This window comes from Prinia subflava, chromosome 4 (genome assembly GCF_021018805.1).
Source record: "Prinia subflava isolate CZ2003 ecotype Zambia chromosome 4, Cam_Psub_1.2, whole genome shotgun sequence".
In the NCBI taxonomy this organism is placed as follows: Eukaryota; Metazoa; Chordata; class Aves; order Passeriformes; family Cisticolidae; genus Prinia; species Prinia subflava.
Genome location: NC_086250.1, coordinates 72,922,364 through 73,034,197, shown reverse-complemented (window position 1 = coordinate 73,034,197; position 111,834 = coordinate 72,922,364). Strand labels below are relative to the sequence as shown.

The following is a 111,834-nucleotide window of genomic DNA, read 5'->3' as shown; positions in this document are numbered from 1 at the left end:
TCCTTGGACGTTCTCCAAGCAAGAAAGAACCCGGAATGACCCCTGAGAGCCTGGGATGGTCCCTGAGTTCCTGGGATGGCCCCAACCAAAGAGGGACCTCAGATGGTCCCCAAGCAAGGGGTGGTGCCCATGCCAAGGGATGATCCCAAAGCTGGGACACCCTGGTGGCCTGGTGGTGCCAACCCGAGCACGGAACGGGCCCCCAGCCCCAGCCCCAGCCCCAGCCCTCTCCTGGCATTGTGGAGATTCCAGCTCCGCCGAGGTGCGGCCGAAATTTCCACAGGGGGCTCATCCCACGTAAACCGAGCGGGGCATACGGCCCTGTTTAAAAATTTACACCTCCTTCTTTTGTTCCTCCGCCGAATATTTAATGTGGATGGAGCTGGAGGAGCCTCTGGAAAGGTGGAGGGGGCTGGGGCGGCGCCGGGGCCGTGCCGGGCCGGGTTTCTCCGGCCGGGCTCGGGGGGATGGAAGGATAATGCAATATTGATGTGGAGGGATGAGGGAGCGCGGCCGAGGTGCATTAGCCACGGAGCCCTCCCGGCACGTTCTGTGGCTAAATCCTCCCTGTTCTGTGAGATCCCGGGTTAAAAACGGGGTGGGAGCTCGGGGATGGGGAGGTGGGAGCCTTGTTCAGCCTGAGCATCGTTCCAGGGTCACCCCGAGCTGGGATGTGCAGGGTTGAGTTTCCCGTTCCAGCGGGCTGGGGAATTTTTGGTCCGAAGCAGTTGGCATCACCGTGCTCCCGTGGGGAGAGGAAAACTGGGATGAAGGGAGGAGTTGGGGAAAAGGAGCTAAAAATGGGGAAGGAGCAGAGCAGGGAGGGAGAAACCCCCGCTCCAAACGGCTCAGAATCACCGGTTATGGGGAAAAGTGGGATATTTGTCACCAAACGTGCCCCTGTGTGCTCTGCAGGAGCACTCCCGGTCTCCTGGGGTGTGACAGGAGCACTGTGATCCCTCTGGGAAGATCCATTCTGGCTCCAGCCCCACCATTCCAGCCGGGAAAGCACGTGCTCCATGCAGGCCTTGGCTCGCTCCCTTGGACAGGCACATCCTGAGCCACATCGGGGTCTGCATGGAGCAAGAGCCAAACCCTGGATGGAGCCAAACCCTTCCCAGAGCCACTCCTGCCCCTCCTGCCCTTCCCAAGGGGCGCGGGGGGCTCGGACGGGGCCGTGTCCCCCGGGAATGTCATGCATTAGTAATGGCCACCGATCCGCCGGCGCTGACGGCATTTCTTCCAGGCGGGAGGAACAATCCGGGCGTAACCGGAGCCGGCGCGGGGCAGGCGGGGAGGCTCGGGTGTCCCCCGGGGACAGCGGGGTCACCACAGGGGTCTGTCTGGTTTTGGTGTCCTCTCGGGGCTCGGGGTGGGTCTGGATGGGTGAGCGGCACCCATCGGCTGGGGCGGTGTCCGAGGGATCCTCTGGATCTCCGCGGGGATGGGGAGCGGCTCCCGGGGTGGAGGGTCCTGGCTGTGGCACAGGGACAGAGCCAGCAGGGCTGGGAGTGCCCCGCTCCCGCCAGGAGCAGCCCCAGAGCCACCAGCACGTGCCAGCGCTGGATTGTCACCGCCTGTCATGGGGCTGTGGGGCCCTGGGGGTGGCACCAACCAGAGACCCCTGGGGGTGACACCAGCCAGGCTCTGACAGGGGTGGCACCAACCAGAAACCCCTGGGGGTGGCACCAACCAGGATCTGGCAGGGGTGGCACCAACCAGAGACTCTTGGGGGTGACACCAAGCAGAGACCCCTGGAGGTGACACCAACCAGGGCCTGGCAGGGGTGGCACCAACTCGAGACCCTTGGAGGTGACACCAACCAGGGCCTGACGGGTGGCACCCAGAGACCCCTGGGGGTGACACAAACCAGAGAACCCTGGGGGTGGCACCAAGCAGAGACCCCTGGGGGTGGCACCAACCAGGGCATGACAGCAGTGACACCAACCAGAGCCCGACAGTGGTGACACCAACCAGAGACCCTTGGAGGTGACACCAACCAGGACCTGATGATGATGGCACCTAGATGCTCATGGAGGTGGCACCAACCACAGCCTGACAGGGGTGGCACCCAGATCCTCATGGGGGTGGCACCCAGGTCCCCATGGGGATGGCACCAAGCAGAGCCAGATGGGAGCAGCAGCCAGAGCCCAGTGGAAATGGCACCCAAACCCCTCAGGGGTGGCACCCGAAACACCACAGGGAGAGCACCCAGATCTCCAGAGAGCCCTCGGAGTCCCATGGGAGGTCACCCAAAGCCCTGTGGAGACAGGACCCAGAGACCCACGGCGATGGCACCCGGAACCACGTGGGGTTGGCACCTAAAGTCCCTCAGGGATGGCACCCAATGGAAATGGCACCCAAAGCTCCATGGGAAGGGCACCCAGAGCCCGATGGAGTGACACCAAAAATCCTGTGGGAACGGCACCCAGAGGTACTTGGGGACAGCAGCCACAGCCCTGCGGTGGTAAAAGCCAGAGCCCCATGGGAATGTCACCAAGAGTCCCGTGGGAATGTCACCCAGAGTCCCTTGGGAATGTCACCCAGAGTCCTGTGGCAATGTCACCCAGAGCTCCATGGCAGTGTCACCCAGAGCCCCATGGCAATGTCACCCAGATTCCCATGGGAATGTCACCCAGAGCCCCATGGCAGTGTCACCCAGAGCTCCATGGCAGTGTCACCCAGAGCCCCACAGTGACGGCTCCCAGAGCCCCCTGAGGTGTCACCACCCCAGGGAGCCTCAGGCTCAGGGCTGTGCCCTTTGACACCACCACAGACCGGACAGGGTGACACCCCCGGGTGCCCCCAGGAAGGGGTGACACTCCCGGGTGTCCCCAGGACAGAGTGACACCCCCGGGTGCCCCCAGGGCAGGGTGACACCTCCGGGTGCCCCCAGGACAGGGTGACACCCCCCAGGTGCTCCAGCTCTGGGTCCCTGTCCCCCCATGTCACCTTGACCCTGACCCCCCAGCCCCCAGCCACGCCCCGAGGGAGGACAGCGGGTGACACCCAGGGGACAGCGGGGACGGAGCAGCCGCGAGGGGGACACTGCCAGGGGCAGGGGGGGCACCCAGAGCCGCGCCCCGGACTGGGCAGACTGGGAGGGCACTGGTGGGGCACGGGGGCCACCTGCCGGGCGGAGGGGACAGTGCCAGCCCGACAGAGGGGACGCGGAGAGGGCCGAGGGACTGTCCCTCGCCGCCGGCTCCCTCCGCAGGGACAGGGACAGGGACAGAGCCCGGGGCGCTGGTGGCCCCCGGCGGTGGCCCCGGAGGTGGCCCCGGAGGTGGCCCGGGGACGGTGTCGCAGCGCGGGGCTCAGGGTGCCGGGCTGGGCGCTGGCAGCAGGTGGCACTGGCACGACACAGAGCCGCCAGCGTGTCCCCAAGCTGGTGACAAACAGCGCCGAGCTGGAGCGGTCGGGGAGGAGGAGGAGGGTGCAGAGGAAGGCCAGGCTCAGCTCTGGGAGGGGACAGGCCAGTGCCAGCCGCTGTCACCTGCCCTGGCCCGTCCACGGCCCCGAGCGCCCCTCGGGGTTCGCGGTCACCACTCCCTGCACGCGTTGTCCCAATCCTTACCCAGCTCCCAAATCCGGAGCGATTATCCAGAAAAGAGCCACGCTGGCTTATTACCACCCATTAATTACCATCCATTAATTACCATCCATTAATTACCATCCATTAATTACCCCGGCAGCCTCACCTGGGGTGACTTTTCCAGCTGCGAGGAGAACCCGGGATCCGCAGGTGAAGGGACGGGAGGCGAGGGTGACTCGCGGTCCCTTCATTGCCAGCCCCAAAATCCTAAAAATCGGCTGGGGACAGGGAAGGACCCAAAGAGCTGAAGGGGAATTGTTGGGGACATCACCCAAAGAGCTGAAGGGGAATTGTTGGGGACATCACCCAAAGAGCTGAAGGGAATTGTTGGGGACATCACCCAAAGAGCCAAAAGGGAATTGTTGGGGACATCACCCAAAGAGCTGAAGGGAATTGTTGGGGACATCACCCAAAGAGCTGAAGGGAATTGTTGGGGACATCACCCAAAGAGCCAAAAGGGAATTGTTGGGGACATCACCCAAAGAGCTGAAGGGAATTGTTGGGGACATCACCCGAAGAGCTGAAGGGAATTGTTGGGGACATCACCCAAAGAGCCAAAAGGGAATTGTTGGGGACATCACCCAAAGAGCTGAAGGGGAATTGTTGGGGACATCACCCAAAGAGCTGAAGGGAATTGTTGGGGACATCACCCAAAGAGCTGAAGGGAATTGTTGGGGACATCACCCAAAGAGCCAAAAGGGAATTGTTGGGGACATCACCCAAAGAGCTGAAGGGGAATTGTTGGGGACATCACCCAAAGAGCTGAAGGGGAATTGTTGGGGACATCACCCAGAGAGCCAAAAGGGAATTGTTGGGGACATCACCCGAAGAGCTCCGAGGTCCCCAACGGTGCCAGCCCAGCCCCAGGGGTCACTGCCGGGGGAAAAGCGCCCGAGATGGTTTGGGAGGGTCCCTGGGGGGAGCAGAGCAGGCTTCAAGGTATGGAGAGGTTTAATAAAAATAAAAATAAAAATAAAAATAAAAATAAAAATAAAAATAAAAATAAAAATAAAAATAAAAATAAAAATAAAAATAAAAATAAAAATTAAAATAAATAAAAATAAAAAGTTTACAGTTCTTGAATTATACACAACTGTTGGAGAGGTTAGAGCCACAGGAGAGGCAGCTGCGCCCCTGGGCTGACAGCGAGAGGGGAAAAGAGGAGAAAAGGGGAAAATAACAAAAAGGAAAAAAGAAAAATAACAAAAAGAAAAAAAAATAACAGAAGGAGAAAACAACAAAAAGAAAAATATCAAAGAGGAAAAAAGGAAAAAATAACAGAAAGGAAAAAAATAACAAAAGGGAAAAAATAACAAAAGGAAAAATAACAAAAAGGAAAAAAGGAAAAATAACAAAAAGGAAAAAACAACAAAAAGAAAAATAAAAAGGAAAAAAGGAAAAATAACAAAAAGGAAAAAAGAAAAATAACAAGAAGAAAAAAAAAGGAAAAATTAACAAAAGGAAAAATAACAAAAAGAAAAAAAAACAAAAGGAAAAATTAACAAAAGGAAAAATAACAAAAAAGAAAAAAGAAAAAAAGGAAAAATAACAAAAAGGAAAAAATAACAAAAGGGAAAAATAACAAAAGGAAAAATAACAAAAAAGAAAAATAACAGAGGAAAAAAGGAAAAATTTAAAAAAAAGGAAAAAGGAAAAATAACAAAAAGGAAGAAACAACAAAAGAAAAAAAAAAAAAAAAAAAGGAAAAAATAACAGAGGGAGAAATAACAAAAATCTCAACCAAAAAGGGCAAAACCACCCCGAGCTCCCCTCGGGTCTCACCTGACACGAACCCAGCACAGGCCGGGGAATCGGGGCTGTTGCAAAGGATGTGGAAGAGGGGAAAAATGGGAAACAAGGAAAAAAAAAAAAGGAAAAAATGAAAATAAAATTGTCCAACATATCCCGGCCTTGCCGGTGGAGGGAGGAGGGAAGGGGAGGAGGAGGAAGGGCAGGGAAAGGCAAAGATGCTCCCAAAGCAGCTCCAGGGCAAAATAGCTGGAAATGATCAATAAAAAAAGCTGGAAATGATCAATAAAAAAAAGCTGGAAATTATCAAAAAAAGCTGGAAATGATCAATAAAAAAAGCTGGAAATGATCAATAAAAAAAGCTGGAGATGATCAATAAAAAAAGCTGGAAATAATCAATAAAAAAGCTGGAAATGATCAATAAAAAAAGCTGGAGATGACCAAAAAAAGCTGGAAATAATCAATAAAAAAAACTGGAAATGATCAATAAAAAAAGCTGGAGATGATCAAAACAAGCTGGAAATGATCAATAAAAAAACCTGGAAATGATCAATAAAATAAAGCTGGAGATGATCAAAAAAATCTCTCTTGATTCCAGCACAGCTCCGCTTTTGCATCCAGGTGAGGTTGGTGAAGTTTTACACACATTTTTTGTGATGGGGGAAGATTCTTTTGGGATAAAAAGAGATTTTGGGTGAAAATAAGGGGTGGGAAATGTGGGAGGGGAGCACAGGAGCAGACCCCACCCAGGACACCTCTCCTGTGTCCCGGGTAAATCCCGGGATTTGGGGAGGGCTGGGAATGGGAATTTCCGTGGTTCTGCTCACGCTGAGCCTCAGCTTGGACAGTGAATCCATCCCTCGTGTCTCACACAGCTCTCCCCGTTATTTTCATTATTTTCATTATTTCTGGGGGAATCCCAGTGTTTCCCATCCTAAATCCACGGGAGGGGAATGATGGAGATGAAAAAACCCTGCAAGGGCAGGGGGCGAGGGAATTAGAACACTATTTTTATACAATATTGAAAAAATACAAATTTTTATTGTGATTTTTTTTTTTGGTTGCCTTTTTTTTTTTTTTTGTCCTGTTTTTTGGTGGTTTTTCTTTTTGTTTTTTGTTTTTTTTTGAAGCTTTTTAAACTGAAATCACCACCCAGCACTTGACTCTACTCCTAAGTAGCACCTACAAGTAAAGGTTTTATAGCACAAGCAAAAACTGCCAGGGCAGCAGGAAAAGCGAGTTCAACCCCTCCCTCCCCAAATTAATGAGCAAACGACGTGCTAGATAAAGAGTTAATTACATCATTACAGGTTAAATAATTAATATTACCCTCCGACAAGCCACAAATGCTAGATAGAGAATTCAGCACAGAACTACAGCCCTACACCACTGCTGGAAAAGGAGGGAAAAACGAGAGGGGAAACCTTTGCTCGGTGCCCGGAATTAACAGAAAGGAAATTCATGGTAGGTTTTTTTTTATTAAGGAAATTCATGCCAAAGCCAAGTGGGATTTGATGGAGTTTTTTTTGTTTTCTCCCCCAAAAGCAACAGAAAATGGAAGGAACTGATTGTGCTTCGTGAATCAGGGCTGGGGTTGGGATGTCCCAGCTCGAAAGGAAAAGGAAACAAACCCCAATAATTCTGGGAAAATGACAAATGTGCCAGTCTGACATTCAAAACTCTGCTCCAGAGTCGCTCAGGGTGGGTTGAGTTTTTTTTCCTGCATCACAAATGAAAAGATCTTGTCCAAACCCCTCCAAAAAAATCCCCAAAAAGAAAACAGCAGGTAACATTCAGCTTTAAAAATCCATCTCAGTTTGAAGCTCCGGTGCACAATTATCCCAATTCGAGTATCCCGGCATCCCAAGAGACATTTACTGATCAGATTTCTAGGAACAACAGCAAAAAATAATAATAATAATAAAAGAAAAAATCTCTCAGTTTGCTGCAAGACATCAGGAGAAATCCAACATTCCAATTCCCAAACATCCTGGAAAAAAAAAAAACAAACCACAACCAAAAAAACCAAACCAACCAATAAAAAAACCCAAAGAGCAAATTAATTTGCTTCCTCAATTGGTGCTTTTTAGGCTTTTTTTTTATTATTCAGCTCAAATTTTGGGGTGTTTCTGTTGTTTTGTTTTTTCCTAGATCGTATTCTTTGTTAACTCTTAAGGACTTTTTATCCTGTTGTACACACACAAGCAGATGGGAACCAAGCTGGTGCAGAAGGGGGAGGAAAGAAAGATTTAAAAAAGAAAAAAACCCCAAAAAATAACAAAAAAAAAGAAGAAAAAAAAGAAAAAAAAAAGAAAAAAAACCAGAAAAAAAACCAGAAAAAAAAGGAGACTCAGACTGGGTGCCGATGGATTTGTGGACTTTGGCCAACAGAAGAATTCCGTGGATCTGAAGCTCTGGCAAGGCCAATCCATGTGGTCAGAGGAATTCCCAGCACACAGCCCGTGCTTGCCACGTGTCTGAACCACATTTCCAGCAAGAGAGGCAGCGGGAAAGAAAGAAAAATCATAATAATAACAATAATAATAATAATAATAATAATAACAAAGCCAACTGGAAGCCATTCAAGGGCAGCAGGTTCCAAAGTGGGACAGAGGAAGAGTTTTGGACTTCCAGGCTCCATCCCAGTTCCTCCAGCATCATCCGGGTGCTTCTTCCCTCCCAGCAAAGGAACAGCTCCTAATCCAGCCCAAGCAAGGAACAACATCCAAAGCTTTTTTTGTGTTTTTTTCCAAAGTCCCCCAAGGGAATCCACCAGTGGTTGTCAGTCCCTACAGTTCGGGAGGGCAGGGAGGAGTCCACAGCACTGAAATTCCGAGGTCTTCTCCGGCTCCGGCGCTCTCAGGAGCTCCACGTGTTGGGATTGGTTTGTTTTTGTTTTTTTTTCAGGTAAATCCCTCTTTTTTCTCTTTTCAAACACGCCCTGGAGGAGCCCCTTCCATCTCTACCACCCCCCAAGGTTTTTAGACTCGGAGGAAACTCCAACATCCCGCGTGGAAACCTCGATCCGACAGCAAATCCCTTTTTTTTTTTGTTTGGATTTATTTCTTTTCGTGGTGGTTTTTTTTGTTTTTTCACTAATTCCCTCCCTCCCAGGGCAGCAGTTTGGTAGCACACACCAGAGTTGACCTTGGCCAAATGGAAAAATCTCAACGCATGCATCCAGGGCTGCATATTGCTACCAGAATGGAATGTTGGGAATCACTAACGCACCTCGGGAATCGGGAAATGACCCAGAAAAATCAAGACCTAAAGGGTGAGAGATATATATATAGATCTATATATATATCGATGCTATAATTCATAAAAACCTTGTTTAGTAATAAAAAAAATTGCTTTGTTTAAATATGAATATTATAGTCTGCTTCTCGTGGTTAGGAAATTCGAGTCTCTCTGAAAAGCAGTGGCCTCCTCTACTACAATTCCATATCCTGAGCCTCATCTTCCGAGAAATCGGACATGGAGCTCTCGGATGAGCTGTCCCCGGTGCCCTCTTCCTGCTCTTTTAGTGCTTCTTCTGTTGCATATTTCTGGATGTATTCTGGATGGGGGAGAGAGAAAAGAGGAAATAAAAAAAAAAGGGGTTTAGGGATGGGGAATCAACAGGAGGAGGATGGGTCACAGCAGAGAAATGATTTATCTAAAATTGATAATATAAAATGTAATCATGCATAAAAATAATAGAAGTAATTGATAATGTTGTAAAATGTAATTATGTATAAATAGAAGTACCATAAAATATTATAAATTACCAGAAAAATTATTACTGATGAATCAGATAAATATATAAATTATAGATTATCCTGTGAAGCTGTGGCTGTCTCATCCTTGGGAATGTTCCAGAACAGCTTGGAGCACCCTGGGACAGTGGGAGATTCCCTGGAATTGGAGGGACTTTAGTGTCCCTGCCAACCCAAACATCCCAAAATTCCGTGACACATCCCTGAGGTGGCTGCTCCCTCCCCAGAGCTTCCCAAGAACCAAGCTCCCTCTGGAAAAACGGGAAAAACCCCAGGAAGTTGTTGCTCCTGCACATTCCAGTGAAGGCAACCTGAGTGCTGCTGCAAGACTTTGGGTGGCAAAACCCCTTTGTGGGTTTCTATTTTATTTTATTTCATTTCATTTCATTTCATTTCATTTCATTTCATTTCATTTCATTTCATTTCATTTCATTTCATTTTTTATTTTTTTATTTTTTTTATTTGATTTTTTTTTATTTTTTTATTATTTTATTTTATTTTTTTTTATTTTTTTATTTTATTTTTTATTATTTTTTATTTTATTTTATTTATTTTTTATTATTTTTTATTTTATTTTATTTATTTTATTTTTATTTTTTATTTTTTATTTTTTATTTTATTTTATCTTATTTTATTTTTTTTTATTTTATTTTATCATTTTATTTTATTTTATTTTATTATTTTATTTTTATTTTTTATTTTATTTTATTTTATTTTATTTTTTATTTTATTTATTTTTTTATTTTATTTTATTTTATTTTTATTTTTTATTCTATTTTATTTATTTTTTTATTTTTTTATTATTTTTATTTTATTTTATTTTATTTTATTTTATTTTATTTTATTTTATTTTATTTTATTTATTTTATTTTATTTTATTTTTTATTCTATTTTATTTATTCTATTTTATATAGAAATTCCTCCTGGGATTATTCCAAATCCACCTAAACTCTGCCTTGCAGCAGCTTTGGGAGCTTCCAGCCCCCAGGCAGGACAGGGGCCACCAGCACCTCCTCCCTGGCTGCTTCCAGGGGACATTCCCACCTGGAAGCTGCTGCTGGAAAAAGCCTCCTCAAGCCTCAGCTAAAACCTGAAACCCTTCAAGCTTCAAATGCCACTTTTTATCCAGGAAAGCTCCTTGCTCCTGGGCTGGGTTGGTTTTTTGTTGTTTTTGGAAGGTTTAACCCAAGAAAAGTGAAATTTCCAGGGAGTTTCCATGGTGAATGTCGCATTGATTGGGATTTGCATTGGGATTTGCATTGGGATTTTCAGTCCCAATGAAAAATAAATCAACAAAATCTCTAAAAACGGGCAAAGCATCTCCCACAGAAGGGTGTTCAGCAAGGGGAACCCTCGTGGCACCAATTCCTGCCAGGAAAACACCCCTGGATCCATCTGTTCCCAGAGCCTGGAGCAACAGGAGCCAGCTGTGGTCACCCTTGGGTGCTCCAAGCTGGAATTTCACCCACTGGGAATGGGAGAAGCGATCCCAGAGAGCCCTGAGCCCCCAGCACAAACAGCCCGGAGCTGCTCCTGCTGTTCCTGCCCTTCCCAAGGGAACATCCCACAGGAAATCTCTCCCAGAGGAGGCAGAGAAGAACAGGAATTACAAATCCTGGCCCAATCACAAACTGGGAATTACAAATCCTGGCCCGATTACAAACTGGGAATTACGAATCCTGGCCCGATTACAAACTGGGAATTACAAATCCTGGCCCAATCACAAACTGGGAATTACGAATCCTGGCCCAATCACAAACTGGGAATTACAAATCCTGGCCCAATCACAAACTGGGAATTACAAATCCTGGCCCAATCACAAACTGGGAATTACAAATCCTGGCCCGATTACAAACTGGGAATTACGAATCCTGGCCCGATTACAAACTGGGAATTACAAATCCTGGCCCAATTACAAACTGGGAATTACAAATCCTGGCCCAATCACAAACTGGGAATTACAAATCCTGGCCCAATCACAAACTGGGAATTACAAATCCTGGCCCGATCACAAACTGGGAATTACAAATCCTGGCCCAATCACAAACTGGGAATTACAAATCCTGGCCCAATCACAAACTGGGAATTACGAATCCTGGCCCAATTACAAACTGGGAATTACAAATCCTGGCCCGATTACAAACTGGGAATTACGAATCCTCCGTGGCTGTGCCTCCTCCCCAAACCCACCGTGTTGCTCTGAGCGACAAAACCAGCAGAAATAAAAAGAAATAAATCCTAAATCATGGCTCTGGCCTCCCCAGAGCTGCCAGATCCTCTGCAGCAGTTTGAACGTGTCCAGGGATATTCCTGAAATCAGGGATGACAGGGTTGAGCTCCATCCCTGTCACACAATCCCGGGAGGAGCTGCTGGAGTTGGGATTTATGGAGCACATTCCCAACACTCCAAACCCCTTCCAGATCAGGAGCAGGCTGTCCCTTTATCCCAGGGGATGTTCTCACAGCTTCCTTTGGCTTTTTTCCAAGGATATTTTTGGGTTTTCGGCTGTTTTTGTCAAAGCCCAGACGACTCTCAGTGCTGGCACTGGAGATTTTATTAAATCATTTTTTTGCCTGGAAGCTCCCTGGTCTGAAAAAGCAGGGAATGAACTTTGGGATACTGAGCAGGGAAATTCCCACAATCCTGCCACAGGAATAGGCCAAGGGAGGCTGAAAAATTCACGATTTAAATCAAATTTTGACAGTTCTGCCCTCAAAAATTGGGCATTTCACACCACAAGAGTGACTCCAGGTTTAAGCACTTCTGGGCCATGTGGCAGAGCTGATCCCACATTTTGGGATCCCTGAGATTTCCCAATTCCTGCTGCTCGTGGAGGTTTCCATTCCACACCCGCAGAAATTTCCTGGAAAAACGGGAAAAACCCCAGGAAGTTGTTGCTCCTGCACATTCCAGTGAAGGCAACCCGAGTGTTGCTGAAAGACTTTGGGTGGCAAAACCCCTTTGTGGGTTTCTATTTTATTTTATTTTATTTTATTTTATTTTATTTTATTTTATTTTATTTTTAATTATTTTATTTTATTTTTATTTTTATTTTATTTTTTATTTTATTTTATTTTATTTTATTTTTTATTTATTTTTTTTATTTATTTTTTTTATTTTATTTTATTTTATTTATTTTATTTTTATTTTTATTTATTTTATTTTATTTTATTTTATTTTTATTATTTTTTATTTTATTTTATTTTATTTTATTTTATTTTATTTTTTATTTTATTTTATTTTATTTTATTATTTTTTTATTTTATTCTTTATTCTATTTTATTCTATTTTATTCTATTTTATTTATTCTATTTTATATAGAAATTCCTCCTGGGATTATTCCAAATCCACCTAAACTCTGGCTATCCAGTAGCAAAACTGGATATCCAGTAACAAAACTCAGGCCCTAAAAACTCAGTTCAAATTGAAATTTCCCACCAGGAGATGAAATTCTGGTTGTGTTTGCTGGATCAGAGCAGAAATAAATTCCAGGGCTTTGCCACAGCAGGAAAAGGGAGCCCTGCTGATTTTAGGGAAAAAAAAAATCTAAAGCACAACTCCTCATTTTTATCTCATTTCTTGTGTTTGCAAGACTTTGGTCCTTTTGTTTAAATTCCTCCACTCTTTCTTTCATCTGCCAGTCTTTATTAATTTCTCTGCATCTTTCTAAGGAGGGATTATTTGGAATTTTGCACCAATTCCTGCTCTGGCACAGTGCAAAACCACCTCATCTTCAACTCCTTGATTGCTGCTCTTAGAACTTTCCAACAAACCATTTTTTATCTATCAATTGGGTGTTTAGATTGGTATTTTTGCTGCCTTTTTTATTTTTTTGGTCACACCTTTAGCCTCAAAATCCTAAAAAAAAATTCACTAAAGGAATAAATTCCATTGATTCTCTTTATGGACCTTTAGCTTTAAAATCCTAAAAAATTCACCAAAGGAATAAATTCCATTTTTCCTCTTTGTGGACCTTTAGTCTCAAAATCCTAAAAAAATTCACCAAAGGAATAAATTCCATTGATTCTCTTTGTGGTCCTTTAGCCTCAAAATCCTAAAAAAAATCACCAAAGGAATAAATTCCATTGATTCTCTTTGTGGACCTTTAGCTTTAAAATCCTAAAAAAATTCACCAAAGGAATAAATTCCATTGATTCTCTTTGTAGACCTTTAGCTTTAAAATCCTAAAAAAATTCACCAAAGGAATAAATTCCATTGATTCTCTTTGTGGACCTTTAGCCACAAAATCCTAAAAAAATTCACCAAAGGAATAAATTCCATTGGTTCCCTTTGTGGACCTTTAGCTTTAAAATCCTAAAAAAAATTCACCAAAGGAATAAATTCCATTGATTCTCTTTGTGGACCTTTAGTCTCAAAATCCTAAAAAAAAATTCACCAAAGGAATAAATTCCATTGATTCTCTTAGTGGACCTTTAGCCTCAAAATCCTAAAAAAATTCACCAAAGGAATAAATTCCATTGATTCTCTTTGTGGACCTTTAACTTTAAAATCCTAAAAAATTCACCAAAGGAATAAATTCCATTGGTCCTCTTTGTAGTCCTTTAGCTTTAAAATCCTAAAAAAATTCACCAAAGGAATAAATTCCATTTGTCCTCTTTGTGGACCTTTAGTCTCAAAATCCTAAAAAAATTCACCAAAGGAATAAATTCCATTGATTCTCTTTGTGGACCTTTAGCCTCAAAATCCTAAAAAAATTCACCAAAGGAATAAATTCCATTGATTCTCTTTGAGGACCTTTAGCTTTAAAATCCTAAAAAAATTCACCAAAGGAATAAATTCCATTTGTCCTCTTTGTGGTCCTTTAGCTTTAAAATCCTAAAAAAAAATTCACCAAAGGAATAAATTCCATTGATTCTCTTTGTGGACCTTTAGCCTCAAAATCCTAAAAAAAAATTCACCAAAGGAATAAATTCCATTGATTCTCTTTGTGGACCTTTAGCCACAAAATCCTAAAAAAATTCACCAAAGGAATAATTTCCATTGATTCTCTTTGTGGACCTTTAGCCTCAAAATCCTAAAAAAAATCACCAAAGGAATAAATTCCATTGATTCTCTTTGAGGACCTTTAGCCTCAAAATCCTAAAAAAATTCACCAAAGGAATAAATTCCATTGATTCTCTTTGTGGTCCTTTAGCTTTAAAATCCTAAAAAAAAATTCACCAAAGGAATAAATTCCATTGGTTCTCTTTGTGGTCCTTTAGCTTTAAAATCCTAAAAAAATTCACCAAAGGAATAATTTCCATTTGTCCTCTTTGTGGACCTTTAGCCTCAAAATCCTAAAAAAAATTCACCAAAGGAATAAATTCCATTGATTCTCTTTGTGGAAAAGTGGCAAATGATGCCCCACAACAAATCCACGCTGTGCTCCTGTTCTCCATGAGGAATTCAGGCATTCCAATGATTTTTCTTCCAAATCTTTTCTCCCATCTCCCCAAATCCCACTGAATCCTAACCCACTTTCCTTCCCACCTTGCCCAGTTTGAGCTCTGCTGCTGATTTCCTCCCCCCTCCTTCCCTCACATCCACCTGAAACTATAAAAGAGGGAAAATCCAGGCAGTGTTGGGTTTTTTTTTTTCCCAAAAAGCCCCCATTCCCTGGGGATGGAATGGCAGCAGTTGTGTTAATTAGGGCTCACCTTTAATTTTCTGTTTGTACTCTTCTGGTCGGTGCAGGTACATGGCTGCAGCGTCACCATTTAGAGGATCTATGGGATTGGGATAAGCCAGCAGCTGGGGCAGGAACGACTCGAATATATTGGTGAGATCTGCAAGGTAATAAACACAGCGTTGGTGGCCAGAGCTATCCCAAAAAACCAGCCTGGAACAGCCCAGACGCCACAAATTCCAAGGGGAAATGAACTGAGAGTCTGGGAATGAGGTGGAGAATCAAAAATAAAAATAAAGTTGGTGGAGGGGAAATGAACTGAGAGTCTGGGAATGAGGAGGAGAATCAAAAATAAAAATAAAGTTGGTGGGAGAGCTGCTGCAGCCCCTCACAGACTCCTCAGATATCCATGGGTTAAGCAAGGAATTTTCCTGATTTTTAATCCTGGCTTGAAAAACGAGGAAAAACTCCAAACAAACAGAGCAGTGCTCTGCCTTTCCCGGAATTCTGCACCTCTTCCAACCTTGATTTCCATGGAAGGCTCCCTGCCCATGGAGCTCAGGCTCTGAGCTCCCTCCAGCCCCAACCATTCCATGGAAAGCACAAAACTTCCAGAGTTTCTGCTTAACAGAAACCACCACTCTGTCAGGGTTAAAATTCCCTGAGATTCTCCTCGGGGTTGCTGTTCTCTAAGGTAATCAGGTTTTCAGGCTTCTCTTTAATTTAGGTGTCTCACACCAAAGCCAGAGACAAGCTGAGTGCAGCAGTTCGTGTTATCGAGGCTGTTTATTCTGAATTATCTGAATTATTCTGAATTATCTCTCAGTTTTTGTCCAGCTTTGCAGAGCAGGACACGTGGCAGGACTGGGTGGGTCAGAGGGTCCCACACCTTATGTACGGTACTTTTGACTCAACTACTGTTTAAAACCAACTTTTTATTTACAAAATTTTACTAATGCTTACTACTTACGCTAACATGTCGTTTCTACTCTAAACCAATCTCTAAAATCTAACTCAGCAAAAGATGGGGGATGAGAACAAGAACAAGGAGCACAGGGGCCACCCCCCAATTCTTCTATCTTGTCTCTGCAGCCCCATATACTAAAAATCCTAATTTCTCTATTTATATTCTATAATAAACCAGCTACTGCTTATTTTAAATTCTTGGGGTTTGTGATTCTTCCTGCGTGTGAGTGTTCACTGCCATGGCAGGGGTCAGAGGCAGTGTCCTCCTGGGATCTGTGTGGGTCTGACTGGACAGACCCCAGACCCCCCTGGACAGACCCCAGACCCCCCTGGACAGACCCCAGACCCTCCTGGACAGACCCCAGACCCCCCTGGACAGACCCCAGACCCCCCTGGACAGACCCCAGACCCCCCTGGACAGACCCCAGACCCCCCTGGACAGACCCCAGACCCTCTGTCCAAACTCTCCAGGGCGGTGTCCTGGGCTGACAGGACATTTTCATGCTTTGTATCCCAAATCGTGGGGGGTTTTTTTGTTTGTTTTTTTCCTGTTCTCATGTTCCCAGTTTGTTTTGTCTCTAGCTGAGCCCCTCCCCTGGCTGCCAGCTTTAGGCTGCTTTGCTGGCTTTGCTTTCTGCCATTTTTCTGCTTTTGTTTTTCCCCTTCTTTCCTTCCTCCCTTCCCTGAAGACATCGGACCTGCTTCGGGCCCTGATTCGGGAATGCCAAGGGAAAACCCCCCGGAGTCTGCACCTGAGAGAAGCTTTGGCTCCTCCCCAGCAGAGACTGCTCAGCCTCTCTTGGACTGCTGAAAACATTTCTTGTCATCTCGGACTGTTTTCCTTGTGTTGGGGAGTGGTGTTTTCGTTGTTTCTCAATAAACAAGATTTTTCCACTTTTCCTCTGAGGAAATTCCTCCCGAACCCGGTGGTGGGGGAGGGAGTTGTGGGAATTTTCCCCTAAATTTGTCCTAAACTAGGACAGGCGGCCACAGGGATGTCCTGGATTCCAACTCCAGACGAGCCAGGGGATGAGCAGAGCTCCCAGTGACACCAGTGACATCTGTCACCCAGGCAGGACACTCCTCCCAGTGCCACCAGTGCCTGTGGGTGCACAAATCCCCTGGGAGAACAAACTCCCCGTTCCAGAGGTCAGAAAAAATTCCCATTCCTTGGGAACGCTCCTTGTGTGGGGAATTCCCGTGGGAATGTTCTAGAAACTCTCTCTTTCATCGTGGCAGGGAAATCCTGGGATCAGGGAATGCCATCCCTGCCTGCACCCCTGGGAGAACAAACCCCCCGTTCCAGAGGTCAGGAAAAATTCCCATTCCTTGGGAACGCTCCTTGTGTGGGGAATTCCCGTGGGAATGTTCTAGAAACTCTCTCTTTCGTGGTGGCAGGGAAATCCTGGGATCAGGGAATGCCATCCCTGCCCAGGATCCCCCACAGGAGCAGTGTGGCCACCCCAGCCTGTCCCTGTCCCTGGAGAAAACCTCAATCCCATTCCTGAGTCAGCTTCAAACCCTCAACTTCCCAAAAAGTTCACCCAAAAAAAGGGAAGGAGATGTCCAGGAGCTCTCCCTGTGCAAAGAGCTCCTCCAGCTCTGGGATGCAGCACAGAATTCCAGGCTCCAGCATCGAGGTGCTCCTGGGATGGAGCACAACAGCAGCTGGAAAAAGGATTTTAATCCCAAAAAATGATCCCAGGAATGCTCTGGATGGGTATTCCCTGCCATGGCACTGGTTTGCTTTTGGAAGTTGGAATTCCTGGGGATGGGATTTGGGCAGTGGCAGCAAAAAGTTGATTTTAATTTGTAAAAATTTGGGCCAGGTCTCTCCTGCTTGGCTCCAGAGGCTTTTTGTGGCCTCCTGAGGATGAGGGAGCAGAGGGCTGGAATTCCCCTGGAATCCCTTTTTTTTAATTTTTATTTTTATTTTTATTTTTATTTTTATTTTTTTAATTTTAATTTTTATTTTTATTTTTAATTTTTTTTTTATTTTTATTTTTATTTTTATTTTTATTTTTATTTTTATTTTTATTGAAAAAATCTTCTCTCAACCCCCAAACCTCTGCTGGTCCAGCAGGAAAAGGTGGAATCCATGCAGGAATTCCAAGCCCAGCACTGAGGAGCTGCTGCTTCCCTGGGGAATGAGCAGGGATGGATCCACGGGGATTTTTTTGTGGATATTCCAGATTTTTTCCACCTTGCTGGAATTATCTGACTCAGATCTGCTTGAAAGGGGCAACACTCCAAAAAAAAACAGAGGAATTATTCCCTGTTTTTCCTTGGAAAGGAAAGAGGGAAAAGCAAAGCCCTGGAAGTGGTGCTGGAATTTTGGATTGGTGAGCTCAGAGGGAATTGAGCCACTGCAGCTCCAGGAGAAAAAAAACCTGGAATTATGGAATTATTTCCTTTTATCTTTTATGGAAAAGAGGAAAAAAGCTCATCTCCCCCAACAAATCCATGCTGTGATCCTCATCCCTCTGGGAATTCCAGCATTCCAATGAGGAATTACAGCTAAAATCAATTTTCCAGGGAAGAACCTGAAGGATTTGATTCCACATTGCCCTGAATTTCTTCCACAAAGCAGAACTGGAATATCTGAAATTCTGATTTTTAAATAGAGACTCTATTTGAAAAATTTTAATCTCTAAAAAGTAGATTTTTAACCAGAAATTCTTATTTTTAAACAGAGACTCTATTAAAAAAAATTATCTCTAAAAAGTAGATTTTTAACCAGAAATTCTTATTTTTAAACAGAGACTCTATTTGAAAAATTTTGATCTCTAAAAAGTAGATTTTTAACCAGAAATTCTTATTTTTAAACAGAGACTCTATTTGAAAAATTTTTATCTCTAAAAAGTAGATTTTTAACTAGAAATTCTTATTTTTAAACAGAGACTCTATTTGAAAAATTTTTATCTCTAAAAAGTAGATTTTTAACCAGAAATTCTTATTTTTAAACAGAGACTCTATTTGAAAAATTTTAATCTCTAAAAAGTAGATTTTTAACCAGAAATGGAAACCACTCTGCAGCATCAGGGGCAATTCCACCGCCTAACCTGCAAAAAATCTGAATTTTCTTGAGATTTTGGCTCAGGGAGGAGTTTCAAATTCAGTAAATTTAAAGAAAAATTAAAGAAATTAAAGAAATATTAATTTAACCAAAATTAATTTAACCAAATTTGACCAATATTAATTTAACCAATTAATATTTAGCCAATATTAATTTAACCAAAATTAAATTAAAAAAAGAAGTGGCCTGAAATCATCTGTGTCCCCAGGGGAGAGGAAATGCCCAACTCACCGTAGAGAGCTGTCCAAGTCTGATTGATGACATCTAGACAGACAGTTCCTGACCTAAAACACAGGAAAAATGGGATTAAAACATGGAAAAATGGGATTAAAACATGGAAAAATGGAATTAACACGTGGAAAAATGGAATTAACACGTGGAAAAATGGAATTAACACGTGGAAAAATGGAATTAACACGTGGAAAAATGGAATTAACACGTGGAAAAATGGGATTAACACGTGGAAAAATGGAATTAACACACGGAAAATGGAATTAACACACGAAAAATGGAATTAACACGTGGAAAATGGAATTAACACACGGAAAAATGGAATTAACACAGGAAAAATGGGATTAAAACACGGAAAAATGGGATTAACACACGGAAAAATGGAATTAACACATGAAAAATGGAATTAACACGAGGAAAAATGGAATTAACACGAGGAAAAATGGAATTAACACACGGAAAAATGGAATTAACACACGGAAAAATGGAATTAACACGTGGAAAAATGGAATTAACACGTGGAAAAATGGAATTAACACGTGGAAAAATGGAATTAACACATGGAAAAATGGAATTAACACATGGGAAAATGGAATTACATGGAAAAAATGGAATTAACACAGGAAAAATGGAATTAACACGTGGAAAAATGGAATTAACACGTGGAAAAATGGAATTAACACGTGGAAAAATGGAATTAACACGTGGAAAAATGGAATTAACACGTGGAAAAATGGAATTAACACGTGGAAAAATGGAATTAACACACGGAAAATGGAATTAACACACGGAAAAATGGAATTAACACACGAAAAATGGAATTAACACAGGGAAAAATGGAATTAACACACGGAAAAATGGAATTAACACGTAGAAAAATGGAATTAACACGTGGAAAAATGGTATTAACACGTGGAAAAATGGAATTAACACGTGGAAAAATGGAATTAACACGTGGAAAAATGGAATTAACACACGGAAAATGGAATTAACACACGGAAAAATGGAATTAACACGTAGAAAAATGGAATTAACACGTGGAAAAATGGTATTAACACGTGGAAAAATGGGATTAACACACGGAAAAATGGAATTAACACGTGGAAAAATGGGATTAAAACACGGAAAAATGGAATTAACACGTGGAAAAATGGAATTAACACGTGGAAAAATGGAATTAACACGTGGAAAAATGGAATTAACACGTGGAAAAATGGGATTAACACACGGAAAAATGGAATTAACACGTGGAAAAATGGAATTAACACGTGGAAAAATGGAATTAACACACGGAAAAATGGAATTAACACACGGAAAAATGGAATTAACACAGGAAAAATGGAATTAACACGTGGAAAAATGGAATTAACACGTGGAAAAATGGAATTAAAACATGGAAAAATGGGATTAAAATATGGAAAAATGGAATTAACACGTGGAAAAATGGAATTAACACACGGGAAAATGGAATTAACATCTGAGATTTTGGAGGATTCAGCACAAATTCAGAAAATAAATTGATTTTACTCACGCTTCGTCAATGTTGGGATGGAAGATTTTATTCATGAATCCTGCAAGGAGACACAGAGGGAAATTAGCAGAAATAAAACCAAATAAATTTATTTTTTTTAACATGAACAATCTGGAATTTCTGGAGCAAGGAGTCCAAGGCAGAAATAGCTGGGAGCTCCCTCACCTGATCAAGTGAATTTAGAATAAACAAGAATAAACACTGAACTCAAATTTAAGCTCAAAATTTGATATATTTTTAATATATAAAATATATTTAATATATTAAATATATATTTAATATATATATTAAATATAAATATATAAATTATATAAATATATATTTAATATAAATAAAATAAAATAAAATAAAATAAAATAAAATAAAATAAAATAAAATAAAATAAAATAAAATAAAATAAAATAAAATAAAATAAAATAAAATAAAATAAAATAAAATAAAATAAAATAAAATAAAAAACCCCTCCCTGCACATCCTGGGAGCATTCCCAGAACCTTCCTTGGAGCTTCCCAGCTTTTCCAGAGCTCTGCTTTGCTGAGCCACGAAGGATTTGATCCAGCTCAGCTCTTGTTTCCAGCAAAAAGTGGATTTTTTGGGGGAAAATGGGGGGTTTCAGCAAGAGCTTGAGGAGAAAAAAGAGGATTTTCAGCAACAGGAGATTTTGGGAAGGAAAAAAAGGAATTTTTCAGCAAGAGGAGATTTTGGGAAGGAAAAAATGAGATTTCAGGAAGATTTTCGGAAGGAAAAAAGGGATTTTTCAGCAAGAGGAGATTTTGGGAAGGAAAGAAGGGATTTTTCAGCAAGAGGTGGCTTTTTTGAATTAAAAAAAGAGATTTCAGCAAGATCTTGGGAAGGAAAAAAGGGATTTTTCAGCAAGAGGAAGATTTTGGGAAGGAAAAAAGGGATTTTCCAGCAAGAGGTGGCTTTTTTGGAAGAAAAAAAAAAGGAGATTTCAGCAAGATCTTGGGAAGGAAAAAAGGGATTTTTCAGCAAGAGGAGATTTTGGGAAGGAAAAAAGGGATTTTCCAGCAAGAGGCAGCTTCTTGGGAAGGAAAAAATGAGATTTCAGCAAAATCTTGAGGAGAAAAAAAGGAATTTTTCAGCAAGAGGAGATTATGGGAAGGAAAAAAAATGAGATTTCAGCAAGATATTGGGAAGGAAAAAAGGGAATTTTCCAGCAAGAACAAGTTTTTGGGAAGGAAATATAGGGGTTTTCATCAAGAGGAAGATTTTGGGAAGGAAATAAAGGGATTTTCCAGCAAGAGGCAGCTTTTTGGGAAGGAAAAAATGAGATTTCAGCAAGATCTTGAGGAGAAAAAAAGGAATTTTTCAGCAAGAGGAGATTTTGGGAAGGAAAAAAGGGATTTTCCAGCGAGAGGAAGATTTTGGGAAGGAAAAAAAGAAATTTTTCAGCAAGAGGAGATTCTGGGAAGGAAAAAATGAGATTTCAGGAAGATTTTCGGAAGGAAAAAAGGGATTTTTCAGCAAGAGGAGATTTTGGGAAGGAAAAAATGAGATTTCAGCAAAATCTTGAGGAGAAAAAAAGGAATTTTTCAGCAAGAGGAGATTTTGGAAAGGAAAAAAAGCAAATTTCCAGCAAGAGGCAGCTTTTTTGGAAGAAAAAAAGGAGATTTCAGCAAGATCTTGAGGAGAAAAAAAGAGATTTTTCAGCAAGAGGAGATTTTGGGAAGGAAAAAAATGAGATTTCAGCAAGATCTTGGGAAGGAAAAAAGGGATTTTCCAGCAAGAGGAAGATTTTGGGAAGGAAAAAAAGGGATTTTCAGCAAGAGGAGATTTTGGGAAGGAAATAAAGGGATTTTTCAGCAAGAGGTGGCTTTTTTGGAAGAAAAAAAAGAGATTTCAGCAAGATCTTGGGAAGGAAAAAAAGGGATTTTTCAGCAAGAGGAGATTTTGGGAAGGAAAAAAATGAGATTTTTTAGCAAGATCTTGGGAAGGAAAAAAGGGATTTTTCAGCAAGAACAAGTTTTTGGGAAGGAAAAAAGGGGTTTTCCAGCAAGAGGCAGCTTTTTTGGGAAGAAAAAAAAAAAGGAGATTTCGGCAAGATCTTGAGGAGAAAAAAAGAGATTTTTCAGCAAGAGGAGATTTTGGGAAGGAAAAAAATGAGATTTTTCAGCAAGATCTTGGGAAGGAAAAAAGGGATTTTTCAGCAAGAACAAGTTTTTGGGAAGGAAAAAAAGGGATTTTCCAGCAAGAGGACGATTTTGGGAAGGAAATAAAGGGATTTTCCAGCAAGAGGCAGCTTTTTTTGGGAAGGAAAAAATGGATTTTGAGCCACTTGAACAGAGCCTGGTAGGGTGAGGGAAGCTCCTCTGGGATAAACCAGTGGAAACAAAACGGATTGAAACAAGTGAGGGCTGGAAAACTGAGGGAAAAGCAGCAAAATCAACATTAAAGGGTGAAAAAACTCCGAGATTTGAGCAGAAAAAAGCTCCCTGCACATCCCTGGGAGCGTCCAGGGCCAGCCTGGGCTGGGTTGGAGCACCCTGGGACCGTGGAAGGTTCTGGAACTGGGGGAGGTTTAAGATCCTTCCCAAGCCTGGTTGAAAACCAGTTTTGCACTGGTTTGTGGCACTTGGGAAGAGGGGAAGGACTGGAATTCCCACTTGGAATGTGCCTCTCTCTAAGAGAGAGACTCAGGAGGAAGAAAAGGCTCCTCAGAGCTGGAATTTCTGTGTTTTTACTCAGCTGTTTGCACATTTCTGGGGTTCACAGAAGGTTTCAAACCAAAAAAAAATCAAAATAAAGGTGAAGGATGGTGTATGAACAGCACCAGCCTCTCCCAAAAGGCACAATTCCCACCTGGAACAGGATTTCTCATCCCACAGAGCTCCAAAATCAAATCTGAGCCTCAGGGGGGTTTGGAGGCAGCCAGGACTTTCTGTCAGCTCCAAGGGAGGATGCTGATGCTGGAAAGGGCTTCAAGTTGGGATCCTGAACACATCCGAGGTGGTTTCCTGCTCCCCAAGGATGGATCCAAGCTAAAAACCATTTCCTGCTCCAATTTCCTATTGCTCTCCAAGGTGAAACAGGCCTGAGCAGCCAAGCCAGCACATTTTTGGGGATAAATCTCTGCTTTTCAGTTCTTCCACACACCTATTCCCTGCTCCAAGAGGCTCCATGGAACAACTTCCATCCACTTTTGGACAGAAAACCCCAAAAGTTGGGTTCTCCCCAAGACCCTGAACTGTGGGGTTTGCTCCACCACACCACAATAAGTGGATTTATTATTAAAATTGAAATCTCATTGAATAAAGATTTAATTGACCAACACACAAACACGCAGCCAAATCCCACTCCCAGCTCCTCCTCCTTCCAAAGCCCAAAATTCCTCTCTGCTTGGGATCTTAAATCCAATAAAAACATTTTGCAGACTTAAAGTCCTTCCACTGCACAGGTCCCACTCCACCTGCAAACCTGAGGCACAAACCACACGATTTGGATGGAAAATGAGTTTTTGTTACCTATGGATGGGGATTTGAAGGGGTATTTGTCAGGAAGGTCGACTCTAACTTTCCACACTCCGCCTTCATATGGTGCTGCAAGGGAGGAAAAGCAGGAATGAGACACTCCACAGCCGAGGAGAGGATAAACAGAACCAGAGCACTGAGGAAAAAACATCCCTGGAATAACACCCAGCTCCACTGGGGGTGAGGGAAAAGCCTTTTCCTGCTCTGATCCTGGAAAAGATCTCGGCACCAAGACACCGGATTCAAACCGGGCACTTTGGGATCATCTCCTTACCTTTGGAGGTGGTGCTGAATTAAGGTGGAAAAGCCATTTTAATGGAAATTCCAGGGAAATTCCCATGCCTGATGCAAGTTTTGGCAGGTCTAGGAAAGCTCAGGGATGCTGAAGGAGTTTTCCAGAGGCAGCACCCAGCTCCAGGGATGGGGTCTGTCCATGTCCATGCTCACAGCTGCTCTCCAGGATGAGCCTTCCCTGGATTTCTCTCCATCCCCCTTGGATTTGCCCCTCTCTTCCCCTCTGGAATGTCATTTCCTCACTCCCCACAAGCCACTGGCCTGTTTTCTGGAAGGGCAGGGTCCTTACTTACTTCCTTGTGGTCCGTAAAACTTCACGACAAATTCGTTGAGTCCTCCTAAGATTGTGACTTCGTGTTTGCTCTCGATCCTGATGCAGCCAGTCAAGGAAAAACATTCATTTTTGGGAAGCAAAACCCATCTGCTCAGCTTCAAGGAATTCACCCAAAGCCCCGTGACCCCAATATTCCAAATATCCCCAGCCCCACGTGGAATTTCAGTGTCCTGACACATCTAAGTGACCACAATGACGTTGGGAAAAGCCAATTCCCCACCCTCCCCTGCCCTGAGGAATCTTGGGATGAATCCTCAGTTTTCCATCCCCTCCTGCAGGGCCAAAAATCAGATTTGGGATGTGTTTGTAATAAATACATAAATACACCGAGCCTGCCCCGAGCCCCTGCTCCCATAAATTCCATTTTCCCCTCACAGCTCCCATGCAAATCGTGGCAATCTCACGTTAATTTGACTTTCAAGACCAAAAAAACTCCCCAGTCTGGCTGAAAAGAACAACTGAAGGAATCACAGCACCTCGGGAAGAAGGGAAAACAAAGGGAAAGGCAGGAAATCTTTATTCCACCCCGTTAAGACAATTAGTGGTGGTGTTTCAGGGCTGAAGCCTAATGAGGAATTCGGCTGTAAATCAGGGTTAATGGATTGGGAATAACATCCCACAGCAATTCCCTTTCATCAGTGGTCTGGATAAGAATTCCAAGGAACAGGAGAAAATCCAAGGTTTGTTCCCACCTGAACTTGGGCTCTGCAGCACCGAGGCCGCTCCCATTTGAGCACGGAATATTTCACACGAGATCCTTCCCATCACAGCACGAGCTTGGAATGTTCCAGCTCCAGGGAACCAAAGGCAGATTCCCCTTTTTTTCCCCCCTCGGATGGAAAAGGTTTCCTGCTCTCATGGCTCCAAGTTTCCCTGGGATTGCAGGAATTCCTCCCTGGACCTCGATGATACCTGGGCACACACTGAAATATTCCCAACCCACTGGGAATTCCCAACCACCAGGAACAAAGAATTCCCACCTCAGAGCCTGATCTCAAATGATAACCTATAAAATCTGCTGGATTTCAGAGCTGTGTGAGGCTCCTGCATCCCAAAGCGCCGCTGGAAATTTTGTGAGGAGTCCCAAATCCCATCTGAGGGGTCCATTGGGATTTACTACAATTCCTCAGGCACAATAAATCCCAGATTGGACAGATTCTTCCCACAGTGTCAGCTCCAAAAGGGTTTGGACACCACAACCTCCTCCCCTCGCTCTCACGGGGAGAGGGAAAAGTTTACAGCTGTTTGTTTTGGATGCAGGATTTTCTTCAGAAAAGAAAATTTTCTTCAGAAAATGTCCTAAAATTCCACGGCCAGGAGCTCGGTGCACCCGGCATCGCCCAGGAGCAGCTCCCAAAGGGCAGAGGGAAACAGAAACGCCCTCAGTGCAAGTGATTTTCCTGCTAAAATCCAACGGGAATCTCTGGGAAGAGCAGAATTGCTCCAGATTTTGGGGAGGAACCTCCCAGGGAAGCGTCGTGGCTGCTTTCAGTCCTGGTGCTGAGGGACATTTGTCACCAGTGTCACTCAGTACCACAGCAGGAAGTTTTGAAGTTTAATTCCTTAGATTAAACTTCAATTAAATTCCTTAATTCCTGGATAACCATTCCAGGTTCCCAAACTCCTGCACGGTCCCGCTGTGTGCAATGATGGCCCAGGGAATGTTTAATACTGGAGGATTTTCACACCCACAGCAGCTTCACGGACCAGCTTAAACACAAATGGTTTTACTTTGGACTAAATCAAGCCCTGCTTAATAAAAACCAGCTCACCCAGCCTGGGGTGCTCCTCAGCTCCCTGAGTTAATGCCAAGTGTAAATTAAAGCCGAGTTTTCCATACTCAGGCTCAATCCTGGTGTTGCCAAATTCAAAAAATATTCATGAGCCACACAGGGCCGTATCTGAATGAACCCTGTTGTGGCAAATCTAAAATTCCTACCAAAAAAAAAAAAAAAATCAGTGAGTGAACTAGGCTCAAGAAAGGGAGAAATATTGGGATGAAAGGTTTGGGAACACCCATGCTGTTTATGGACACGATGCCAGAAATTCTTCCCTGTGTGACCCTGGCACAAATTCCCAGAGCAGCCGGGGCTGTCCCTGGATCCCTGGAGTGTCCCAGGCCAGGCTGGATCTGGACAATCTTTAAGGTCCCTTCCCACCCAAAGCATTCCCTGACTCCAGAACTGAGCACAGACTGAAAATAAAGTGAATTTTAGCAACAAAGGCCTTTTCCCCAAAAGCTGGGAAAGCCCCTTTTCCTTGGAATGAGGTGAATTCCAGGTGAGCTGAGGTACCAACACAGCCAGGGTGAACCATCTGCCCTCTCCCTTCTCCACCAAGGAAAAGATGCCCAGGAATGTGAAATCCTGGAGATGAGACCACTCAGGGAGAGCTGCATGGAGCTGTTACAGAGAGAACATTTCCACCCTACCAGCTTCTCCCATCTCCAGGAATTCCTCAGGAAAGGAGACTGTCACTTCAGAAGTTGGGGCTCTGGGGAATCCAGGAATCTGAGGCAAGCCGAATTTTCCAGGCTTCTCCATCCCACAGACCGTCCCAGGGAAGCCACCAGCAGCACAAGGACACGTTTGGAGCAGCATCCAGGCCACATTCCCAGGGAAAGCTCCACCACAATTCCCGGGGATGTATCTGGGAGTGAAGAACACAGGCTCTGATCCAACTGCTCCCTCAGCTCACGCTGCCTTTTTTCTGCAAGGCGAAAATCTCACAACCAAATTTCAGATGAATTCTGTCCCAAACACGCTGGGATTGGATCCAGGAGCTGTCTGGAGATCCACAATGCTGAGGGCACGTGGAATGTCCTCTCCTGCATCCAGGAGATCCTGCAGCGATTCCAAGGAACTCCCAGGAATGAGAAACGCTCCAGGTCTTCAGCAGAGCGAGCAGAGCTCTGGGAAACCCCAGGAAAGGAGCACCAGAACTTGGAGCAAGATTCCCACAATTAAGGTGATCTCCACACGCTTCTCCTGGGATTGATGTGTCTGTGTCCAGAATTCCCAGCTGCTCCTTCCATTGGATACTGATGCACAAAGCCCCCAGGAATTCAATCACACATCCAGATTTTTTTGGAAGACTATTTTGGAAGACCATTTTGGACCTTTTAGTCCACCCTCTCTGCACCCACATTCTCTCTTCAGTGCACTTTCCATCAGTCAAATTTACAAAAAACCAAGCAATTAATGGCTAAAGACTTTTAACATTCCTGATTCCAGGGGTTCATCCTGGAAGGAGCCCTTGTCCCCACAGCAGGACACGGAGTCGAGCTCACAGCTACAAACCCAGCTTGTAACACATCTCACGCCCTCAAACATTTCCAAACCATCACCCAAAACCCTCCCAAGACTTCTGGCCCTGCTGCTTTTATCTCCTCATCACCTCAGCATGCAAAGTGGACCTGGTGCCAAAAAAAGCCGGCAAAAAGTCGAGGGAAGGGAGAAAAATCTGGATATGAGTCAAATTTCTAAGCTCAAAAGCCACAGCAGTGAGAAGTGAGTCCTGAGGACCTGAAGATAAATTATCTTAGTCCCAGGATTATGGAGAGAATTTTAACAGCAGGAAATGCTGGGAATATTGAGAGGATGCTTTGGAAGCTTCTTTTCAAATATCAGCTTGGAAGGGCTCCTAGGAGAGAGCCAAGGGAATCTTTCAGCTCCCAATCCAGTGCCTGAAGTGTGTCAGGAGCTCCAAGACCAAATGAGCTGTGGATTTGAGCAGGAACATCCCAGATCCCTGGGACAGGAACATTCCAGAGCCCTGGCACAGGAACATTCCAGATCCCTGGCACAGGAACATCCCAGATCCCTGGGACAGGAACATTCCAGAGCCCTGGCACAGGAACATCCCAGATCCCTGGGACAGGAACATTCCAGACCCCTGGGACAGGAACATTCCAGATCCCCGGGACAGGAACATTCCAGAGCCCTGGCACAGGAACATTCCAGAGCCCTGGGACAGGAACATTCCAGATCCCTGGCACAGGAACATTCCAGATCCCCGGGACAGGAACATTCCAGATCCCTGAGACAGGAACATTCCAGATCCCCGGGACAGGAACGTCCCAGATCCCTGGGACAGGAACATTCCAGATCCCTGGCACAGGAACATTCCAGAGCCCTGGGACAGGAACATTCCAGATCCCCGGGACAGGAACATTCCAGATCCCTGGCACAGGAACATTCCAGAGCCCCGGGACAGGAACATTCCAGATCCCCGGCACAGGAACATTCCAGATCCCTGAGACAGGAACATTCCAGATCCCCGGGACAGGAACATTCCAGATCCCTGGGACAGGAACATTCCAGATCCCTGGCACAGGAACATTCCAGATCCCTGGCACAGGAACATTCCAGAGCCCCGGGACAGGAACATTCCAGATCCCTGGCACAGGAACATTCCAGAGCCCCGGGACAGGAACATTCCAGATCCTCGGGACAGGAACATTCCAGATCCCTGGCACAGGAACATTCCAGATCCTCGGGACAGGAACATTCCAGATCCCTGGCACAGGAACATCCCAGAGCCCTGGGACAGGAACATTCCAGCTCCCTGCCAGGATCAAGGCTCTGATTCCAGGCCTGAACTCGTAGGAAATTATTTCCTCAGTCCAGAATAAAAAGCAATTTAAAGCATTTTGTTTTTTCTACATCGGGACAAAACCCCCACAAAACCTTTGAAATCCGGAGAGTGAAGATGTGGCCATGAGTCAGGACAAAGTGGCCACTGTGGATTTGCCTGTTCCAGGGTCAAATTCCCATTTCCTCATCCTCACACAGGGCCACCCACCACTGCAGGGCTGGATTTCCCCTGCAGCAACAAATTAAAAACAAAAAAAATTGTTAGGATTTGACTTCACACCCAGATCTCCCCAAATCCCAGATGAACATCATGGCCTACAGATGGTCTGTCTGTTCACAGGGTTGAGTGGCTTTTTCCTGGCAAACATTTAACTAAAAAAAAAAAATCCTTTCATTAAGTTTCTTTTAAATTAACATTAGTTACAAGCTTGGGAAAATGAGTTTCCAGCTAAAAATATTCAGCGAGCAAGACAAATGGCCACGAGCAGCCCTGAGCCAAAGAGGAGCAGAAAGCTGGAATGTGCCGTGGAAAAATAAAGTTGTGGATTTATCTGGAGGTTACAGCTGAAGTGAAGGACGGGTTGAGGGTCATGAAAAGGAATTAAATCCTTTTTAAGGATCTCTGTCACCTCCTCTCTTATTTAGACATTTGTCTACAGGTGAAGAACATCACCAGAGAAATCATCCTGGATTTGAGGGAAAACCAAACACCACACCTGAATGTATTAAAATAAAAATAATAATAAAAAAAATCATGCAGCTCTGCCACCTAAGCAGAGAACCTTTGAGCAAATAACTCTCGGTATTTTGTGGTAAAAGGCGATTTCAAAATGAGATTAACACTCAGCCAGTTGATTTTTTTCCATTGTCAAGAGCTTCACACCACCTGTTCTCTGGGAACTCGAGGTGTGAATCGTTCTGAAGCTTTTGCAGGCGTTTTGCAACATCAATTACCTCCATTAGTGCGGCCCATGGTTAATTATATTTATTTTCTTACAAAGGCAGATGAGCTGCAGCAGCAGCAGGGAGGATTTACGTGGGCAGCAAAGGGCAAGTTCAGCTCAGCCCCTCCCAGAAAGCGCCGGGGCTTGGATGCTTTAAGGAATATTTATCCTTATTTTCCCTTTATCCCTGTTTTCCCTGCCGGTTTTGCACATTTCACTTCCCTCGGGCTCCTCCAGGCCTGCAGGACATCAGAAAAAAAAGGACTTTTAAAAGTCAAAAAGGTTACAGAGGCCACAAAAAAGCTGTGTTGGAGCAGCGAGAGGTGGATTTTTAGCACCTGATTTGTTGCAAACTCCTTGAGAACTCCAGGCTAAAATTATTCCAACATTAAAATCCACAGGTTTTCCTCAAGCCAGGAATTCTCACTGCCACAGGGCACCCTCAGTTTCTCCCTTTTTAAGCAAAGGGGTTTTCTAGCACCAGCCCCAGGTTTGTTATTTGCCAAGGATGTTCTGGTGAACAATTCCTGGGGTGACACCACTGGGGTGACACCACTGGGGTGACACCACTGGGGTGACATCACTGGGGGTTATCCTCACGTTCCTGGGCTTTATCCTCACGTTCCTGGGGTTTATCCTCATGTTCCTGGGGTAAATCCCAATTTTCCTTCCTCTGGATTCTCCCTCTGCTCTGCCCTCGTGAGACCCCACGGGCAGAGCTGGATCCAGCTCTGGAGTCACCAGCAGAACCTGGAGCTGCTGGAGGAGACAGAGAGAGGCTCCAAAGCTCCCCTCTGCTCTGGAGCCAGGCTGGGAGAGCTGGGAATGCTCCCCTGGAGAGGAGAAGGCTCCAGGGAGAGCTTCCAGAACATTCCAGGGCCTGGAGGGGCTCCAGGAGAGCTGCAGAGGGACTGGGGACAAGGGACAGAGGGACAGGACACAGGGAATGGCTCCCACTGCCAGAGGGCAGGGCTGGATGGGATCTTGGGCAGGAATTCCTGCCTGGAATGGAATTGCCAGAGAATCCCTGGAGCCCTGGAATGTCCAAGGAAAGGTTGGAGCAGCCTGGGCCAGTGGGAGATGTCCCTGCCCATGATCTTTAAGGTCCCTTCCAATCCTCACCATTCTGGGATTCCGTGACTCTGAACTGGACTTTTCCAGGAATCCCCCAGCTCTGAAAGCCACAGAAATGATATTTATGCCACAGAATACAGAAGAAAAGGACAGCAAAGCCCTCCTGGAAAGCTCAGAGGACAAAAACCTTTCCCTTGGCTCTCCTGACCCCTGTGACTCCTGAACCAGGGACACCTCAGCACACGGGGGTTTCACTCCTTGCAAGGCAACACCAGCTCTGTTTGCTGCCAAAAAACGCCCTGGAAGGGCAGAAATTGTGAATTAATAACTGAACAGCAACCTGTGCCTGCCTGCTGAGTCTTCATTTTACTGCACACAAGAGTTCTCTTGTTGGAAACGCAGCTTTGCTTCGGAAAAAAAAACCTTCCTGGCCACTTCTCCACCAGGTTTTACCTGCCTGAGGGAAGAAATCACACACAAAAAAAGAATTCTTCAATTATTCCACAGGCAGCCCTCCCAATTTCACATAAGGATGGCAAACTTCCCCCATACAAAGCCCTTGGTCACACTGACCCCATCAAGAAGCACTTTCCTGGGAAGCAAAAAAGGCTTTTTGGATAAGAGCAGGGATTTGGGAAATGCTGTTCCAGCAAAGCTCCAGCCTGCCTTGCTTTCTTTGGAGCTCCTGCTGATTTACATCTGGCTGATTTCCACCCATCTTCGTGCCAAGAAACCGGAGCAATAAGGAAAAGGTAGAAGGAAAAGTCAGCTTTTCCCTGGAGACGCTTTGCAGACGAGTTGGCTGCCCTGAAGCCAGCACACACCAAGTCAGCATTTTCCTCCACTCCAGCCTCCAAATCTGCTTCTCCTTCACCAGGAGCACCACAGGAGGACAAGGTGAATCCCAATCCACGCTGGATGGAGCAGCACTGCCCTTTCCTATGGGAAATAAATTCATTCACTGCCCTCCCCAACTCTCTGTTACTCCCTTAAAAAAGGGAAAAAACAGAAGGCAGGTACACACTGGACTTTTATCCAGGGAAGGGAAAGGAGCTGGGAAGGGTCTGGAGCCCCAGGAGAGGCTGAGAGAGCTGGGAAGGGTCTGGAGCCCCAGGAGGGGCTGAGGGAGCTGGGAAGGGTCTGGAGAATTCCTGAGGGAGCTGGGAAGGGTCTGGAGAATTCCTGAGGGAGCTGGGAAGGGTCTGGAGAATTCCTGAGGGAGCTGGGAAGGGTCTGGAGAATTCCTGAGGGAGCTGGGAAGGGTCTGGAGAATTCCTGAGGGAGCTGGGAAGGGTCTGGAGAATTCCTGAGGGAGCTGGGAAGGGTCTGGAGAATTCCTGAGGGAGCTGGGAAGGGTCTGGAGAATTCCTGAGGGAGCTGGGAAGGGGCTGGAGAATTCCTGAGGGAGCTGGGAAGGGTCTGGAGAATTCCTGAGGGAGCTGGGAAGGGCTCAGAGGGAGCAAAGGAGGCTCAGGGGGACCCTGTGGCTCTGCACAGCTCCTGACAGGAGGGGACAGCCGGGGGGATTTGGGATCTGCTCCCAGGAACAGGGACAGGAGGAGAGGGAATGGCCTCGGGGGAAGCTTAGGGGGGATTTTAGGGAAAATTCCTCCATGGAAAGGTTGTCAGGCACTGGAATGAGCTGCCCAGGGCAGGGGTGGAGTCCCCATCCCTGGAGGGATTTCAGAGCCCTGTGGATGTGGCACTTGGGGACACTTGGGGACATGGGTGGCCTTGGCAGTGCTGGGACTGGCTGGACTCAAAGATCTCAAAAGTCTCTTCCAATTAAAATGATTCCATGATCCTGTATTTCATTTTTTGCCTTAGAAAATACAGATTGGAACAGACTTGTCCAGAACTGTGTCCAGCTTCCACAGGGTGGGCCAATATTGAATTGCAGTGGTGGCACCAGGAATTCCCTCCACGCCATCAATGGATCAGAATCCCTTTAAATATGAGATAAAATCCAAGAGTTTAAATATGAGATAAACTCCCTGGCAGGGAGATGCCTTAGTCAAGGTGAGAAGAAGTTGGAACAGGAATTTTAAAGGGATTGGATGTGATGGAAGGGAGTTGGGATCAACAAAGCTGAGGTGATGTCCCCGTGTGTGACCACAGGGACAGAGCCACCTCCACGAGCACAAGATTTCCTTAAATCTCAGGAAAAGCCAAGCAGGGATCCAAGAGGTGCAATTAACACCTAATTAGAAGCAACTGTCAATGAGCAAACTCCTCAAATGGATCCTACAGGGAGAGAACTGCAATGAGGACTTCTCTGGGATAACTGGAGAGACAAAAAAATCCCCAGGACTCGACTCTGACCTGATGCTTGAGATTCCCAGGAGAATTCCCTGAGAGCTGGAAATAATCAGGAACCACAAGAATTCACTGCTCAGGGGGAAAGCCCGAGCTGGCTCCAGGATTTTTTGGTGGCCACACATCTGTCCCTGAGCTGAATATCATTTAATATCTGCATCACTCCAAGCTCCCACCCAGACAAGGTTTCCATGGAGATGGGACACACTGGTGGAATTGTTTCGTGTACAAACAATCAACTTCTCAAAGCAGGCAGAAATTTCAAGTGTGTTTTCAGAGAAACAGCAGAAGGGGAAAATACAATCTTTGCTTTTTCTCCAGGTGTGCTGGCAATGGCTCATTTCCTCCTTGGGAGGATTCGAGAAGTGCTGAAACTCTTGTGAAAGAGAAACCCAGGTTGTGAAACTGAGCCTGACCCCAGACCTGGGCTAGACCCGACACCAAGCCCAAGATTTAAATGTATTTTGGGGCTGGGCCTCATCACAGGATTTACAAGAATGCAGCAGGTCTCTTAAAAGCAGATTGCTCTGACATATTCAAATACTTCTCAAATTTAGTCTTCGGGGGGGAAAAAAAGTATTATTTTAAGATGTGGCTTTTTCCCTCAAGGGGAATTTGGGTTGGGTTTTTGTAGATTTTATTAAAATGCTTTTTCACTCGCAGAAACCTCCCCAGTCATTCAGAAACTGCCTCAAAGCACCTCAGCAACTGTGACACGAAACCCCAAAGGGACAAACATCCATCTCCTCCTGCTGGAAAACCCTTGGGATGAGATGTTTGCACTCAAAGCAGAGGCAGAGGAGCCAAGAGCTGAGCTTTGGCAAGGGCTTATTTAGGAAAAAAGAAACAAACACCTAGAATTATGCCAAGGTCTTGATTTTAAACAAGATAAAAGAGTTTGGTGGCAGGAAGGAGAAAGTGTCAAAGGAAATATTTTAAGCTTAAATTTAGCTTTGGCATGGAGCAGGTCCAGTTCTGGAGGCAGACTGCACATCCTCTCTGCTGCCCATTGCCAGATCTCTCCTTGCCTGCAGAAAATGCTGAATTGGACCACAGAGGCTGAGGGAGAAGCTGCTGATCCTCAGCTTAAACTCCAGCCTAACACTGCCTAACGCTGGCTTAAGGAGGGTAAAACCAGGGAATCCTGAGAACTGCTTTAATCAACACTCCCTGCTGGGATGTTTCAAGAAAAATCTTGATTTTGGGATGCCAAAAAAGGCCTGGGAGAGGCTCCCACAAGCAAAGTGAACCTTGAACTGCTACAACATCACAAGGGGAGGAAACGCTTCCAAAGTCCTGCCCAGGATCTCTCCATGGCCTGCCAGGAGCAGAATGCAGTGGGATTTTTGCTGTCCTGCTCCCCAACACCAAGGAAAAGAGAGTTCTCTACAGCGTGGGGTTGTTTGGCAGAGTTCCTTCCAACCCCACTGGAAATATTCAGGGATGCATTTCCTGATCCCACCTGCACCGGGTTTTTTAACTCATGGTTTTCAGAACTGAGCAGCACAAACTGTTTGAAATTCCAGCCTCTAAAGCACACTCAGAGCCCACAGAAATGGACAGTGGCAGTGAAAATGAGGCAGCTCTGTGCTCACAAAGCTGCTCCAGCTTTAATTCCTCAATAATTTGCTTTAAAATCCAAACTCCCAGCAGGGAGCTGCCTCCCACCCAGGTGTTTTCTGCTCCAACAACAGAAGAAAAGTCTCCCAAAGATATTTTGGGGGTGATTTGTCCCCTGAAGAAAAGGGAACGACTGATATCCCATAGAGTCACAAAATATAAAATTTGGGTGTAAAAGGATCTCAAATCCACCCAGTGCCACCCCTGCCATGGGCAGGGACACCTCCCACTGTCCCAAGGGTGCTCCAAGCCCCATCCAAGCTGCTCCTGAATAATTCCAGGGATGCAGGGGCAGCCCCAGCCAACCCGTGCCAAGGTTTCTCCACCCTCACAGGGAAGAATTTCTTCCTAAAATTTAATCTCAACTCACCCTCTCCAGTTTTAGGCTGCTCCCCAGCTGCTGGTTCCAGAATTCTTTGCTGCTTGAGCCAGAAGCTCCAGCAGTTCTGAGCCTTTCCTGGTTCTTATCTGCCAATCCTCAAAGAAAAGAGCTTTGAAACAAATCTCCAAACCCACTGGGATTTCTCCAGCATGGATGGAGGAAATAAAAGCCAGCTGAATGTAGAAATTAGGCTTGAGATTACTGCAATTCCTTTAACCTGAAGTAACACAGAGAAAATCCTGGTTTGGCTTCAGTGTGGATTTCCCACCACCCAATCTGAAGGAACACACGAAGCTCCAGCAGCTCCAGGTGGTTTTTTCAGGGAGGATCATTCCTGAGGCACCTCAGGGGTTTTGTTCCTTTCACAACGCTATTAAAAATGCAATTTTTTTCAAGAGCAAGTGAAATTCTGCTCTTCTGATTCTCAGGTGCAGCAGAGAAGGCACAGAGCAGGTCACAAGCAGTGGGAAATGGGGATGAACATCAAGCCTGGGGAAGGGGCTTGCCCCCAAAATTCTTCCTGAAGTGCTGAGGCAACAGCCCCACCTTGGAAAGGCTCCTCTGGAACCCTCTGCAGTCCTGGTGAGGATCCTGCTCCTCTGGCATCAGGGTAAAATCTTTACAGCAGCTCTCCAAGGCCTGCCAGGAACAGGATCCAGTGGGGTTTTCCCTTTCCTGCTCCCCACGCACCTCTGGCACCAAGGAAAGCAGAGTTCTCTCCACTCTGGGGTTGTTTTGCAGAGATCCTTCCAATGCTACGTGGAAATATTCCAGAGCTGGGCACTGAGGGTGCTGTGTCTTTCACAGATCCCTCCCAAACCCCAGAGGATGGGATTTGTTCCCTTCTCTCCCTGCCAGAACTTCCAGAGGGATCAGATTTGCTTCCCCCCTCCTTGGCTTTGTTCAAAAGGTTTTACAGGAGCAGCTCAGGCAGGATTTGCACACAATTTCGTTGGGTTTTTAGCACAAATTCCAACCCTGGATCACAGCCCTGGTGCAGTTACAACAATCACAATTTCCCTGTCTTCTCTCACACCAAAGCAGAAAAACCCCACGTGATTTAGGAACAAGCACCCTGGTTAGACACAGCTAAATTTTATAAAGTTTTCCTTCTTTCCAGGTCACCTGCAGCACAAAACCACCACAAACCCACAAACCAGGAAACTGCAGCCCAGTGTCAGCCCAGGAAAAGGTGCAGGAGTTTCCTGCACGCCAGGAAATTGGTACAGAAATTCCTGCAGCGATCCAACGTGCCCCTGTCACAGCAATTAAATCAATTATCCTCTTCATCCTCCCAAAGGAATGAGGGCAATGGGGCACTGTGGCTTCCCCAGTGCATCCCATAAACACATCCAGCATCCCTGGGAACAGCCAAGCTGCACAAGTGGCTTTGGCCCTCATTCCTGCCCAGTGCACGTGGCCATTTCTATTTAAGGGGTTAATTAATAAATCTGAGTTGATCACTCGGCTCTCTGCCAGGTCAGGTGGGATTCCACTGTATGGATCAGCCCCGAGAAAATACAAATATACACAATTTCCAGGCTGGGGTAGTGCAAGTGGTCCCCACATGGAAAAATGGAACCAAGGGCTGGTCTGGGTTGGAAAGGACCCTCAAACCAGCCAGTTCCACCTGCAGGGACACCTTCCCCTGCTCCTGGTGGCTCCACGTTCAACCCACCTGGGCAATTCTGCTCACAATGTCAATTAAAAAGAATGTAAATTAAAAAGACACGGGGGCAGAAGGTTCATTTCATCACCAAACCACCTGCAGAAAGTTAATTTATCAGGAAATCAAGCTGGTGCTTGCTTTAATCCCAGCAATTCCTCCTGCAGCCAGCTCCCACCATCAGCCTTTGCAGCAAGAACAAAACTCGCCCGCAAAAAAAGCGATTTTAACTCTAGTGCACCTCTGGGGGGTTTTGGACCTTTCCCCAAGGGATTAAGTGCACAGATTTTCCTGCAAGTGGAAGGTCTGAAGACACATTGTGCTCCAGAGGAAGACAGAGAGAGCCTCGGGAGGAACAAAGATCCCCACAGGAGTTTCCGAGCGCGGTGGGAAGGCAGGAGGGGCCAAGGAAGGAGCCAGAAAAAATTCGGGAGCTTTGTGTGGATTTGGGAATGTCTGGGAAGCCCTGAGCTCGCCAGGCATGGCCAGGCAGGGCTGGGACAACACCAGAGCCAGGAGTGGAGGGTGCCCAAACCCCAGGAGAGCTGTCATGCTGAAGACAGGCATGGAAAATACCTATTTTTAATTTTTTTTATGTTTTCCAGGCTTTGGAGATCTTCCTTTGCTCAGCAGCTGCTCCAGAAGCAGAAGGAAGAGGTCCAGGCTGTTCTCCAGCACTGGGGATTTCTCTGACTGTGGGAAGCCTCTGATGTCAGCGTTTCCCAGGAGGGCAGGGATTAAAATCATGGAATGGTTCTGGTGGGAAGGGACCTTAAAGATCATCCTGCCATGGCAGGGACACCTTCCACCACCCCAGGGAGCTCCAAGCCCCATCCAGCCTGGCCTTGGGCACTGCCAGGGATCCAGGGGCAGCCCCGGCTGCTCTGGGAATTCCATCACAGCCCCGGGAATTCCATCACAGCCCCAGGAATTCCATCTCCAGCCAGGAATTCCCTCTCAATATCCCACCTAAAACTCCCTCTCTCAGCTTATGGCCATTCCCCCTCATCCTGTCCCTTCCAAATCCCTCTCCCTCCTTTTATAACCACCCTTAAGGCACTGGAAAAGTTCATTAAAGCCCCTTTGGCACAGGTGACACCAGCACAACTGGAGGAGAGGGAAAAGGGGAGAAAGAGGGGAGAAAGAGGGGAGAAAGAGGGAAGAAAGAGGGAAGAAAGAGGGAAGAAAGAGGGAAGAAAGAGGGAAGAAAGAGGGAAGAAAGGGGGAAGAAAGGGGGAAGAAAGGGGGAAGAAAGGGGGAAGAAAGGGGGAAGAAAGGGGGAAGAAAGAGGGAAGAAAGAGGGAAGAAAGGGGGAAGAAAGGGGGAAGAAAGGGGGAAGAAAGAGGGAAGAAAGGGGGAAGAAAGGGGGAAGAAAGGGGGAAGAAAGGGGGAAGAAAGAGGGAAGAAAGAGGGAAGAAAGGGGGAAGAAAGGGGGAAGAAAGGGGGAAGAAAGGGGGAAGAAAGGGGGAAGAAAGGGGGAAGAAAGGGGGAAGAAAGGGGGAAGAAAGGGGGAAGAAAGGGGGAAGAAAGAGGGGAGAAAGAGGGGAGAAAGAGGGGAGAAAGAGGGGAGAAAGAGGGGAGAAAGGGGAAAGAAAAGGGGGGAAGAAAAGGGGGGAAGAAAAGGGGGGGAAGAAAAGGGGGGGAAGAAAAGGGGGGGAAGAAAAGGGGGGGAAGAAAAGGGGGGGAAGAAAAGGGGGGGAAGAAAAGGGGGGGAAGAAAAGGGGGGGAAGAAAAGGGGGGAAGAAAAGGGGATTTTTTTTTACAACAGGAGCAGCAGAAGAGCAGAGGGTGCTGGTAAAACACAGGAACACAGAACACAAAGTCCTGGTCACTGTGGCCGGGCAGATTCCTCCCAAACAACCTCCAAGATGCAGAGGTGGGAGGGCTGCAGAAGGATTGGGACATTTCCCTGGGAGAGTCTGGAAAGTGCTCTCACTACTGGAAGCTCCTGGAAGTAAAATTCCCCACCCAGAAGCACCAAATCCACTTGGAGAGAGAAACCAGGACAGGAGGGTGAGTCTGAATCTGCTGGAATCAGGAGCAGCTCATCCACTATCCTGTTCTAGCACAATTAAGCCCAGGTTTAATTATCCCCTTCCCTCTCAGCTCCCTAACGAGAGGCTCAGCACTCCCAGAGCCCAGGGGAATTCTGCAAATCAGCCATCCTGAAATTTATATCCTCGTATTTCAGAGAGCCGCAGGAAGAAAAACTCACCTGGAGGTTCCCCCAGGATTAACAATATCTGGGGTTTGTCATGTGGATCAAAAAGGAAAAATACCAGCAGTTAATTTAGAATTGAATTTGAGCTTTGGGTTCAGGCCTGGAGAACAGCCCACACTGTCAGGACAAATGGTGGTGACAATTCCCAGCTTTCAGGCTGTGTTGGGGAGCTCTGGAGTGAAGGCAGAGCTTTTTCCTAATTAGTTAAATTCAGCTGAAACAGAAGATTCCTTGACATCATCTCTCTGAATCCCCATTACAGAAGAGACAAAGGAACACCACTGCAACTGCACTAAAAACTAATTAACAGTTTAGTCGTTAGCAGGTGCAGCTGCCTGAAAAGTGGGATTTTGTCACCAAGTTTGAAGTGTCTCCTCCTTCAGAGAGGAGCTGATAAAACCCCCAGAGTTTTCCCCGGCACAGAACAAAAAGCCTGGAGCCGACCTCTGCCAGATGCTCTGAATTCCAGGTGACCTCGGGCACAGCCAGGCTTTCACAGACACACATTTGTCACAGCCCTCTTGAAGAAATCACAATTAAGCAGCCTTGACACACTTGAAGCCGTTTTGGAGGACAATATTACTAATCCACAAAAAAAAAAATCCCACCTTAATTAACCAGGGTGCTGCTGCAAAGAACCAGGATCCTGCCACAATCGAGGAAATTTAAATAAAGATATAAATAAATTCCTTGGAATTGCAGGACCAGCACACTGCTCCCAGCAATTTTCCCCTGTGCTGCCACAGTGATTTCTTTTCTTCCCCTTTACTCATCTCTGCCATTTGAGAATTTTAGGTGAGATGTGGGGGTTGGGGGAAAAAAAAGAAAAAAAAAGGAAAAAAAAGGAAAAAAAAGAAAAAAAAAGGAAAAAAAGAAAAAAAAGAAAAAAAAAAGGAAAAAAAGAAAAAAGAAAAAAGAAGAAAAAAAGAAGAAAAAAAGAAGAAAAAAAGAAGAAAAAAGAAGAAAAAAAGAAGAAAAAAAGAAGAAAAAAGAAGAAAAAAAGAAGAAAAAAAGAAGAAAAAAAGAAGAAAAAAAGAAGAAAAAAAGAAGAAAAAAGAAGAAAAAAGAAAAAAGAAAAAAGAAAAAAGAAAAAAGAAAAAAAGAAGAAATAAAAGAAGAAAAAAGAAAAAAAGAACAAAAAGGAAAAAAAGAAAAGAAAAAAAGAAAAAAGAAAAAAGGAAAAAAGAAAAAAAATAAGAAAAAGGAGAAAAAAGAAAAAAGAAAAAAAGAAGAAAAAAGAAAAAAGAAAAAAGGAAAAAAGAAAAAAAAGAAGAAAAGAAAAAAAGAAAAAAGAAAAAAGGAAAAAAAGAAAAAAAAGAAGAAAAAGGAAAAAAGGAAAAAAGAAAAAAAGAAGAAAAAAAGAAGAAAAAGAAGAAAAAGGAAAGAAAAAAAGAAAAAAAGAAGAAAAAAAGAAGAAAAAGAAGAAAAAGGAAAGAAAAAAAGAAAAAAAGAAGAAAGAAAAAAAGAAAAAAAGAAAAAAGAAGGAAAAAAAGAAAAAAGAAAAAAAAGAAAAAAGAAGAAAAAAGAAGGAAAAAAAGGGAAAAAAAAGAAAAAAAGAAAAAAAAAGAAAAAAAAAAGTGGGAACATTCCTTACTTGAGATAAATTTAAAGGGTAATGAGAAAAGTGATTTTCTCCCTTTACCCCGAGCTGCTCCAGCCCTAAACCTACACAAATCTCCAGCAGCAGAGTTCAGCAAGCCACGGTTTTTTGGGGTATGGAGCTGATCACACACAAAAACAGGACAGGATTCTCCTCCTGGCCACACTGGCAGCCCTAAATGAGACTCAAACCCCTCATCCATGAAGAAATTCCATGTCCTGCTCCTCTTCCCTGCAATTCCACCTCCTCTCCCTCATCCAGGAGCTCCCCTGGGGGATTAAAAGGAATCAAACTCCCCTGGGGGATCAAAAGGACCCAGGGATTTCAGGGACCAGGGATTTCAGGACCCAGGGATTTCAGGACCCAGGGATTTCAGCAGAGGCAGGGCTGGCTGCAGGGCACAGAAATATTCCAGAAATAGGGATGGGGCAGGAATTTGGATACAAAACCTCCCTCTTGTGGCTAAATTTAGTCGGGTCTGGTAATGACCTAAAAAGCGGCTGATGTGGGTTTCTGTGACGCCTGTGGCAGCTCCAGCCCCTTCCTGAGAGAGGGACGGGCACGTGGCAACGTCCTGCTGCCTCCTGGGGGACTTCAGAGGACCAAAAATTCAAAATGTGGGCATTATTTCACATCTGCTGCCTCCTGGGGGACTTCAGGGGACCAAAAATTCAAAATGTGGGCATTATTTCACACCTGCTGCCTCCTGGGCAACTTCAGGGGACCAAAAATTCAAAATGTGGGCATTATTTCACACCTGCTGCCTCCTGGGCAACTTCAGGGGACCAAAAATTCAAAATGTGGGCATTATTTCACACCTGCTGCCTCCTGGGGGACTTCAGGAGACCCAAAATTCAAAATGTGGGCATTGTTTCACACCTGCTGCCTCCTGAAAGACTTCAGGAGACCCAAAATTCAAAATGTGGGCATTACTGCACACCTGCTGCCTCCTGAAAGACTTCAGGGGACCAAAAATTCAAAATGTGGGCATTATTTCACACCTGCTGCCTCCTGAAAGACTTCAGGGGACCAAAAATTCAAAATGTGGGCATTATTGCACACCTGCTGCCTCCTGAAAGACTTCAGGGGACCAAAAATTCAAAATGTGGGCATTATTTCACACCTGCTGCCTCCTGGGCGACTTCAGAGACCCAAAAGTGCCCAAATTCAGGAAATGTGGGCATTATTTCACACCTGCTGCCTCCTGGGGGATTTCAGGAGACCCAAAACTGTCCAAATTCAGGAAATGTGGGCATTATTGCACATCTGCTGCCTCCTGGGGGATTTCAGGAGACCCAAAACTGTCCAAATTCAGGAAATGTGGGAATTATTTCACACCTGGGCCCAAAGGATCTGCCTGAGCCAAGAGATTCCTGCTTCTGATCCATCCCATATCCTGAAATAATGAGGGGAACGTTCCCCACCCTCTTTCAGGGCTTTTTTTTTGGTTTTTTTTTTGCTGTTTGAAGCACCTTGTAAAAGAATGTCAAAGCCTTCAGCATCCCAGCCCCATCCTCCTTTTGCTGGGATGCTCAGCAGCAGATTCCCAGCTCCCCCTGGAAATAAAACAAAACCTGCAGAGGATTTTGGAGTTCACCTACCCCAGGTTTCACCTCTGGTGCCTTCCAAGCCTGGAGAAAACTGGCGAGAGAAATTCACACAGAGAATATCTTGAAATGCCTTAATGACACTGAATTTTGGGTGGCAACAGAGAAATCTGGGACTCTGAAGCCACCAAGAGGACAATTTAAAGGACTTAGCAGGAAGAAAATTCCAAAATTCTTTTTAAAAACCCATTAATGCATCTCCTGAGCCTGCAGAATCCTGTTTTATCCCAGCCACACTGAGCAGGAAGCCCCTGCAGAAAAATGAAGTCCAGGAAGAAGCAAACTACAGCAAATTCAATATTTGTCAGCACAGGAGTTAAATTTGCCTCTGACCTGGCAGAAATGCAATTATTATGGGATTTTGGGGTGGAAGGGACCTTAGAGATCATCTGACTCCCACACCCTCCCTAGAGCAGGTTTGCTGTGTTATAAACTCTTCTCACACACAATTCCCACTTATCCAACCAATTCCAGAGAAAAACTAAAGGGAAAAAGAGCCCCAAAACTGTGCACAAGGTGAAGAAGAGGCACCAGGACTCTCTCAAGGCATTTTCCACAGCAAAATCCCTGCACAAAACCCCAAAAACGATTTCTTGCTAGGTTTAAAGAGGTGTAACAGGCAAATCTTTGCTTACTCCTCAGCCTTTTCCAAGGAATCCTGCTGAAGTGAGGAAAAAATCTGATTTTTTCCCAGAGAAGTGACATTTAAGAAGCTCCAGCAGTTTGGGATCACACGTGAGGAGCTGCACAACTCAAGGTGATGCAGGAATTGTGATGCAGCTCAGGGGGAGCAGCCCCAAACCCCCACAGGAGGATCTGGGACACACCAGAAGAGCCCAACACAGCCCCTCTCCTCCACAATCTATCCTCTAAATGAGTAAAAATTGAGTTTAGCACCTAAGTTTAGCACCAGGATGCTTAGTAATATTAAGAGTAATATTACAAGAGTAGAAAATCTGGCATATGAGCTTTTTAACAAATGCACTGACAATACAGTAACTGCTGTGGTACACACGGACAGGCAGAATCTGATTACTGAAATCACTATTTTACCCAAACTCTGTCCCCCTGGAACTTTATTGCAAGAATGAAATATCATTTCACAAGTGGTATCATTTTATGGAGTGATAAACATTGAAATTGTAAATACAATTTCTGGAAAAGGCTCTTTTTAATGTTGCTTTAAACATTTTCTTTTTTCATGCATTACTTTTTTTAAAATTTCATTTAAAACAAAAGGCAGTAAATTCAGAAGAGATGAAAGGGATGCACTGGGGCAGCTCCTGCTCACCAGCTCACTTGGAGGGGATCTCTGGTTTCACCTGGCTTTAGTTGTTTGGGGTTTTTTGGTGTTATTTCCTTTAAAATGAGTGGTTTGAATTTATTAATGTTTTCTTTGGGGAAATCTACATTTCTGACAGTTGCTACTTTTTAGAGGAGCTTCACCCCTGGAGGCTTTGTGTCATTCCCCGTGAAAGGTTGAGGTGAAAAGCTGACAGTTGATTTATTTATTTTATTTTATTTTTAATATTTAATACTAAATATTTAAATATATATTTTATTTATATATAATATAAATTTAATATAAATATTTAAAATTTTAAAATTTATATTTATATATAGAAATTTTTAAAATTAATTAATTAATAAAAATTAATATAAAGTTTAAATAAATATTTAAATAAATAAAAATTAAATATTTAAAATATTATTTAATAATAAATTTTACATTATTTGCCGGATTCCAGGGGGTTTTTCCCTGGCTTTGGGCAGTGGCAGGGGGGATTGGGGTGGAAATTGGAGCTGTGCAGATCCTCGCTGCCTTCTGGTTGTTTGTTTCTGATTGTTCCTAGTGTGAGGAGCTTTTCTAAAGTCCCAATTTTGCTTCTAGCAGTGACTCAAGCAGGGTTCAGAGTTTAACTTTGCTCAAACCACACACAATATTTCTGAATATTTCCTCAGCCCTGTCCCTGCTGTTTGGGTTTTCTCCAGTGTAAAGCACACTGGCTTTGCCTCCTGCACACTTTGCAGAACGTGGTGATTTCCTGGGGAATTTTTGCTCCAAAGCACTTCAAATTATCATTTCATGGCAACACCAAACAAAGCAGGGCAGAAACCATAATAAAAAACAAATAAACCCTGCGGATTCTGAGTAACGTGCAGCTCTCTCAGCAGCTGTGAGCACGACAAAAATCTGTTTAACTCCAAGACCCTGGAGCTCCACAGGAGTTTAAAAAAGCGTGGAGCAGCTCCAGGGGGAGCAGGGGGAGTTAACACCTCCTCACATACCTTCCCTTTCAAGGAACACAGGCTCTGCCTCTGACTTAGCGGGATCTGATTTCTGACATCCCAACTTTTCAACCCAGCCCGGTGTCTCCTCTTCTCCTGTTGGGATCTGAGCTTTCTCCAATCTCCAGGCACGGATTCCTCCCCTGAGCCAGGAGTATTGAGTTACCAGCCATGTTAAACAAAGCACTGATCGTTCAGCTTCCTTATTTCCACTGCCTCCCTCGATTCAACACTGACACAGCCTCAAAAGCAAAAAAAAAATAATAATAAACAGTGGGAAATACAAAGTGAGAGATGCCTTCAGGAGCAGCAAGGAATAAATCAGTGTAAGCACGCTGAGTCACCTCAGGGATGTGACACTCCCAGGATAACTGCTGCACTCCTGCAAGGATTGTTCCTTTATTTCAGCTCCGTTCACTTTGGAATTGAGGATTCCCAAGCAAAATTCCCAAAAGTGGTGGAAATCAGTCCCTGACTGCCTTTTTATCCAAACAAAGCCCCTGTTGGTTTCTAAACCTGACTTTGTGCTTAGAGAGCTCCTAAAGCTCAGCAGCACAGGCAAAGGGGGCTGTGGTGCCCTGGGAGAGGATCCCTGAGCCACGAACGTGAGCTCAGCGGGAAAGCAGCCGGGGCATTGTGAGGTTCCAAACCTGCCTGGCTGCCACGTGAGGCCGGTCCAGCCCTGCTGCCTTTGGAGATCTGAGGGGGAAGGTCACCCAGTGGGAATTAATGGCAGCAGACAGAAGAAAAACAAAACCAGTTTCGGTTGCCTTCAGCAGAAAGGAGAGGGTGACGGAGCTGTGGCTTCTCCTGATGGAGCAGCTTCCACCCGGAGAGAAACCTCTCCCCATTCCCAAAAAGGGAAGAAAAACCAGGGAAATACAAGGATAGTTTAAAAAAAGAATAGATTAAAAAGGATTTTCCCTGAACAAATCAGTCTGGGAACGGCCAGGAGCCAAAGGTGAGTTTTGGGTTTCATCTCTCACCAATTCCATGTCATGTTCTTCCTGCCCAGGCAAGTTTCCCACCCCTGAAATTGTCCCTAAAATTGTTCCAAGGGGCTTGGAACACCCTGAACAGTGGAAGGTGTCCCTGCCCATGGTTTGGGTGGGAACTGGATGACCTTTAAGGTCCTTCCCACACAAACACCCCCTGATTCCAAGTTCTGCCCCTCCAGCAGCACCAGGTTCCTCCCCGTGCAGATGTCCCAATATTATGTTGTAAAAAGCCAACAACTCCCTTCCCCAAATGGATCTGAAAGCTCAACCTGGTCCTTCTCAAACTAAAAACCAGATTTGGCTTCACACCACTCACACTCCTGAGCAAGGCTCAAAGGAGCAGCCTCACTCCACAAAAACAAGAGCAGCCTCAGCTCTTCATCCGTGGCCACGCTGGTGATCCGAGAGCTTCAGAGCCCAGCCTGAAAACAGCATTTTGATTCAGAAGCTCCTTTTGAGAACAAAAAACCAAAAAAGAACAAAACAGATCCTCCAGCTCTGCTCAGACAAGCCGGGGTTGTGTTTTTGTGCAGAAATTGGGTGTCTCCTCGGACACAGCCTGGGAGCAGGCCCGGACCTGCCACCACCGAGACAAAACAAAGCACCACAGCACCCAGGGAAAAAAACCTGCCAGCGTGGTTAAGTTAATAATTTATCAATCTTTTCAACTTTGCATCCATTGATCTACCACGGTGGAGGTTAATCTGGGACACTCGGGCTCAGTATCACACACTGGTTTTTACTTTTTCAGGGGTAAATTGTGTAAACAGCTGATCCTACCCTAAAATCTCTTTTGTTTTAGCAAAATCCCGGATTTTACAGGCAGCCAGGGTCTGTCCCTGCTGCAAACATCCTTAAGCTCAACCTTTCAATGCCATTGCTGGCTGCAGGGAATTTCCTTCATTATGCACCACCTCACCCCTCTCCTTCCTCCTGTCCCAAGCCAGGCTTTAGAAAAGCTCCTCACACTAGAAAAAATCAGAAACAAACAACCAGAAGGCAGCGAGGATCTGCACAGCTCCAATTTCCACCCCAATCCCCCCTGCCACTGCCCAAAACCAGGGAAAAGCCCCCCTGGAATTTGGCAAATAATGCAAAATTTATTTAATAATCAACTGTCAGCTTTTCACCTCAACCTTTCACGGGGAATGACACAAAAGCCTCCGGGGTGAAGCTCCTCTAAAAAGTAGCAACTGTCATAAATGTAGATTTTTCCCCAAAGAAAACATTAACAAATTCAAACCACTCATTTTTAAGGAAATAACACCAAAAAACCCCAAACAACTAAAGCCAGAGATTGCAAAACCTTTCAGAATAATCCACCCTGACACTCTATTTGTACAACCCCTAAAAAATAGATATATTTTCTGCTTTTTTCTTGCAGTGATTCCAAGGAAAGCACGCACAGGGAAACGCAGCAATTTCTGGAAAGCAGCACCTGACCCTCAGAAAAAACCACTCTAAAATGGCTCTGGCCCTTCCTCACGCTGAGTCACGAATATTTGGGAGTCTCCTGGATCATGCAGGAGATCCACCCTGCTCTGTAATTCCCATTTTAAAGGGATTACAGTGGACACACCACCAGCTCTGTTTACCAACGATCCACAGGGATCCACTGATCTCCAGCACCTCATTCCCAGTGATTTGGGAGTGACTTGGCTTCTCCTGGAAGGCTGAATCAATTTGCTCCAGGGAAATCAATGATTTCAGAGTAGAGAACGGCTCTTGGAAGCTGCAAAATAAAATTGTTGCCAAGTCCTAAATCCAGAACCAACCCAATCATTACTGGATAGACAAGAAGCAGGAAAATCACTGTTTTCCAAGAGATTAAATCCACCCTCAATCTCGGACAGATCCTCAGGGAGGAGCTGGGAAATGGAGAGTGAGGATGAGGAGGAAGCTGTTGGAGATGAGGGGTCACAAATGGGATGAGGGGGGACAGCAGATGGAAAAACCTGGGAAGAGTGATGGGAGAGTGAATCCTTGCTCTCCTCTCCAATAACCAGAATTCCAGGTGTATCCACACCTGGGCACAAACAGCTCTGAGCATCCCAAAGAGGCAAAAAAAAAAAAAAAAAAGAATAATAAAAATAGGGAAAAAAAAGCAGGAATTGCAGGGTTCTGCCAGCAACAAAAGCGAGCCAGCCCAGTTCCCTGGGGGATGCAGCCCATCCAAAAGCTCCAAAAGGAGCAGAGGCTCCTGCTGGAGCCCACACGGGCTGCAGGGCCCGGTGCAGAGCAGAGATGACAAGGTCGGATGATCCTTCAGTCACGCGAGCTCTATTTCGGTGAGGAAAAACAAAGAGCAGGGCTCTGTGTTCATTATTCCAGAAATACATGGACAAAATCCACAGGGAAACATGGGGAGTGAAAGGAGGGAGGTGAATGCACACAGTAAGACACACAATGAGCCCTGATACGCACACGCACAGCTATAATTCACATTTTCTGGGGTTTTTTGGGGGTTTTTTTTATGTTATTCAGCATTTTTGCTGCCGGAATAAAGTCCAGGACAGCAGGAAAATTCAGGCACTCCTGCCTCAGCGTGGGATCACCTCTGAACTTAAGCAGACAGTGAAAGCAGGAGGGATTTGGCTGGGAATCTGCTCCATATGGGAGCCTGTCACTTTAACTGGGGGCTCTCTCCTTCCTTAACAACAACCTGTTATGTGTTTATCCAGGAATGGCTCCGATTAAATCATGGTTTGAGAAGGGCACCCAGCACCAACAGGTGCTGAGAACGTTCAGGGACACTGCACCAGCTCCGGGGGCTTCCAGAGCCACCCTCCCTTCACAACAGCCCCATTCCTGCTGCTCTGCCTTGAATGAAGGGGAAAAATCCAAAAAAAATAGAGAGGGGAAGAGTCTGTCAAGGCTTTCAATCTAGGAATAAACCCCGAGGAAACAAAGTCTGTCAAGACTTGAAATTTAGGGGAAAAAAGGAAGAAAACAAAGAGGGGAAAGTCTATCAGGGCTTTCAGTTTAGGAATAAAACCCAAGGAAACAAAGAGGGGAAAAAGTCTATCAGGACTTTTAGTCTAGGAATAAAACCCAAGGAAGTAAAGAGGGAAAAGTCTATCAAGGCTTTCAATCTAGGAAAAAACCCAAGGAAACAAATGGGGAAAAAGTCTATCAGGACTTTTAGTCTATGAATAAAACCCAAGGAAACAAAGGGGGGAAAAGTCTATCAAGGCTTTCAGTCTAGGAAAAAAACCCAAGGAAACAAGGAGGAGAAAAAGTCCAGCAAGACTTTCAGTTTAGGTAGAAAAATTCCAAGGAAACAAAGAGGAAAAAAATTCCATCCAAACTTCCATTTTCAGCACTCCTTTGCTTTTGCTTCCCCCAGGCCATAGGGCAGGGATCCTGCCCAAGGTGTGACAGCCTGTGCAGGGATTTGTCCCTTTGGGAGTCACCTCCATCCTCAGGTAACTCCCCCTGTGCAGGGATTTGTCCCTTTGGGAATCCCCTCCATCCTCAGGTAACTCCCCCTGTGCAGGGATTTGTCCCTTTGGGAATCCCCTCCATCCTCAGGAACTCCCCCTGTGCAGGGATTTGTCCCTTTGGGAATCAGCTCCATCCTCAGGTAACTCCCCCTGTGCAGGGATTTGTCCCTTTGGGAGTCACCTCCATCCTCAGGTAACTCCCCCTGTGCAGGGATTTGTCCCTTTGGGAATCAGCTCCATCCTCAGGAACTTTCCCTGTGCAGGGATTTGTCCCTTTGGGAGTCACCTCCATCCTCAGGTAACTCCCCCTGTGCAGGGATTTGTCCCTTTGGGATTCCCCTCCATCCTCAGGTAACTCCCCCTGTGCAGGGATTTGTCCCTTTGGGAGTCACCTCCATCCTCAGGAACTCCCCCTGTGCAGGGATTTGTCCCTTTGGGAGTCAGCTCCATCCTCAGGAACTTTCCCTGTGCAGGGATTTGTACCTTTGGGAATCAGCTCCATCCTCAGGTAACTCCCCCTGTGCAGGGATTTGTCCCTTTGGGAGTCACCTCCATCCTCAGGTAACTCCCCCTGTGCAGGGATTTGTCCCTTTGGGAATCCCCTCCATCCTCAGGAACTCCCCCTGTGCAGGGATTTGTCCCTTTGGGAATCAGCTCCATCCTCAGGTAACTCCCCCTGTGCAGGGATTTGTCCCTTTGGGAATCAGCTCCATCCTCAGGAACTTTCCCTGTGCAGGGATTTGTCCCTTTGGGAATCCCCTCCATCCTCAGGAACTCCCCCTGTGCAGGGATTTGTCCCTTTGGGAATCAGCTCCATCCTCAGGTAACTCCCCCTGTGCAGGGATTTGTCCCTTTGGGAATCAGCTCCATCCTCAGGTAACTCCCCCTGTGCTGGAATTCCCTTGGAGCCTCCAAGGACAGATCTCCTGCAGTGATCCCAGGGTGAGCTCCCAAGGCACCTCCCAGGATTTACACCCTCAGCTTCCAGACTGCTCCTCCTGCTCCAGGAACAGGGCAGGACAGGAATTACGGGTGAGTTTGAAGGAGAAATTCATTAAAAAAACCCAAAATATTAATAAAAACCAACCATCACTTAATGCCAGTGCCCCACGATGATCAGAACCAGGACAAAACACTCCCATGGAGATTAAAAGTGATTTTCCCCTGGCAAATGAAACAATTTCTCGTGGAGGGGCATCACCCAGAGCTTGGGACCTGTGCAGGATTGGGAGCTCCCAGCTCCCACTATCAGCTCCTGCTGCTGAGGAATGCCCAGCACGGGGGAGTCACTCTGGGAGATGTTTCCAAAGCTCACCGGGATTGTAAAATAAATGACATTTAAAAACAATCCCCTGCTACACACCCAGGCACAGCTTCCCTAGGAAAGGCAGGAAAAACAGCTGCCACAGCCTCCTGGATGCAGTGGAGGGGACAGCAAGGACACCATTTCACAGGGAATTTTTGTTTTCCTGAAATCCCGAGTTCACTTTTGGGGTTTTTTAAATTGTTACGACAAAGAAAAGGCCTCTGGAATTTGTTTGATCAGCATTTAGTGCTCTAAAGCCACTTCAGTTCTGGGAATCTGGGAAGCATCATCCTGCCAGACTACTCAGTATTCCAAAATCTCTGCTCCAAGTCTAGGAAATGAGATGGGGAAATAATTAAAATTACCCACGTTTTTTATTATTTTAAGCAGGGCTGGGATGTCAGGCCCCAACCAAATCCACATTTCCCAGTCTGAGCTCCATAATTGTGGCAATTCCATGATTAAACAGGTGCACTTGGCCTTCAGGTCTGCTCCAGGAGCCCCAGCTCCCAAATCCTCCCCAATCCAACCGACACGGCAACAAAGGGAAAATAAACTTCCAGCTCCAGCCAATTTTTTTGGGAAAAAAACCCCATCCAGCTGCCAGCAAAGGCACTGAATTCTGCTCTAAAAGCAGCGAGATGATGCCTTTGGAAGTTGTCATTTAGGCAACAAAGATGATTTATTTTCCTCCAGTTGGTTTGGGCAGAGATTTATGGATTTCAAGTTCTCCTAAAGACAGGCACCACCTCCCAAGCCACATTTACCTGATTTGATTTATAAACCACCACCTGTGACAGCGTTTCTGGGAAAAAGGGGGGCTCTGTCAGGTCTTTGTGCATTTTGAAGCATCACCACACAGCTCCCCCCATCCCTGGAGGCCTCATTAAAACGCAGCCCCACAAGCGGAGCAGAAAGAAGCGCGGCGTTGACATTTGAAAATTTACATTCAAAGTTTCCAGAAATATCCCATCCTTTAAAAACAAAACCAAACCAAGAGAACAACAAAGCCCCACCAAACCCTACCAAAACAAGACATTCCAGTGCACACGCTCTTCCCTGGGGACAGGCCAAAGAGAACAAAGCCACGTGATTGAGCTGCCATTGCCCAACGCCGCTCTTGGAAGGTGTTCAAGTGGGACGAGAAGTGCGGTGTAAGCCTAGAATGACCAGAAAAAGGAATTTATCCCAAATGTAAACTCTGTCCTACCCTTTGCCTCGACGGAGCAAACACGGACAGGGGGAGTTTGGAGATTACAAAACGCTCCCGGCAGGTAAACTAAGGAGCTTTGTACCTTTATTCTCCTTGACTCAGGACGAGCCTAAAATTAGCAGGGAGTGCAACGCTCCGTGAATTACGCTCCCAAACCCCCGGCTCTGCAAACCGGGCAGCACGGGGAGGTTCAGACAAAGCTGGCCACTATTTATAATTCCTTTCAGGCACAAAACAGGGTGACACTTCCCTTTTCCAGCTCTGACGCTTAAAAATAGAGCTCGGGGACTACAACCTAGCCAGCAGCTTTTCTCCACAAAAGGAGGAAAATAAATCAGCACTAAATAAACTCCCGGGGCCGAGGGGAAGCTGCGAGCGGAGCGGCCACGGAACAATAAACCCCGGGGCTGGGACGGGAAACGGCGCCGTGGTTTGGGGGGGCTGGGGGTGCCGGGGTGGGCCCCCAAAGGGTGTAAACACCCTGCCAGGGGCACCCCATCAGCTGCAGCCTCGCTCCGCCCCGGGCCCGGTTTCCGGGTAGTAACAGAGCAGCCAATCCGCGGAGTTGCGAGAGCTCGAGGCCTTTTCCCTGCAAACACGGCTCCGAGGTTGGCACTCGCCCCAAAACTGGGGGGAGCCACAAAGGGGAGCCCCCATTCTGCTGCCCACGGGGTGGGAGATACCTGGAGAGGCCTGGCCTGGAGCCTGGGGGCTTCCCAGGGATAACCCTGCGCTGCCAGGCCACTGGAGAGCGGCTCTGGAGGTGTTTTAGGAGCCTTCCTGCAAAACCCCTGCGCTGAAGGGTCACGGGTTACCCAGGAAACTTTGGCTGGAGCCCCCCAAAAGGGGGAGGAGGGATTACAGCTCTCCTTTCCCAGCCTCAGCAGCACAAGCCCGGTCTGGAGGGAGACAATGAGCCACGGGGGAGTTGGAGCACATCCTCCAGGAGATTATTAAACATCAGCCCCGCACATTCCCGCAGAGCTCTGCCCTTCTGCCGAGAGCAGCCACCTCTCCCTTCCCTCCTCACAAAGAGGCGCCCACAAAAGGACACGGACGTGTTAGGATTGAAAATAGGAATCGTAAAAAGACCTCGCTCGGCTCCTAAACCTGTCAGAGCAGGGGAAGGCTGGGGTGTTGTTCACCCTGCTCGCTGCCCCCTCCCTGCTGGCAAAGGTAGCCCTGGCAGGCCATAAATCCATACTATTATTCAGGGAAAGGGATGAAAAGGGAAACTGGAATGAAAACGGCAGCAAAAGGTGGGGAAAAAGCCCCCAAACAAAAACCCTACACAGCAACAAAACCCTGAAAGCCCCGGGAGGAGCTGCCTCCAAGCACATTCCTTCAGACGAGTCCCTTCTCCTGTGGCCACCACCAGACCCTCCTGGCTTTGGTGTCTCAAAGGGACCCTGATTCCAGCGCAGCTTCCAGAGGGGCATTCCCCAGGGAAGCGTCTGGGAGCCGGGGCCTAGCGAGCTGCTCACCCCGGGCGAGCCAGGCAGACAAACAAAAAGGGCCGGGGAGGGAGGGAGGGAGGGAGCGAGGGAGGAGCGGTGAGGAGTCATCTGACACATCCAACTTCCTAAGTTTGTTGTCCGCAGGAGACCGACTGCTCTAACCCTCACCCCTTGGAAAACAAGGAGAGCAGAGCCGACACAACAAGGGCTTCGCTTTTGCCAAAGCCATCGGGGCTCCTTTTGTCAGGGGGCAGAAAAAAGAGCGGGGCAGAAACTCCCCAGCAGCACCGAGAGGAATCCCAGATATCCGGGGCTTTCTACCTACCCAGCTCCTAGAAACACACAGCAAAGCCACTTCGCAGAGAAAACCTGCTCTTTGTCCTCCAAAATGCTGCGATCGCTGGAGACGCCGGCAAGGAACCGAACAAAAAGGGGAGGAAAAAAAAAAAAAAAAAGAAATAAAAGAGAGGGGGAGGGGAAAGGGAAACAGAGCAGCAGCCGATCAGGTTGGGCCTCGGCCCCGCTCTGGCCCAGAGCTCTTTCCAGGGTATCCCTAAGAAAGGTTTTTTCCCCCCCTCACTAAACAGCTGGAATTCCCGACCCTCCTCCGATTAAACATCGATGGCAATTGGCGGAGTCTGACATGTGTGTAACTTTAAACCCCCGGATAAAAATAGCTCCGACTCGAGCACCATCAGGACTCATTTCCTATTTGCTTAAAAACAGGGCGAAAAATACACCCAGAGCAGCTTTGTGGGGAGAAAGGCGCTGGGCGAACGTCAGACACAAGTTTCCTTCGATAAGCCACAAACAGGAGCGCTGCTGCTCCTCCCCCCTCCCCTCCCCAACTCCATTTCCCAAAAAACGCCACCAAATCCAGATAAGTTTGTTTATCTCTCTCTGGGAACTAAATCAGACCCGTTTCTCGACCCCTCGACAGCACCACGGCAAAGCCACCAGCCCCGAGTCCTGCTGAGGGAGGTCGGGCACGTTCAGGCGACAGATCCGAGAAACATTTCATCCACTCTCGTCATTCCTACCCTTTCCCGGCTCACACCGCCACCTTGTAAACAAAAACTATTAATAAAACAATTCCAGAACCGAATTCCCAATGGTATTTTTCAACGCCACCCACTCTCCAGACAGAGAGAAAAAGGGATTCACCGCCCCGTAAAGGGCCAGGCATAAAAACAAGGAGGAAAAATATAAACAGATCTATGAAGGAAGAAGGGGAAAAATAAAAAGTAATAAAGCCTAACCAAACCTGGAGGGTTACATAAACCTCTTGGGAGACGGGCTGGGGCCCTGATGCCCTTCACCCACCTCTGGGTCTGCTGAGGCAGACCCCGAGGGACCCCCCCCTGTCCTCCCCAAAAAATTCAATCCCTAAGCTGGCACCAGAAGCTTCGTGAACCGAGGGGTGAAATGGGGGAATAAATAATAATAATAAACCTCACAAAAGCCTTTCTTTGGGCTGTGGCTGCTGGAACTGCTCTCCCCTTCCTCGCCCTCCCCAGGGTGGGCGAGGGGGCTGCGGGTCACCCAGATTGGGGGGGCATCACCAAGGGGGGCCTGCAGAGACACCTCCAGGGCAGCCTGTCAAGCCACAGAGGGGGATAAACCCCCAAAACACGGCACAAGGGGGGGTTAGGCCTCCCTTGGTGGCAATGGGGGCGCAGATCCGACCCCAGCTCCGGGGAAAGGCCGAGGGGGTGCGAATGGGGGGGCTGGGGGCGACCCCGGCGGGGCTCCCCGTGCCCCCCGCCCTCCCATCCTTCTGCAGGCCCGGCCGTCACGGGGGGGGATCCTCGTCCCCCGCGGGCCCGGGGGGGCACGACAAGGATACAGCTTGACCACGTCGGTGTCCATCCGCCTCTTGCCCGGGCTGGGGGACGACATGGTGGCCGCGGCCGCCCCCGGGGCTCCGGGCGGGCTGTCAGCGCCGCCGCCGCGGGCCGGGGCCGCCCGGCGCCGAACGGAGCGGGGAACCGCTGGGCCGCGAGGCGCTGGGAACCGCCGCTGTCGCTGTCGCCGCTCCTGTCGCCGCTGTCGCCGCTGTCGCCGACAGGGCCCCCCCGCGCCGCTCGCGCTCCCTCAGCCGCTCCGGCCGCCTCTGCCCCAGCCTCTCTCTGGACCCCTGACGTCACCTGCGGTGACGTCACCGCCCCGCGGCGCTACCATTGGCCGCGCCCTCAACGCTCCGCCGGCCCCGAGGCACGCCGGGAGTTGTAGTTCTGAGGGGGAGGCGGAGGGGGAAATAATGGCTGGGCCGCGGGTTCGAGGCTCCGCTGGGGCCGCGAACTCCAGTTCCTCCCTTTCCAACGTTTCCCGCAATTCCCCACCGCTCCCCGCATTCCCTGTGGCTCCCCCGTTCTCCGTGGATTCTGACACTCCTTTTATTCCCCCATTTCCATTTTTCCCGTTCGCACCATGGCCAGGGAACCAACTCCTAAAATATGGGGTGCCCCTATGTCAGGGCCTTGCAATTCCCCATGGCTCCCCCATTTCCATGTTTTTCCATAATTCCCCATGGCTCCCCCTATTCCCAGTACCTCCCTTGTTCCCCATGGATTCTGACACCCCATTATTCCCCTATTTCCAGTTCCCACCAGGGTCAGGGAACCACCCCACAGAATACAGAGTTTGCCCGTGGCAATCCCGTTTAATCCAAGAGGGAATGTGGCCACTTAATCCAAGTGGCAGCTGGCCAGGCCCCACAGCAGGAGTCACCATTCCGGATTTCCCGTGTGACACCGGCAAAGCATTTCCCGGTGCCTCAGTTTACCCACCCGCATGATGACAGCACCCATGGGTGTCTCCCAAACTCACGGGGTTCTGGTGTGGGACCTCCACACCCCACATTCCTGACCCCAGCATCATCCCATAAATCTGCCCCGGTGCTTCCTCCCCCTGTGGGGAGGAGACACAGCCAAGGAATCCCAAAAAGCTCCTCCCTTTAACGCCCCGAGTCTGGCAGGGGCAGGAGGTGACACCACCTGAGGGGACTCAAATCCACACCCCACATTCCAGGGGGAATTTGGCAGAGGAACGGGGTTATATTGGAGCAGAGCAGCTGGAAAACCTGGGAGAGAGGATCCTGTATTTCCCAGGCCACAATATTCCCCGACTGGTTCCAAGCAACTGGGAGAACTGGACAAGGAAAATAAGGATTTTACCGTAATTTCTTGGAATGCTTCTATTCCATCTGTGGAACACCAGTATTGCAACAGGGATTATTCCAGGATATCAGGGACTACAACAGCACTCTGTTCCTTTTTGGAATACCTTAATTCCAACCCTTGGAATGTGGGTGCTGAGGGAATTTTGGGGATCCTCTGAGCACTCCAGTCTGGAAATTGGGAGGGAGGGGTCATGGCTGGCCTTTCCCACCCTGGAATGGGGAAATCATCCTCCCTGGACTGGGGGCATCCCAAGATTTGTGGGGTGGTTCCCTGATCACTGAGCAAAAGGGAGATGGGAGAGAGCCAGGAGAATCCACGGATAGGGAATGTAGGGAATAGAGGGAGCCACAGCTGGAAACGGCTGGAAATGGGGAAGCCAGAGTTCCAGGGAGAGGTAAGGAATGGGGAAACCACGGGGGGCTGCTGGGGATGGGGCATCTGCAGGAGCAGGCAGCTGGAAAAGCGGCTCCTCCATGCCCATCCCAAACCATCCTCACCCTCTGGATTGGGGGTGTCCCATCCCCACCCCAACTCCCAGCCCAGCGGGGCCGTGGGGTGAAGCAGCCCCTCGTTAGGGCCCTGTAATTAAACCCCCCTTAGGAAAGGAAGGGAATCCAGCCAAACTCAGGCCCTGCTGCTTCCCGTGGGATTATTCCTGCCCATGGGGGAATATCCCAAAACGGTGGGTCCCAGGAGAAGCCCCTGGGTGGGTGGGTGAACCCCCAAGTTTGGGGGTTCAGGGAGAGCCAAGATCAGCCCTGCATTCCCAGGCACGGGCAGCCAGAATCCCAAAATCCATCCAAGGGGATGAGACAGATGAAACCTCGGAGCTGGGGAAATGGAGGCAGGAGATCCTTTCTTCAAAAAAAGAAAAATAAAAAGGAGTGACATATCCCTGTGCCTCCATCCACATTGAACAGACCTGGAGGGAGGAGATCCAGCCGTGCCAGGTTTTCTGTGGAATCTCAGCCCTTCCCCAATGCCCTCACGGATGGAGATGACACCACTCCCTTCCCAGCAGCCCAAGCCATGGGAACTCACCTTTTCCCAGGTTTTGGCTGCATCCCACCCTCCAGCCCGGGGGATTTATCACCCCAAACTGGCCATCAGTCCAGGGACACAAGGCTGGGGATTGAGGCAATGGGAGAACGTCCACGACAGGCAAAGGAGACAACAAAATGTGGGGAACAGGGAGGCAGCCGGACATTGATCCTGTAAGAAGGAGCATCCCAGGGTGTTACATTCCCTTGGGGATTGGTTTCTCCCCGCTCAGGGACCTCTAGAGCCTGGAACCCTGTAGTTTAACCCTTCCTCCCCTTCCTGACCCCATTGGCTGTGTCCCAAACTGCCCTTCCCTGGCAGGAGCTAAGAAAAGATCCTGTTCCTCTGTGCACGCCCTTTTTCCCTCTGGACACCACCTGGAATAAAATGTCTTGAACTGCAGCTGGGGGTCAGAGCCTCTTTTGGGTCCTTTATCCTGTCCATGAACTATTCCTCCAAAGGAATAAGGTTTTTTTCCTAAGATTTGGGCTAGCCTAGGAACATTGGAGGGGCTACAGGGGGATTTATTTCACCAAAGGACACACAGGAGCCACACCTCCTGCCCTGAGAAAAACCACCACGCCAGCAGCAAGGAAAAAAGAAAAAACAACAAAAAATGAAATGTTTATTCCCACCTGGCGTCACCTCCGGCGGGACACCACGGACACCTCGGGAGGGGACGGTGTCCCCTGGGCACACCCCGGCTCTGGACAGGGCCAGGGACAGCAGCAGCAGCGTGTGAAGGCTTCAGCAAGGGGAGGGGGATGCCAGCGTGGCCGGGGGGCTCCGTTTGCCACGGAGCTTCCTGGGATCCCCTTCCCGCAGGAGCCACGGGGAGGTTCGGGTCCCTCCCGATGCCCTGTGCTGGTTTGCAGAGGCAGAGCCCTGCTCAGGAGGAGTTCATGCTCTCCCACTGCCGGAAAATGCGGAACACCTTGCAGGACTTCTCCGAGAGGCTCTGGAGGAGAACAGAACAAAACAACAGCCAGAGGTCAAGGCACTGGGGAAGGAGGAGAAACTGCGGTAAAAAAACATCCGAAATATCCCAGCTGCCTGCTGGGACAGCGGCTTGTTGCTTAATTTTGTGATTCTGATTTGCCAGCTGGAGGGGAGAATGAGGAGACTACGAGCAAGAAGCAGGAAGGGACCCCAAAAAGCAGAAAGGGACTCCAAAAAGCAGGAAAAGATCCCAAAAAGCAGGAAAGGATCCCGAAAAGCAGGAAAAGATCCCAAAAAGCAGGAAGGGACCCCGAAAAGCAGGAAGAGACTCTAAAAAACAGAAAGGGACTCCAAAAAGCAGGGAAGGATCCCAAAAAGCAGGAAAGGATCCCGAAAAGCAGGAAGGGATCCCAAAAAGCAGGAAGGGACTCTAAAAAACAGAAAGGGACTCCAAAAAGTAGGAGAATATCCCAAAAAGCAGGAAGGGATCCCAAAAAGCAGGAAAGGATCCCAAAAAGCAGGAAAGGATCCCGAAAAGCAGGAAGGGAATCCAAAAAGCAGGAAAGGATCCCAAAAAGCAGGAAAGGATCCCAAAAAGCAGGAAAGGATCCCAAAAAGCAGGAAGGGACTCCAAAAAGCAGGAAGGGACTCCAAAGAGCAAGAAAATATCCCAAAAAGTAGGAAAAGATCCCAAAAATCAGGAAGGGACCCCAAAAAGCAGGAAGGGACTCCAAAAAGCAGGAAGAGACTCCAAAGAGCATCCCCTGCTCCAGCTGGGTCTGGTGCCTCTGCCTTGTGACTGGTCCTGCTGGACCATCCAGAGCTTTCCTGGCACATGGCAGAATCACGGAATCGTGGAATGGTTTGGGGTGGAAGGGACCTCAAAGATCCCCCAGTTCCAACCCCCTGCTGCGGGCAGGGACACCTTCCACTAGGAGGGACCTGTTGGGGACACGAATCACACGAAAGCCCCAGGACAAATCCTGCAGCAGGAATGCTGCAAGCGAAGCAGGAAGGAGCTGGCAGGAGGAATCCAGGTGGATAATGAGATCCAGGGAGGCAGCAGCTGCTCCACAGCCACATGGGGGAGGGAGTTGTGGCCTCAGCTCTGCTCCCCCGGCTTGGCAAACCTGGCAATCCAAGAGCCTGGAGCCAGGAATTGGGATGGCTGCAGAGAGGAGCCCCGGGGACACAGAATGAAACCGGATCTGGGGAATGGCTGTTATTTATAGCAGCCCTCCAGCAGCTCTGGCACAGCCCAGCCTCGGAGGGAGCCTGGCTGTGGGAATGCCAGAGCTCAGGCTCTGCAGCTTGGTCCTTGTCACCTGGCTGGGATCGTGTTCATCCCAAACAAAGCCCACCCATCCCAAATTTTTGCTGCCTGGACAAGCAGCATTCAGGTTGGGGATGCCCTAGGCTCACCACTGGCTCTGTTTCGGGCACTGTGTCACATTTTTGGATGCCAAGGAGCCTCTTCAGCACCACTTCCCAGCCTGGCTCGGCCTTGCCAGGCTCCTTGTCCGTCTGGGATGCAGCATCTTCCAGGGACTCCTCTCCCTCCCCGGTGCTGACCCAGGGACACCAATCGCGGTGCTGAGAGCCGGGGTGGAAGAAACTCCTCAGGGAAGTGTCCTGGGAAGCGAGGAGGTGACAGAGAAGGGACACAACAACAGGATGGATTAGAGACTCCAAGGATGCCTCCCCAGCCCTGATCCAGCCACCAGCAGAGCCCTGGATCAGCAGCACGTGCAGGGGTCACTCACCGAGCTGCCGGAGGAGCAGAGCCGTGCCCGCTTGGCCCTGCGGACGGGGCTGGATGGCACCTCCATGTTGTCCCCCTGTCCCATGCTCCGGGTCACGGGGCGGCTCCTCAGGGCCGGGCTGGTCACGTCCAGCTCGCCCCGGTCCATGGAGCCGGGAGAATCCCAACCCCGCGGGCGGGACACAGCTGGGGATGGGCTCTTCTCGTGCTGCTGGGGGAAATCCAGGGAATTAACGGAGCTCCGGCTCAAATCCTGCCCGGCCACCCCACAGGAGCCCTGCCCACCACAAGGATGTGTCCATTGGATGTGGATTTTCATGGAATCACAGAATGACCGGGTTGGAAGAGACCTTCAAGATCAGAGTCCAACCATGCCCTAAGACCTCAACTAAACCATGGCACCAGTGCCACATCCAGGCTTTCCTTAAACACATCCAGGGATGGCGACTCAACCATCCAGATCATTCCAGTCCTTTATCGCCCCTTCTGTAAAAAACTTTTTCCTAACATCCAACCTGTATTTCCCTTGGTGCATGTCCTGGCTTGAAAAATGTAACCAGAAATGTGTATTCTATTTTCACCTGTTGAAGCTGATTGGGAGATTTTGTTCTTTATCTCTTGTAACTCCAGGGGGGGAAGAGGGTGATGCCTTCTGTTAATGGACACCTGATAACACCAGATAAGGCAGGGCCTCCTTATCTCTTCCTGCACCCATCCTCCTCCCAGGGACATCCCCTGTGAATGGGCCATTGAAGGCTCTCACAGGACTGATAACATCACCTCATCCCATTGGGAGATGCTCCACCCAGCGGGAGGAGCCAAAGCCTTTCCATGGGATAAAACAGCAATCCCAAACCCCAAGGGAGCCTGTTCCCACTGGATTCCCAGAGGATGACTGGACCCTTTCTTGAGGATCATCTCTGCTCCAACAGAGCCACATCTGTCACTCCATGGGGACTTATTTCAGGCTGCTTCCAACACCCTGACCAACAGGGTGTCAGGTTTGCATCCCGACTCTGTCAGTGCTCCTTTGTACTATTTCATCTGTCTTATTTTTATTTTATTTTTATCTTTCTTGTTGTTTGTTCTCTCTCTATTAAATTGTATTTCTGACTCGGAGTCTCACTGGTTTTCCTTTCAAACCAGCACGGTGCAGTTTGGGATTTGGAGCACCAGGAGCTGGCCGAGTGTCCCCACAGCCCGGGATGTACCTGCTCAGACCCTGGGTCCTGGCTGCGCGTCAGCATCCTCCGTGGGGACGTGGGGACGGGCGGGAAGCGCTCGGGGGCGCCGCTGGAGCCGCAGGAATCCGCCTCTGCAGCTGCAGCAGACTCCAGCTGGTGGAAGCCCCACAGCCCCACCTTCCTCATGCAGCGCGAGCAGGTGATCACGGAGAGGTTCATGGAGCCGGAGGCGGCGCTGCGGGGACAGGGCCAAGCTGTGGAACCCCCCTGGAGCCCCTCTGGAATCCCCCTGGAACCCCCCTGGAATCCCCATGGAACCCCCCTGGAATCCCTCACGGAATCCCTCATGGAATCCCTCACGGAACCCCTCATGGAATCCTCATGGAATCCCCATGGAATCCCCATGGAACCCTCATGGAACCACCATGGAACCCTCATGGAATCCTCATGGAACCACCATGGAACCTTCATGGAACCACCATGGAATCCTCATGGAATCCCCATGGAACCCCCCTGGAATCCTCATGGAACCACCATGGAACCTTCATGGAACCACCATGGAATCCTCATGGAATCCCCATGGAACCCCCCTGGAATCCTCATGGAACCACCATGGAACCTTCATGGAACCACCATGGAATCCTCATGGAATCCCCATGGAATCCCCCTGGAATCCTCATGGAATCCCTCATGGAATCCCTCATGGAACCCCTCATGGAATCCTCATGGAATCCCCATGGAATCCCCATGGAATCCCCATGGAATCCTCATGGAACCACCATGGAACCTCCATGGAACCACCATGGAATCCTCATGGAACCCCCATGGAACCCCCATGGAACCCCTCATGGAACCCCTCATGGAACCCCCATGGAACCCCTCATGGAACCCCTCATGGAACCCCCATGGAACCCCCATGGAACCCCCATGGAACCCCTCATGGAATCACCATGGAACCCCCATGGAATCCCTCATGGAATCCTCATGGAATCACGGGATGGGTTGGGACAGATCTCAAAGATCATCTCATCCCAACCCCTCATGGGCAGGGACACCTCCCACCATCCCAGGTTGCCCCAAGCCCCGTCCAACCCTGCCTTGGAAGCTTCCAGGGTTGGGGAAAGTCAGGAGAGGTAGTCAGGGATAAGCCTGGGGCTGGAAAACTCAGGGAAATAAGTGCATTAAATCCCATCTGTGACGCTGATTTAAACTGGCTCAGTTGCATTTTGCCTTGCCAGAAACAGAGGGAAAAAAAGTGGTGCAATAGGGGAAGTGGGAATGTAGTGAAATAGTGTGAAAATGGTTAAATAAGGGAAGCAGAATCCTAGTAAAAAAGAGGGAAAACAGGAAAATAGTGACGTGAAGAAAGCAGGAGAGCAGTGAAAAAGGAGAAAAATGGGAAAAATCAAATCAGGTAGGCAGAAGCATGGTGAAAAAGAGGGAAAAATAGGAAAACAGTGAAACAAGGGATACTGAACATTCCACAGGAGGAACATTCCACATCCCTCCAGCCTCCAAGGGCTTTCCTGGAAGCCCTGCCCACCTGCAGGTCCAGCCACACAGCGCCAGGATACAGGCAGGAACGTGCACCTGCAGGATTTCCGTGGAAAACTTCCCGGCAGGCTTCTCCCCCTCTGTTCCTTTGTGCTCCAGCTCCTCCCTGACAAGCTGGAGGAGCCGAGAGATCCTTTCCTCTGTCAGTGACTGTGGAGCACAGGGATAAAATGCACCGCTTTTATTCCCAAATCATGGCCCACATGGAGAAAAATCCCTTTTCCACCCCCTGGAATTGCGTTGTCCAGCTCTGGGTAACAGGGAAAAGTCACTCAGAGCAATCCTCCTTCCCTCTGGCTCCCCATCCCATGAACTCTGCCCAGGCACCATCTGCTCCCCCGAGCAGTGGGGCAGGTCCTGCTCCTCCTGTCGTGGTTTTGGGAGTCTCCGGTGGTTTCTGAGAACACCCCTGTGGCTGTGCTGAATGGATGAAGATTCCCTGGATCCCACACGGCTGCCCAGAGCCATCTGTTCCCTGGCAAAGGAATGTCCAACGAGCCAGACCTGGCTGCAGCAGAGCAGGGCCAGGACAGGCTCCTACAGGGTGGCAATTCCACACTCGTTCCTGGCTTTTCCTGCTTTTCCCTCCTGCCTGAGGAGCTCCTTGGGCTCCTTCACCTTCCCAGGTGTCTGCCCACACCTCAGGTTCAGGACAGCCCCTGGCATCCCAAATTCCTGTCTCCAGACCACGTGGCATCCCAGCTAAAGGAGTGATCCGTGGGCTGCCACTTCTCATGGAGCGCTCGGAGCTGCCAGGGAGAGCTGTGGGATCCCAAATCCCCTCTCCCAGGCACCACAGAGCAGCCTGGACACTGGGAAAGGTCCAGAGTGGGAACCAGACCCAAACAGCCATTCCAGACTCCTCTCTGCATGATTCCATGGTGAAACCACCACATGGGGAATGTCCAAGGGAAGAAATTCAGTGGGAGCAGATCCCTCATGCACACAGAGGCTGAAATTCCCGATTTGGGGTGCGCCCAGGATCGTCCCTGAGGCCCGGAATGCTGCAGATTTCGGGAGCAGGAGGGGACTGGACTCACCATGTTCTTCAGGTCCTCTGGTCTGAGGGAGGGCAGCTGCAGCTCCAGCTGACACAGGCTCTGGAAGCGCTCCAGGAAGTCCTGGAGAAGGACCCTGGGCTCGTCCACCAGCAGCCTGGCAAAGCGATCTGGTGAGAGGAAAAGCCGTGCTCAGCACTCCCAACCCCTCCTTGGCCCACAGGGCACGAGCCCGGCCGGGGCCTCCACAAAAACGCAGTGATGGGGTAAGAGGGAACGACCTAGAGCTGACGGAGGAAAGGTTTAGGTGGGATATTGGGAAGGAATTCCTGGCTGGGAGGGTGGGGAGGGGCCAGGCTGGAATTCCCAGAGGAGCTGTGGCTGTCCCTGGATCCCTGGAAGTGCCCAAGGCCAGGCTAGGTGGGGTTTGGGGCACTCTGGGACAGTGGAAGGTGTCCCTGCCCACTGGAGATGGGCTTTAACAATTCCATGATGATTTTTCTGGCTTTTAAAGGAAAAGCTCAGCACAGCCCTTTCCCTTCACAGCATTCCCAAGCAGCACAGCTTCCAGGACAGGATTAATCCCTCTCTGAGCATCCCATAACACCAAACCTCCCCTGTCCTCTCCCAGTTATAGCCCAAAAACATTTTAACTGCCCCAGAAAGGCCAGGAAAGGCTGGATACAGCCCTGGGGCTTTTATTTGCTGAGGCTGCTCAGGGATGTTGCTTTAATATTGTATTTCATCATTCCCACAGGGAAAAGGAGAGTGTGACGACAGGAATAACAATGGAAAGGACAAAAAAAAAGGGAATAATGCTGGATTGTGCAGGAATCTGAGGCACCCACCTGGGCAGGGGCTGTCTGGCCAGAAGCAGAACTTCTCGTGGGCAGTGCTCAGGGCCTTCCTGAGCTCCTCACAGCGCTCCTTGTCTGCAGGGAAAAACTCAGGGATACTTCCAGGAAAACCAAGCCAGGAGAGGAAGCCACCAGGATGGGAGAGCTTCCCTCGGATGCTGCCTGAGGCTGCAGAGCCTCACCTCAGATCTCCCTCCCCCTTCCCACCAAGAGGAATTCCAGGCTCCCCCAGGAACAGCAAATGTCACCTCAGCAGTTCCTCCTGCCCACAGCCAAAATTCCTCCCCGTTCCCAGGCACAGGAGCAGGGCAGCCTGTGGAAAAACAGCCCAAGCCAGCCACGGGCACGGAACCTGCTGGACCCTGCCAGTTTTTCCTCCTGGGATGCTGCCAATCCCTGGCTGAGCTGATCCCTCCACCCCAGCCATGTCTGGAAATCGAAGTTCCCAAAAAAACCCAAAGACGTGACATTTAATTTCACTTATGCCTTCTGAACCAAATAATTTCTTTTCCAATTTGTGTTTCGATGCCTTTTTCTAAAATAATCTTTGATTATTTTAGATTTTCCTAACCTGGTGTGATTCCCACTGGAATAATCAGGCCAAGGTTTATTTAAGAGAGATAATCTGAATAAACAGGGAATGTTGATACTGAGTGACCCAAAAGGAAAGGCTCAGTGCTCCCATGAGCCACATGACACCTGGCAGGCAGCAGGAATGTGCTCCCTGCTCACTTCCAGGGGAATTGCAGCCAGGAAAATTGACAGGTGGGGATGACCCTTCCTTGTGGGATAATAAGGAGTTTATTAATTAAATCTCACAATGTAATTTCTGCCCAGATGGCCTTGGTGAGCAGCAGCCACCACACTGGAAATTTCAGTGGAGGATCAGGGAAACAGATCCAGGAACTGGGAAAGAAAAGTTTTAAAAGGGAATTTTAAAAAAGGATCTTCAGATCCTTAAATGCATCCAGAGGGCAAGGAGGTGGGAGAAACAGCTGGAAAACCTGGAAAGAGGCTGAGAGCCCTGGGATTGTTTGGAGGACAAGAGGATGAAGGGTGAATTCTGACTTTCTGGAGGAGGGAAGTGCTGAGCTCCTCTCCCTGGAATCCTGTGGCAGGGCTGGCATTGCATTCCAGCATGGGAATGGCTCAAAGCTGCACCGGGGGAGGCTCAGGCTCAACATCAGGAACTATTTCTCTGCCAAAATCACCCAACTCTGGAATATTCCAAGAGGTGATCAGTGCCCCAAGCCTGGAAGTGGTCCAGATGTTTCTGGATAATTCCCTTGGTCTGGTTTAAGGTTTGGAGCCTCTCTGGGATTTTCCAGTCCTTAAAGGGTGGGGACAAAGAGGATGGAGAGTCTCCTTTCCATGGAGAGGACAAGGAGCAGTGGGGACAGGGAGTGCTGGCAGAGGTTTTATCCCAGTATAAAAAAGGCTTTTTTTACAGTGAGAATGCCATCATTCCATGGAAACACCATTCCTTGGAATCACTTTTCCCTGAGATCATTATTCCCTGGGACCATCATTGCCTGAGATCATTGTTCCTTGGGATCATCATTCCCTGAAGCCATCATTCCTTGGGACCATCACTCCCTGAAACCATAATTCCTTGGAATCATCATTCCCTGGGACCATCATTCCTTGGAATCATCATTCCCTGAGATCATCATTCCCTGAGATCATCATTCCCTGAAACTATCATTCCTTGGGACCATCATTCCCTGAAACCATCATTCCCTGAAAACCTCATTCCCTGAGATCATCATTCCCTGGGACCATCATTCCCTGAGATCATCATTCCCTGAAACCATCATTCCCTGGCACCATCATTCCCTGGGACCATCATTCCCTGAGATCATCATTCCTTGAAACTATCATTCCTTGGGACCATCATTCCCTGGAACCATAACTCCTTGGAAACATAATTCCCTGGCACCATCATTCCCTGGCACCATCATTCCCTGGCACCATCATTCCCTGGCACCATCATTCCCTGAGATCATCATTCCTTGGAACCACCATTATTCCCTGGGACCATCATTCTTTGGAACCATCATTCCCTGAGAGATCATCATTCCCTGAGAGATCATCATTCCCTGAAAACCTCATTCCCTGACACCATCATTCATTGGAACCATCGTTCCCTGAAACCATAATTCCTTGGAACCATTATTCCCTGAGACCATCATTCCTTGGAACCATCATTCCCTGAGAGATCATCATTCCCTGACACCATCATTCCCTGGCACCATCATTCCTTGGAACCATTATTCCCTGAGATCATCATTCCCTGAACAACAGAACCAAGCAGGATGAGCTTTACGATCCCTCCCAACCTAAACTCCCTGTGATTCCACAACCTTTCCCAGCTGGAATTCCTCCATCCCAACCCACCTCCAACAAAAACCAGGATGGATTATCCCATTCCCCCAGCTAAACACTGCTTATTTGCCTTGAGCCATTTCCTGAGACACCCCAAACACCCAACCCAGGGCAGCACCCACTCCTGGAAGCGGCTGCATCCCAAAATCCCTCGGGTTGGGGTACAAATCCCCCTGGGTCACACCCACACAGGCCCAGGAGTGTCCAAAGATGTGAGGACTGAGTTAAAACCTTCCGAGAAACTGAGATACATAAATCCACACAGACTTACGAGGTAGAAATGCAAGTTTTAAATAAATAGAGGATTTTTAAGCACCTTAAAAATAAGAGTCTGTTAGTAAGTAAGAAACAGACCTAGTACTTAGTTTATAGTTCAATCACATTTACCTAACTTTTGCAAAGTTAGTTAAATTCTAGTCATAACAAAAATAACGTAGCCTTGCTAGGAATCCCTAGATAGAACAGACAGAGCCACATGAGTGGAAGTTGTGTAATAATTTACGAAAATTAATTTGCATCAATTTGAGCTTAGGACAGGTCCAACACTTCTGTAGAGAGTTCGTGTTGAAGCCTGATTGGCTGAAATTAGAATAAAATGCACTAAGAATATCAGAAACCACACCCTTAGGGAGCACAGAGCACGGGCGCTGTTGCTGCTGATAAGGTGCCACCATTTCTGCTTGGACATGGGGACTTTGCTGGCAGGACCTGTAACAACCTCTGCCTTCACTAGGCTGATCCAGCCATGCAATAAAGGACTTTGCTTTTACAACCCCTCATCACCTTTGCCTTCAGTGAGGATGCCCCAAAACCCTGATAAATGGTGCCTGGTGTGAGGATCGAACTTGCAACCTTCAAATTATGAAGGATTATGAGCCCCAAAAACCTGACAAAAGGTGCCCGATGTGAGGATCGAACTCACAACCCTCAGATTACAATGACTGATTATGAACCCCAAAACCTGACAAATGGTGCCCGGTGTGAGGATTGCACTCACGACCCTCAGATTGCCATAACTGATTATGAGCCCCAAAACCTGACAAATGGTGCCCCATGTGAGGATTGCACTTGTGACCCTCAGATTACAGTGACTGATTATGAACCCCAAAATCTGACAAAAAGGTGCCCCAAGTGAGGATTGCACTCACGACCTTCATATTATGACTGATTATGAGCCCCAAAAACTTGACAAATGGTGCTGTGCATGAGGATTGCACTCACAACCTTCAGATTATGACTGACTATGAACCCCAAAACCTGACAAATGATGCCTCATGTGAGGATTGAACTCACGACCTTCAAATTATGACTGATTATGAGCCCCAAAACCTGACAAATGGTGGCTCGAGTGAGGGTTGAACTCGCGACCTTCAGATTATGACCGCTTATGAGCCCCAAACACTTGACAAATGATGCCTTGAGTGAGGATCGAACTCACGACCCTCAGATTGTGGCTGATTATGAGCACCAAACACTTGACAAGCAGTGCCCTGTGTGAGGATCGAACTCACAACCTTCAAATTATGACTGATTATGACCCCCAAAACCTTGACAAATGGTGTGCCATGTAAGGATTGAATTTGTGACCTTCAAATTACAATGACTGATTACGAACCCCAAAACTTGGACAAATGGTGCCTTGTGAGAGGATCAAACTCGTGACCTTCAGATTATGACTTATTATGAACCCCAAAACCTGACAAATGATGCCTCATGTGAGGATTGCACTCACGACCTCAGATTATGACTGATTATGAACCCCAAAACCTGACAAATGGTGCCCCAAGTGAGGATTGCACTCACGACCTTCAGATTATGACTGATTATGAACCCCAAAAACTTGACAAAAGGTGCCGGGTGTGAGGATCGAACTCACAACCCTCAGATTACAATGAGTGATTATGACCACCAAAACCTGACAAATGGTGCCCGGTATGAAGATCGCATTCATAACCCTCAGATTATGACTGACTATGAACCCCAAAACTTTGCTAAATGGTGCCCCAAGTGAGGATTGCACTCACAACCCTCAGATTATGACCGATTATGACCCCCAAAACCTGACAAATGGTGCCTCAAAGTGAGGATCAAACTCGTGACCTTCAGATTATGACTGATTATGAGCCCCAAAACCTGACAAATGGTGCCCCATGTAAGGATCGAACTCATGACCCTCAGACTATGACTGATTATGAACCCCAAAACCTGACAAAAGGTGCCCGGTGTGAGGATTGCCCTCAGATTATGACCAATTATGACCCCCAAAACCTTGATAAATGGTTCCCAGTGTGAGGATTGCCCTTAGATTATGACTCATTACGACCCCCAAAACCTGACAAATGGTTCCCCAAGTGAGAATTGCACTCACAACCTCAGATTATGACTATGACCCCCAAAACTTTGACAAATGGTTCCCTGTATGAGGATCAAACTCACGACCCTCAGATTACAATGACTAATTATGAGCCCTAAAACCTTGATAAATGGTGTGCCATGTAAGGATCGAACTCACGACCTTCAGATTATGACCCCCAAAACCTGACAAATGGTGCCTTGTGTGAGGATTGCCCTCAGATTATGACTCATTATGACCCCCAAAACCTGACAAATGGTTCCCCAAGTGAGAATTGCACTCACAACCTCAGATTATGACTATGACCCCCAAAACTTTGACAAATGGTTCCCTGTATGAGGATCAAACTCACGACCCTCAGATTATGACCCCCAAAACCTGACAAAAGGTGCCTGGTGTGAGGATTGCCCTCAGATTATGACTCATTATGACCCCCAAAACCTGACAAATGGTTCCCAGTGTGAGGATTGCCCTCAGATTATGACCAATTATGACCCCCAAAACCTTGACAAATGGTGCCTTGTGTGAGGATTGCCCTCAGATTATGACCAATTATGACCCCCAAAACCTTGACAAATGGTGCCCGGTGTGAGGATTGCACTCACAACCCTCAGATTATGACCGATTATGACCCCCAAACCTGACAAATGGTGCCCCAAGTGAGGATTGCACTCACGACCTTCAGATTATGACTGATTATGACCCCCAAAACCTTGACAAATGGTGCCCGGTATGAAGATCGCATTCATAACCCTCAGATTATGACTGACTATGAACCCCAAAACTTTGCTAAATGGTGCCCCAAGTGAGGATTGCACTCACAACCCTCAGATTATGACTGATTATGAGCCCAAAACCTGACAAATGGTTCCCAGTATGAGGATTGCACTCACAACCTCAGATTATGACCGATTATGACCCCCAAAACCTGACAAATGATGCCCCATGTAAGGATCGAACTCATGACCCTCAGACTATGACTGACTATGAACCCCAAAACCTGACAAATGGTGCCCGGTGTGAGGATGGACCTTGCGACCCTCAGATTATGACTGATTATGAACCCCAAAACCTTCACAAATGGTGCCTTGTGTGAGGATTGCACTCACGACCCTCAGATTATGACTCATTATGACCCCCAAAACCTGACAAATGGTGCCTTGTGTGAGGATTGCCCTCAGATTATGACTCATTATGACCCCCAAAACCTGACAAATGGTTCCCAGTGTGAGGATTGCCCTCAGATTATGACTCATTATAACCCCCAAAACCTGACAAATGGTTCCCAGTGTGAGGATTGCCCTCAGATTATGACTCATTATGAACCCCAAAACTTTGCTAAATGGTGCCCCAAGTGAGGATTGCACTCACAACCCTCAGATTATGACCGATTATGACCCCCAAAACCTGACAAAAGGTGCCCGGTGTGAGGATTGCACTCGCTACCCTCAGATTATGACCGATTATGATCCCCAAAACCTGACAAATGGTTCCCAGTGTGAGGATTGCCCTCAGATTATGACTGATTATGACCCCCAAAACCTGACAAATGGTGCCTTGTGTGAGGATCGAACTCACGACCTTCAAATTTTGACTGATTATGAACACCAAAACCTGACAAATGATGCCCGGTGTGAAGATTGCCCTCATATTATGACCAATTATGACCCCCAAAACCTGACAAATGGTTCCCAGTGTGAGGATTGCCCTCATATTATGACCAATTATGACCCCCAAAACCTGACAAATGGTTCCCAGTGTGAGGATTGCCCTCAGATTCTGTCCGATTTCTCCCCCAGCCCGTCCCCGCGCCCCGTGGCACGCACAGCTGCTGAGGTCGAAGGCGAGCTGCAGGCTGGCGCACAGGTAGGCCTGGCAGCTGGAGCAGCGCAGCATGTCACACTCCACGCTGAGCCAGCCGAACCTGGCGCACACCAGAGGGGACAGCGAGGGCGGCTTGCCCGCCCACCGCAGCGGGTGAGCCCGTCAAGGACACAACGGCGACAATCCCGGGGGTTTGGGGAGTGGGGAAGCGTTCCCGAGAAAGGGAGAGCTCGGAGCGGGCGGCAGCTCCCTCGGGAGGGGAGGCAGAGGGATGGGGAGAAGGGCAGGAACAGGGAACGGCTGGAGATGTGCCAGGGGGGTTTAGGAAAAGGTTGGATTTGAGGAAAAGGTGGGATTTGAGGAAAAAGTTGAATTTTAGAAGAAGGTTGGATTTTAGGAAGAGGCAGGATTTCAGGAAGAGGCTGGATTTTAGGAAAATTCAGGATTTTAGGAAAAATCAAAATTTTAGGAAAAGGTTGGATTTTAGGAGAAGGCTGGATTTTAGGAAATGGTTGGATTTTAGGAAGACACGGGATTTCAGGAAGAGGCTAGATTTTAGGAAAACTCAGGATTTTAGACAAAGGCTGAATTTTAGGAAAAGTCAAAATTTTAAGAAAAGGCAGGATCTGAGGAAAAAGTGGGATTTTAGAAAGAGGTTAGATTTCAGAAAGAGGCCGAATTTCAGGAAAAGGCTGGATTTTAGGAAGAGGCAGGATTTTAGGAAATGGTTGGATTTGAGGAAAAAGTTGAATTTTAGGAGAAGGCTGGATTTTAGGAAAAGGTGAGATTTGAGGAAAAAGCGGGATTTTAGGAAGAAGTTGAATTTTAGGAGAAGGTTGGATTTTAGGAAGAGGCAGGATTTTAGGAAAACTCAGGATTTTGGGAAAAGTCAAAATTTTAGGAAAAGGTGGGATTTGAGGAAAAAGCGGGATTTGAGGAAAAAGTTGAATTTTAGAAGAAGGTTGGATTTTTGGAAGAGGCAGGATTTCAGGAAGAGGCTAGATTTCAGGAAGAGGCTAGATTTTAGGAAAACTCAGGATTTTAGGAAAAATCAAAATTTTAGGAAAAGGTTGGATTTCAGGAAAAGGCTGGATTTTAGGAAAAGTCAAAATTTTATGAAAGGGTTGGATTTTAGGAAAAGGCGGGATCTGAGGAAAAAGCAGGATTTTAGAAAGAGGTTAGATTTCAGAAAGAGACTGGATTTCAGGAAAAGGCTGGATTTCAGGAAAAGGTGGGATTTGAGGAAAAGGTGGGATTTGAGGAAAAGGTTGAATTTTAGAAGAAGGTTGGATTTTAGGAAGAGGCGGGATTTCAGGAAGAGGCTGGATTTTAGGAAAACTCAGGATTTTAGGAAAAATCAAAATTTTAGGAGAAGGTTGGATTTTAGGAGAAGGCTGGATTTTAGGAAATGGTTGGATTTTAGGAAGACGTGGGATTTTAGGAAAACTCAGGATTTTAGACAAAGGCTGAATTTTAGGAAAAGTCAAAATTTTAAGAAAAGGCAGGATCTGAGGAAAAAGTGGGATTTTAGAAAGAGGTTAGATTTCAGAAAGTGGCTGGATTTCAGGAAAAGGCTGGATTTTAGGAAGAGGCAGGATTTTAGGAAATGGTTGGATTTAAGGACGAGGCTGGATTTCAGGAAGAGGCTAGATTTTAGGAGAAGGTTGGATTTTAGGAAGAGACAGGATTTTAGGAAAACTCAGGATTTTAGGAAAAGGCTGAATTTTAGCAAAAGGCTGGATTTCAGAAAAAGGCGGGATCTGAGGAAAAAGCAGGATTTGAGGACAAGGCGGGATTTGAGGAGAAGGTTGGATTTTAAGAAGAGGCTGGATTTTAGGAAAAGGCTGGATTTTAGGAAAAGGCTGGATTAAAGGAAAAGGCAGGATTAAAGGAAAAGGCAGGATCTGAGGAAAAAGTGGGATTTTAGAAAGAGGCTAGATTTCAGAAAGAGGCTGGATTTCAGGAAAAGCCTGGATTTCAGGAAGAGGCTCGGGTCTAGGAAAAGGTTGGATTTTAGGAAAAGGCAGGATTTGAGGAAAAAGCAGGATTTTAGAAAGAGGTTAGATTTCAGAAAGAGGCTGGATTTCAGGAAAAGGCTGGATTTCAGGAAAAGGCGGGATTTTAGGAAGAAGTTGAATTTTAGGAGAAGGTTGGATTTTAGGAAAAGGCAGGATTTTAGGAAAACTCAGGATTTTGGGAAAAGTCAAAATTTTAGGAAAAGGTTGGATTTGAGGAAAAAGTGGCTTTAAGGAAAAAGTGGGATTTTAGAAAAAAAGTTGAATTTTAGAAGAAGGTTGGATTTTAGGAAGACGTGGGATTTCAGGAAGAGGCTAGATTTTCGGAACACTCAGGATTTTAGGAAAAGTCAAAATTTTAGGAAAAGGTTGGATTTCAGGAAAAAGCTGGATTTTAGGAAAAGTCAAAATTTTATGAAAGGGTTGGATTTTAGGAAAAGGCGGGATCTGAGGAAAAAGCAGGATTTTAAAAAGAGGTTAGATTTCAGAAAGAGGCTGGATTTCAGGAAAAGGCTGGATTTGAGGAAAAGGTGGGATTTGAGGAAAAAGTTGAATTTTAGGAGAAGGCTGGATTTTAGGAAAAGGTGAGATTTGAGGAAAAAGCAGGATTTGAGGAAAAAGTTGAATTTTAGAAAAAGGTTGGATTTTAGGAAGAGGCGGGATTTTAAGGAAACTCAGGATTTTAGGAACAGGCTGAATTTTAGGAAAAGGCTGAATTTTAGGAACAGGCTGAATTTTAGGAAAAGTCAAAATTTTAGGAAAAGGCTGGATTTCAGAAAGAGGTTGGATTTTAGGAAAAAGCAGGATTTCTGGAAAAGGTTTGATTTTAGGAAGAGGGAGGATTTTAGGAAGGGGCTAGATTTAAGGACAAGGCTGGATTTCGCAAAGAGGCTGGATTTTAAGCAGAGGCTGGATTTTAGGAAAAGGTTGGATTTTAGAAAGAAGCTCGAGTTTAGGAAAAGGTTGGATTTCAGGAAAAGCCTCTTCCCCCAGAGGGTGCTGGGGCATTCCCCAGGGAACAGCCACAGCTCCAAACCTCCAGGAGCCTCTGCACAACTCTCAGGGACAGGGTGGAATTTCGGGATGGAATTTCAGGGTGGAATTTCGGGATGCCTGTGCAGGGCCAGGAATTGATCAGTGATCCCTCTGCATCCCTTCCCCCACAATTCCACGATGGAATTCATCCCAAAGGATATGGTGAAGGTCTCCACTCTGCTGAAATAGGCTTCCCTGCTGGCAGACTCCAGGGAAAGAGCCTCCATTTGGGAAGGCCCGTTGGCTTTCTCCGAGCAGTCGGATGTGTCTTTCCTAAAGGGAAAAATCATCGAGGAAAGCTCCTGAAATTATTCCATGGACTGAAAAGAAGCCCAGAGCACTTCCTCACCCCTCACCCTTCCTGCTTGTCCTGACAAGGATCTTCTCCAGAGCTCCCCATTCCCAACTTTTAGTGAATTCCTAACAGAACAATAAAGGAATAAAATTCCAAGGGTGCCCAGTGTTCCCAGTGGCTGCCAGCTGGGATTTGATGGGATGAGGAGGGAACAGGGATTTGTTCTCCAAGCCCAGCAAGGCCAGGCTGAGGTCTGGGATGCTCCCAAGATGGAATCTGGGGCTGGAATGTCGATCCCGAGGCTGGAATGTCGATCCCATGGCTGCCCTGTGGCCTCCTCCCAACACCTTCCACGAGCCAAAATCCAGGGGTGGCTGGGACAAGGGAGCCCCTGAGACACCCCCAAAGCCCTCATTGCTCCCAGTGCCTCCCAGTCTCCCCAGTAACCCCTGGGACTCCCAGGGTCCCACCAAGGTGTGACAGCTGTGGCCAGGACGTGGCCAGTTCAGGCCACGGGGACTCCACAGGTCACTCACCTGGGCTGCCCTCCCAGTGCCCCCAGTACCCTCCCAGTGCCCCCCCCCAGTGCCCCCCGAGCATCCCCCAGTACCCTCAGTACCCTCCCAGTGCCCCCAGTATCCTCCCAGTACCCCCAGAGCCCTCTCAGTGCCCTCAGAGCCTTCCCAGTGTCACCAGAGCCTTCCCAGTGCCCTCCCAATGCCCCCAGTATTCTCCCAGTACCCCGGGAGCCCTCCCAGTATCCCCAGTGCCCTCCCAGTGTCCCCAGTACCCTCCCAGTGCCCCCAGCATCCCCCCAGTGCCCCCAAAGCCCGCCCAGTGCCCTCAGAGCACCCCCTAGTACCCTCAGTACCCTCCCAGTGCCCCCAGTATCCTCCCAGTGCCCCCAGAGCCCTCCCAGTGCCCCCAGAGCCCTCCCAGTGCCCCCAGAGCCCTCCCAGTGTTCCCCAGGATCAGTTCCCACTGCTGTCTCCTTGTCCCTCCGGTATTCCCAGTGCCCCTGAGTCTCTCCAGTATTCCCAGTGCCTCCTAGTCCCACCAGTAGCCCTCCCAGTGCCCCTCAATCCCCGCAGAGCCCCCTCCCAGCACGCCCAGTTCCCCGTGCTCCCAGTCGCTCCCTGCCCATTCCCTCGCTCTTTTCCCGCTATCCCTCCCCAGTAATGACTCCCAGCACATCCCGGTCCCCTCCAGCCACTCTCCCGCCGGCTCCAACTCCCCCCGCAGGACCCCAAACAAGACCGAGGGTCCCCAATCCCCTCAAGACCCCGCAGCCCTCCCGCTCCCCTCACACGGCCGGGCCGCCCCCAACGCCAGCCCCGGTGCCACCGAGCGCCTCCCCCGCCGCTGCCCCTCACCCGCCGGGCCCGGGGCCCTCGCTGGCGATGCCGCCGTCGATGAGGTCGCGGATCTGCCGGGGGGTGACGGGGGGCGGCCGCCCTCGGTTCGCCCCCGCCGCCGCCGCTCCCCCGGCGCTGGGCGCCGCCATTTTGGTCCCTCCCTCACGGCCGGGGAAAACGCGGGCCCGCACGAACGTTCCGCTCGCGCACGATCGTTCCGCGCGCGCCGCGGGGGCGCTCCTGACCTCGCTCAACCTCCCCTCACGGCCTCCGGACCTCGCGGAGGGCTCGGGACCCACCGGCGCCCCCGTGAAAGTCCCCGAGAATGTCCCCGTGAGCGCCCCGGGGAATGTCCCCGTGAATGTCCCCGCGCCGCCGCTCTCGGAGCTCGACTGCTCCAGCCTGGATCGATCGCTCTCAGCGCAGCCTCCCCGCACCTGCCAACACGCCGGTCGCTGATTGGCTGCCGCTCCGGGGCGGCCCCGTCCCTCAGGCAGCGGCCATGTCGGCGCCGGCCGCGGCCCGGGACGGGCTCGGGGAGGGCGCGGGCGGCACCGCGGGAGGCGGCGCTGGCGGCCAGGGCGGGATCCTGAACCGCTTCGTGCAGCTGCCGGGCAGGCCGCGGGCGGCGGGTGAGTAGCGGCCGGCGCCAGGGATGACCCCGACCACAAGGCCCAGAAGGGGTTCGGGAGCGGGGCAGCCCCGAGCCTGAGGGATCCGAGGGGTCTGGGAACAAAACATCCACATCTCCGGGGGACCGGGACACCCCCATTTCTAAGGTTTTGAGGGATTTGGGTTCGGGGCACCTCCGTCTCCGGGAGATCGGGGACCGGGACACCGCCGTCCCCAAGGTCCTGAGGGCTCCTGGAGCGGCCACCCGCATCCCGGAGGATCAGGGGCTGGGACAGAGCCATTCCCGGGACTTCCAGCAGTGTGATTGGGAATTACCCATTCCCGAGGGTCTTTAATCGGGGCACCCCCATTCCCGAGGGTCTTTAATCGGGGCACCCCCATTCCCGGGGGTCCAGAGAGGTCTGGTCACCCCATCCACAAGGGCCCAGGCGCCCGGGGCTGGGACACGCGTGTTCCCAAGGCTCCGAGGGGACAGGGACATCCCCATCCCCTGGGGTCCGGGACAGGGACACACAGACCCTGAGGGGACAGCTGTCCCTGCCTCTGGGACATTCCCGGGGAAAGCTGGGGTGCCCCAACAGGCCGGGAATAACGGGGTCCCCCTGTCCCCAAAGCCCGGGAGTGGTGTGGGGGGAGCTGGGGTGTTCCTGTCCCAGCGATCCCGGGATACAGAACCTGGAATTGGGGATGGGGTGGGTAAAAATCCTTTTACAGATGAATTTAGGGCCACCCCCTCCTAAAACCCGGAACGTGGCAGCTCTTCCTTCCCCATTCCAGCGTTTTCCAGGTGCTGGGATGCCCCCATGGGCTGCTCATCCCCTGGATATGGGATAGGGGTACCCCAAAGGGGTCACTCCCATTTCAGGAATCCTGGATAATCCTGGTGATCCCCCCACGCTGCAATCCCCATGTGTTGGGGGTTTTTGGGACATCCTCACAATCCTGGGGATGTGACAGGGATGTGACATCAGCCCAGTCCTGTTCCCTGGGAAAAGTGCTTCTTTCCCTGTTCCACCTCGCTCCTGGCAAGGCTGGGTGCTGAAGGATTATTCCAGCGTTTCTGGATGTTTGGGTCACCCCAACAGCCCCCAAAATTTCCAGGGGGAGGCTGAGGTTACCCTGGGATCACAGGACTGGGAAGTTCTGTGGTACTGGGAGAGGTCCTGTGGCATTCCCAGCTGATGGGGCACTGTCCCTCTTTTCCTTATCTCTGTAGCTCCTCGTGACCTTGAGCTGGATATCCCAGGATGAGGAATCCTTTCCTGCCACTCACATCCCTCAATTCCTGTGGGACACGAGGCCCCTCACCCACCAACACAGCTGGGTAGGGATTTTCAATCCCTGCTCCCATCCCTGAAACCTGCCACGCTCTGGACCAGCCTCTTCCAGCAGAGCTGGGGCTTTGCTCAGTGGCTCCACACCTATTTTTGGCCAAATGCTCGGCCACGTTTCCTTCCTTCCGTGGAAGAGCCCATTTTTGGCAGCACAGGCCCCGATTCTCTTCCCCTTCCTGAATTTTAATCCTTGGCTGGAGCGGACGGGAATTCCATGGATTCTGTCCCATGATTGCATGGATGCAGCCCAGGGTGAACCACCCCACTCCAGCTCAGCCTTGGCACCTAAACCATCCTAAAGAACCCTCAAACTGACTGCCAGCCCTCCTGCATGGAAAAATCCTGGAATGCTGGAGTTTTCTCCCAGTTTGACCCCTGTTGAGGTCCTATTTATAGAGCTCCAGCAGCAGCCCTTACATAACCACTGAAAAAGGAATTTTTCCCCCCTCATTCCATTCCCTCCAACCAGATTTGTTCCTCAGCTCCCAATTCTCTTCCAGAGTTTCCAGGTTTCATTCCTCACCTCCCAGTTTTTCTGCAGAATTTCCAGGTTTTCTTTCCTTACCTCCCAATTCTCTTCTCTTTCAGTCACCTCCTAAATTTTCTTCCAAACTTTTCAGGTTTCTTTTCTTCCTCCTAGTTCTCTTCCCGAATTTTCAGGAGTCGTTCCTCCATTTTCCCCATGCTATTCCATGCCCTGGTGTTCATAAGATTTGAAAAGATGAAAAAAAAAGAAGTCAGATACAGGTGGTTTGTGGTTTGTTCTTCTTTTTCTGTCCACATTTTTCAGTGTTTTCATCCCCAGACTCCTGGGATTAAGGGAATGGCAACAATCCTGACACTTAAATGGATTTTTGCCTCTCCTGGCTCAGCATTCCTACTCCTGCCTTCAGCTGCGATTTTCCCAGTCACAGAAGGGTTTGGGATTTTTTAATGGAGAGGTTCAGTTTTTAATATTAAATAAAAAAGAATTAATATTAATATTTTTAAAAGAGCAGAAATTCCACATATCCCAAACCCCTTCGTGTCATGGGGAATTTTGTGTTCCTGTGATTCCTTAATTAATGGGATAACACTCCAGGGACCTGCTGAGGGTGGAAGAGTGGGTCTGCAAACAAAATTCCAGGTGCAGCAGCTGGAATGGCATCCCAAGAGCCCAGCACAGGTTGGGATTGGGGAGGTTTGGGGGCAAACCAGGGCCTGGGCTGCATCCTCAGGGACAGATGGGATCATGGAATTCTGTGCCCCTGGAATTCTGTGTCCGGTTCTGGTCTCCACAAGAAATTCACAGCCAGGCTGCAGAGGATCCAAAGGAGATGGTCCAGGGAAGGAAGGGCTGAGGGATTCAAGTCCCTTCTCCCTGGAAAACCGGAGAGGCTGTGGCTGCCCCTGGATCCCTGGAAGTGTCCAAGGCCAGGCTGGACAGGGCTTGGAGCAGCCTGGGATAGGGGAAGGTGTCCCTGCATTGTTGGGACACCCTGGTAACAGCACAGGCCGTTCACTGGTGCTGTTCCTTTTCCTGTTGTCCTTACAGGAAGAGCTTTAAGATGCTCCAAGTGCTGCCGATAACCCTGGGGTGGATATTGGGATTAAGTTAACTTGGGATAAAAAGGGAACTGATAAAAGAGTGTAGAGTTGTGGGATGGTTTGGGTGTGAAGGGATCTCAAAGCCCATCCAGTGTCACCCCTGCCATGGCAGGGACACCTCCCACTGTCCCAGGCTGCTCCAAGCCCTTCCAGCCTGGCCTTGGATACTTCCAGGGATGCAGGAGCAGCCACAGCTGCTCTGGGAAGTTGGTTCAGTGCTCCATCATTCTCAAAGGAGGAGTTTTTCCTCATGTCCAGCTGGAATTTCCTGTGTTTCAGTTTGTGCCCATTCTGTCACTGACAGGCTGGGCCCATTCCTCTCCACTGTCACCCTTGAGATATAAATGGAATTTTGGGAGGTTTCTGACAGTCATAAGAAAAAGGATGGTTTCAATAGGCTCAGAACAAATTCCATATTCATGGAATAAGTTGGAGAAGGTCTCTCAGACCACTGAGTCCAGCCAGTCCCAGCACTGCCAAGGCCAACACTGCTCCAGGTGTCCCCAAGTGCCACCTCCACAGGGCTTTGAAATCACTCCAGGGATGGGGACTCCACTCCTGCCCTGGGCAGCTCATTCCAGTGCCTGACCAACCTTTCCATGGAGGAATTTTCCCTGAAATCCCCCCTGAACCTCCCCTGGCCCAGCCTGAGGCCATTCCCTCTCCTCCTGTCCCTGTTCCTGGAGCAGATCCCAAATCCCCCCGGCTGTCCCCTCCTGTCAGGAGCTGTGCAGAGCCACAGGGTCCCCCTGAGCCTCCTTTTCTCCAGTGTCACATCTGGAAACACCTTCTTGTTTCATCCCCTAATTACAGCTCCTGCAGGAAAGGAGTTTAATTAGGAATAGCCTGGAATTGTCAATCCAGCAGCTCCCTCAGAGCTCATGGAGTGAATCACGGGTTAAAGGGGGAATTTAGCAGGGTGTTGGCAGGTCAGCGCCCAGCCAGACGCTTTCTGTCCGATGGCTCAGCCCTTAATTAGGACTTTCCTTAATTATGTCCCTGTCGTGATGTTTCAGCCTGGAATCACTGAATCCATCCGGTTGGAAAAGCCCTCCCAGCCCATCCAATCCAAGCTGTGCCAAATTCCCACCTTGTCTCCAGCACAGAGCCCTGAGTGCCACATCCAGGAATTCCTTGGACACCTCCAGGGATGGGCACTCCAAACCTCCCTGGGCAGCCCCTTCCCAATGTTTAACAACCCTTTCCACAAGGAAATTCCTGCTGATGCCAAACCTGAGCCTCCCCTGGCATCCTCTCATCCTGTTGTTAAATTTCATTCTGAACTTATTCCCTGAAAATTTTACTGTTCCCATTTTTGCCCTCAGGGCTGAGGAAAAGGAGTCTCCTTGTAAATGCACCTTCCCATCCTTCCTTCCTGCTTCTCTCTGGAATGTTAAACTGGGAAAATAGATCCCAGATTGTATCCATCCACCCATTTTAAAGCCATTTTCCATAACTTTACAGCCTCTTCCCCACAGACCTGGGACATCCTGCTGCTTTCCATGTCCAGCTTTAAGGAATTCACCCATTTTAAAGCCATTTTATATAATTTTATGAACTCCTCCCCACAGACCTGGGACATCCTGCTGCTTTCCATGTCCAGCTTTAAGGAATTCACACAATTCACCTGGTGAATTCCAGCTTTTCCCAGGGATGGGGCCTTGCTGTGCTTCCCTGAGCTCTGCGTGTTTTGGGGTCCAGCTCTGGGAAAATGGGCTTTGCTCACCACAAACGCTCAGCAAATCCCAGGATTTTCCCATCTCAAGTGGGAAATGGGCTCGTGGCTGGAGCAAAACCAGCTGCAAAGCTCTCCTGAATTTCAGCAGGAGCTGTGAATCACACAGTGAGTCCCAATTAAATGGAAATGCAGCTCTGTACTGGAGCAGTGGAATTCATCGGGATTAACCCTTGAACAGGCCCAGCTTTTAAAGCTCTTTTCCTTAAAAAGACACAACTGGAGGAATCTTTGCTGAAGCCAGTGATGAACAAGAGTTGGGAGGGTGCTTAAAGGTCACCCAGTGCCACCCCCTGCCATGGACAGGGACACTTTCCTCCATCCCAGGGTGCTCCAAGCCCTGTCCAGCCTGGCCTGGGACATTCCAGGGATGTGTGATCCCTTCCTGTTGAAAACTGCAAATTCTGGCAAAGTTGGGTGCCTTCCCTATTTAATTTAATTTTTGAAGGTGGATGGCAGTGAAGGCCTCCTAGGGGGGGTGTTTTTAAATTTATTTTCTTGGAATTATTCCTCTTACCTTTCATTTATTGGCTTTATATGAAACTCAGCCTTATTCTCCTCTTTTCCCTCTGGAAAATTCTCATGGCAAGTGTTGGAACTAGAGAGAAATAAAATCTGTATTTAATATAATATCTGCACTCATCATTCCTTAACACCTTTTAAATTAGGACATGGAATATCCCCCTCTCCTGTGTCCCAATCCATGTCCCCACTACAGATTTCCCCTTTAATTCCTTAACTTTCTTCCCCTCTTTTTTCAGCCAGGGTTTATGAGTTTTCTAAGTGGGAACTGCTGTGAGACACGATTATTCCTGGAAAAACCCCAAATCTGTCGAAACTTTGCCTGAACCCTGGAGAGCAGCTTAATTTTGGGCCAGAGTTAGACATGATTAAGCAAAGCTGCTTGTGCTCAGCTCAAGTTCATTATTTAGTCTGGGCAAATCATTTCTTTCACTTTTCCTGTAGGAAAAACGCTTCACACCTCGTTTATTTTTGCAGTGTCAGATTCACTGCTGGGAATTACAACAGAAGAAAACCTGCTGGGTCCTAATTAGATGTTTCCCTGGCACCTTTTCCATCCTAAAATCCACGAAAAGTCTGTGGGAACAGGTGGGAGGTGAAGGTCACTGATCTGTTTGGGTTTGTTTTGGTCACTTGTCAGCCAAGACCTTGATTCCTGTTGTCCAAGAATATTCCTGGTCGGGTTTTCCTTGGCTGAATCCATCTTTTTGTCTATTCCAGTTGAGAGCTCAGCTGGAATTGTCCTCTGTTTTTATTTCCATTGGGTTTTAGGTGTGGGCAGGCAGAGGGATTCCTTTTGGGAGTGGCTGTATTTAATCCCAGCTGGATTCCCTGCTCCTGCCTGGTACAAATGCCTTTATTTAGGAGCAGATTTTGTGTTCTGTCAGACCTGTGTCACCTAAAGTTCAGTGATAAAGCCTTCTCGAGAGCCAAGGAACAAAAAGGGAAATCACAGAGAGGTTTTGGTGGGAGGGAAAGCAAATCCTTAATTTTTTCCTCTATTGGGCAGCTTTAAATACAAACATTTGGATTTTTTTCCTGAGTGAAGTTTACCAAACAGAAGGAAAGAAGAAGGATTTTATCAAATACCTCAGAAACAGCTCTTGTGGAAGGATTGCCACACGGTCCAGGGGTGGAGCAGCCAGGAATGAGATGGTGACAGGCAGACTGTCCCTTTCCCACCTTGTCCTTACAAAGCCACCTCCTCCTGCTGCAGAGGCACTTCCCTATGGAATACACCCCAGTGGGGGCATTCCTGACCCTGGAACACAACCTGAGGGTAGAAATGAGCCAGGACACAGATTTCTTGTTTATCACAGCATAGAAAGGGTCCTGATTTATTCCTCTTCACAGCTCAGCCACCCTGACTGCAGCAAGATCCTGCTGCGGATTTCCCCTGCAGCCTCTGACTGCAGGGATTGGTGTGCAGGCTGTGACTGCAGTTTTTACCTGGATAGACTGTGCCTGCAGGGATTGGTGTGCAGGCTGTGACTGCAGCTTTTACCCAGCCAGACTGTGCCTGCAGGGATTGGTGTGCAGGCTGTGGCTGCAGCTTTTACCCAGCCAGACTGTGACTGCAGGTTCCAACAACAGGCTCTAACTGCAGACCCAGACTGACCTCAAGGCAGTGATTCTTTCCCCAGGATCATCCTCTTCTTCCTCTTCCTCCTCCTTCTTCTTCATCTTCATCATCATCTTCTTCTTCTTCTTCATCATCATCCTCTTCTTCTTCTTCATCCTCCTGACCTCACAGCAGTGATTTTTTTCTCCCCAGGATCCTCCTTCTTTGTAATTCCCCCTCCCCACCTAACCCACTCCCTTTTATCTCACTCGTCCATATTGGCTATAGCAGTGGCTCATCAGGGGCGAGGCTGCAGTGGGTAATGAACACAGTATTGGGTAATTAACACTGTGTTGGGTAATTAACACAGCTGTTAGCTGTCAGCAGCAAGGTCACCTGTGTTCCCTTCTCTACATTGTGGAGCTTTTTCTCCTTCTCCTCCTGCAGGCCACAGGTGCCCCCCGGCCAGGAGCGGCCATCGCTGCGTGGCCGACAGTTCCAACCTCTACGTGTTTGGGGGCTACAACCCCGACTACGACGAGTCTGGGGGGGCAGAGAACGAGGACTACCCCCTCTTCAGGGAGCTCTGGAGGTACAACTTTGCCACAGACACCTGGCACCAGATGGGCACCGAAGGCTACATGCCCAGGGAGCTGGCCTCCATGTCACGTACGTACAGAAATCCATCTCCTCGTGTGCCTACTCTGGAGCTATTTTAATCCTGGCTGTTTTAATCCAGGCAAGAATTGGAAATTGGGATCCTGTTTTTCCAAGCAGGCCCTGAGGTTGAGTTGGGTTTGGGATTTTTCTTTTTGCTCGGTTGAGGCGGAGGGAAAGAAAAGAAAGGGAAAGCAAGAGGTGTTTTCCAGGTGTTTACCTCGCTGTGCTTTCAGCAGGAAGGTGCTTTGTGCAGACATCTCAAAGCATCCAAAAATAGCTGTCTTTGTTCACTTTTCACAGCAGACCTTTGGTTACCATGGTTTTAGTTGGGATCCTTTCTCTTTTGGAGCCTCTCGAAGCTGTCAGTGCACGGGCTGGATTGTAGGGAATATGAGCAGCACCGAGCACTGCTGTGGGACGGAAACACGGAATGGTTTTGTGTGTCCAGAGCATGGAAACATGGAATGGTTTGGGTTGGAAGGGAGCTTAAAGATCATCCAATTCCATGCCACGGACAGGGACACCTTCCCTAGAGCAGCTTTCTCCAAGCTCATTCCAGCCTGGAAAAATCGTTCTGTCCCACTGATCTCACAGCAATGAGCATCCCCATTTCTCCTCTCTCTCTCTCTCCCCAGTTGTTTTACACGGCAACAACCTCCTGGTTTTTGGGGGCACCGGGATCCCCTTCGGAGAGAGCAACGGGAACGACGTCCACGTGTGCAACGTCAAGTACAAGAGATGGGCCCTGCTCAGCTGCCGTGGCAAGAAACCCAACCGCATCTACGGCCAGGTGGGGCACAGGGCAGCCCTCAGCCCTCACAGAGAGGTTATTCCTGTGAAAAAGCACAGGGAAAAACAGGGATCCTTCACAGAGAAACACAGCAGCCCTCAGCCCCTCACAGAGAGGTTATTCCTGTGTAAAGCATGAGGAAAAACAGGGGTTCTTCATAGAGAAACACAGCAGCCCTCAGCCCTCACAGAGAGGTTATTCCTGTGTAAAAGCACAGGGAAAAACAGGGGTCCTTCCTAAAGGAACACAGCAGCCCTCAGCCCTCACCAGAGCTTCCTCCTGTGTAAAGCACAAGGAAAAACAGGGGTTCTTCCTAAAGGAACACAGCAGCCCTCAGCCCTCACAGAGAGGTTATTCCTGTGTAAAGCATGAGGAAAAACAGGGGTCCTTCATAGAGAAACACAGCAGCCCTCAGCTCTCACCAGAGCTTCCTCCTGTGTAAAGCATGAGGAAAAACAGGGGTTCTTCATAGAGAAACACAGCAGCCCTCAGCCCTCACCAGAGAGGTTATTCCTGTGTAAAGCACGAGGAAAAACAGGGATCCTTCCTAAAGAAACACAGCAGCCCTCAGCCCTCACAGAGAGGTTATTCCTGTGTAAAGCACGAGGAAAAACAGGGATCCTTCCTAAAGAAACACAGCAGCCCTCAGCCCTCACAGAGAGGTTATTCCTGGGTAAAGCACGAGGAAAAACAGGGATCCTTCACAGAGAAACACAGCAGCCCTCAGCCCCTCACCAGAGAGGTTATTCCTGGGTAAAAGCACAGGGAAAAACAGGGGTTCTTCATAGAGAAACACAGCAGCCCTCAGCCCTCACCAGAGAGGTTATTCCTGTGTAAAGCACGAGGAAAAACAGGGGTTCTTCCTAAAGGAACACAGCAGCCCTCAGCCCCTCACAGAGAGGTTATTCCTGTGTAAAGCACAGGGAAAAACAGGGGTCCTTCACAGAGAAACACAGCAGCCCTCAGCCCCTCACAGAGAGGTTATTCCTGTGTAAAAGCACAGGGAAAAACAGGGATCCTTCACAGAGAAACACAGCAGCCCTCAGCCCCTCACAGAGAGCTTCCTCCTGTTTTAAATCACAGGGAAAAACAGGGGTTCTTCCTAAAGAAATGCAGCAGCCTCGGTTCTGTGAGATCTCAAAGGAGGAGAGGTCTTCTCCTAGTTAGGAAGGTCAGGATTTGTTCCCTGGTGCATCCAGTGGAAAAAAATCTGATGTAAGGAGTAGGTTGGCAGTCAAAAACCTTTCAGAACCCAAAACTCTAAATGAAAATGAGAAAGTGATTGCAGGGTCGATTTGCTTCGAAGTCAAAACTTTCAAAAGCTGAAACTCTAAATTAAAATTTTTAGGGTTCCTTTATATTAGAATTACGCCTTTTAAGACTTTCCATGAAGTGGATGAACGAGGTGTACAAAGAAATGGCTTCACCCTGAGAGCAGGAGTGATCCTTTTTGCTTTGGAAGAGCAGGAATTCCCTCTTTCCCAGCCCTGGGTGTGCCAAGTCCTCTCTAACTGGTTTCTCTGGCAGGCCATGGCCATCATCAATGGGTGTCTGTACGTGTTTGGAGGAACAACCGGGTACATTTACAGCACTGACCTCCACAAGCTGGACCTCAACACCCGCGAGTGGATCCAGCTGAAGCCAAACAACATGTCCTGTGACATGCCAGAGGAGAGGTGAGCACCTGGGCAGCCTCAGGGGAATTTTGGGAGGCAGGGAATGGGAATCTTTGGGATCCCTTGCTCTGGTTGGCATTTCCAGCCCTCCTTTGCCTGGGTGTTGTTGTGGCATTGGGAGGTTTGGTGTCCAGCTGAGAACAGGGAATTGGGAATGGAGGAATCCCAGAATGGTTTGGACTCACAGGAATCTTAAAATAAATCCAATTCCACCCCTCAATTCCACCCTTTCCATTATCCCAGGTTGCTCCAAGCCCTGTCCAGCCTCTTGGACACTTCCAGGGGCCACCTTGGAAGGGACTGGAATATTGATGGGTGGTGTTCAGTAATCCTTGCACTTAATTATTTAATAATTGCTCCAATCAGAAAATGCCTTCCAGACTTCTGGGGTGCTGCTTGGAGTGCTCAGGAAAGCTTCCACATCTCCTGAATGCTCCCAGCCTGAGGGACTGATGCAGCAGAGCCAGGCTTGGGAGTTTTCTGCTCAAATCCCTGGAATTTGATGGTGATTTCCAGCAGGATTTTTGTTATTCCTAATTGTTGCTGCTTTCCACCTTCAGGTACAGACATGAAATTGCTCATGATGGTCAACGGATTTATATCCTGGGAGGTGGAACTTCCTGGACAGCTTATTCTTTGGATAAGGTGAGGCATTTGGAACCCTGGGCAGGAGATTTTCCACACTGAGGAATAACCAGCACAGCCTCTTCATCTGGCTTTGTCTGGAGAGCCTGGTAAAAAAAAAAAAAAAATTAAAAAGAGATAATTGGGAGCAGATTGTTCTCCTATTTCTGTAAAACCTGGATTTGCCACAGAATGTCCTGGTGATGAATCTGTGGTCACTTTAAATAGTGCTCTGCTTCCAAAAAGTGGAGTCTGCAGCACTTAATGTGACATTTTATCTCTCCCTTGTCCCATTTTTCTCCCTATGTACAGCAGGAGAAAGGTATTTCTAAATCCTTCTGAGAACTCGAGGGTGTGGATTTTAATTGGAAAAGAGCTGAACCAATTAAATATTCTCTTTTTTTTTCAGCTGTAGGGCTGAAATAGCCAAGCTGGGACAGATCTTTGGAGGTGATTTTAGACCTGCTTAGTCACTGGCTGGGATCAGCTATTTAGGGGTTCACATTTAATGAAAAGATGGGATTTATTTACAGTTGCTGCATCATTCTGGCAGAGCCAGGAGGGTCTCATGGCTCCTCTTTTTCCCCCCAGATCCACGCCTACAACCTGGAAACCAACACCTGGGAGGAGATCACCACCAAACCTCACGAGAAAGTCGGTGAGCTTGGGCTGTCCCTTCTTCCACTGTAAGCCAGAGTGGCCAAGGTGCTTGAAGGAGCAGTTTTCTGTGATTTAATGCTGAGTTTGAGATCCTGCTTGTGCTTCAGCACTGAGATTAACCCATCCAAGGGAATTTGGCAGCCTGGCTTCCCTCTCTGCCTGCTTGGGAAAGGTGGCAGTGCCTGCATCTGCTCCCAGATCGTCCCTGCTCCCTTTGAGGCTCTGGGCTTTCCCTGGAATCTCAGCTGCTTTTCAGATTTGAGACTCTGGGGAACAAAATTCCAGCATTTTTCTTCCTTCCCTGGAGAAGAATTAGGAATCAAATCTGAAAACAGCTGCTTAAAATGACACCTTTTATACCTGGGATAGCAGGAAAGCAAAACTTGTTATAAATCAAACTCCATGATTAAATGTTGAGACAAAATCACCACTTGCACAAGCGCTTTAAAGCAATTATTGCTGATGTGTATTTTTCAATTTGCTCTCCCCAGGCTTCCCAGCAGCCAGAAGATGCCACAGCTGTGTCCAGATAAAAAATGGTAAGATTTTGGAAAATTGGTGTATCTTGTACAGCCAAACAGGGGAGAGTTGGAGAGAGCTGCAGGGAACTCCTGGCTTTTCTGGGAGAGGATTTTTCCCTCAAGCTGCCCAGTTGGCACCACACTTTCTTCTGCACTGAAAAAACCCAGTTACAATCCCTATCCCTCCTTTCCAAACCCTTCAGGGCAGTGGCTGAATGCTCTCTGTTGAAGGGTGGAGGGAAATGCTGGATTGTATTTCCTAGGAGTGTTAATTGTGCCAAAAAAAAATTAAGGCAGGAGCTGGGAGATGTTTCCAGTCCACCAGCAGGATTTGGCAACCTCTGAGCTGAGAACTTGGGCACAGCTGGGAGCAAGGCAGGACTGGAGCTGGGGCTGTTCCAAAAAAATCCCTGGAATCTCTTCAGGTCCCTGAGAACTCAGCTTGGCTATGAAAAGAGGGAATGCTCTCCTGCTTCCAGTGGCACTGAGCCCTGAGTGTGCCGTGGTGGGGTTGGGATCGTGGGCAGGCTGAAACCCACCCTGGGCAGCAGGGGAGGGGGATTCTGCCCCTCTCAGGTGAGACCCCACCTGCAGAGCTGCCCCAGCCCTGGGGACAGCAGCAGGACCTGGAGCAAATCCAGAGGAATCCATGGAGCTGCTCCCAGGGATCCAGGCTGGGAGAGCTGGGGGTGCTCACCTGGAGAGGAGAAGGCTCCAGGGAGAGCTTCCAGCACATTCCAGGGCCTGGAGGGGCTCCAGGAGAGCTGCAGAGGGGCTGGGGACAAGGAACAGAGGGACAGCACACAGGAAATTGTACAGAGGACAGGGCTGGATGGGATCTCGGGCAGGAATTCCTGCCTGGAATGGAATTGCCAGAGCAATTGGCTGGATGGGCTTGGAGCAGCCTGGGACAGTGGGAGGTGTCCTTGCCCGTGGGGTTGGACCTGGGTGGGCTTTGAGGTCCCTTCCCACCCAAGCCACTTGGGGAACCTTTAAATAGCCTCTGCTTTGTGGTGGGCCCCTCTGTTGGTGTAAAACAATCCCTGAGCCCAAAGCTGTGCGGGGAAGGCGATCCCTGAGCTCTGTCCCCGCGTGTCCCCTGTCCCCAGGTGGGGGCACGGCGGGGCTGGCAGCTCCCCAGCCGTGTCCCCTGTCCCCAGGCGGGGGCACGGTGGGGCTGGCAGCTCCCCAGCCGTGTCCCCTGTCCCCAGGCGGGGGTACGGCGGGGCTGGCAGCTCCCCAGCCGTGTCCCCTGTCCCCAGGCGGGGGCACGGCGGGGCTGGCAGCTCCCCAGCCGTGTCCCCTGTCCCCAGGCGGGGGTACGGCGGGGCTGGCAGCTCCCCAGCCGTGTCCCCTGTCCCCTGTCCCGGACACGGCGGGGCTGGCAGCTCCCCAGCCTCCTCTCTTGCAGATGTGTTCGTGTGCGGGGGCTACAACGGAGAGGTGATCCTGGGGGACGTCTGGAAGCTGAACCTGCAGACCTTCCAGTGGGTGAAGCTGCCAGCTGCCATGCCAGAGCCTGTGTACTTCCACTGCGCTGCTGTCACCCCGGTAAGGGACTCCATTTGTTCCTCTGGAGCTGGGATCCCTCATCCCAGCGCTCTCACCTCGCTGTGGGCTGCAGACAGAGCTGGTGTTCCCAAGGAAGTCACCCCCACTGCATGCAGCAGCTTTTGGGAGGCTCTTCTTCCTCCTGCTGCTGTCTGGAGAGCGGTTCCACACCACTGCACACCGTGGGGTTTGCTTTCTGAAAGGAATGATACAGAATTTGAGCTTTTAAACTCCGTGTGGGAGCAGCAGTTCCTGCTTGTAACAGGAAAAAAAAGGCACAAATGCTCCCTGAGTAAAGTGATTTTATCATTCTGAGAACAGCCTGAGGTGGAAAACGAGGCTGTTTCCATCCCTTTGGAAACCACTAAGGAGTGTTGGTATTGCCAGAGCTTTTGGCCATAAGTAGAAGGCTGGAGAGCTGGGATTGATAATTAACAGGCAGCAAGAAATGCCTTTGGCTGTGCCTTCACCTCCTTAGGGTGAAGAGATCACATTCCTTAGTGTCACTTCAGTTGGGGAATGTTATAAATGCAGCTTTTTCCTGGGAAGCCTGATAAAGGTGTTTCCCAGGCAGCTCTGTGACTGCTGGAAAGCAGAAATGCACTTTCTTTGCCAGCTTATGGAAAAAAAAAAAAGAAAAAAGGAAAAAAAGCTACTCAGCAGCTGAGTTTTTCCCATCTCCCTGTGCTCCTGTCATCCCTGGAGCAGGGTTGTGCTGAGCCAAGGGAATGCAGGATGTCTGTGTGAGGTGGGTGTAGTTTAAAAATACCTTCTTGTTAGCTGAAACATGAGTAAGGCTCTGTGCTACTTTACCAACAGTTTGCCACACTCCTAAAATGGATTTGTTGGGGTAGAAATCCCCTAAAATTCAGAGCAGAGCACTCTGAGGTGCAGGATGTGTGGTTCAGGGTGAGACACAGCCCCTCCAGCAGTGATTCCTCCCGTGACTCAGAGGCTCCCAGAGTGAGGGGCTGAGGCAGTGACACCTCAGCTGAGGGTGGGAGGTGGCTCCTGCTTTCCCTGCCTCTGTAACTCCTGTCCCCCTTTCCCACCCAGGCTGGCTGCATGTACGTGCACGGAGGGGTGGTCAACATCCACGAGAACAAACGGACTGGCTCCCTGTTCAAAATGTGGCTGGTGGTGCCCAGCCTGCTGGAACTGTGCTGGGAGAAGCTCCTGGAATCTTTCCCTCACTTAGCAGCTCTCTCCAGATCCCAGCTTTTGCACCTTGGACTGACGCAGGGACTCGTTGAGCGACTAAAATGAGAGAATTGAGCATCTCCCCCTCCTGTCCAAGACTCACCACGCTGAAGAATTCCCCCTCCCAGCCCTTATTTATGGATTCCATGGATGGTCTTGCTAAGAACATGGAGGAACCTGCTCAAGGCCTTACTCAGCAAATACATCGATGCCTTTCCAGACATTGGTACTTTTAGTCATTGGAAACAAAACAAAAAAAAATCCCCTTTTTATTTATGGAGCTCTGTTACACCGTTAATCTAAAAGTATTTTCTGAGACTAAGCAGCCAACCAGCAACCTGTCATCAGCACACGCTTGCAAATTAACTGGGGAGCTTAATGAGTTACTGAATGTCTGAGCCTGCGCTTACCCGTGGCGCCTTCACCTCGGTATTTCCACCTCGTATCCAGCGAGGCGCACTGGATGCAGAACAAGCAGCTCTGGATAACCCATCCCTGCCGTGCAGCTGAGCTCCCCTGTCCAAACCCACCCCGTTCCTCAGCCCTGCATGAATTCCACGGGCACATCCCCACCCCGAGCTCCCGGAGGCCGCCGGGGCGGCGAGTGCGGCTCGGCCCGTGCAGCTTCCCTGGTGCAGCGTCTGTGCTCTCCCCTTTTCACACCGAAAGGTTTGCTTGGAAAACTGGGAAAAGGTTGCCACTCTTAAGGGACTGCTGTGGAGTTTTACTGGGGGTGGGGAGGGAAAAGGTTTTCCTGAGGATTTCTTAACCTTTTCTGCTCGCTTTGCACCCGGAACGAGCCGCAGTAAAAAACTCACCCCGTAGATTTCAGAGCTCTTTGGACCTGCTCAGCCAAGCCCTGGGTCTCAGCATCTCCCAGCTTTTGGTTTTCCTTCCTCTCACATGTCCCAAATTGGCCTTTTGCTTGTTGTTTCATGTTCCCCTGAGGGTGGGAGATGTAATTTAAAGCCAGTTTGGGGAATGGCTTTGTGGAAACAGCGTCCAAAAGAGGGAAGAGGGAACATCTCTCCCTCCTGGTGGGAACAGGGATTGTCTCTTCACCCATCAGGAAGGGGTGGTTCTGGTCCTCTTGTGCTCTCTACACTGAATTTGTTTAAGTGGCCACTGAACTCTGAGCAGCTCCAGGCATGAAGTTTGTGCAAAATCCTTTTCAGTTGGAGCCCATTTTTAAGTGCCTTTTGTTTTTAAAATCAGCTTTTCCCAATGCTTTCGTCTTCATCAAAGGCAGAGGTTACACTCTGGGGTTTTAGTTTCTTTTAAAGAGACTGCATTTATGTTTAAATAAACCATACCATTGTCTTCATGTTGTTCATCCAAAGGCACTGCCTGCTGGAGTCACTGCTCCCCCCTTAGGGAACCCAGCCCTTGCCCCAAAATTCAGCTTCCCCTGCTCTTGGGAATAGATTTTCCTCCTTCTCCAGCCTCAGTTGCTGCTTTTTTCCTCCCTTCAAGGCACAGAAAAACAAAGGCTGGACATCACAGCCGAGGCTTTCTCAGGTGCTTGGACCACAGGAACTGGTGGGAGCTGCTGGGAGCTCCAGTGTCTCCTTTCCTTGCATTGCACCTTTGCAGGAATTGTGCATTTCAGCCCCTTCCCACCTCCGTGGCTGCTGAATCCAGAGCCAGCTGTGGGCTGAGGAAGGGTTCCCTGCCCTCCTGCTCTGGCTTGCAGTGACCTGCAGAATTTTCCATTTTCCAGCTCCTTCTATCCCAGACTCTGAGGCTGACTATCCACCCCTCTGTCTTTGCCTCGTGGGACATTTACCCTGGAGCAGCCTGGTCATCCCTGTGTGGGTTTTCTCTCACCTGCTTTAAGGAGCATCTCCCTCATCCCCAAGGTGATACTGGAGCCATCCAAGCCTGGATCTCTCAGCAAGCTCATTCCTTAGGTTCTTGGGTTTTCCTTACTCTGGAGCTTTCTCTGAAGCTGTCACAGAGCCTCTCTCGATGGTTTTGGAGCAGTCTTGGGACTCTGGACTGGTCTCAGCTGGCTGGAAACTGGTCCCAGTTCTCAAGGGATGACCCTGGAGACCACAGGGCTGTCAGTCTCACTTCAGGGCCTGGTGAAATCCTGGAAAAGATTATTCTGGGAAGTATGGAACAAACCTCTGGTGGACAACACAGACGGGTCACAGCCAGCACGGCTTCAGGAGAGGGAAGTCCTGCCTGGCCACCCTGATTTCCTGTTACTACAGCAGCACAGCCCACCTGGATTGCGGAGAGCAGGAGATGGAATCTTCAGACTTCAGCAAAGTGTGTCCAGGACAGGCTGTGGGAAGGGACCTGGGGGTCCTGAGCCAGCAGCGCCCTGGAGCCAGGAGGGACATCTCTGTCCTGGGGACATCTCTGTCCTGGGGACATCAGGGGGTTGTCCTGCTCTGCCAGGCTCCCCAGAGAGTGGCACAGCTGCCAGAGCTCCAGGAGTGTTCAGACAACACCCTCAGAGCCGGGGTGGGATTGTTGGGGTGTCCTGGGCAGGGCAGGAGCTGGACTTGATCCCTGCAGACCCCTCCACCCCCAGGAGCTGGGAAAGCATCACCAGGGGAACCACAAAGGCCCAGGGAGTTCCCTTTTGCTAAGAGAAGCTGTACAAGCATCACCCCTGATGGATTTCCAGGGGTCTTTCCCATTCCATAACCTCCACTGGCTGCTGCATGAGGGACACAAGGATCCTTGGAGGCTGCTCCTGCTAAAAAAATGGTTTGGTTTAAGCACTGAGCTCACAGCTCCTGCTGAGGGGGCTTTAATCGCTGCTGGGCCACTCCCTGTGGGTAAAAGCTTTAATTCCAATTCCCTGAGGGAGAGGGAAAGGATCCAGCACCTGCAGCAACTGCTGGAAAAGGGATAAGAGCACCCACAGTGCTGCCTGGGATGGGGACAGGATGTAAGGAGACAGGGAAAGGCAGCTCAGAACGGGATTCCCGAGCATCCCTCACCCCAGGAGAGATGCTTTGTTTCACCTCAGTAATGAGATGGCACTGAGCAGGTTCTCCTACAGCTTCTGCTCCCCTTTTCCATCCTCCCCTGTCCTGCCATCAGCAGCTCCAGCTACTCACCCGGCAGTGCTCCCAGACTGAGGACAGCAGGATTGTCTGTGCTGAGCCTCACTAGGAAAACAAAAAGGCTTCATGAAGCTGCTTCATTAATTGCTAACGAGGAGGGCGATCCCAGGCTGCTCCCTGCCTCACTCAGGGCTGTCCAGCCTTTCATGCTCCAACATTCCCGTGCCAGCATTCCCTGGTTTCTGTCTGATGGAACAGGGGAGGGGGAAGAAGCACCAGAGCCTCCTTGCCTGTGTTAATTGATCTGTCAGTGTATTGCTTTGGGGTAATTTTTGTTTTTAAAGATAATAAATCAATCCAAGCCCCAACTTTGTCCTCTCACCACATTCACTGGCGTTTCCCTGCGTGGAGGGAGATGTCCCCAGCCTGTCACACCCGGTGGACAACACCAGGAGCATCCTTTGGACTCTGGGACAGACCTCAAAGGCAGGAGGACCGAGGACAGTCGGACAAGGCCAGGCTGGAAATGAGCTGGAGCTTTGGGAGGGTCACGGAGAAAGCTGGAGCCCACAGCCACCCCTGCTTCTCTGGGCTGAGGTGACAGAGGACAGGGAATGGAGGCCATGGAGGGGCCCAGGCTGGTGGCTGAGGCTCATTCAAGGAGAAACAAACCTGTTTCTGATTCGTACAAAACTGCTTTAATGACAAAACAGCCGAAAATACCTTTGGGTGCATTTCTGGTGCCATCAAACATCCCGTGTGCAATTCCCAGGCCCCTCCAGGCCCGGGAGGATGAGGGACTTCTCAGGCACCTCCTCTCAGTGCAGCACATCCCCAGGGAGGGCTCTGTCACACAGAAATCCCCTTCCAGACCCTCCTCCGAGGACAGTTCTCCCTCCAGCCACTCGAGCGTGGGCTGGAGATGCCTCTGTGACGTGCTCTGGCTGGGAGGCTCCTCATTTCACCATTGCCACCCCCCTTCCCATCCCTGGAGCCCCCCGGGGGAGCCCAGCAGCAGCAGGAGCTCCAGGAAACGGCGCTTCCAGACCGGAGCCAGCCCGGCCGAGTCCCTGAGACACCGGAAAGGTCTTGGCAGTGCTGATCCCAACGAGGGGGTTGGAGAAAGGAGAGTCCAAACCTCAGCAGCCACTGGGCGAGGGGGCGAAGAAATACACGGCGAGGAGGATGAAGTAAACCATCACCAGCACCGTGCCTGGGGCAGACAGAGAGAGGTGGAGGGAGTTACTCCCCAGAGCAAGGAGGGACCTGGGTTTCAGACCTGGTGTGGTCTGGATTAGCCCCCTGTGGAGAGGACTTTCACAGCTCTCTACAAAATGTCCATTAATGAGAGTTTAAAATCTTTTAAAGGGGGAAATGGGAGAGATCCCCCTTGGAGCTGCTGCAGGGGGACAGCCCCAAGATGCTCAGCCAAGAGCCCAGGATGGCTCAGGTCACCACACACCGAGAGCCCCAACAAACAGAAGGTCTCTAAAATCTGACTCTTGTTTAAAGAACATACACAGATGGGCCGGAGCCAGGAGCCCCCCACCCCAGGGAGAACAGGGATACTGCAGTACAGCAGCCCTGGGGGAGGTGTCACCTTGGAAATAGTCACATTTGCCATCCATGAAGATGTAGTTCATGAGCACCACGCTGAACATGCTGGCATAGACGTGGAGGTCGCTGAAGACCAGCGTGAAGTTGGTGGGCTGCGAGGAAGAGGATTTGGGCTTTATGGACAACCAGGACAACCCTGCCCTGACTCTGTCTGGGGACTTGGGTGCCACCCCTTAAACCCCCTCTGCCACACGTCCCCAGGGTGGGGACAGCACCAGGAGACATCTGAGCCCACTTCCCTGCACCGGGCAGAGGGGAGACACTGGGAAGGGCAGCTGTGCCCTTTCCATGTCCCACGGACACCGTGTCCCCAGCCCTGCCACAGGAGTCCCCCGGCTGTCCTGGGCTACTCACGTAGAAGATGGTGAAGAGCACCAGGATGGGGATCTGGAGCATGCAGACCTGCACCGCGATGCAGTTCCCGATCTCGATGCTGGGGAGGAAGGACAGCTCAGGGGCTGCCAGGCTGAGAAAATCCCAAACCACAGAGCCCACCCCAGTTCTGACAGCATTTTTTGGGTGGCTAAGTCTGACACCAAATCTGACCCACCAGTGCCTGGGCAGCCCATCATGGGCACCACAGCACAGCGATGGGACAGGGCTCAGGAACCACCCCAGAACTGATCCTTGGAGATCTCACCTCAAGCTCAGATTGTTCTGCAGGGCAAACTGGATGCCATTGACAATCTCCGGCAGCTCGGGCACCATTGCCAGCACGGTGACACCGATGAAATACTGCAGGGAAGAGGTGACATCAGCCCGGCCTGACCACGTCCAACCGTGCTGAGCATCTCAGCATCTTCCCCCCTCCTTTTGGGCCTCCAGCTGCAGCCAGGGCAGGTCCCCATCCCTGGAGGGCACAGCCTCGTGAGCCCCCAGCCCCAGCTCACCTGGGAGATGGTGGAGTTGGTGAGGATGGGGCTGATGTGCTCCGTGGCCAGGTCAGCACAGGCAGACATGCAGAGGGTGGAGAGCAGGAGGATGAGCAGGGCCCGCCAGCGGGACCAGTGCACCACGGCGCTGTGGTGGTGGCCAGGCACTGGGGAGAGAGCAGAGACGTGTGGGACACTGCAGGGCAGTGACAAGAGCCAGCCCTGCAGCCAGGACACTGGGGACACTCACTGTGACAGTCGCTGATGTGGATGTCGTAGATGTGCGTGTGGGTTTTGAGGGTGAAGAAGAGCCCGATGAGGTAGGCAGCAGGGAGCAGGATGGACACCGTGTACACCAGGGGTCTGTGGGACACAGGTGACACTGCCAGTGCCACCAGGGTCTGGCATGGAGACCCCAGGGGACTTCCCCTGGGGACAGGAAATGGGGCACTGGAGTGCCCTGTCCCCACCGCAGTGGACACTCACTGGACGTGGCTGTAGTAGAGGGTGCCGTTGTTGTCCATCTGCAGAGAGAGCACCTATCAACAGGGATACAGGGGACAAGGGACAGCCCCTGCTGCCACCACCCAGCACGAGACCACCCCTGACCCCAAATCTCCCCTGTTGGGGGGCCAGGTCCCCACTCACCAGGTCGAAGTGACAGTTGTGGCAGAGGTAGTGTCCCAGTGGGTTCTGGGTGACGTTGTGGCACTCGCCGCAGACCAGCTTCCCGTACACCTTGGAGAAGAGCGTTGGGGCAAAGACACCTGCAGGGACAGCACATGGAGCAGGCACCCACCCTGTGGGACCCCCACCCCTGGGGACACCGCCGTCCCCAACTCACCTCCCACGGAGAGGAAGAGCAGGGCCGAGCTGACGCCTGCGGAGCGGCTGTTGAACCGCTGCTCCTGGTGCCGGATGCCCCCGATCACCATGCACAGACCCTTGGGGATGGAGAAAAACCCCGCCAAAAAAAAAAAAATCCCCCATCAGGGCTCTGCTCAGAGCACCCTCCGGGCTCTCAGTGCCACCCATCTCACCGGCACAAAGAGGACACAGCCCACCAGTGTCCCTGTCAACGCCGACTTCACCACCTCGGCGTAGCAGCGGTTGCCCTCACGCGAGCCCTTGATGAGGGCGGTGATGTAGAAGGTGAGCTCGGTGATGGAGCCGAACGTGGCGTTCACCACCGCCCCCACCGCGAAGTTGCTCTGGGCTGAGATGCTGGAGAGGAGGAGGAGAAGGGCGTCAGCGGGGCTGGAGCGTCCCCGCTTTGCCACCAAGCGTCCCCTGTCACCCTCACCTGGCGATGGCCATGCCGATGTAGTAGGAGAGGGGCATGATGGAGAGCAGGGCCAAGGTGAACTTGACGGCGGAGCCGGTCAGGTGGTTGGGGCTGTCCACGTAGCCCAGCACCAGCGTCACCAGCACCAGGGGCAGCAGGTCTGGGACAGCCCGTCAAGGACACGGCCCAGGGCTGGGTCTGGGGTCACTCCCCACCCGCCCTCCCCGGCTCCCAGAAGGATACTGACAGCAAAGACGTTGATGCCGTCCACGGCGTATTTGTAGTAGTAGGGGTTGGCGGCGCGGTAGCAGCACAGAATCACCTCTCCCTCCAGAGGCACCTCTGTCTGCAGAGGGACAAGAGGTCACCCCCAGCCCGAAATCCCCCCGGAGCGGGGTGTGGGACCCTCCCCCTGCCCAGAGTCACCCACCGTCCTCAGGCGCCGGACGAGCACGCGCTGCGGGGGCAGCAGCAGCACACGGGAGGCGGCGCGGGCGCTCAGCTTGGCCACGGGGATGAGGACGATGAGGAGCCACGCGGTGACACACACGAGCCCGTGGGCCAGCGCCAGCGCCGGGTAGCCCAGGCACAGCCACACCGCGGTGCCGACACGGCGCTGTTAACGGGAGGGCACCTTCAGGGACTGACCCCAAAACGCTGACCCCGAGGGAGGGAAGGTCCCCGTGGGCACCTTCCCCACCACGCCGGGGCTCCAGGGTGATGTCACTGGTGCAGCATGGGGCTCACCCAGTATCCAGTGCCCGCCCAGCACGGTGGGCGCCAGCGCAGCGGCGTGGGACCCCCGAGCAGCGCTGAGCTCTCCCCCACGCCGGCCTCACACGCCTGATGGGATTTGGGGACCTGGGGAGAGGGGGGACGTCAGGGGGTGCACAGGGCACCCCAAGCCCCCCCAGGGGATTCCCAGGCACCCGTACCTCCACTTGCTGGATCACTTTGCCAAAGGGCCAGAGGAAATACCCGGCCAGGTCCCAGCAGAGCTGCCCTGTGGGGACACGACCATCAGTGTCCCTTCCAGCTGCAGGGACATTCCTGGAGAGGGGACCCAGGAGACTCCAACACCCACCGGTGCTCAGCCAGCCCTCTCATGGGGCTCCAAATTGGGAACTCACCATAAGGAGCCCCCATGACGGTGACGAACATCACGGCAGCCACGAGGACGTAGAGGAGCGAGAGCCACCAGCCGAAGAGCAGCAGGTAAAGGACATTCCCACAGGTCAGCGTGGACCCTGCGGGAAGGAAGGCACCAGGTGGGACCACTGTCACCTGCCCAAGCCCACACTGCCACCACCCAGGGCTGTCCCCAAGGCCACCCACCTGCAGAGCCTCGGATGACAGTGAGGTCAGAGTAGAGCTCCTTGACAATCTCTGATCGGTCCTCCCAGGGCCGTGCCGTCACGTGGCTCTTCCATTTCTTGAAGCCAAACTGCAGAGAGAGGAATTTTTATGGGATGAGTGAAGAGGAAGAAAATGAAACCCCATCACAGCCCTCCAGGAGCACCCATGGGTGCCCCCACCCACCTTGTAGTTGTTGGAGAGCTTGTTGGCCTCCACGGCGTTCTCGGCCGTCAGGGTGGTTTTCAGCACGCAGCTCTCGCACACCTCCTCCGAGTGCTGCTGGCAGCAGGACGGGGTGGACACGGCTGCGGGTGACACGCGGGGTCACAGTGGCCGTGGGACCCCCCGGGCCCCGTGCCCAGCCCCTCCGGCAGCCAGCCTACCTGTGGGGACACGGGGGCGGTGCAGGTGGCAGCCCAGGTCCCCCAGGTCGTTGTTGATGGCCGCGCAGTGCCGCTCGCAGAGGGAGCCCCGGCGGGGGCCGTCGCTGTCGCCGCGGGGATCCGGGACCTTGGGAACATCTGCGGGAGCTGCCGGAGTCACAGCGGGGCCACATCCCCGCACCCTGCCCGGGCTCAGCACCGCGGGACAGCCGGGTGCTGCCGTGCTGGGTGTCACCTCGGTCCCCAAACCCCGCAGGGAGGGCACAGAGCTCCCGGGGTGGTACCCAGGGGGTGCTCAGGAGGAGGGACCCCACCAGTGCCCGGTACACGGCAGGGAAACCCCGCTCGGTGCCCGCTGTTGGGGCGGGAGGGGCGTGAGCGGTGGTGCCCAGGGGTGGGGGACCCGCTCTGGTGCCCGCCCGGCCCCGCAGACCCCCCCGCCCCGGCTCACCGGGCGTGTCCTGCCCGCAGCAGCGGCGGCGGCGGCCGGGCTCGGCCTCAGTGGCCATGGCGAGAGCAGCAGGGGCAGGCCCGGTGGTCCCGGCCCGGCCCGGCCCGCCGGAATTTAACGGGCGGGGCCGGACATGCGCGCCCCCGGGAGCCGCCCCCGAGCGGGTGGGATGCACCTGGCGACGGGGCGGGGAGGGGCGCGGGGAGAGCCATGAGCGGGGACCGCGATGAGCGGGGACGGCCGTGCGCGGTGTTTGGGGTGCAGGGAGAGCGGGGTGCAGAGAGAGCGGGGTGCAGACAGAGCGGGGTGCGCGGTGTTTCGGGGTGCAGAGAGAGCGGGGTGCAGGGAGAGCGGGGTGCGCGGTGTTTCGGGGTACAGAGATAGCGGGGTGTGCGGTGTTTCGGGGTGTGCGGTGTTTCGGGGTGTGCGGTGTTTCGGGGTGCGCGGTGTTTCGGGGTGTGCAGTGTTTCGGGGTGCGCGGTGTTTCGGGGTGCGCGGTACATGGGGATGCACAGGTGAGAGGCTGCAGATATTGGGGTGCCGGGGATCCAGAGGGCGCAGGGATGTGGGGTGTGTGGTGTATGGGGTGCCCGGGAATTGGGGTGCGCGGTGTATGGGGAGTGCACAGGGGTAGGAATGAACAAGGTCTGGGGTGTGCGGTGTTATCGGGGTTCACGGGGATGTGGGGTGCAGTTAGAGCCTGGGGTGTGGAGTGTAGGGGTACACGAGGAGGGGGTGCACGGGGAGCAGGGTCTGTGGGGCAGAATGTGAGCAGGAGTGGGGTGCACGATGAACTGGGGTACACGGGAATGGGGGGTCTGTCCTGGGAGGGGATGCAGAGTGCACTGGGGTGTGGGATGTACTGGGGTGCACAGGACAGGTGGGGTATTGGGGTGCACAGGGACTGGCTGGGGTGTGTGGGATGTATTGGGGTGCACAGGCTGGGGTGTGGGATGTATTGGGGTGCACAGAGTGGGGTTTGTGATGTATTGGGGTCTACAGGGAGCAGAGTGTGCCAGGTGTTGGGGTGCACAGGGACTGGGATGTGTGAACTATTGGGGTGTGTGCTATACTGGGGTGCACAGGGACTGGGATGTGTGAACTATTGGGGTGTGTGAACTATTAGGGTGTGTGAACTATTGGGGTGTGATGTATTGGGGTGCACAGAGGCTCGAGTGTGTGATCTATTGGGGTGTGTGATGCTTTGGGGGGTGTGTGATGCTTTGGGGTGCACAAGGATTGAGGGGTGTGAACTGTTGGGGTGTGTGATGCTTTGGGGTGCACAGGGACTGGGATGTGTGAGCTATTGGGGTGTGTGAACTATTGGGGTGTGTGATGTATTGGGGTGCACAGGGTGTGTGATGCTTTGGGGTACAGAGGGACCCAGGGGTGTGATGCTTTGGGGTGTGTGTGATGCTTTGGGGTGCACAGGGGCTGGGATGTGTGAGGTATTGGGGTGTGTGATGCACTGGGGTACAGAGGGACTGAGGTGTGTGATGCTTTGGGATGTGTGATCCATTGGGGTGCACAAGGATCCATCTGGGGGCTCTGGGAAGAGGCTGCGCAGGATCCTGGAAGCACAGAGGGATGCGGGGTCCTGGGGACCCCCAAAACGTGCAGGGTCCTGGGGCTGCAGAGCCTGGGGCACCCAAGGGTGCCCTGTGGGATGGGCTCTTCCCGAGGGTCCCCACTTTTTGGTGACAGGAGAGATTTCTGCACTTGAAGTTTTTAGAAGGTGACACTAACAGAGTTCTGGGGCTGTGCTGGCCTTGAGGGCAGTTTTGGGGTCAAACCCAGCAGAATCAGGTTCCTGAACATCCCCTTTGGTACAGGGATGGATGTGGGGATGCTGAACACAAGAAAAACCCCAAAAAGCGTTTGATGAACTCATTTAATACAAGAACCAAATGAGCCATTTGTAAGCAGTTCCTTGGGAACACCCAGGTCCCCCAGGGCAGAGAGACAATCACCAAATCCAGTCAGTTCACACCAAAACCAGCAAAGTTCCAGAAGTTTCTCTTTCCCTCCCAGCAGTAAAAAATACAGTACAATGATTGTGTGTGTTTATGGTTCTGTATACACTTCTACAATACTCATTTACCAGAATTTACAACAAATTCTCCTCCTGCCCCTTGGAGAAATCTTGATTGATTTGTAGCAAATCCAAGTGTTTTTACAAAAAAAGGCACAACTCCCAAAACCTGTGGGTGTGCAGAGCCTGCTCTCCCACCAAGGTGCATAAAGCTCCCAAATTCGGGGGGATCAGTGGAAAAAGCTGAAGGGAAATGAAATCCAAAAGCAAAGGCAGGGGAGAGCTGGTGGCAGTGAAGGAACCTGGGGAGTTCAGAGCTCACAAGGCCCCTGAGAGGGGAGGCCGCGCTGGTTTCGTACAAAACAAAATAAAAATAAAAAATGAAAATAAAAATTGGAAATATCAAGTAAAATTCCTATTTGCTGAGCTCAGCAAGATAATCACAGTTCTGTCCTGCCTTTCCAGCTGCAGGAACACCTCGAGGGGTCAGAGATCACAATTACACCAATAATCAGGGGTAAAATTAATGGGTTTTTATCATGCAAAATAAAATGAAGCAGAGCTGAGTCTGAGCTTCTGGATTTGGAATTCCTGGATCCTGAAGCTGCTCTGTCCTTCCAGGGGCTCCCAGCCGTGCACAGCCCTGGGCAGGCTGCTCCAGCTGCACCCTTGGAGCTCTGCTTTAGCTTAGTCTGAGATCAGCAAAGCTCGGTTTAAACAGGACTGGCTGAGGGAGGGGCAGCACAGAGAGCTCCAGCCTGGAGTTCACTCCCAGAGCATTTCCACGGTGGAATGTTCTGTGTCAAACCCTGACAAAACCCCACAGGAATGACAGGCACTGCCTCCCTCTGCCCACAAAGCCGAGCTTTAATTCTCTCTTGGGCCAATCCGTGTTTAAGCCAGAGCTCATCCCTCAGAGCAGCGCTGTCCTCTGGAGCTGTGTCCCGCTATTCCCCGAAGATCCACAGCACGTTCACTCCTGATAAACCCAGATTTACACGCCTGCAAAGCCAAAGGGATCACAATAAGCCATTCTTATTAAAAAGCTGCTGTTAATTGGATTTTAACACCATTAATTATCACCTTTCCCATGGGGTACCTACCCCAACATCCCGGATTCCTTCGTCTTTATGATGTACAGGAACATCAGCAAGGTGTGGAACATGTTGTTCCTGCCCTGGAGCCACAGAAAGGGACAAGGATTTAGAAATTAAAACAATTAAAAATCTCAGAATTTTCCTAGCTGGGAACTCCCCCTCGGGATTTGCACCGGCCCCAAGGGGTGACAGCAGTGACATCCCCAGCACGGATTGTGATTTGGGGTTTTACAATAAATTGGCAGAAGATCAATAACAGCAACTCCTAAAGAGACACCACAGGCAGTATCAGCAGCAGAGTGAGTGACGTGTGCTGAGCAAGGACCAGGCTGGACCAGCCTCTGTGTAAACAGATAAAAAACATCTCCAGGCTTTTCCAAGACCCCAGACCAGCCCTGGAAAGGATTGCTGAGAGCAGCAGCAGAGCAGAGCCTGTACCTTGGGCAGGCTGTAGACGTTGCACTCGTAGATCAGCTCGTAGTGGGGCGGGTTGATGCTGCTCTGGTAGATGCAGAACACGTTCTCGTTGGAAGTGTCTGGGATTAATTAAAACAGCAGATTGCAGGGGTGCTGATTGCAGGGGTGCTGATTGCAGGGGTGCTGCTTGCAGGGGTGCTGCTTGCAGGGGTGCTGCTTGCAGGGGTGCTGATTGCAGGGGTGCTGATTGCAGGGGTGCTGCTTGCAGGGGTGCTGCCTGCAGGGGTGCCCCAGAGCAGCAGCACAGGGCAGTACCTGGTTTGTCCGGGCTCTGGATGAAGTGCTGCGAGGTGAAGGTTTTGCCGTCGGGGTATTTGGGGTGTGGCGGGAGCCGGGAGTCCAGGTAGGTGCAGAACACGTGCATCAGGATCTAGGTGAGCACAGCAAACCTCACTGAGCGCCCCAAACCCGCAGTTCCCTCCCCAGGAGTTAATCCCAGCCTTGGATAGTCTGTGCTTACAGCGCTGGCCTAACCCCAGGCTTAGGAGCAGCTTCATGCCTGAATCAGCCATTTCAGCTCAAAAAACAGCTCTGCCCACCCCAAACCCCCAGGGAAACTGCTCCCTTTCCCTCCCGAAAATCTGGGCTGGCCACAAGTCTTAGGAATGCCAAAACTGTGGAATAAAGTCTTAGGAAGAGCATCCAGAAAAGCAGGGGCAGCCTGAGGGTTGTTTTAACCCTTTCTGGAGAGTTCTCAATATTTGATGTGGGTAACATCAGCAAATTATCTGTGACCTGCTGCTTTCTGTGCTCCTTATCAACAGGAGCTGTTTGAACAAAGGGAAAATTAAAGATTTCCTGGAAAAAATGCCACACATCTTAAAAAATCTGGGAGATGCACCTTGGAGCTCACAGCATTACCCACAATTAATAAAAATGTGGAATTGTTTATTTGGGGTTTTTCTTACAAATAGCCTTACATTAATATCAAAAGTTCTTTATTTAAAAGCAGCACGTCTGAGCTGTTCCTGTTTATCAGGACACTCAGAGCTGCTCCATAGCTGGACAATTCCAAATATTTAACCATGTTCCCAACGAAAAAATCAAATCCTATTTCAAGGTTGATTCTCTGCCTCCAGCAATGGAATCCCTTTAATTATCCAGCAGGAAAGCTGCAAAGCTCCATTTCCTGACCTTCCCGTGCTCCTCAAACCCCTCCTGGCTGCTCCCTCCAAAGCCATTCCCAATCCAGCAGCTTCCAGCCCAGGCTCCAGGGGAATCCTGGCACTCACCGAGGAGTCCGTGGGCAGGTCCGTGTCCCACTTGCGGCCCTTGAAATCCCCGCCGGCGTTCCAGCGGAAGGAGCTCATGCAGCCCCCCTGGGACAGCTCTGCAATGACAGTGACAGTGACAGTGACAGTCACATCTGGGGGAAATTCAGAGTATTGGCAGGGGAGATGTCGATAAAAGGAGTGGTTGTTGTTCACAGGGGATGATTCGGTCCCTTTGCAGCCTGAGCAGGCTGCAGGGAATCGTGGAGTGGTTTGGAGGGACATTGAAGGGTCAGTGTCACCCACCTCTGGGGCTGCTGGGGGAAATTCAGAATATTGACAGGGGAGATGTTGATAAAAGGAGGGGTTGTTGCTCACAGGGGATGATTCAGTCCCTTTGCACCCTGAGCAGGCTGCAGGGAATCATGGAGTGGTTTGGACCGGAGGGACACTGAAGGGTCAGTGCCACTGAAGGGTCAGTGCCACCTCCTGTCCCCAGGGCAGGGACACCTCCCAGTGCCCCAGGGTGCTCCAGCCCTGCCCAGCCTGGCCCTGGTGAGTGGTTTCAGGGACACTGAAGGGTCAGTGCCACCCACCTCTGGGGCTGCTGGGGGAAATTCAGAATATTGACAGGGGAGATGTTGATAAAAGGAGCAGAGTTACAGGATGGGTTTTGTTTACAGGGGATGATTCAGTCCCTTTGCACCCTGAGCAGGCTGCAGGGAATCATGGAGTGGTTTGGACCGGAGGGACACTGAAGGGTCAGTGCCACTGAAGGGTCAGTGCCACCTCCTGTCCCCTGGGCAGGGACACTTCCCAGTGCCCCAGGGTGCTCCAGCCCTGCCCAGCCTGGCCCTGGCGAGTGGTTTGGTTTGGAGGGACACTGAAGGGTCAGTGCCACCTCCTGTCCCCCGGGCAGGGACACCTCCCAGTGCCCCAGGGCGCTCCAGGGACAGCCACAGCCGCTCTGGGGGACAGAACCAGGAGTTCCAAACGTCTGGAAAGGAGCACAGCACCGACCTCTGATCCTCTCCACCAGGTACTCCTGGTTGGGGGTGAGATCCAGGTACTGCACCAGCGCGTTGAGCGTGGGGATGAGCGGCGCCTTCACCAGCGCCGCCTGCTTGAGGCTGCTGATGCTGGCCTCTGCAACACACAGAGCAAAAAAAGTGATTTTATTGAGCACTCTGCAACAGCAGCTTTGGGGGAAACACCCCAACAACGACCCAAAAAGAGGCCAGGAATGAAATCCAGCACATCAAATCCACTGCCCAGTTAATTTGAAACAACAGGAGAAGCAGCTGCTACAGAATCCTAAGCTGACATGAAAACACAACTCCAGTTCAGCAGGATTTTAAAAAATCTGACAGGATTTTAAAAACAGGAAGGGGGTGATCTGAAGGAAGAATTTGGAAAAGCACATAGCAGTGGAGATAATTAGACTTTTAGGAGACACTGAGAATGTACAGCACATCTGTCTTTGAAATGCTTTCTGAGCAATTAATAATCAATTAATATCAATGATAATTTGAGCTGCAAAATTAAATTTATGGGGGGAAAAGGACGCATTTAAGGATTTGACCCAAGTGTCCAAGCACTGAGATTTATAGAAGTATTACGGAAAACCTTCCCAGGTTAATGAAATGGAGGAGGTAGAACAAAGACAACACCAAAACAGAGCAGAAACAGAACAAAAATATTTCCCAGAGCTGATTTATCCACCCCCATCCCACAGGAATTCCCGGGCTGCTGATCCTACCCCCAATCTGCAGCTCTGGACAGCCCATCCTCCTCAGCTGGGTGCTCACAGACTCCATCTCCTCCACGAGGGGCACCAGGATGGTGTCATTGATCCACTGCGAGGAAAACAGGGAAAATTCAACTCAGAAGCAACAGGAATGTTTAATGAACCTCTACAATCATCCCCACCACAAACAGTTTAACACAAACACCGAGGCAAATCAAGGAGGGAAATTATTTAATTTAATTATCGAGCCAGGCAGAATTTAAGTGACCCTTTAACAGCTTCTGAAAAGGCAGAAAATTCCATGTGCAGGAGTTGGGAAAACCCTTCTGGACCAGGTAAAGCTTTTCTGGACCGTGGGCAAAGGGGATTGTGAATCACAGCCCTCCAAGGGCTGGATCCAGTCCCTGTCCCGTTTGTTTTAGGGTCTCAGGGAGAGGATAAATCTGGGATTTGTGTGTGCCAGACCTCCCTACCTCAGGCACAGAGCACATGGGGGAATTTTCCCACCCACTGGGAACTGCTCAGAGAGGGACTCACATTCCTGATTTTGGCTGTCCAGGAATCCATGTGATCCAGGAGCTGCCGGTTCATTGTCACCCGTGCCCAAACCTGTGGGAAGGTTTATTGAATCCACATGGGAACCTCACAGAACCCACAGATTTTAGGCTCTGTGACAATTCCTGCTGCTTGCAAAAGAAAGGAGTTGGCTGAATGCTGAGGAATTTTTTCCCCCCACATTCCTGACCCAGCTCAAATCCAAACCTTTGCACAAAGGTACATTTTCAAATCCCATTTCTCCCTCCTGACCATTTTTTTCCTGTGGGATTCACCTCTTCTGCAGCCTGTTTGGAGCTCAGATCAGCCTCGTCCTTGTGTGCAGAAGGAGCTTGGGACCTGCAGGCCAGCTGGTACTGGAACTTCCTCAGGATCTGAGCGTGGTCTGCCATGGAGCGGCCGTAGTTCCAGAACGTGGGGCTGCTGGAGGGAGAGCTGGAATCCGAGCTCCCTGCAGAGATCAATCCATTAAAAAGTTAAATTTAATTATCACCGAGTAATTCCAGAACAAACAGCACAGGGACAGCAGGTGGGTGTGGGGGAATACACTGAAGTCACTCTGCAGAACCCCCAGGGTCACCCTTATCTTGAGTGTCCCAGAAAAAATTAAGGAGTGTAGTTCATCCCCTTTATTCTTGATTGTCCCAATCCAGGAGGAAAACTTAATGAGTGTACTTCATCCCTTGTTATCTTTATCTTGATTATCCCCAGAAAAACTTAATGAGTGTAGTTCATCCCTTTATCCTTATCTTGAGTGTCCCAATCCAGGAGAAAAACCTACTGAGTGTAGTTCATCCCTTTTTATCTTTATCTTGATTGTCCCCAGAAAAACTTAATGAGTGTAGTTCATCCCTTTATCTTTATCTTGATTGTCCCAATCCAGGAGAAAAACCTACTGAGTGTAGTTCATCCCTTTTTATCTTTATCTTGAGTGTCCCAATCCAGGAGAAAAAAGGGGGATTCAGTCTCGTTATCTGAAAGGACCTGGATAAAATCCCCCTCTTATCAAGGTGATCTTATCTCAGTCCATTACAGCCAACAGCTGCCACAGGGATAATCCATCAGCATTCCCGTGCTTAGATCCTGTTCCAAGGAATAACAGGAGGAAAATGGCCTGAAGGGGAAACAACGGGGCTCTAACTCAGCCCCGTTCCTCACTGGGAGCAGCTCCTTTGCCAGGCTCACGGGTGATCCATAAATCCTTTTACTGGTCCTTCTCCCATCACAACAGCTTTTTTTGGATAAAACCAGCCGCTTTTCCCAGGAAATGCCCCATTTTACCTAACTGAACCCGGTGCTGCTTCTCCTCCTCGTTCCTCAGGAAGGTGTCCAGGGATTTGACGTCTGTTATACAGTCATCTTTGTAGGTGGAGTTATTGTACAGGATGGGGGAGAATCGGTAGTGGGACCTGATCCCGCCGCTCTCCACAGCTCCCACACTCATGGAATAGGGAGATCCATTGGGAGAGTGGCCGAAGCTGGAAACCTGCGGACAAAACAACCAAAGTTTGGGTTTATTTTTATTTACAAAGCTGAAGCCACGCCCTGAGCTGTGCCCCGCCCGTTACCTTGGCGTAGCCGCTGCCGGGTGAGAAGGAGCCCGCGGGGCTGTGAGGGGGGCTGGCCCCGGGCAGCGCGGGGAGCTGCGGGCTGTATCCCCCGAGGCAGCCCCCGGGGAACTTGGGGCTGGCGCTGGGCGAGCGGGACGGGCTGTAGCTGAGCACGCACTGCCCCTGGATGGGCGGCGCCGGCGGCAGCGCCCGCTTGGCCGCGGCCTCCCGGGGCGGGGTCACCGGCACGGCTGCAAGGGAAACACCGCCGGGGTTAGGAGGGGATGCAGCAGCTCCAGAGTGCATAAATTGCCCTTCTTTGATATTTCAGGCGGTTTTGGAGAAAAGGGAAACTCAAAGCGTGCTCCCTACAGGACTCAGATAAAACCCGTGAGCCCAGCTGGGAGTAAATCCCACAAGGGCTTCTCTGATGTCCCATCATCTCCTCCACTGCCCGCTGCTCTGATCTTTAACACACTAATTGATGTCTCAATTATCTAAAACACAATTAGTTCCACCTCAGATGGCCACAAACCAAACCACAGCGTGAGGAACAACACCGAGCCCAACTCCACCCCCAAACTCCCAGCTCAGTTCACAGCTCTTGTCAGAGGAGATAATTCAGAATAAAGAATCCAGAACTGGAAAAACACCTAAAAACCATAAAAAAGATGAAGGAAAGGGTTTCTTCCCCACCTGCCTTGCGCAGCCAGCCCATGATCTGCTGGCTGGGACTGGTGACCAGGCTGCTGGGTGCTGCAGTGTAGGTGAAGTACCTCCAGAAATCAAACAGGGCGTTGAGGCTGAACAGGGCTGCCAGGGCAAACTCTGCGAGAAACACACGAGGTTCCGTCATGGTTTCAGCAAAAATTACATTATCTGCACCAGCAGGCCATGTCTATTAAAAACAGGTCATTATTAGTGCTGCCAGTTTGGGGAAACACCTGAGATTTCTTCACTTGCTTAGGCAAGAACCATTGGAGATAATTTCCCCCACTGCTGAAATTAATTTATACATTTTAAAATTTCATTTTTAAAATGAGATTGTTGTATTCCAAAAAGGAAATCTCATGATTCTTGCTTCTTTCCAACCCATTTGATAGAGCTTAGAGTCTCCTTCTCTGAAACCAATTGTTATAAAACACCACCCATACCCAGAGCACAACCAGCAGGACAATAAATCTGAGGCTCTTTAAAGCCTTAATCCACACATTAAGAAACATTTCATTAATTGAGTCCTTCCCACCCTTTTATCATAGATAAAAAGCTGTTAACACTCCTTATCTGCCACTAAAAAGATGGAATTCCATACTTTCAAGGGAGATCGAAGAAAACAAAACAAAGTTTTGGTTTAAAACTCAAACAGGGAAAAAAACCTGCCTTAAAAACAATTTTCTAGCAATAAAAATGAGTGAAAAACAATCCCGAAATTTGATTTAAATGCCGCAACGACTCACCGATGTACCAGAGTGGAAAGCAGCTGATGTTGTAATATGTGCTTAGGAGTTTGCCAGTCCTGAAAAGCGAAACAACGGAGAATTTAGCAGAAATTCCATCCGGGGGGGATATTTAGGGCTCCACACAGCGGAATCTTTGCCGGTTTGAAGCAGAATTAGCAATTAACTCACATTTCAGTGTAGATCATGCCTGCCACGGATATGTTGAGGAGCCCCCAGGCCAGCACCGCCTTCCTGGTCTCAGCCTGTTTCCTCATCCTCACAGCCAGGTCGATGAGGGACGTGTCTGGACTCTTATTCGGCGTCATTGTCTGTAAAAACACAGAAAAAAAGCAAAATCCGTCAGTTTTTACTCAGCAGGAAGGTCCTCGCTGAGGAACGCTGTCCAATTTCTCCCTCATTTCTTAATAATAATATCCTTCAAAAGGAGGAGGGAAAGCTCCTGCCTCTTCCAGGCAAGCCCAGTGTTTTTATCAAAATTCTCACTTATTTCAGTAGGTAACAGAGTATTTTCTGTCATATGAAGCCTACAGATTCTATCTCTTCCTTTATGCGCATTAACACCTTATGTGAAGGAAAGAACTGTCACAGGCAGGCAGCCCTCACATGTCCCCCCCAGACCTCAATCCCTTCCCCAAACTTCACCTTTTCCCCCATCCCAAAGCTCTCCTCTCCCTTACCACAAACTTCTTCGATCTCCCTCAATTTTAACCTCTCCCGCTCCTCAAACCTCCCCTCTTTCTCCGCCCCAAACTTCTGTTCCTCCCAATCCGCAAACCTCCCTTCTGCCCCTCCTCACATTTCATCTCTCCAGACCTCTCCGAATCTCCCTTCTCCTTTCACAACCTCCCTCCCCGAATTTCACCGCTCCCCCTCCCCAAACCTCCCCGTCCTCCTCCCAAGCCTCGGCTCTCCCCTATCCCCGGATTTCGCCTCACCTCTGCCCAGATCTGTGCCGCTCTCCCCTCAGGCCGGGCAGATTTTTCCCCTTTTCCCGCCGGGGCTCGGCTCCCCTCACGCCGCCGCGGCCGCGCGCTCTCTGCGCCTGCGCGGGCGCTCGCGCCGCGTCACGGCCGCGCCGGGGGCGGGGCAAAGGGGCGCGCGCTCGCGGACGGGTTTTGGCGGGAAGGCCGTGAGGGGGCCGCCATGTTGGGGGGGGCGAAGGAGCCCTCACGGGACGCGTTTGGCTTTTTTTTTTTTTAACTTATTTTTATAGTTAAATTGTTTAATTATCGTTGTTATAAATACGCTTTGTATTATTGGCTTTTCGCAAATATTAAGATAAATACTATATGTATAATATTAAAATTACTGTATGAACGTAGTTTTTATTTCTGCTCTTAACAAAACTTAAAAATAATAGTGAGATAACTCATGTATAGTTATGCTTATAATTAAACTGCTTAGTTAAAATAACATCCAGTGAACACGTAACAAAAACCCTACTGCTAACATGTTAAACTATCAGCGCAGTGTAAACCAAAGCCCCCAAACTAAAAGTAAAAAAA

General features: G+C 49.5%; 5 protein-coding genes and 2 long non-coding RNA genes across 8 annotated transcripts; 2 read left to right on the top strand and 5 right to left on the bottom strand.

Moving 5' to 3' along the window:
• Positions 1–6,802: 6,802 nt before the first annotated feature.
• Positions 6,803–55,528, bottom strand: UBE2H (ubiquitin conjugating enzyme E2 H). Its single transcript, XM_063397166.1, has 7 exons — positions 55,227–55,528; positions 24,609–24,685; positions 24,016–24,090; positions 20,534–20,573; positions 19,003–19,055; positions 14,761–14,889; positions 6,803–8,903 (listed from the first exon to the last, which is right to left on the bottom strand). Exons 1-7 carry the CDS (start codon positions 55,277–55,279, stop codon positions 8,779–8,781), a joined length of 552 nt encoding a protein of 183 aa, XP_063253236.1. The 5' UTR covers positions 55,280–55,528; the 3' UTR covers positions 6,803–8,778.
• A 2,668-nt stretch (positions 55,529–58,196) lies between these two features.
• Positions 58,197–76,513, bottom strand: ZC3HC1 (zinc finger C3HC-type containing 1). Of its 2 annotated transcripts, none has more exons than XM_063397163.1 (10): positions 76,178–76,513; positions 74,672–74,782; positions 71,462–71,613; positions 64,889–64,972; positions 64,083–64,210; positions 63,032–63,192; positions 61,516–61,723; positions 60,306–60,515; positions 59,965–60,174; positions 58,197–58,561 (listed from the first exon to the last, which is right to left on the bottom strand). In XM_063397163.1, exons 1-10 carry the CDS (start codon positions 76,306–76,308, stop codon positions 58,493–58,495), a joined length of 1,464 nt encoding a protein of 487 aa, XP_063253233.1. In that variant the 5' UTR covers positions 76,309–76,513; the 3' UTR covers positions 58,197–58,492. The 2 variants fall into 2 exon arrangements, with proteins under 2 accessions (XP_063253233.1, XP_063253234.1); XM_063397164.1 differs by having other exon boundaries at positions 60,306–60,512; positions 76,178–76,487.
• Positions 68,999–71,445, bottom strand: LOC134550454 (uncharacterized). Its single transcript, XR_010080337.1, has 3 exons — positions 70,532–71,445; positions 69,615–69,991; positions 68,999–69,415 (listed from the first exon to the last, which is right to left on the bottom strand). It is a non-coding gene; the product is annotated as an uncharacterized LOC134550454 (long non-coding RNA).
• On the top strand, positions 72,486–74,565 carry LOC134549418 (uncharacterized). The gene is made up of 3 exons (XR_010080100.1): positions 72,486–72,528; positions 72,835–72,870; positions 74,437–74,565. It is a non-coding gene; the product is annotated as an uncharacterized LOC134549418 (long non-coding RNA).
• A 108-nt stretch (positions 76,514–76,621) lies between the features above and the next one.
• KLHDC10 (kelch domain containing 10) lies at positions 76,622–92,537 on the top strand. Its single transcript, XM_063397165.1, has 9 exons — positions 76,622–76,791; positions 83,979–84,200; positions 84,827–84,981; positions 86,509–86,657; positions 87,218–87,302; positions 87,873–87,939; positions 88,433–88,480; positions 89,874–90,013; positions 91,070–92,537. Exons 1-9 carry the CDS (start codon positions 76,662–76,664, stop codon positions 91,277–91,279), a joined length of 1,206 nt encoding a protein of 401 aa, XP_063253235.1. The 5' UTR covers positions 76,622–76,661; the 3' UTR covers positions 91,280–92,537.
• Positions 92,538–92,673: 136 nt separating this feature from the next.
• On the bottom strand, positions 92,674–100,359 carry LOC134550451 (uncharacterized). Its single transcript, XM_063397162.1, has 20 exons — positions 100,201–100,359; positions 99,750–99,887; positions 99,550–99,671; positions 99,346–99,454; positions 99,141–99,257; positions 98,946–99,013; positions 98,758–98,871; positions 98,441–98,626; positions 98,254–98,356; positions 98,029–98,170; positions 97,766–97,949; positions 97,570–97,669; positions 97,374–97,492; positions 97,212–97,249; positions 96,976–97,088; positions 96,744–96,892; positions 96,494–96,588; positions 96,208–96,286; positions 95,837–95,945; positions 92,674–95,449 (listed from the first exon to the last, which is right to left on the bottom strand). The coding sequence occupies exons 1-20, from the start codon at positions 100,256–100,258 to the stop codon at positions 95,376–95,378; spliced, it is 2,217 nt and encodes a 738-aa protein (XP_063253232.1). The 5' UTR covers positions 100,259–100,359; the 3' UTR covers positions 92,674–95,375.
• A 1,690-nt stretch (positions 100,360–102,049) lies between these two features.
• Positions 102,050–111,410, bottom strand: TMEM209 (transmembrane protein 209). Its single transcript, XM_063397161.1, has 15 exons — positions 111,265–111,410; positions 110,498–110,637; positions 110,327–110,385; positions 109,566–109,697; positions 108,888–109,120; positions 108,601–108,805; positions 107,595–107,770; positions 107,302–107,373; positions 106,777–106,873; positions 106,038–106,163; positions 105,039–105,136; positions 104,062–104,176; positions 103,768–103,865; positions 103,336–103,409; positions 102,050–103,234 (listed from the first exon to the last, which is right to left on the bottom strand). The coding sequence occupies exons 2-15, from the start codon at positions 110,632–110,634 to the stop codon at positions 103,180–103,182; spliced, it is 1,677 nt and encodes a 558-aa protein (XP_063253231.1). The 5' UTR covers positions 110,635–110,637; positions 111,265–111,410; the 3' UTR covers positions 102,050–103,179.
• Between the last annotated feature and the right edge of the window lie 424 nt (positions 111,411–111,834).

Coding starts and splice junctions, on each gene's coding strand:
- UBE2H (XM_063397166.1), bottom strand. CDS start 55,279: ATGTCGTCCCCCAGCCCGGGCAAGAGGCGGATGGACACCGACGTGGTC. Junction 14,890..19,002: donor GACTTGGACAGCTCTCTACG/GTGAGTTGGGCA, acceptor ATTACCTTGCAG/ATCTCACCAATATATTCGAG. Junction 8,904..14,760: donor GTACAAACAGAAAATTAAAG/GTGAGCCCTAAT, acceptor TCCCCCATCCAG/AATACATCCAGAAATATGCA.
- TMEM209 (XM_063397161.1), bottom strand. CDS start 110,634: ATGACGCCGAATAAGAGTCCAGACACGTCCCTCATCGACCTGGCTGTG. Junction 106,164..106,776: donor TCCAGAGCTGCAGATTGGGG/GTAGGATCAGCA, acceptor TGTGTGTTGCAG/AGGCCAGCATCAGCAGCCTC. Junction 103,235..103,335: donor AAGGAATCCGGGATGTTGGG/GTAGGTACCCCA, acceptor TTGGCTTTGCAG/GCGTGTAAATCTGGGTTTAT.
- LOC134550451 (XM_063397162.1), bottom strand. CDS start 100,258: ATGGCCACTGAGGCCGAGCCCGGCCGCCGCCGCCGCTGCTGCGGGCAG. Junction 98,872..98,945: donor AAGTGATCCAGCAAGTGGAG/GTACGGGTGCCT, acceptor CCCTCTCCCCAG/GTCCCCAAATCCCATCAGGC. Junction 98,171..98,253: donor CATCAACGTCTTTGCTGTCA/GTATCCTTCTGG, acceptor GGGCTGTCCCAG/ACCTGCTGCCCCTGGTGCTG.
- ZC3HC1 (XM_063397163.1), bottom strand. CDS start 76,308: ATGGCGGCGCCCAGCGCCGGGGGAGCGGCGGCGGCGGGGGCGAACCGA. Junction 71,614..74,671: donor AGCAGAGTGGAGACCTTCAC/CATATCCTTTGG, acceptor TTGACGGGCTCA/CCCGCTGCGGTGGGCGGGCA. Junction 58,562..59,964: donor TGCCCGAAACAGAGCCAGTG/GTGAGCCTAGGG, acceptor GTTCTCCTCCAG/AGCCTCTCGGAGAAGTCCTG.
- KLHDC10 (XM_063397165.1), top strand. CDS start 76,662: ATGTCGGCGCCGGCCGCGGCCCGGGACGGGCTCGGGGAGGGCGCGGGC. Junction 76,792..83,978: donor GGGCAGGCCGCGGGCGGCGG/GTGAGTAGCGGC, acceptor CTCCTCCTGCAG/GCCACAGGTGCCCCCCGGCC. Junction 90,014..91,069: donor ACTGCGCTGCTGTCACCCCG/GTAAGGGACTCC, acceptor TTTCCCACCCAG/GCTGGCTGCATGTACGTGCA.